Below are 119359 nucleotides of genomic sequence, written 5' to 3'. Positions count from 1 at the left end.
GGGTTTGATTGGAAAATGTTAGACTAATCCCTGGTAACTGTCCGAATCTCAGCGTTCCTGAATTTTTTTAAGATGTCTTGAAACCAATGTGGAACAAATGTTTGAGGAAGACTTAGTCTTTCCAGTCTGGTCACTAGAAAGAATAGGATCCCATGGTATCAAAGACACATAACAGCTTTTTAATAGAAGAAGTTTTTAGGAGGCTGGAATGCTGCAAATACTTGAGAAAGGAACTGAAAGGAAACACCCAGGAGCCCACATTTCTCTGGTGGTGAAGGAGCAGATTTAACATAATGTTAGGCATAAATTAAGGTTGAGAACTGGATCAATGGCTACCCCTTATTTTGTGGTAATGAGGAGCATAAGTTTAAAAGAATATTATCTCTTAATAAAAGAGAAATATAATCACAATCACTGCTCCTTATTTTAGCAGAAGGAAAGATAATCATTTCATGGTGCAATTACATTATTAGAAGCAATTTAAATGCCATCTTTTTTTCCTACAGAAGAGAAGGTCTAATATACCAAGAACGTGGCTGGATCTTGTATCAGTTTAGTCTTCATAACACAAGAACATTAGACATTTAAACCTTGAAACCCTAAGTAACAGCTAGCTCTCAGTGTTATCAGTTTTATAGAATATCACTTGTTTACATTGAAACGATCACTTCTCACCTTGCTACTTTTAACCACAATTCCCAGGAGCTCTGAAGATCATATTCTGAAGCCTAAGAATGACATTAGACAGGACTGTAAGCATTTCTTAGACTTCTACTGTCTATGTTGACTATGTGCTCTTTCTTGCACTTCAGAACCCTTTGATCCATAAGGAGAAAGTGAGCTTCATGGCTAATGGAAGTGCCCGGGCCTGTCAAGTGTGGAGAAGAATCCCCAGCAGCAGAGGGCAGCTTGGTACAAAAGCACTGGATGGGTAGTAAAGAAAAATACACACAAGATACATGTAGCTGGTATGTAACCAGGAACGTGGCTGGATAGAGATGGTGCAATGAGAAGTTCAGGTAAGTGTAGACTTTTGTGATATTGCTATGACAATGGATGAAATCTGTCTTTTCCTGTGGATCACTTCTGCTTGCTGCTTTGAGGGGAGGCAATTTCTCTTCAGCTGCCAAGGCCCCATAACTGCAAGTTCCATTTCCTATCTGTTGACTCCCATTCTGCTGCGTACCTGCATCCTTGGCAGATGATGTTTATAAAGCTGGACCTGGGGGACAATGATCAATAAATCACTAGTGCCATAGATTAAGAAAGGTGACTGTGTCAAGAGAGAGCTGCTCTTCACCAAAGAGCATCAGCACGCTCCAACCAGTCACAGATTTGCTGCTTAGTGTGACAAGCGGAGAACTGAACCCTCACTGAGTAAATTCAGATATTTTCTTTCCTGTTTACTGGGGCTGAACAAAATACTTAAGGACTACAAGGCAAGCATTGCATGCCCCAGCCAAATCAATTTCCTTTGATTTCCATAGCATTTTTCAGCAGCAAAAAGTAATGAGAAATACTTGGCTACTGGTATTTTCAGCTCTGCCTATTCAGTCTTCCAGAACCAAACAGTTTAGCTGAAAGCTAGAATATCAGAGCAAAAGTTTCCTCATCTATTAGTGCTCTGAGACCAGCTACGCTGGACTTCTGCTTCCACTGTGAGCTTCTGTAGTATCTGTCAAACACTTTTAGAATGTGCATTCAAACTCATAGGAAAATACACACTTGACTTACTCTTGGGCAATGCTGCTTGGGCCTTCTATGCTTCATTATTTTCTGAAGTAATTTTTAGCACATATTTAATTATTTGCACCGTGGATATGCATCAAGGTCTGGGCCAGAGTGTCTGCTCTTTTGTGCTTGATGCTGCTCAGTCACTTTCCCCATACTCCTTTTTCCAGGCCTTCCAGCATGTTACAAGAGTAGAAGGAGAAAGGACTGTGAAGATCTTATAAACCCAGTGAGTTAGGATTTTTTTTGAGGGGGGGGGAGAGGGAAAAAGGAATTACTTGAAGTACTTTTTTTACAAAAGGATAATGTTTTTGTCACCGATGTTTGATGTCTCTACCACTTGTGAAGTAATAAAGGACCAGAATTTACAAGAAATGTAGATTCACAGTAATAAAATGTTTTTGTTCAGAACTTGTTATTCACCCAAGGACATCCTGAGTACCTATTTGAAACTCAAAAGCACTCAAGTGAACATCCAGGAGGAGAGCTCCACTGGGACATGTGCAGGTGTTTTACTGCAGTTGACTTCGGTGGCATTAGCACCTAAATGCCTTGAGACAGCCTTAGGGGCTTACCCATGTCCTTCCAGACACAAACATTTCTTCAAAAACTCATCTCTATGAGTGATGGGATGATGGGAAATCAGGAGAAGATAAAGCTTCACTAGTACCTTGAAAATTGGAATGTGACACTTCTAAAAGATACTTTGATTGTTTTTCTGTGCCCCATTCTGCCTATTTTTAGATAGAAGTGTGCTGTAGTGGTAATGTTTAGTACTCGAGTACTGTCTGTTGCAAAGTGCTTTGCTCCTGAACCTAGTTATGGTTGCTAAGTGACAACAACCTAATTGTCTCTCATAACTTTGGCTAAGCCAAGCATTTGAAAGCAAGAAAGCAAATTGCTAAGGATGATGCACATCTTCTGCTGTCCTTATAACAAACCAGGTTCGGTGCTAATCTGTCTTCTGGAGCAGACAAAGGTATTTGTTTGCTGTTCTTCTCCAGTAACTTTATTATTCTCAAGAGCATTATAAAGAATTGCATTAATTGCTGTGGTAATCACAACAGGAAGCAATTACTTTCAGCAAATAACAGTTACTTCACCTTCCCAAAATTGTCTGATCAGACCTGGCCTTAATCCCAGATTTATAATAAATGTTTTTCTGGAAACTAAAAAATGAATAGACATTGCTTGCTCTTTGGTGCAGAAGGTATGCAAACGTGCATGCTAGGGTCTTATCCCTTGCAAAACCCCAAGTACATAAACAGTTACTTTAAAATCTTGTTATTTTTGGAAGCATCTCATCATATTGTCAGGAGTGGCTTAAGACTGCTTTTTATTTCTGATTGGTGTAGACAAAAATGTAAAATGCCTGGAAAGAGGCTTGAATTAATTTAAAAACTGAGACTAGTTTGGTTTTGCAGGAGGTAATCCACTGTGTTTCTGTTAATTTCCTATCTAAGGAGTTATAAGAAGGTACCTATGTGAATATAGATTTAGGAGAAAAACCTTATAGGGCAAAACTGTTATGTTAACATATGATTGTTACTATGCAAACTGATCAAATACTGTGACATTAACAGTACTAAGATGTTATGGAAGGCCTCGCAAAGACATTCAATGATGTCTAAAGATAAAATTCTTCACATCAATACTGTGTATAATGGCTTTCACCTGTGTTCCTTCTGTGTCTTAAGCAAGACTTGTGTTTTGCCCAGAATGGCTTCATAAATGCCTTTTTTTAATCCACTGTGCCTGACCTAGATTGAAAATTTTTGTTGACAAACAACTCGAGCAGTGTTTGCCTATTCACAGCAGTGTTCCTCAACATCACTAATATCCACTCAACCTGGCAGAATGAGAAATCCCAAAACTGCTAATTACCAAGGTGCTGTCTTGCTCACATAAGTAAACTGAGAAACATTTTGTCCTTGTTTTGTACCCAGGGGTGCTACTAGCAAAGGGTACTTTCATCTAGCCAGGATGAAGGTGTAGGTGGGGATCGATAAGAATCGATGCCCCGTTTCTCAGAGATCTTCTTGTTCAGAAGTGTTCTTTGGAGTCCCTGAAGAACAATCCATAGCTGAGGGCTGGAGTCAGCACAGCAAGCTAAGAAAACAAAGAGGGAGCTCCCACTAAGTTAGCTCACTAAAATCTCTTGTATATACTTGGTAGCCCAGTTTGCTGAAATACATCTCAAATCCATAAGCTGTGTTTCATCCCTGTAGCAACTGTACTTCTTTTCCTGGAGAAAGAGCTCTACAGTGTTAAGTACTGTTGATGTTTTTCACTGCCACTTATTTCTAGCACAATGATTTATGGTCCTGGGCATGATATAGCCAGATTAAGTAGATTCCCCATGGATTTGCTGGCTGAGAACATTTGCCAAGCCCTGGACAGCACAATACGTAAACAGAGGGTTAAGGCCAGTTTTGCTTTTAGTCTCTGCTTTGCTCTATATGCCAGCAACGTGGAGGAATAATTGATGTTGCCTTGATATCTATTGGTCTGCCTGCACATTCTTATGAGCAGACATGATCTCACTCTCTGCTTGCTAGGGAAGTACTATCTGCAAACAACGAGTTGGCAAAGCCCTGACTGCTTATTTCTGCATTTGCTGAGCTTCAAGACTGTCTAGTTGTATGGCTGACAAGCCAGCCTGAAACACAGGCTGGGAGAGCTGAGGAGGGAGCTGAAGAAGAGAAAAGAAAGATGGATCAGCCTTAAGGTTATTGAAGTGATGTCTCTAAAACAGACTGTAGCTAACTTCACCAAACTACATGAATTAAGCACTTTGCTGCATCTCCAGATACCTGAATGTAATTAAAAATCTTGCTTGATGTGAATTAATGGGATTGGAGTCAGAATTCATCTTGCTCTAGGTACTTTCCTTAAATGAAATATAACCTAATTATACATACCAATTATAAGAGAAACTGTACCGTAACTCCCAACTCTCTCAGCACAATTTCAGAATACCAGAATTCTAATGGTTTAGTGGTTTGGAGAGTACAATGCAGCAGCTTTGGGCACCATGTGATTTCTTTAAGTGATACAAAAAGTATGCAAACTGCTATTGTACGTATGTTGTCTTCCAATATCCATTTTTCAAGTAGCAGTTCAGTTCTCCAGTTTTATTTACGTGGCTCAGAAGGGTAGAGGACTGAAATAAAACAGCTTCTCCAACAAAGCCTTGTAATTTAAAACCTGACACTCAGACACTAAAGAATTCCCCAATGGCCAAGTGAAAACTGAAGAGTGTTGAGGGATATTATTGATGTGCTAAGTCATATCTGGCTTCCAAATTAGAAACAATCAGAATTAGTTGAGGAAAAAAAAATTGCTTCACTCAAGTCAAATTATAGAAGAATTATGAGAGTGAGGTAAATTCCTGTGGAACGTGAAGGACAGCTGGGAATGTGAATTGATTAGCAGTAGTGATATGTAGATCATGGAAATCAAATCATTCAACAAAATTGTAGCAGTGTTGTTGTTTTGCTCATCCCAAACAATTAATAAATCAGATCATCTCTCCATTATACATTATACATAAAGCTGAGAAAGTCCCATTCTGATGTGCCAAAGGATCCCAAGAGAACGTGTCCAGTTGTAACGCCTGGGTGTCGCCATTGCCTCTTTGGCAACTGCTCTCCCGTTACCTCCCTGAATACACAAGGCCACTGGCTCTTCATACACAAATTCTCTAGGCTTGCTGGGATTTCTGTCACCATTGGAGTCTTCATCACCAGGATGAAATAAAGACCTTGAAGCAGAACTGATGGGTAAGATACTGTACCTGGTATTGCGGGGCTAGTCAGAGGGTAGGCTAATTTATTCCCGATTTTATAAAATTAGCTCTAATTAACAGGATTTTAACCCATCTGGCAGATTGTGTGAAGGACCATGATCAGTCCTCCTTTGGGACTGAATGAGATAAAGATAACTGAGCTGTTGCAAGTTATACAGGAAATGTGACCAGCTTTAAGACTGTGCATAAAACTTATTCTCTAGAGGAAAGGCACAAGAAAGCTTACAATACTAGTCAGTTACATCCACAGGAAGTAATATCTACAGCCCTTTCAGGTTACACACAATCTTACTGGAAGGAGAAGAAAGGATATCATTTCAGTAGCCAAATAGTGTAAATAATAAGTAAATTATTCTTTGAACAAGCTACTGATCCTCTATGTGTGTGTGTACATTCTGGGAATATGAGAATTTTAGGTAGTTGCCAAGTGTATATCATGACTCAACAAAAGTGATTTCATCTTTATTTTATGCAATGCAAATGTACTTTGCTTTTGCTATTCATAGTCCCTGTTCAAGTGAATAAAAAAAAACAGCCTAGACTTTTAAAAACTATTGTATTAGCGTGAAGAACAATAGGCATCTTTCTTTTGGCACCACAGGAAAGCTGCAATAACCGTTTCTTTAAAGGAAAGACATAAATGCCATTAATCTACATTACTGGGGAGCAGCTGAGAGGGATAGCTAACAAATCATTTATTGTTAGAAAATTAAAGCATCCTTTTATGCATATGAGCATTAGTGATCCTGGGATAATTAAGAACACAGCAAGAAGCTTAAGAACTAAGTGCACTATTCCAGTTTCTTTAGCATGATCTCAGTGACTTTTAGTTATTTCATCAGGTCCATGGGGTAATTTCATTATACAGTCTGGCTCCCAGTCTCTTCTGGGACCCCTCTTCGCACCACCTTCTTAATTTGATGCTAGGCTTGCACCAGTCACAGCACTTAAGCAGTGTGTCCTCCCTCTCACCACACCCCGTTGATTACTTGCTGTGCTCCCCCCTGGTCTTCATGTACTGTTTTTCCTGTTAGAAAGGAGCTTGGGTAAGATGATTACCAAATAATGGCAAAGCATTTGTCTCCCAGAAGCTTGCACAGATGTGGGAAGAGACTTCTGTCTACAAGACCTACACTGACAGTCTCCTGTTCAACCACATTTGTCCATAGACTTGTTGATTCAGATTTTTCCTGTCATTTCCACAAGTTGGCGTGGTGGAGCCGTCAGCCTCAGTGGTCTTGCAGTCACCTGTAGTTCCTCTTGGAATACTTCTGAAGTCACACTCTTCAGTTTTGAGTGTCACCTGTCTCCAGCAGATAACAACTCTGACATGCCCAGGGGCTGTCCCCCTCCCTATGTGCTCCTCACTTCCCTTCACCTGCCTTCAGCCAGAAAGAAATACCAATGAGAAAATAAGATGGAATTATACAATGTTATAGGTTAAAAAAACCCAACAAAAAACCAAAAAAAGAACTAGGTTATTTTTAAGTTTACATTAGTCTCACCCAAACCATTGCTCCTAACACAGACTCTGCTGTACAAGCGAAATAGTTACCGTGCAGCAAATACCTGTAAAAGGCAGTGTCTCTCTCAGCAGAAGGTGTGGACTATAACATATGGCTTTTCATTATAGATTCCTCTGAGAGTCCTGCAAATTAATTGCAGCTAACAACTACTGCTACAATTAGTCTTTTATTTTTAAAAGACTAGAGTTTTTCTTCTTCATTGTCTAATTAGTAGCAATGATGTTAAATGATAGGACCCCCTTTCAGTTTGCAGTTTTATTGCTATAGATTTTCATATAAATAGAGCACTAGAAAAGGGGTGGGGGGGAGGTGTTTACATTTGTTTCTGTTGTTAACAGCAAAAGCCAGCCAAGGGAAAACCCAACCAACACACGTTTTACACTGGCTACCTGCAGCGTAGACTGGTGGAACTGAAGATGTTCTCTCAACCTAGTACTTGAGGAATAGCAAGGAATAGACAAATGTAAACTTTCCAGCAGTCTGCTTGTGCATGATTCAGTATGTATTTCAAACATCAGAACAGCTGAATTTCCATCTTGAACCAGTAGTAGATGGCTAGGAAAGAATATCAATAATGGGGGAAGGAGTTTCTTTAATCTTCCTGGCTTTGTCCCGAAAGCAAGAAACGCTTATGTTTTGTAAAACCAAACATATCTTTGCAAAACAAAGCAAAATAGATACAGCAGCAAAGGGTAGATTTGTCTCACCTGGTTTTAACTGTGTAAAAATTAGCTAGTTTCTGCTATTTGTCCACATTTCTCCTGTAGCAAATGGAAATAATAGATGGCAACCAGCATCTGGCAATTCATCCTGGCTCAGGAGAGATATTTCACCCTGCAGCAACATGTGTTCCTGCCATTTGCTGTTGGAAAGGACCCAGGTGGCTGTCTTGAAGCAGAGGCCTGCCTTTCAGATATTTATAGGCAGGTGAGATGAATCCCAAATGGCAAGTCTGCAATGTGCTTGCCATTAACAATAGGTAAGCACTGAAAAGCAATGAGATGCAGAGAGTTTTTTCCTTCTCTTACCGTTCCCACAAATGTTAATGGAATATATCAAATGCAGATCAACTCATGTTTTGATAAACACACTGCATTGAACCTTCATCACTGAAATCAGCAGAGAAACGAAACGAACGAGCAAACATCCATTGGTGCTGATGCAAGTAAGGAAGGATCCAAAGCTACCCATCATGAAAGCTGCTGGTAACTCTGCCTCGTGATGCTTTCCTTTCTCCTACAAAGAACATTAAACATTTGCACAGTGCCAGAAGGGAGATGGTACGTGGTACGTGAGTGCATCTCCAACTGAGAGTACCGAGGGGAGGCATTTACTGTTTCAATCACAAGCAGCGTGTGACGTCCTAGCAGAGCTGTGGGATGGCATCCCTGCATGTTGGAGTATGATGAAAATCTCTTGTGTAAGGAGGTGCCTCAGGCTCAGAAATGCTGAAGTGTTCATACAAAATGTAGGTGTCTATTTTGGCAGAACATGATTCAGATGTTGTATCAATTAAATGTTTGCCTAGTCTGGAAGAAATGCACCTAAACCATTTATTCATCCCTGAAACTTGTACTGAAAAAAAAGAAAACTGGTTAATTTACTAGAAATGGGAAAAGGTGAAAAGATGGTTTTTAAGAATTGCCATAATCCTTTACCTGTGAAGTGTCTCTCTCCTTTTCTGGAAATGCTCTGAACACCCCAGAATTTTAGACAGCTTTAAGGAGTGGTTCTGAGATGCAAAGAGAATGTAAAAAAGCAATGTTCTGCTCAAAGAACATTCCATCTTCTGACAGTCAGATTTTGACCATATGGATCAGAGCAAAACTGGCCTGCTTCACTGAGTTGCTTTTACTAGCTCTTGTCCATGGCAAATGGACTTTTTATTTTATAGATGCAGGTTACACTGATCCTTACATGCCATCTGCAGTTTTCACTGCTGCTCATTCCTCTTGAAAGAAAAAGAACAGGCAAATTAATGGACAGCGTTTCCCACAACTCCTTCCTCTTTTTCCTCTAGGGCATTCCTGAAATGCAAATGATGAGAACAAGAAATGGTTTGGTACTTCTTATGACAGCTGTCTGTGTCAGGGTTAATTAGACTCCATCAAGTAGCCAGATATTCCTGGAGAGAAAATCTTAGCTGTTAATAAACACATCTGGCTTGGATTTTGTAGCGTGCAATCTAGTAACATCACAGAATAAAAGACTGGTAGCTGATGTGGTCCTTTTTCTCAGCCAGATTTGACTTTTCATTTCAAATGCATTAAGTGAGAATGCCTTTTCTTAAGGCTGAATTCTGACTTGAAATGCAACCCATGAGGCAGATTCCCTTAGGTCAGAGACAATGAGACAAGGGAGATCAGCATCTACTGTATAAGTACAGTTTATAGACCCTTACTTAAATGGTCAATTTGTCTTCAATAATGAAAAATTTGAAGCATGCAAGTTATTTCCTAAAGCCCCAGAATGAAAATGAGACATGGGTTTAACATAAAGCCTAATCTAAGATAGGCAGCACTTCATGAACAAGGGTAATTGTGTTGCAATGAAATCTGAGCTAATGGAACAGGTTATCACTGTAAAACCTTACTGCTGTGAAGGGCATGTCCTCTTATGCTTTGCAGTCCAGCCTCTCCTCCCAGATGATGCAATTCCATCATAATCCTAAAGCCTGGTGTTGTGTAACAGGACGATTGCACGCAGGAGAACACAGTAGAGGTGTCAGCTTGAAGCAGAGAGTAGTTAATGCAGTGCCGCTTGAGGACAAAAGCAAGGTCAGAGCTGGGAAAGCACCTTGGCTTTCCCAGCCAAGGTTCTCAGTCCTCCTCAACCTGTGAGAGAGTAAGGTACATTTTCCATGTAGAACAGGAGGTAAAATAGAGATACAGAAAAAGGAATTATCTAGGACATCTGTAGCAGATGTGGGAAACAAATCCAAATTTCCTGACTGTCAGGCCTCTCCAAATGTGAAATGCCTCCGTTTCCCATGGTACACTTCAACACAATTTACACTCTTAAGGGTATTTTTCTTCCTCCAAGATTCCAGTAACTTGCCTCCTGCTTGTTAGGACTGCTTACCTGCCAGTGCTGGCTTGCAACAGGCAGGTGTTCAGCAGTTGGACCACTCACAGCTGACATCTGGCAGCTCTGCGGAGCCTTCCGAGGAGAGACAAAGCCAAATTTCTCCATCACAGAGACTTGTCTTTTCCAGAAAGTACAGAATTACTACATCATGGTGCTGTAGCAGAGAGCTTGACAGCATTTAAGTGAAGGTGGGATAGAGAGAGCAGACAGTGTCTTTCCCAGTGGGCATCCCCTTTTTGGCAGGAGCTGTGGGGTTAGGGGGTCCGCGTGCTGTGGGTGCCATGTGCCTTGGGAGGTGGAGGGCTCACCTAATCAAACAGGATGTGCTGCTGTTCACTTCTGCTTTTCCATTCACAGCCACAATGCAATCTACTGGCCTTCTCTGAAATTTGTCTTTGTTTTGATTTTAATTTTTCTTTCTGTTTTTCCTCTTCCAGCACAAGGGGTTTCCCAGGGCAAAGCTCCAGAGCAGCGTCTCCGCTCCTCCGTGGCTGTCCCCTCCCACAGCGACCACTTCTTAAACAGGAATCCAACTGAAGCAGCAAGCAGCTTGTGCATTCTAAAATCTAGAAACCTCCTTAGTGATTCTCTACAGAGCTCATTTATTTCCTGTGTTTATTACTGTGTGTGTGATTTCTGAAGCACAACTTAGATGGAAACATGCATCCTATTAGGATGTGTTCTCAGCTTCTCAGCTGTAGCCAGAACTTGCTCAAATAAGTAAAGAAATATATTTAATTCTTTAAAATGTAATGGGTTGTTTTGTTAGACACAGACATTACTCACAGCAAACATTTTTAATTAGTGTCTCTCTGACAATCATGTTGCCTTTCTTGCTTGGCTTGCAGTGAGGACAGTTAAAAGTCTGTGTTTATCTGCTTTACCTGGGATATGCATGATGTGCTAATGAAGAGAGAAATAACACTAATGACGCTTAGCACTTACACAGCACTTACTCCATTTTGCTGCGTGAATATTAAGTGATGAATTTTCACAGGAGTTCCAAGGAATAGATTAATACTATTATCTTTCAATTTAGGGAAATAGAAGCAGAGATGTGAAAGACAATATGAAAAGGAAACAGAAGTGCACAGATGTACTTTTCTAAGCTTTTTATAACACAGGAAAGAGGCCTGCGGATGTTGTTTGTAATTCTGTTAGAGTTCACACTTAGGTGTAAAAGGATTATTAAATCTTGCCTTCCTCTGTCTTTACTGGGAACTTGAAAAATGAGGAGGAGAAAAATCCTTAGAATTTAGCCCAAAAGTGAGAAAGTGAAACCATCAGGGAGGATTTTTTTTCTTCCAAATGTTTCATTTCAACAGGCAGTAGAGACTTGGAAACTAAATGAATAAAAATGATGTCTCTCAGTTAGGCACTGCTTCCTTGCCATTCTGCTTTCTTCAGAAGTAATCATCCTGCCCCTCGCTGCATAGCCCTGCTTCAGTACCTTCTGGACTGCTTTTTTGTGAGGTGCAGGTCTGCACACCACAGTCCTTGGCCCTGTGTTTTTAAACTTAAACTGAGCAAGAAAAAAGGGACCTGATTTTGAACAGATTATAAGCACTGGCTGTGCTATCACCAAACCTTTGAAAAACTCTCCAGTACTTCTTTAGTGACATTCAATATCTTCAGTTCCAAACAGAAATTAATCCCTTCAACAATTCAGTTATTTTGTTCTCTGCTACATTTCTGCCCTTGAAGAAACACAATTTTATAGCTTGTATTCCTTGAAAGATGCATATGCCCTTTCAAAACATTATGTTCTTAAAATCCATTTTTCATTGAAAAGCCTCCCACTGCCTATGTGCAGTTATGGATGTTTTCTGATTATTGCTAATCAAACTTCAGGGTTGATGCATTTCCCATTCAAGGGAGAGCAGATTAATGTTATTGAAAGAGATGAAACAATATTAGTCTCAGGGGTTAAACCAGATGGGCTTATCTTGACTTATATTGAATTTGAAGCGAGAGTAAAAATTGATTTTAGATTGAGTATGTTCAATGAGATGCAATGTTTTTATATTCAGTGTATATAATGAAAAATGTGATTATATACTTGATGATGTCTGTTCTGCAGATTGAGGTATGACTGTAACCATGACTGTATGAAAAGCAGTGCTCCATCATCTTGTGGTTTAGCCTGTGAATAGCACACCTGCACTGGGGGCTAAATATGCAGAAAAGGTATCACCACAGTTGATTTGCCAAGACAGCAATTACTAGTGAGTGAAAGAAGAGACCCTGATAAGAGTTTTGAGGAAGTAATGCTGAGACAGAAAGTGCTTCAGCAGGGCAATGGAGTTAGGCAAGTTCTCAGAAGCACAAGTCCTCCCTCCTGGGTGGGCTGCATGCCATGAGTTCCTATATTGACACATATTTTGTCAGTACAGCAGTGTAAGGGTGAGTGGGGTGTCTGGTCAAAGTACAGGGTGAAAAATTCCATCGGCATAGAGCAAACAAAGCAAAGACACATAAAAGAAAACAAAGCACATCATCTGTAGTTGGTTATCCCTGGCTTTAACGAGTTCTTAGGATTTTCTTCCAAGTATCACAAGCTATAAGGTAACTTGGAATTGAGAGCAGTAACCATTTCCAAGGTGGTGCTGAGGATCCTGTGATCATCAGTGCTTATTAGTACTCCAGGTTCATTGGAGTAGCTACCTGAGGACAGAAGATTTTCATCCCTGAAGTCTTATTCTCTGAGATCTTAGCAAATGCACAAATATTACTTTGACATCATAGGCAGACCTGCCTTCTTCAAGTCTTCCCTTAATGTTCACTTTGTATTCCTTAGTTAACACATTTCTTCTACTTACCTTTTCAGGACTGCCATGATACTTTAGAGAACACACACCACGAGACACAGCAGTTGCACTTACAGCGTTGTAGAGTTGTGGTTTCCAGCTCATTGTGAACTTGGCAATGAGTCTCTGCTGATGATTTTGTTGCCTGTATTAGGTAAGTACTTTTTCTCAGTTCATGTTCTTCTATCCCCCCAACTTACTGTTAGTCCTGCTGGTGCAGCCATTAAGGTACAAAGTGCAACATATGACTACCTTGAGAGTTCCTTGTTTTCAGTAGGAAAATGTACTGTTTTCTCATCTAGCTGTTGCAGCAAATGTTGCAAATCACTTGTAGTGGGTTTTGCCATAGAAGAAAGCTCTACAATGAGCAGCAGTTTTGGGGAGGCTGGAGCCATGCAAATCTGCACTCACTGGCCTCCTAAAGCCAGAGTAGTATGTGCCACTTGTGGACTTCTGTGATGTTGCTGCCTTATTTTATGAAGTTTTTGCTCACACCAGTTTAATGCTTTGTAATTTTTGGTTCCAGAAGGAGAACTGTGAAATTACTTGCAGCAATGTCCCAATAAATTTTCATTTCAGTAAGATAAACCTCAAGCAATCACAAGACAAAGAGGCTATTAATGACTCACAGTTTCTTGGTTTGTTTTTTTGTTTTTTTTAAAATAAGGACACTTGCACAAAGAGCTGCACTTAAAATTGTTCATTTGATCTAATCTGATCTGGTCTGGCCCCTTTCAGTCTCCTGATTGCATGCTTCAATCTCCTGGCAATCAGGAATCACAAACCCCATCAGTGTAATTTTATTAAGTGAGCAAACGCAAGCATGTACTGTGTCAGTATGGTCAAACTGAACCTCACTGCATCTTGTAGTCATTCTGGACCATTCACTGGCAAAAAATCTTTAAAAAGCTTTCTCTTCCTTGCAGCTCCTCCAGGTACTTTTGGGGAAAGTACCTCCCCAGCAGGGTCTGGGAATTGCCTGTGGGTTTCCAGGGGTCGGTGGATGGGGCTCATCAAAAGCCCATTGGCTTTTGAGAGAGAAGCTTAAAGGCAGAGGGAAGACTAAAACACATTAAAAGCCACGTGATCCCAGGAAGTGTGAAGAACATCATTGTCTGTCTCATCCTTTTGCTTTTTAATGGAGATTACTCCCTCTAATATATACGAGCATATTGATTTCTCTTTTGAGTCAATGATAAAATGTGTTTCAGCAGCTTTTCTTTTCATTAGACTGTGTTTGTGACTTGCATCAATGAATCATGATGTTGAGCTAAATGGAACTGACTGTTATCTCTGGGCCCTTCAGTCTGTTCCATCTGAGGGGAGCAGCCTGCAGTGGGAGTTGTTCCCTGGGAGCACTGCTGTACCTGGAAGGCTCAAAGCAAGGGACCAAAGCTACAGAGATTCTGGCAATCCTTCCCGGTGTTTGCTGGAGCTACCAAACTAGCACTTGGGGATTTAAATTGTAAACTCTGAGATGTGAGGGATGAAGTGACTATTGATGCAGTTGTATACATGACTGAAACCCTTCTGGGAAGCGTGATAGGGCAGCACCAACCTGACAATGGCAACTCAGAGTTCTAGTGCAGAGAAGAGGTGGCAGGATGTGCAAGTGAGATCTGGTGTTTACTCTCTTGGAAATCTAAGAGAATTGTGTCAGTGAGAGGAGTTTGACTCTTTTGGCTGAGCTGCATGGGTGGGAGAGGTTTGTTTTCACATGGTCCTCACTGGGCTTTCTGTGACTTCCTTTGTCTGAAATGTGAGGTTTTACTGAAAAAAAAAAAAACAGCAAAATTAAGCTGTCTTTGCAAAGGGCAATGTATTCTTCTCAATTCCATCTCATCAAACAAGCCTCTAGAGGCATGTTTACCAGGTTAGGGATGGAAAACCATCTCAGGCTTCTTAGTCAGCTCAACAGCTTTGGCCTGTCAGCTGTACTTCCCAGGGAGGTGAGAGAGCAAGGCCACCAATGCCATGGGCCCTCTTTTCAGGGGAACTGGACCACAGCCATTGGAGAGCTTTCATTTTCAAATAGAAGTATTTTAAATAAAATGAGGATGTAGTGCACCTTACAGCACCTCTCCCAGAACAGAAACTGGGAGCAGCAGGTTTCCACTCTTTGCCTTTCCTCTAATTGCAGGTACTAATCATTTGGCTGGGATTTCTGATGCAATCTTTGTACTGGCAGCATATCACATGGCAGGTAAATCTTTTTTCTTGCCAATGAATAAAGCAGTTACTATCTAGCATGTCATTGCAATGGCAGCACTAACAATAAAAATGAAGAGCAGTTAAACTTTGACACGTTTGAAAAACAAATCTGGGCCAATCCTTATCACTAGTATGAGTGACTACCCTCATTTATTCTGCCTCTCATTGCAATGAACTGCATTTTTACATTTACCCTTTGCTAGTCATCTTTTCTAATGCTGAAGAATCATATCTTGTCTGCACTTCCCAGAATGCTGAAAGCACTGTTGTCCTTCACCTGCTTGTAGAAAATACCCTACTGTAGTCAACTTAAACTACATAAATGCTGAAACCAAGTAGGGCTTCCCTTACACTGCCAGGACTCTGTGCTGCTGGGTTATTCTTGCTTGCTTGCATATTGTCCTTTTATTACATTCAGTCAGTGTTATTCGTGGTGGTTGAGGAAATCATGAGCTTTCTGCTGGAAAGATCAGTAAACACAGGAAAAAAACTGCCTGCAGCACTTGTGAAGCCTCCAGCAGAGGTTAGACAGGGCAGATAGCTGTCAGGTATGATAAATACAGATAATTCTGGCTTGGGACAGAGAAATAGACTTCTTAACTGCAAGGCCCCTTCTAGCTCAATTTGCACAGGTTTCTAGATGGCACATAAATTATTAATATGCATATTAGTGTCCCAGTGTGGTGTGTTTAAATATTACTCATACTGCAATAAAATTTGATTTCCCCAGGAGAAAATACAAAATTACCTTGTGCCATCTGCAAGAATGAAAAGAGTATGACTTTTGCATATAAATACAGTGATGTTTTTATGACAGAAAACTGGTGAGGAGTGCCAGATGTGCTGGAGAGCAGTGCCTGGTGTGAGCCTGTGTTGCTGTGCCCTAAACAAGGCTGATGCCTCTTGAACAAACCAGGCAAAGCAGAGCCCCAGGCTATGGGGTGATAACAAAGGACTGGACCATTGGGAAACAGCTGTGTTTTCAAAACAGGGAGGCTTTGTAGAAAAAAAATGTGAAGTTCAAATTGTTTAGGGGAAGATATGAGCTGTCACAGTCTGAGTTGGTTGCTTGTCTCACTGGACTCGCTCACTGAACCCCCAGCACTTCCATGCTCTTGGATTCAAGGCAGTTCTTTGGTCAGGGATGCAAAAGTGGAGGAGAACTATAATTTTTTTTGTGCAGCAGGACCCTACAGTTTAACTCTTTAGCCTCTGAAAAGAGAATTTTCATCCCTCATGTCTTCCCAACAAGAAATGCAATGCAGGTCATGCAGACTCAGCAGACCAACCTGCTAATCACCTTTCCTCTGTTCTTGGGAATGGTACAAATACCTGGGGAACAGCTAAACCCTGAATGCAACTCCTGAATGAACCTCTCATGTTCCTTCTCTATCTTCTGAGCCTTTCTGGTAGACAAAGCCAACAGCCCTGCATAGAAAGATGGGATTGATCAGCATGTGCACCAGCCATGTCCCTGAATTATCCCATTTGCTCATATTTTCATCTGGTATAGCCACAACAGAAGACATGGGGAAAAACTAGAAAAGCAGTATAGCCTTTCTGTATTAATGACTTGACTTCTTTTTCTCTCAATACAGATTAGTGATGTCAGTATTTGCTTTTGCTGCTCCACGGGATTTGGTGATTACAAATCACCTCAAGGGCTTACCAGATTCCCAGCTGCCTAGCTTACAATTCTTTGTCCACTCACCACATTTATTGACTCATTTCCTTGGCTTTTGTCTGAGATCTGATGGTTTCTGCTCATCCGATGGACCTGTGTTCTTGTGTCTTCTTCTGCACTGTCATTACACCGGTCTCCAGTTTCCATAGAGATTGCAAGCCTCACCTTGCCCTCTGAAACAGGGTCCCTTTGTTGCTTTTCATGGCTGCAGACGGACATTAGTTTGCTCCAGGCATTTAAGTAGCAAAAAAAAAAGTACATTTCAGTATAGCAATGATTCAAATGAGAGCAGCCTCAGCCTATGGAGGGGCTACAGAAAGCAGGTTATTGTGCAAGGGTCACTGTGTGGAAGCTTTAATGAAATGGAGTTTCATGGAGTACTTGATGGCAAATGAAAGCAGGACCTTGAGGTCTCAAGAGGAAACAAGGCTATTCTCGTTCCTCTAATGCAAAAGTAACAATGTCCTTAATACAGAAAGCCAGAAGGATTAAGAGATAGTGATTATAGCTTCCGGGCATTAGTTGTGTCTGCTGTGACCTGCCTCTCCTGTCAGCATGAGATGGGCTGTGCATGTTATGCCACATGATGTACTGCTGCTGCTGCATGTGGCTAAAAAGAAATACATCTGGTGGGAGCAGCTGAAAGTAGTGTGTGCTGTCTCCTGTGCAGAAGGGCAGAGAAACAAGCCCCAGGTCTCACCTCCTGTTAGGATTTCTCTGACAAGGTAGTGACCAGCAGAAACAGAGAAATCTACCGGAGCAGCACCTGAAAGGGAAGGGTGCAGCAGGGCAAAATCATGTAACTCAATGCAGTCGTATCATCTGGAGCTGTTGCCTAACAGAAACCTGTCCAGTTGTGTTCCCTGTGCTCTTTCCTGCAGGAATGAAAGAAAAACAGAGCATGTTTTCATCCTGTTAGCTCTGAGTGCCCAAATGCCAACTATTAGTGGCCAGCACTGGTAGCCAAGGGAACAGTCCTCCCACAGGAAAATAAGAGAAACAGCTGTAGAGAGGACAGCAGACAAAGCTCACCACATCATGAGACCATTTGGGTTTTGTTTAGGGGTTAGGTTGTTGGGGTTTTTTTTTAAATATAGATGGTGAGCTCTAATCTTTTCTCCATTCTGAGCACTTAGCCAGCAATCTGAAGTGCTGAGGCACTCTTCAGCCTTTAATGGGTTCTGGTAATGCTTGAAACTGTTATTGCAATCCCATCAAATAAATGCATGGCTGGGTCTGACCTAAAAAACTTGCTCTTTCTCCAAAACCCAAACCTCTCTGTGTGTGTACACCCACTCCCTGGTTCAGCCCTGGGTACAGATAGAAAGTGAAGAAGCCCATGATGAAAGACTGCACTTCTGGCCCCAGTCCACACTTTGTCTGCCTCACATGGGTTTAAGCTCTGCAGGTTTAATTATATTAATTAATTAATTAGTGAACATTAAGAACCATGTGTTGGTGCCATTGTGGGGCATATTCCTACTGGGAGTTTCGCCCTATATGGATTGCAAAGGAATTAACAGAGGAGATCTTGAACATGTGAATTATTTCTGGCTCAGGTTGACCAGACACTTTGCAGATACTTGAGAGCAAATTTGATTTGCTTTGGTATTATATTCCCAGAAAGACCTGATCTGAATATGCCATGATCTGGATCTGGTTCCTTCATTAAATTTGCAAAACAGGCTTTGGATTGTGCTGATTTCCTTTAGGAACACACATACCTGAGACGAAGCTTTGAAAGTGGTCATCTGTATAACTCCAGAGCTAAACAAGGTAGTGTGGCATCTACAAGGAGCTCTAGCAGGCTTTCTGGTGCACATGCTGTTACTGTAGCTCTTGCTGCACTCAGGAGACATCAGGGAAGAAAGCAGTTTGATATGATGCTTTTCTGAGACCAAGAGGTGCTTCAAGGGCCAAATTGAATTACTTGTCCTTTTCTTTTACTGATTGAACAATGAGAAATTACAGAATTCACTCTGAATTCTTTAATCAGTTGATCTCATTTTGTGGAAGGACAGATTCTAGTTAGAAATAATTCCTCTGCTATGCAATTTATTCTGGCTCAGTTCTGTTGTGAACTCACCCTTCTTTTCAGATTCTGGTATTTTGATCGTTTTTTTTTCTCAACAGCTCTGCTCTGAACTATCATCTTGGAGTGTTTGGGCTATGCCAAGTTAACACTCCAGCAAAGTCCTTTAAAACAATCACCTAGATCCCAGCTGAGGGAAGCTGATACTTGATGTGCTGCAGAACGTGTGCAGAGTCCCTTTGGTTTTAACTATATTCATTGGCTGAGCAGTGTTGCACATAGCAATTTCTAACAATAAATAGCATTTATGTTTGCCACTTATTAGTTCAAGCCTCCAAGCCCAGAGTGTACTCAATCAATTCCTCTCCTCACATTTATCTGATCAATTTGCAGTGTCATGACAAAAGCAAAGAAATATCTCAGATTGCACAAGGACCTTGCTGAAAGAGAATTTTCCAGCATTAAGGTTCAATGCAATCAGTTTTCAAGGTTCTGTCTGTTTCCCAGCCTCACAATATCTCTGATCCAGCCTAGTGAACAGGAGCTGAATCAAAAAACTTTGTTCTTTTATACTTAAACATCAAAAGATGCTACTAACTTTCTTTGTGTCACCTTATGTTTGTTCCCAGGCAACATTAAGGCCTTTCAAGAGCACTAAGGGAAGAGTGAGCAGCCTGCAGCTTGCTGCTCTTCAGCAGTGTTAGTAGTAGACTCCTGAGCACCCAGTGTCTTCACTTGTCTCTATAGGCCATTTTCCTGGGTCTCTTGTGAGATACTGGCATTGCACTCTGGCAAAAAGCCTCACCTTTGTCTCTCCTGAGGGCAGCCTTCTAACTGCTGCTTCTGAGATGTAAAACTTTTCCACAGTTGGGTTCCAAGTTCTCATCGATTGTTGCTTGTGAGATGACAGCCAAATATTCTGGCTCAGTACTTCAAAATGCCAAGGGACAGTATAAATTGAAATCAAGTGGAGGTTTTTTATTTATTCAAATCATAGATCAAAACCCTTTCTTGAAATTGTTCCCCAAAGACCATAATGGGGGAAAATAGTCTATTTAAAATGTTTCCAGGGCTCTGCTATGATATAAATACAGCCTCAGGTTGCAACTTGTAGCTGCATAATGTCTAAGACAAAATCATCCTGCATTTGAAAGGCCTGAATGCTTTATTCTTACCTAAAGAGCACTAGGGACATATACAGTTACTGAATAAGAGAATGCATTCTGACTACAGGCTTTAGTTTAACACATATATTAGGATGGCATTAGATTAGGAAAGTTTGCAGTGAATTAGAGCTGGTCACTAAGGCTCTCCTCTCATTTATGGCACTATATTAACTAGCTTTTAATTTGTGTTGCAGTTTAAACCATCAATGGATCAGCATTGTCACTACGGTGTGATAGCATGATCTGGAAATGTCCATAGTCTGTTGTGGGAGCAATGAACAGAACAGTCAGCAAACATCACACTTAGGCTTTTCATGCTGTAATACACAGAAAACAGAATTTACAAAGCCAAGTACACTGCAGAGAGATTTTTGATAACTGCTAGATGGTGTGGGAAATTTTTACTGTTTGCTGTAACAAAACCTTTGTGCTGCTTCTATAGAAACCACCTCTCATATTGCATTTGTTCACACATTCTGGGGCTTTTGTAACTAGGTCGGTCCCTGGCATCCTCTGGTATCAGCCCCTCAGTTCAGAAGAACATATAAAACTCACAAAACCCGGCAGAAAAGAACTTAGAATAAGCTTGGAATTTCAAAAAGACTGAAAGATCTCTACCTCAATTTATACACAGTCACTCTGAGGCACAGTGTCTGCTCATCATAAATACTGTGGTGTGTGAGTCTGAGGCGGGGTTGTGTCTCTGTGACAGGTAACGTCACTGTCTCAGCCTACCTGACGAGTCCAATATTATGTATTTCCTTTGTACCAACTGCAGAAGAAATAAGCAAAGAATGCCACAGAGATAATATTCCACTTAAGAAGGCACACAAAATAACTTCCCTGAAGGTAACATGGCAATACTGCTTCCAATGATGACAGTGTCACAGCTTATTTTCTCTTCAGCAGTTATAAATAACACTTGTGCTGAGGTGGTTATTGCATCTTTCCAGAACAGTACTCCACAAATACCATCAGAGTAACATTCAAAGGCCAGTTTCCCATCCTAGTATTTCTTGGCTTGTAAAGAATTGGCAAGTCCTTGCCATGCTAAGTACTGTTTGGAGAATAATCAAGTTTGGGCCCCTACCAACGTGGTGTGATCTGAAATAAGTCAATAGCCTTTCAGTGCTTTGTCCTCCTGCCCTGTACTACAGAGATAATACAGATTTCCTTCTCAAGAGTTTGCAGAAAAGGTTGTTGCAAAGCCATGAGAGTTTCTTGGGCAGGAATCACAAAATCACAGAATCTGAGGGGTTGGAAGGGATGCTCTATAGGAACATGGCGTGCTGTCCCTCACAGGAGGGCTGAAGGGAAACCACCTCACTTCTGTTCAGTGTTTTTTGTGAGAATGAAATGCTCAGGCCACTAAGTGTCGAATGAGAAGTGCCAGAATAATGAACTTCTAACCCAAATTCAGGTTAGTCTCACCCTCATGTTGTGAAATTAGATCACGGCCAAACAAGGAGCATTTTTGCTTTGATGGTTTTCTTACCCCAACTCCATATGTAATGGCTCTGTGAGCTCTGTGTTTCTTGTGAGTCACTGGATGAAGTGCACTAGAATGCTGTGGGTGACAACTGCTGTGTAAACATGTGGGGTTTTCATCTTCTTTCTTTCTTCTGTTATATCAGAAGCCACTCAGATGCTAAGAAAAACTCTTCCAGGGTCTGTTTAAAGCAGCATGTTTCAGTTTAGCATAGACAGAATGAGATCTTATGGAGAACTCCCACTATACTCATGAATTGCAGCATATGTGTGCATTCTGATTATGCTCTTCACAAACCCCACCTGAAATCACCACTCTAAAGCGGCCTGAATTTTGTAATTCCTTATCACACATTTCTTTCTAGTTGATCTGGAGGAAAAAAGCATTACAAAAAAGACTACATTATAAAACCATATTGCTATATTACAAATGAGACTATAGAACAAAGCCTGTGTGTAAGCAGTATAAAACATCATAGTTAGAATGAATATACCATTGGTAATTGTCACTTGTGTTAGAGCAGAAGGCAATAACAACAAATTAGAAATATGTGATATAGTCTGAGTGCATTTAGTGGTTATTGTGTTTGCTTTAAGAGTGGGTACTGAAAAATGGAAGCCCTGGGAGGCCACAGAGATGGCATAGGAAATTAGGCTCTGAAAATTTGGTACAGAATTTAAGTCTTGAGAGTCTTGCAGAAATCTGTTCTGTGTGGATTCTGGGCCATATTGTTGATATAGTGTCAAAAATTAGAGCAGGATGCTAACGTTTGATACTGAAATATATACTAGGGGCTTTGTACAATCCTGGCTCAGACTGTGGGTCGCTGGATCCGTTTTTCTGGGTGCACTCACATGGCTTAGTGGCAGGACTTGAACTGAACCCCTGGGTGTTACCCCAGCACAAGTTATTGCAATAATCATATAACTGGATATATTATTTCCTAATCTGCTTCTTGCTTCTCCTTTTCCTCCCTCTGCCTTCTTGCTTCATCCCAAAAAAGCCTAACCCTAAGCAGAACTGTGTCATTCTGAGGTCTAGTGGACGAGATGCTGAGAAGCACAAGGGAAGAAGGAATTCTACCTTCTATGTCTACCAAAGGAGATGAGTCATCAGGGAGAGATCTTGTCTTTCACATGGTGAAGTCAAAAAATGCTGCCAGAGTGAATTTCTTTCTGCACTGAACAAAAGTTAGTACTGTATAAAGGAACACCATTATTTTGTTTTTTGGTGTCGCTATTACACGGAGAAGGTCTTCCAGGCCATCCATCTCTGTGGATGTGTATGGCTTCACACATACATTGTAGAGAGGAGTTGTTACTGATGGCTGAATAACCAAACTGCAAAGCTGCTTTTATTGCAATATAACACAGAAGCAGAACCACCAGAACAAGTCTGATTTTCTGTCTCTACAACATCATGCAAATTCTTTACCTGACAGCATCTTTTGTCCAGATTTGATCCAAATGACACTTAACAACACAACTTGGTGTGGAGCCAGTGTTTATCACCTCTCAGTACAAAACCAGGACCTTTCAGTACAAGATTGCTCTACTGGCAATCTTCCCACAGCTGCAGGAAACCTTCTCCTTTCGTCATTTAAAGCCATGTATTCATAAGTCGATGTAGTAAATTAGAGTTGGTCACCATTCCTTCTGAAGTATATTGCTGCTTTATTAAAAGACGTTGGCTTTGTGCTTAGATCAATACAAATGAAAGAGAAAGCAGACAGTAGTTTAGGAGCTGTGAAGCAGAGATAAACGCCTTTATTTCTTAGACAATCCACTGATCTTGAAGAGATCAACAGGTCTTTAATATTTCCAAGCATGCTATTATCATCACATATCTGTCACTCTTTTTCTATGACCTCAGAGGCCTTAGAGGTACAATTTTCTTCCCAAGAGGACATAAAAATTAGCCTTTGTAACATCAGGTAAAAAGAAAGAGCAGGAAGACACTGGCCTTCTGGCAATACTTTCATAATAGCAGAGCAAGAGGGTGATAAGCCAAGATTTACAGTACAATTTTCACCTCTTAAGGGCTTTTGATTACATCTCCTGAACATAATCTCTTGGTCAAGAATAGATTGCTATTAGGAGAGTCTACAGTCTCTGCTACAGACTGCATTAGCCATATATCATTTGTAAGACACTGAAATGAGACTGGCTGGTTTTGGGGGGGCTTTTTTTGATGCTTTGTCACTTTGGAACTAAAATAGTGCAGTAGGACAGGGCCTTACCCATCTAATGCATCTGCTACAGCATCTTAGATATGTGTAAAAAAGATACAAGTGTGTCTGGAACAGGCAGCAAACTGTTCAGAGACAGCCTGAAAACAGCTTCCAGCTGTTTCAATGGTTTTTCAGTGTAACAAAAGAGCCTTCTGTAATTTGGGTTTGCCACGTCAACCAGCAGTACAGAACTGGGTGATACTTAAGAAACTTCTCTGTAGTAACATGCTTGACAGCTTTTACAAAAATAGCTCATTTTATAATATTTAAACTCTGCAAGTCTCTTGAGTTCTCAAGTGCTATGAGAAAAACCTCCCCTCAACATGCACTTGATATGTGGCTTTAATTATCTGCAATGTGTGTCACATTACTGAGGATGTGCCCAGGTGCTCGTTTGCTGTGTTGGCTACTGGTTCCCTGGGGGGAACATGGAAAATCGTCAGTCCTGGTGGGAGAGAGCCTGCTCAGTGTGGCACAGCTGTTTGGACTGAGGATTTGAACAATCCACTCAGACACATTGAGCATCACAAGCTTAAAAAAAACAGATCAAAGTTTAAAATGCCACTCAGTTCTCCAACTTCTTGAGTCACCTGCAATCGCTTCTGAACACATGGCTCCCAAACTCATTTATTACTAGACTGTTACACTCTACAGAGGTAACATTACTTATCTTTCCCAAGTGAAACAAATGCCTAGAATAGTACCTAGCAAACAGTCAGGCAAAGTGTGTTCCTCTAAAAGAGCTTCACCCTCTTAAACTGCTATCAAATATTAACTGTATTAACAGACAAATTAATCTCACCTTCATCACCACTGCTATTTTATTTTCAGGCTGCTGAAAACAAGAGCCATAGGCCTTACGCCCACGGTGCACAAAATTGCTTTTCATACACTGCCATCTGTTGTTACTGTGTCCCCATTTCATCACTGCACTGTGCTGACAGTGTTTTTACTCCAGCAGGAAGCATAGCCTTTCCAAGAAGTCTGGTTTTAAAAGTGCAGTTCAGTTGGAACAACCACTTTAGCTCCTACATGCTCTGCCTGGGACGGCACACAGTGAGATTCTAACAACTCTGCTCTCAGTTGTGGCAATCGCCAAATTAGCATTGGGCTTTTTTCACTTAGGAGAGATAACAAGTTGGTATCTATTCAGATATTAGTCAGAGTATTCATATTCTAAATCAGCAGTACATTTACAGCAAAACAAACACACATATGACCAACTTCACATACATTTATACACACCAAAATGATAAAAGGTGATGCCAGGTACATTTACATATACTTTCCTACTTAGCTATTTCAGAATATGTTAAGTTTTTTCCTCTTCTCCTTCTCCTTGTCTTTCCTACTCCTCTTCTTCTGCTTTCTGACCTCCCATGGGCTTTCCTTCAGCTGCACTGGAGGAGCCTTAACAGGCACCTACCTCAGGCTACTCACCCCAGAGGCTACATCACATCTTCTGACCATCATAAGGGCCTTCTGACCCCAGTTCCTACCTTGCTGGCTGAATATCCCAGGATGGTCTTAGTCTTCTGCCCACCATTGCATGTTCTTCATCCACACAGGCCTCTTGCCTCCTTTTCCGATTTTGTACTTGTGGGGATACACTGATCTTGGGCTTGAAGACTGACCAGCTTTCTTGGGCACTTCTACCATCTAGAGTCCTAGCCCATGAGATTCCTCGAAGCAGGTCTGATGGTTTGCATGTATATAAGCTATGGATTTGAGCCCACAGTCTGACCAGTTAGCAACTTCTTCCCTAAATCTGTATTATAAAAAAATGGAACATAATGTTTCAGAAGCTGGCAGGGAGGTAATTTGTGTGTAACTCAATAAGGGGTGATCACTGTATTTTGGAGAGCAACTCTCAAGTCAGGCACACATGGCCATCAGATACACAGTTGACAAAGTGCTAAAAACAACATTCAGGATAAAGGTATTTAAAACGCATGTGGATGCCTTGTCTGAAACGGAGTCTCTGGCCTTGGATATTTATCTGTGATTCAGAACATCTTGACCAATTCCCAGCTCGCCTCATTTGCTCCACAGAGCTAGTTAAGTCCCTCTTTCTCCTGCCTATTTCATTTGCTGGGTCTATAGGCAGAGATGTTTCTGTGTGAGTACTGCCATACAGGCTCACTGCTCTTTTGGATTCATCATCATCCAAACATGACTTAAATGTTTCTAGATCTGTGCTGACCAGGGAAAAGCTTCACATTTGCAGGGCCTAAAGCAGCACGTGTCCTGGAATTGTGGCAGATAGCAAGGGGCACTGCCCAGGACAACCTGCTACCAACTTGTCACAGTTAAAAAAACTGATGGTACAGGCAAAGGACTATATTTCTGTTTGCAGAGAGACCAAAATAAGTATGGCTTTAAAGTAGAAGTGGTGAGACTGAAACATTATATGACAGCAGTTCAAAATGTGTGCTGCTTCCAGCAAGAGGTTATTGCAGGGATTCACAACAGTCTCTGAAGAGCAGGAACCTTTATATGGCAGCAAGCTATTCTGCCTGAGCACAAAACAGAATTACAGTTGCTGGCTGTAACTATTTGCATTGAAGAAATGGACCAGTGTTTCAGAACTCACTCACTGTGTATGATTGCTCTTCAGTCAGGTGGATGCTGTAATGCACTGAAGCTTCTTTCCACTGGTGACTGTGGATTTGTCTATTCAAAATACAGGCTATATTCCTAGATTCCACAGACTATTCCTATATTCTTCATGTAAGGTATCAGCTGTATGTAACAGCAAGGTATCACATTATTATTTCTCCCTGTAACAAGTAATCTCCCTTTTTCTTCTAGTTACAAGTCTCTTTGATGGTGTGACAACCAAGTAACTAAATCAGCAGTCTAAGCGCTACCTTGGGAAAACAACCGTTATTTCAGCAAATAAATCTATTCGGTTTTCTCAAGCCATCCAGGTACAAAGCAGCCTTGGAGCAGGTCACCCAAGCACTATCCATGTTCCACAACTACTTGGAAGAGAAATGGCACAGTTCTGACTGGCCAAGCTAGGATTAGCTTGCAACTGTGGGGTTTTGGTGTGTTTATTAAAACTGGTCTGAGTACAAGCCTTGGTACTGAAGCACTGGACACAAGAGCACCTTTCATGCTTGAAACCATGGGGACAAACTCCAAAAGGCCAGAAGTTTTTGTCTTCCTCAAAGAAGAGGAATCTCTGCAACTGTGTGTTTAAAGATACAGAAAGGCACAGCAGTTGGTCATGTTTGTTGCATCCACAAAAATAGAAGTTTATTTGCATATGCAAATACAGGATATTTATTTATTATGAATGAAAATGGTATGCTCACAACTTAAATAACAAGTTCTCTTGCCATCTAGAATTGCAGTCTTAACTGCAACTGACAGTTTTATTCCCCAAACGTTAAAGAACTTGAGGCTTCTTTCTGTTCTTTATGCAGCTGTTTTGCCCTCTCTTTCAGATCCTCTGCCTTAGCATCGTTCCTCTCAATGCCATCGCCCAGTTTGTACATGCGACTGGCATTGGCACAAGCCCACATGTGACCCAGCTCACACCCTTTCAGTGAGTACTTCAAGGCATGATTCATGTCCTTAGGGACCCCAGGTGCTCCTTGCAGGTATATTACACTGAGGTTGAAGCAGCTAGGAGCAAAATTGCCATCACAGGCTTTTGTGTAATAGTCTCTAGCGACAACAGGGTCGGGTTTATCATCATTTACTCTGCCATCATGGGCCAAGAGCCCAACGTTGTGACAGGCATTCACTGACTTCTTCCCACCTTTCTCACATGACTTCATAAAAGAGTTGTAGGCAGCTTTCAAGTCTAGGTCGAGTCCACCTGTCAGCCAAGAAACCAAAAGATTAAGGACATGCTATAACAGTAGGGAGCTCTCTGCTTTGCAGCGTGCTTCCCAGCACACTTTGGGAAACAGAGCATCCCCCACTTTAAATGCTACACTCAAAATTGACAACTGCAGAGATACTATCACTGTCTTAGTTGCAAAGGTTTTGCTAATGTCTTCAGGTCAGGAAGTCCTTCTCTGCTCTGGAGGAACTGTATGCAGTCAAAAAAAAACCCCAAACCACAAAACATTCTTTCCACTATATGGATTTCTTAAGAACTTACACTACGCAAAGTATTCTTTTGCCAGTACGTCCATATGTACACTGGGATTACTACAGGAAAAACACCGTGTTCCTTCCCAGTCTTGTCATTTAGACTAGTTCAACTGCTTCCTGTTACCATACCAGCAGATAAATTTTGGGCAGATTTGGGGCCTACTTATGCAAGCAGTATTACCAGTCTGTAAGTTTATTTCTTCCTTACTTTCTCTAAAAACAGAACAATGAGATAAAAAGAAATCCAAGTTTCAAGAACAGTACACAAAGCAACATTCAGCACTGGATATACTTACCCCTTAGAAATATAATCATTAAAAAAAAATAGCGGTCACTCTAAGGTTGATTGTTCAGGAGGGGATTTAAGTTTTCCACCCTTGCTCAGCTTTTATTGTGTGACCATGAAAGGGGCTGGGAACGTCGTTTCTACTTCAAGGTCGGGAGGAAACACAGGCCTTCCCTTTACAAAAGCAAGAGCTGTGCTTCCTCACGGGCCTCTGCCACCCTCCCGTAGGAGGGTGCCCGTAGCCTGAGGAGGTCACAGACGGCGGGACCCGCCACTGTGTTGCGGCCCCCGCGACACCCAGCACCGGCGGCTCGGGCTGCAGGCAGGAGGGGGTCTGCGGCACCTGCGGACCGGGGCCACCGGGGCGGTGGGTAAGAGGAGGCCGCGATGCGAGCACCAGGACTTTACCCCCCTCGCCCCCGGCTCACCTTTGCCGATGGCCTGGTAGGCCCCCAGCTTGTAGCAGCTCTCGCCGTGCCCGTGCACCTCGCAGTTGTGGCGCAGCACCCGCGCCGCCGCCGCGAAGTCCTTCTTCACGGCCTCCAGGTAGTCGGCGAGGCTCTGGCAGCCTGCAAGGGACCGGGGAGGAGGGGGGCCGGGTGTGTGAGGCTGCCGCCGGCCCCGCGGCGGCGGGCAGCGCGGCACGGCGCGGCCGCTTACCCTCAGGGTCCCGCTCCTTGTAGCACTGGTAGCTGTACTCGACGTGCAGGTTCTCCAGGTAGCTCCGCACCTCCTCCTCGTTCGCGAAGTCGATGAAGCCCGCCATGGCCGAGCGCCGACGCGCCGAGCCGCCGCCTTCCGCGAGCGCCGAGTCATCGATAGCCGAGCCATTGCCGGGGGCCGCCCCCTGCACAGGTCCTTAAGGCGCCCGCCAGCGGCCACGGGCCGGGAGCGACCGCAGCCGGCACGGCACGGCACGGCACGGCACGGCTCGGCTCGGCTCGGCTCGGCTCGGCTCGGCACGGCACGGCACGGCACGGCACGGCGGCCTCGCGGCGGTGGCAGTCCCCGTGTTGGCCCGCGCTGCCTTACACCTGCCTCTCGGTATCGCCACAGCTGAGAAGGTTCCAGCAGGACCGGTGTCACGATGTCACTGGTGGATTTTTGCGCCTTTGGACACATGTCTGAGGCCTTACACAGGACAAGCCCGTCAGCTGAGACTGCGTACGCAATATATACGTGTATAGTGCACTGCATACACGCACTGAACATGGCCCAGAAGCCAGGGACGCTTTACCATTTCTTCAACTTGTTGCCTGCGCGTTTCTGTCTCAGATTAACGGCTAAATAGTTTTCAGCTCAATTTTAGACAGCAACCACTCCTTTTTGTGGTATGACAAGAGATCTGGCAGGGTGCTTTTTGAAGAGGTGGAACCCTGTGTCCATGTGTCACTGAGCCAGCAGTGCCAGGGCTGCAGAAAACACAGAGACTGGGCAGCAATTAACACCCAGCAAACCCTCTTTCTCTAGTGGCAGATGAATTTAAGCTGGATGCGATGTTAGGATGCTTAAACAAAATCTGGCACACTACCCAATTCTAGCAGTGCTGAGCACAAACTCAATTTTCTGCAGGTATAGGAGCATGTTAGGAATTTACATGATAAATTGCTTAGAGTGAAAATGAATTTCAAAGAATATTTGAGAGTGCATTGTCCCAGGTTATTACAGTAACCTAACACTGGCTTGTTAAGCTTTTGGGAGAAACGAGAGTCGGATAAATCTTGTGCATTGGTCCCATGGGAAGAAAACAGGTTGTTTATTAATGGCTGGAGCTAAATGTGAGAACCATCACCAGCTGGACTGACAGACCTGCTGCTGTTTTTTAAGTCGGAAAAGACCTTTAAAGTCATTGAATCCAACCATTAACCCAGCACTGCCACATCCATTGCTAAAAGACATTAGAATCATAGAATTGTATGGGACCTCTAGAGCTTATCCAGCCCAACCCCCTGTTAAAGCAGGTTCCCCTCCATCAGGAGGCACAGGAACGTGACCAGGCAAGTTTGGAAACCTCCTGAGAAGGAGGGCCAGTGCCAGGGCTTCCTCACCCTCACAGCAAAGTAGTGTTTCCTTGTGTTTAAGTGGAAGTTTTTGTGTTCCAGCTTATGTCTGTTACCCCTAGTCCTGTTGCTGGCCATTACAGGAAAAAGTGTTGCCCCATCCTCGTGACATCCACTCTTTAGGTACTTAGAAGTGTATCACTCTTTACTTTATATCCAGAAACAAACAAGAAATCCCTATATTCTCTTCACCAGTAATATATGTTTGTTGGATACAGCTTTTCATCACTACTGCTGTAACTAAAACCTGAAATTATTTGGTATAAAAGCTTATGGCAAAGCTCCTCCCTAACTCCGATGAAAGTGGCAAAATCTTTTGTGCTGTAGGAGATTATGATGCATGTTTGGGAAGGAAACATTTAAATGACTGAAGCTGAACTGTGAGCAACAAGCACAGAGCTGACATTGAATTCCTGTCTGTGAAAGGTTAAAACGACCTCCTGCAACCGCCTCAGCCTGGCCGGATTCATCCTTGCTCCAAAACAAAGGCAACCAGGCGTCAGGGAAGGTCTCCCACTCCTCCTAACACACGAGGACAATGTGCTTTTCTGCGTGCCAGACCCTTCTCTTGACACGTTACTCTTAAACCTGTATTTTAAGGTTCCCGCTCACCTGTAGAGCGCGCAGCGGTGCCTGGCGCGGCCCCTTTAATGGAGGCGGCGTCGGTGGCGCTTCCCGGCCGGCTGAGGCAGATTTACTTCCAGGTCGGGAAGGGATAAAACGGGAGTGGAAAGGGAAGAAAAAAAGAAGCGATCGGGAGTCAAGCTGCGGGAGGCGGCCAGCTGGGCGCTCGCTCCGGCACCCAGCGCCGCCATGGTGAGTGAGCACCGAGCCCAGGCCCCGCTGAGGGCAGGGAAGGCGAGGGATGGGCGGCGCGGAGGCGGCGGTGGCGGGCGGGCGGGCGGCTGCTGCCCGCGCCGGGGTGACAGAGCCCGGCGGAGGGGAGCCGAGGTTGAACCGCCACCCCGGGGCAAGGGGCCGTTATGGCGGCACCGCGGGTCCCGCTCCGTCCGGTGGGAGCGGGGGGCGGCCGCCCGCCCGGGCAGGTGAGGCCGTTGGCTGCGCGGAGGGGCAGAGCCGGGGGCCGCCGCGGCGGCTCCGTCCCCTCAGGCTCGCGCGTCCCCCCGCGCCTGGCCGGGCCCGCGGCCCTCGCTCCCCTCGCTGTTGTGTAACTGCTGCGGCTGCTGTCCTGCCGGTTACATAAAAGGGCGATCGAGAGCCGGCGGAGAGGAGCGGTTCGTGCCCGGCGCGGCGCGAAGGGGCAGCGGCAGCTCTGCGCGCTGATGGCCGGCCCGGGCTCGCTGCCGCCGGCCGGCTCCGCTCGCAGCGCCCGTGGGGCCGAGGACCCCCGGCCACGGTGGCTTCCCAGCACGCAGGAGCGGCGGCAGCCCGCCGGGCAGAGCTGCTCAGCCGGCCGGCGTGAAGGGCACACAGGGGCAGGGCAGCCATCTCTGCCTTCTCCAGCCCAGTCTGAGTGTAGTCTAACCCTCCAACAGCTCTTTTTCCCACTGGGGCTTGCCTTGTCCGGGGGCTGTCTGGAGCAAGCCGGATACCCAGTGTGTGAGTGTTGCTGTAGGCACGGTACATGGGCCTTGCTGATCGGTGTCGTGCGTAGTAACGTGCTCTGGCTTAAACTGGCCATGGAGAAACAGCCTTTTTCTGGTAGAGCCAGGCCTCGGAGCAGAGCATACAGGTGCTGTTTTGGTTGCTCTTTTGAGAGATGAGTGTGCATCTTTGCTTTTAAAGGACTCACAGGAGCTTCATGGGTTACCTAGTTACATCACTGGTTACTAAAAACCTGATTTCATTTAATTCTCTAATAAAGGGGGGATTTAGAAACCAGTACCTTTTGTCCCAGCTTTTCTATTCAGTGCAGTAGAGTAGAACTTCATTGTTTGATCTATGTACTGACATCTAAATTTATGTCAGAAATCTAATCGATTGCATTTTTCTACACCTTTGTTGCTGTGCTGGCACTGTGGTTCACCTTGTAGCTTTTTTGTTCCCTGTGCAGTCCTTATGGGCGGCATTTCTGTCTCTTGCCTTTTGATGTGGTAGGCTAAGAAAAGGTGGTTTTGTTTCCTACTCACAACATGCTTTTTTTCCCCAGAGAGTATTCTAGTAGCTGTTATGTTCAAAGCGAAATGATGCAGGTATCTCTTAACATAAATAGCCTCTTGAGATCTCCAAGTGTCTTGAAAACGACATAACACTTCCTTAGTTTTGCTTGATGCTTCTCCCGATACATTTTTTTTGGCTTCCTCACAATTTTCTTGTGGTTAAGCAAACCCTCAGGTTCTTCTCTCCAGTCATTTCTAATTGATGAAGTCGTATCAGAAGTCTCTGATATTAACTTTGAAATACGTGGCCTTACCAAGTAGTTTTAATGTGACACTATTTAATTTTAGACCTCTGGTGATCTCTGCCAGCCTGGTATCACTGGCTGCTTTAATCAGTACATTCCCACTTGTGCCAGAGTAGTTACTGTTCAATTTGAGTTTTGCTCATATCCTCCCTTGAGTCTGGTTAATAAGTTGCCTACATCTGTTTTGTTCTGTTTAGTTTAAATAGAATAATCATAAAGCTTTCTCCATAACGTAAATCACAGAACTGGGGTTTTTTTGCTGCCTTTCCTTTATTAGTGCTCAGAAGACTATTCATTACCATTACTTGAGTTGCTAGTCCATGATCATTTTAAGAAAGTAAAGTTTTGGGGCTGTGTAGAAGTGTAAAATTAAAAACATGTGTCCAATAGCAAAGACTAAGGCTCTAAATTACCTCTACTTTATGGGAACACCCCCCTCCAAACTAGGGAAAAAGAAAAGGTTTCGTTTTTAATGAGTCTGAATCGAAAAGCTGGGAAGAGCTGAATCTTGCAGGCTGAAGTTGGTAAGATCGCAATACTTGTGATGAAAAAGGCCCCTCCAGCAGTGGAATGTACTTTTTGTGTGAAGTCAGATTGCATTACTGATGGAAAATGTCTGTTAAACCTGTCTCTGTTTTAGTTTTTGGTGTATAAGCAGGTAGTTGAGTGGTGATTCTTCCCCTAAAGGAACAGGATGCTGTTTTGATATTCATGCTCAGGCAGTTAATCTAAGCGTAATATTGGGCTTTTATCTAGCTTATTCCAAGTACTTTAATATGTCCCTTTAAGCTCTTTGTTCTTTTTAACTGTATTTTGAAACATAGACTAAATATATTCTAGCAATATTAAAGCTGATTCAAGAAGTTCTTAACCAAAAGTAGGGAGGATAGTGTTCTTTGTGAGAACCTTTCCAACTGCATTAGTGTGTGAGCTATAACCCGAATGGGGTGTCATCACGTTGACGTAGGTGTTGCATTTCAGTCCCCTAATGTATTGGATTACTGTTAGATGCCAGTAGCCATGCAGTTTGTTCCCTCATATCCCCCCAGACACTCGTTTTGTTTGTTTGTTTGCCCGAGTTATACAAAGCTCTTTTAAAGTTATCTTTTGAAAGTAATTAATTTAAATAAGCCCTTAAAAGCCTATCTAAATGCAACTATTCTACTTCTTGTATTACTCCATAAGCTAGTTGGTTTTAGATGTGTCACACTACTTTATAATATGATTTTAGGTAATGAAGGTGTCCATATTTGCATGACTTAATGTATAAGTCTATGTTTTGGGAAATGTATTATTCTTTTTTTACTCAAGTACAGCTGAACACTTTTACTATTAACTCTCTAACTGGGCAACATTCTCTTAAAGAGAAGCTGAGGAAGGGAATGCTGCTAGCTCCCATAAAAGGTTTACAGACTGCATTCAAGTTCTATTTCAGTAGCAGTCAGTCTCAGACCGTCTTTTTATGATGTTTGTCAAGGGACTTTATTAGATACAGATAAAAATACCTAAGTACCTAAAGGGTGGGTGGATGTCCAGAGGATGGGGAGAAACTTTTTTTTTCTGTAGTTCCCAGTGACAGGACAAGGGGTAATGGACATAAGCTGGAACACAAAAAGTTCCACTTAAACACAAGGGAAAACTTCTTTCCTGCGAGGGTGAGGAAGCCCTTTGCACAGGCTGCCCAGAGAGGGTGTGGAGGCTCCTTCTTTTGGGAGGTTTCCAAACCCACCTGGACACATTCCTGTGCCCCCTGATTGAGGGGAACCTGCTTTAGCAGGGGTTGGGCTGGATGAGCTCTAGAGGTTTTTTGCCTGTCTGTCCAGGTTAGCCCCGGAGCCTTTGTTTGGTGTGTTTCTTCAGCCTTTTTGTGAACAGGTCAAAGAAAGATTACAAATGTCTCTTAAAATTGCTATAAGTGGAGGTAATGGAAATGATATTGTGCTGTTTGCAAGTGTAATTGATCCTTGCTTGTGGATTTTATCTCTTTATTGTATGGAGATGTCCTGTATGGACTTATATAGTGATTACTGTGTATGAAAATTAAAATGATACCTCCAAATTACAGATTGACCAGTTAGAGGCACTGGTTGAAAAAAATAGTTTTCTGAGTCATATGCTAGTGGCCTGTTTGCGAGGCTAAAAATTCTCTTTGGAGTTTGCTCACTGATTTAGAAAAGTGTTTTAGCTTTTCTGGCAGAAATTATGGAGCAGTGCCAGAAGGAATGAAGACAGTCAGAATTCTGGTTTTGTCATAGTTAAGCAGCAAATTAGAAGTACAAGATCTAATGGGAGATGGGGATGATTTTGCTTTAGTGGGAATAATTTTTGAATGCCTTTTGAGTAGGGATTCTGATTTTTTTGGCTCAGCAACTGTCATGTAAGTTCTGGGTCTGTGTGTTAATTTCAGGTTAAAATGGAAATTTTCCCCTTTAAAAATGTACTATTTTGAAATAATTGGCTTATTTTTCTGTTTAGAATTACTTCAGGCATTGTTAGACGTTATAAAGAAATAGAACGTGTTCACAGTTCCAAATTCTGCCCTTCTTTTGCATATCAGCTTAAGGTTGGAGGCAGACAAAATGGCTTTCTTTTTTTCCTGGTAATACGAGCAAGTCACATCACAAAGTAACTCCCATTTCTTCAACAATAAAGCAAGCTTTGAAGAAAACCATAAAAATTAAGCACTTAGCAAAATTGAGTCAATGGAGTGGAAGTTGCATGTCAAAAGCTGCAGAAGGAGCTTGTATTTGAATAATTTTGAGTTTCTAGTTCCCAAACCTGTACTTATGTCTTCAGGAGCTATTAAACTGCAATCTCTCATTGTTGTCAATACATGATTCATTAAAGACATGCTCCATTCCATCCTGCCCTAAGCTGATACCTCCCAGTCTTTACTTTAGAAAGCTGACATTCTGTGTAATCTTTTGTATGTTTTTGTACTTCTGTGATGAGCATATTAGGGAAACAAAGCAACAGAAGAGAAATTAAATGAGCTAGGAATGAAAGGTGAAGTTATCCAGAACTTCCAATATAAAAGGCAAGCTACATTTTTTTTCCCTACAGATGAGATCTGGCAACAGTTGATGCTGTTATTTTCAAAATTGTCTGGGGGAGTATGTACCAGTCACTTGGCCTTCTTTTGTGTAGTGCTGGGGATGATTCACAGTGCTGCGAGTCATTCTTTATGTTGATTAATCTGTGTGACTGAAAACAGTGGGCTATTATTAGACATGCAATAAAAAAACCTTTGAGATTTTTGTATATCAATGTACAATCTCAAACTCTGGAAGAAAAGTTCAGGTTTATAGTCTGCTGTGTCCTTTGTACCCAGGATTCTACTGTAGATAATTTCTAGGTGCTTAACATAAAAAGGAGGAAATTGGTGTCTATAATCAGAAGAAATGCTGTGATAGTTGTCATTGCTGCACAAAACTTGGAATTTAAGTAGTTCTTTCTGAATTTCCCTTTTGATCTGAAGCTCTAGCTGCTCTTTTCAGTACCAAAAATTATTCCTAACAATATATGAAATTTATCTGCATTTCTAATGTAGATTGGTAGGAGACTTCTGGTATGGGTTGACTTCAATGAAAGATCAAAAGAAGTAGTTTAAATCAAGAATTAAAATTTGATTTAAAATCTCTCAGCTTTTCTTGATTGACTAATTCCCAGTAGACTTCATAAATTCAAATGATCTTACTTTTCTTCCTCTGTGAATGCAAGCAGGGCTTGAGCACAACAGCCCACTGGATGTTGATTGGCGAGTTGTTCATTGTGCGACCTGACTTTACAGGGCCCTAAGATGTCTCCTTTTGTAATGTTCCAATGAGAATCAGACTAATGAAAAAGAGTGGTTTGCCTAAAAACGGTGCTATAGAGTAATGGAAGATCCATAGACAAAGATTTGACTACATCTCCTTTGTTTCATTGTGTTTTACATAATACAGGAGGAAGCTTCTCCTTACTCTTTACTTGACATCTGTTTGAACTTCCTGACTGCCAACCTAGAGAAGTTTTGCACAGAAAGGCAAGATGGAACATTATGCTTGCAGGAGCCAGGAATGTTTCCTCAAGAAGTGGCCGATCGATTGCTGCAGACAATGGCATTTCATGGTAAGAACCATTATTTGTGGGTCATCAGTGAAAATATTTTACTGGAATGTGATGCTGCAGTTGTGGTGTGTTTTCCAGTAGAATCTGCTGTTGTAGCTGTTAAAACTCTGTTCCTTAATCTCTTAATAGAGAATTTTGGTTCTTTTGCTTTTCTGCAGCTTCAGCTGAATGTGTCCTTGTCCTTAGTTTATGATTTTGAATTACTACTCTTTTAATCGAGCATTCTTTAGTAGTTCTTTCAATCACTTAAAAATAGATCTTTGATTCTTCTACTTCTAAGAGCACTCAAATATATCAGTATCTCGTGCAGAGCAGTTAGTTCATTTGTCTTTACTGTGCTTCCTTGTGATTAAACTAGGAAGTCTCAGGATTTTCATTAAAATACTTACTCATCTCTTTTAGCACTTTTGTTGAAGTGGAATTACTTGCTTGAAAGCAGTTGGTTTCAAGAGTAATGTAAACATCTGTTAAAACCACACTGTGATGTAAGGTGCTGGCCTGTCATGTTCTCTGTCAGCATGTCTTTGTGGAAAGAGCTGCCCTCTCCTTTGCTCGCTTTAAGTGTGAAAAAGGAAAATGTTGTGTCAATAAAAGCTTCTTGGTATCTACAGAGTCAATGTATAGCTCACCCAAGTGAAGAGGCAGGAGACCCATTCCTGGAGACCCTGGAGGCTTTTATTGAGATGAGACATGACACTAGAAAATTAGCTGTAAACAGACCAAGTGTCCTATCTTAAGGGTGCAGATTTGCTTGTCCTCCTGTGCAAGTACTGATGGTCTAGTTTTCTCAAGTTGTTCTAGTCAGATATAACAGAAGGAATTGTCCTAAAAAAATGCAAACTCAAAGAAACTTTTTGTCCTCAACATATATTACTTTCTCATAAGCAATTATGTAGAGTCGTCCCAAGAAAGCAGATTCAAGGAAACTAAATGACCAGAAACTCACTACCAGTGCAGCACTGATAAAGAGCTCTGGAAACTAAAACACCGCAAGCACTGTGTCAGAGTGCAGGATGAAAGAAAGTGCATGCCAGATAAATAGGGTGTGCTAAGGTAGGCCCAGGAGTGAGCCTAGCTTGATCCTATAATGAAAAAATGAGTAAAAACTAAGGACTAATTTAGCAATACTTTAACTAAATTATAATGATTAATAACGTTTCATTTTTGTGCTGACTACCAATTGTTTCCCCTCATGTTTTTGCTTTCCCTGCAAAAGAGAAATGCTCTATTTGGTCAGAAATGCCTCAACTCAATGCCCCGTAAAGATTTGTAAATCTTAATATGAATTTGACTGTCAGAGGCAATTACTAGCTCGTGACTTAAATCAGTGATTTATTGCATTTTCAGTTTCTTTTGTGTTCAATGTGCTTGAAGGTAGGAGATAAGAAAACAGGACTGTTTGATTCTTATAACCCTGTAGAGGGGAAACTAGAAGGATGTGTTCTTCCTCCTCCTTTTGTGTGCATGCTTGTGCAACCATACCCTTCTCATATGGCTTTCTATCAAGCAACAGTCCTTTTGTTGGTAAGATACAAGTAAGAAATCCTGGTGTTTTCAGTGCATTTTGGATAATCCTGTGTGTGGAGCAAAATGTTTTGTTTCACTTAGGGTGTTGTCAGTATGCTGCAAGAGGAGACCTGCATGAGTAGTCTTGCTACAGAGCAATATGATAGTAATCTCAAGCAAGACTGTTGCATTTCCTTTTTTCATTGCTCTTGTTCCTTACCATTCTTTCCTTATCTTTCTCTTTGTCATCTTTGAATCGCTTTTTAGGTTTCTTTCTCACATTCTGCTTGTTTCTGAGCAACACTCCTACCTTCTTCGTGAGGGTTAGATAGAAGAACTTAATTAGCTTAGGTTTAGTGTATTGATCCTACTTATGAGTTCAATTAAATGCAATTTTTTTTTTCTGATGAGTTAAAGCAAGATGAGAACTGGTCATTGATTGCTGGTGCTGTCTTGAAGTTAATGGCACTGGAGCCACATTTCTAACCAGTTCAATGAGAAAATCCAGAAAAAGCAGGCAGCAATCTGAATGGTTTTGAATCATATCCACATTTCATTTATTGTGTTCCATGTTCTGAACCAAACAGGTAATGTGTATGTACTACATCTTCATTTATCTGTCCTGTTCTTCAACCTGGAATTTTCTGAGAGTGAGGTCATAGTCTTTAAAGTGGAATCTCAAATATAACATTTGTTATCAGTGGCATAAAGATCCAAGAGAAACTACTTTGGAATTAATTTTGTTAAACATTTTGTACTCTTAGAGTTCTTAAAAGAAAAGTGATGTTCTGTGACACTAGAGCCAAACACTAATGCTGTTTTCCAACAGGGCTTCTGAATGATGGAACTGTGGGCATCTTCCGAGGCAACCAGATGCGTTTGAAACGAGCTTGTATCCGAAAGGCGAAGATCTCTGCGGTGGCTTTCCGGAAAGCGTTCTGCCATCATAAGCTGGTAGAACTTGACGCTACTGGGGTGAATGCAGATATAACAATCACAGACATTATAAGTGGACTTGGCAGCAATAAATGGATCCAACAAAATCTTCAATGCCTTGTGCTGAACTCATTAACTCTTTCTTTGGAAGACCCATACGAGAGGTGCTTCAGTCAGTTGTCTGGGCTTCGTGCATTGAGTATTACCAATGTTCTGTTCTACAACGAGGACTTGGCAGATGTTGCTTCACTTCCTAGATTAGAAAGTCTGGATATATCAAACACCTCTGTCACTGACATAACAGCCCTCCTCACCTGCAAAGACCGACTCAAGTCTTTGACCATGCACCACCTGAAATGCTTGAAAATGACCACAACCCAGATTCTGGATGTTATAAGAGAACTAAAATACCTGAATCACCTTGATATTTCAGATGACAAACAGTTCACATCAGACATTGCACTTCGTTTACTGGAACAGAAAGATATTTTGCCTAACCTTGTGTCTCTGGACATTTCGGGAAGAAAACATGTTACAGATAAAGCTGTAGAAGCATTTATTCAGCAACGGCCCACGATGCAGTTTGTAGGACTGCTAGCTACTGATGCCGGCTACTCAGAATTCCTAACAGGAGAAGGAAACCTAAAGGTTAAGTGGGGGAATTAATTCTACTGAAAAAGCACAATGTGCAGGAAAAATAGAGCTAATAATTTATAACAGATGCATGTGGGTGTTTCAGAAGGAGGCTGGAGGTTCAGTTCTTTTAACTGTTAATTGTAATTACTGGCTTTGTCTAATTCCTACTTTATTCTGGCAGAGAAACTGCTATATTTATATCATACTAATGTAAGAAACATCTATATTCCGTACTTTTTTCACTGGGCCTTGGATCCTGATTTAACATTAGATCTAAGAGAGCTGAACTGTGTCTAGTCTGAAGTCACTTGCTGCAATAATATTCTCTGGATTCCAGCACAGTATCTGGAGGAAGGCAGCAACATGTAAGAAGTGGAGGTACAATTTGCATAAGCTTTGAGAACTTAATCATTGACACAGCAGATACAATAAAACTTAATAACCGAGCTGCTCTTGTACCTCATCACCACTTCTATTTCCTATTGCATTATTTCTACCCACCTTGAAAGGTCTTTGGGTGATGAACATGTAAGAAGCAATTACTTGGGATGAAAAGCTTCCTCCTCTTCTTGAACAAATCCTAAATTACTTAGCCTGTTAGGATGAGACGGTATTTGCTGAAGTGCGTTTATTTATCTTTTAGTGCCAGGCAGCAGGACGTCCTTTCCTGTTGGGTAGAATATGCATGCACTTACTGGAGACTGAGCCTATCCTGTCCCTGCTATGAAGGGGTCAGAATTAAAGAAGAAAAGAGATATTTTAAATATGTCAATGCTATATCATCTTTGACTCGTGAGTTTTGTTTCTGCTGTGCTCTGAGGATGATGGAAACTGCAGAAGGAATGAGGAAGAATTTGCCTATAACATGTCCATAGTTCAGTCTGTTGCCTGTGCAAATTGAGTTTTGCACTTTGGTTTTAAAATTCAGAATGCTCTTGTTACAGGTCAGTGAGGTAACACAGCTAAACAACTGTGCAGCTTTGTCATTTGGAACTTTTGGCAGTGGTTAGTGGCCAAACCTTTTGAGTGCTTGGTTATTGCAGCTGACAGCGATGTGTATGAATTTGAAATGCCTTGTTGCAGAGAGCAAGTTCCCATTGGTGTGATGATCTGTGGCATCAGGAAACTATACTTCATGTTTGGTGTAAAACAACTCAATGTAATCTGTGCTGTTTAAAAGACATGCTTCCTACAAGTGACTGTGCTATGAAAAGACAGGAAGGAAGAAGGTTCTAGTAATGTGAAAATAATGATGGACTTGTAGCAGTGTAGTTAGCAAAAAGCAGTTTGCCTTACTTTAAGATAAACATAGTTGAGAAGAAGAGATTGGGGTGGTTTTCTGTTATCTGTGGTTTTTTAATATGTGACCTGAAATTCATTAGTAACCATACTGAAGTATTCAACTGTTTGGTCTAGATGCTGCTAAAGAATAAACAGGACACACCAGTCATGGAGGTGGCAGAAGTAAATTAGTACTGACTTTGCCTGTAAAATTTATTGTAGAAAACTCTTGAGAGATTGAACACTAGGCAGACATTACTGTTGAGAACATGAAGCCAAGTGGAGATTCTTCATTTAGTGTGTAACTGACTGCAAAACATGTCAGTAAATATGATTGCCCTATTCTAGTCAACAGAGAATACAAAAGAAAATCCTAGATTATATCAGTTCTCTCAAGGCTGTAAAATATTCCCAATCTAGCAAGTTTCAAAAAATTGATCTCTATGCAATACAGAATATGATGCTTCAATCTATGAACCTTTGCCTTCCCATATGTGACACATTAAGTAGAACAAGTTCTGCATGCTTCCCTAAGAATTAAAAACCAGTGATTGCAGCAACGTACAGTTATAAAGTAGATCAAATATAGTTAAGTAGGAAACGTAGCAGATGGGGAAGTGCAAAAAATTGCAGCTAGTAGCTGCTTTCATATTCTGAACTTAAACTTATATTAGTCCACAGCTTATAGCTCATTGCTTGGTATTCACATGTATTTCAAGTCTGGTGTTAAGAATTACTTCTTTTGCAGAGATCAAGAGTTAGCTTACCAGTACCACATTGAAGAACTATTACTGCAGGTAGAGCTTGTAGGAAACTTGATGAAGACAAAGAAAGGAAATATTCTTTCTTTATTGCCAGAGGTAGAATCCAGAACTAGAATGTCATCTTCATCAGTTTATCAGCTGTATTTGGCAGAGCAATTAGTTACAGATAATGCTTTTAGGCATTTGGTGCATCATAAGCAGCTTTTGCCCGTTACCAAGTGCTGCTTTTACTTGTTTCATGCAATTGTGCCTATTTTTGGATTCCTCTTTATGAAGAAGAAATGGTGTAGTTCTGGGTTAATGTGGGCAGCTGAAGTAATCGTTTGCTTACTGAAGGATTTGGCTAAAAGTATCACCAACCTTTGAAACCGCAGCTTTGCACTTTTAAAGTGCATAATTTTTAATGTAAAATGATGACATCTTCAGCTAAATATTATGCCTCTGTTCATAGGTGTCAGGAGAAGCAAATGAAACTCAGATTTCTGAAGCACTGAAGCGTTACAGTGAAAGGGCCTTCTTCGTGAGAGAAGCTCTCTTTCATTTATTCAGCCTGACACATGTAATGGAAAAAACAAAGCCCGAAATTTTAAAGGTAAAGTAGTATCATTTTGATGATTGTCATGCATTGTTCCTTAAACTGAGCCCATCCCCAAAACCCTGGTGTGAATTATAGATTATATGTCTAGTCTTATTTCCCAGGTACAGCTGTGCTTTCTGCTGATGCTTACAAAACAGTAATTAGAAGGAAGGCATTCAGTGATATTTCTCGCTTCTGTCACCACTCAGTATGATAGCAAGTGAATGAATAGTGTTCTATATTGGTGTCTAACTTGGAAAATCCTAGAAACTTCCTTAAAAATCCATTCTAGGCATTGGCATTCCGTGTCTAGAACACTAGAGGTAGCTTCAATTTTACTGTGATCTTAAAAAGAGGCATCAGTAGGACAGGTGATTTTTGTTTTTCCTACCTTCTTTGATGTTGACCAAGTGACCTTGATAGCACCAACATCAAAAAGCCATTGACAATCAAACAATCAACATGCAGTGCTGAAAACATCATTCAAGAAGAAGCTGTGAAAAATGTATCCCGATCTAGCAGCTTAGGATGCTAAGAAATGGCTAGTCACCAAACAACAAGCCACTGCATCATTACCATTACACTGCAGAAACTGTCCTCCTCATTCATCTCTGAAAGGGTTTGGTGATTTTTGTCTCAGTGTGTAAAGCAAACCCTGGATCTTCCTAGGAATCTCTTGCGTTCCATCCAGACTCTCCTTTGAGAGGCTGCTGCAACCAGTGCAAAAGGACTTGGAGAAGTAGTTGTCACCTTTGGATCGCTGAGCAGAAGGAAATGTTCCTCCTGAGAATTAGAATCACACCAGATGGATTTTTCACTTAAGTAAAAAGCAGGCAGAAATTGGGTGTTGTGAGTCATTGTTTTGGCCTCAAGTAACAGTGGATTGCTCATGGGGTACATGTGTGAACGTGCGAGTAACTAACGTGGGCAAAATTCTTGCATTTCAGCTTGTGGTTATTGGAATGAGAAATCACCCCCTGAACTTACCTGTGCAGTTGGCAGCCAGTGCCTGTGTCTTCAACCTGACCAAGCAAGATTTAGCAGCAGGCATGCCTGTGCGGCTTCTGGCCGATGTCACTCACTTGCTCCTGAAGGCCATGGAACACTTCCCAAATCATCAGCAGGTACAAGAGGAAATTTCTTTCCCGTAGGATTCCTTGTCTTGTGGATCTTACAAAAGGTTTTTCCATGTCTTGTGACCTTGTGGTAATGTTTAATTGTTCATAGCAAGGAAGTATTCTGAAATATGTCCATCTCTCTGAAGTAATCCTTTTTCATTCCTCATAGCTGCAAAAGAACTGCCTTCTTTCCCTATGCAGTGACAGAATCCTTCAGGATGTTCCATTTAACAGGCAAGTTTCATATGTCACTTAAAATGCGTGGTACCATTGTAGAATATTTTTCTTTTATCTCTTCCTTCAGAAGGTGTGTTTCTGGTCTCAATTTTGCTCAGTTGAAATCATTCCAGTGTGCTGAGTTTGTCTGGTCTGTATTATTTTGGGCCTGAAATTCACAATTGAATACAGATCTGAAAAAAAAAATCCTTTGGCATACAGGTATCTTTTGCTTCACCCAGATGGTCTGTCACTAACTGTGTGTAACAGAAGTCAGGATTTCTCTGGGGGGAACTATGGGATTGCTTTTTACAGAGACTTTTCTACTTTAAATGTTTTGCCCAAGTGCTTTGAAGTGTGTTGGTTTGATATTTCTGAAGATTGTGTCAAATGTTTCTTCCTTCTTTGGAAGCAATTCCTGTGCACTTTGATATATAGTTGGAAGTGAAAGACCCTAAAGAAACAGCTCAAAGCTGATTGAAGCTCATGCAATACCTGTAATTTCACTGTGGCTTTGTACAAAGCATACTACCAGTTTCCTTAGTCTTACGTGCATTTCTATCTGATATGTTGTCTGTGTACATCTTGCTTTTACTAAGACTTATGAGACTTCTGAAAATCAAGTTTTATTATTAACTTCCAGGTTTGAAGCAGCCAAACTTGTTATGCAGTGGCTGTGCAATCATGAAGATCAAAACATGCAAAGGATGGCCGTAGCCATAATTTCCATTCTTGCTGCAAAGGTATGAAATTTAAGCTTTGAGATGATAGGATAATATTTCTGGAGTCTAAAAAATTGTTGATATGGGTTTGCTTGTTTGCAGCTTTCAACAGAGCAAACAGCTCAACTCGGTGCAGAGCTCTTCATTGTTAGGGTAAGTTTCCTACCAGTCAAACCTACCATCCTCTTCAGCTGTTCATGCTAACAGTGCTCCTAAAGGTACAAAATCAACATAAGGAGATAGAATTCGAAGAACCAATTAAGCAAGGCTAGATAATATCAGAGACAGTGGCAGTGAGACATTCTTAGCATAGGTGAAGACAACTCAAAGTGGAAAAACTTGACATGATTAATACAAAGTAAAATAGCAAAACATGTTTTGATTTGAAATGCATTGTAGAAGAGAAAAGATGCTATTTTTGAGAATATTTGAAGTAAATGGTTAGTGCTGTCAGTGTTCATGTGGCATCCAGAGTTCCATGGATGGCTTTATGCCATCTGTAATACACATGTAATTATGGTGGAAAGAAAGGAATTCCTCTAGCAGGCAACAGTGTTCAGAAGGGAGGGAAAAAGGTTAATACTTGTTTTATTTTGTATAGTTAGACTCTAAATGTGGTGATCTTTACTCTGCATATAAGTGTATTACCCTCATTGGTGCAGAAAGAAGCAGAGGAGCTAATGCATTTTTTCATAAGCAATCATAACTGGGAGGTTGTGATTTTTTTGTTCCTTTTTTTTCCCCCCCCCCAGCAACTTCTACAAATAGTTAAACAGAAAACAAATCAGAATCTTGTAGATACTACCCTGAAGTTCACACTGAGTGCACTTTGGAACCTCACTGATGAATCTCCAACAACTTGTCGACACTTCATTGAAAATCAAGGGCTAGAACTTTTCATGAGAGTCTTAGAGGTGAGGGCTGCAGTTTTAGTGGTGGATTATCAACGTGAGTTTGTAGTTAACATTGTTTCAGTAATAAGCATAAATGCTTGTTTCTTTTCTCCACAGTCTTTCCCATCTGAATCGTCCATCCAACAGAAAGTTCTTGGACTTCTGGTGAGATGAAAGAGAATTAAAAAGGCCTAAAACAGATACTTTAACATGGATTTTTTAAATCTGAAAACGTGCCTAATATTTTTACATTCTTTAATCTTTATAGTGTGCATTACTCACAACTGACTTTTTATTTTGGACTGTTTTACCAATTCTCCAAAAGCACAGTTACAGTGACATTGATGGTTATGGTAAACGAAAAGAGCTTTTAAGAAAGGACAGTGAGTGAGGCTTCAGATGAGTCTAAATGCAAAAAGTAGGTTGAAAATTAACAGAATTCTGAATTGTGCACTGTTGAAGTTCACTGAAATTGTGTTTGTTGAAAGTAACCTTTAATTTAGTGTCATCTGCATGCTAACAGCCTAAAGTTACTTATGAGAAAACCTCTTAGGTTTCAGGCAGATTCCTGCCTTAGACTGGAGAAGTTTGCAAAAGCGTCTGGTAGTCACCTGGATGTATGAAAGTCTCATCTTGGCATTTCTGTGTGTTTACTTACACAATGTAGTTGAAGTTTATATGTTTATCTCCCTTGTATTGTATTTTTTCTGTTGACATTGTGTCTTTTTTGTGGTCTTTTCCCCTTCAGAATAACATTGCTGAAGTTAAAGAGCTCCATTCTGAATTAATGTGGAAGGACTTCATAGACCACATCAGTAAATTATTGCACAGTGTGGAGGTGGAAGTTAGCTACTTTGCAGCAGGGATTATTGCTCATTTGATATCTCGAGGAGAGCAGGCTTGGACATTAAGTCGCAGCCAGAGGACATCTCTCCTTGAACAGCTGGTACAGAAATTATGACGAACTTTATCATGTGCTTTTATAGCTTTTCAATGTTTGTATTTGACAATGAGTGTTCTTGGTTCTGTGTTTTACAGCATTCTGCCATTTTGAATTGGCCAACCCCAGAGTGTGAGATGGTGGCTTACAGGTAACTGTTGTCTTTATTTAGAATTTGGAAAATAAACTGAAATAGATTTAGAGCTTGTTCCCAAAGCAGAGCAAGCTGCCAGACAGACAAGATGTTGTCCAGTGGAAAAACACCTATTGGCTTAAAGTATACTTTAATGTGTTAATTTTCCCTTTGTGACCAAAGAATGTTAAGAGACTCCAGTAAAAGAAAAATGTAATATTGTTCTGCCGATTTTTCTATTGCAGGTATTCAGCTGTATGCCCAAAAGATGAACTAGTAAGGTTACATTGGCTAGCACTGGGTTAGCATTATCTGTCCTAGATAAAGAAGCTTGAGGTCAAAATACAGTTAAATAATTATTGTCCCTCTAATCTTTAAAATTTTCACTGGTTTTACTCCTGTTTTTGAGGAGCAGGAGGCATCCAAATGCTATGTTAAAAGCATACCACATACTCACTATATCTGATTTTTGCTAGTTGTTGTATTTAATCACTAAAAGGCTCACCTGCTCCATCTAAAACTCTAGTTTACCAAGTGACTTTCTCAAGTCTTATCAGCCTGTAGGTGAATGGGTAGACAACATGTGATCCCTGAAGGAGTAATATGCAGTAGTAAAGCAGGTTGCTGTTCCACTCCTTTTTCTGTAGGTCTTTCAATCCGTTTTTTCCGCTACTTGGCTGTTTCATGACACCTGGTGTCCAGCTATGGGCAGTGTGGGCCATGCAGCACGTCTGCAGCAAAAATCGTACGTATTAAGATACTATTACTTTAAAAATTGTTGATTTTAGCATTTTATTCATTAGCATGAAGTGGGAAAAGTAAGAAATCCTAGGGTATTCACACCCAGTCCTCCGCACAAACTGCGTTTAGGCTTTGTTGAAATGGGGCAGGAAAAGAGAGTAATAGCAAGTTAGTTATATCCTGTCTATCTACTGGAATTTTACTGTTAAATGCACAATATTAATGCCAAAATGTGGATGTGTGTTAAGACTAACTACATTTTTGGCTTGCGTGGGTGTTTTTGTTCAGAAGTGTGACTATTAATGATGGACAACAAATTTAAATGAAGAACAAGGATTGTTGCAGGTAGCTGTCTCTTAGTATCAGAACAGGCATTTTAGATAGTCCTCATCTCTAATTGCCTTTTTGCAATAGCTTGCTGTGACATGAAGGTCAGCTTCTTAATCTGTTTTTCCCATCTGCAAAATGAGAACACAGTGTTGTGTTCATAAAATGATTTGGGAGCATGTGATGAAATGCCCAAGTGTTGGGAAAGGAAATGAATCCCCTGAGCATACCTAATGTAAGAGAAGCCAAACCTTCCTGGCTTTTAATGCTTTTTTGTTTTGCTAACATGAATTTGTATGATGTGAGTATATGTGTGTCATTAACTTCTACCACATATAAAGCAGCTTTCTGCTAAAATACTAGAAGGATTTTCTATGCCAGTCTTTTAATCTTCTTGACAGCAGTATTATCTATGCCTGTTTATCCCTGTCCCATAAATTGCTCTGCAAGAAGAGATGTGTATTCAGGACTACATGAAAACAGGCCATCATACATAGCTGCATGTAGTGTACTGTTTTCCTGCTTTTTATAGAGCTAGTAAAGGCAATGGGGCACTGTTCCCAGGATATGCTGTCCAGAGATCTGTGAGGACTTTTCCCGTGTTGAAGTAGAACTGTTGTGACAAAGTTGTTTTACTGGTTAGACTGTGGATAAGAGTTTCTAATTAAGACACTGTAATTTCTCTTTGTACCTCAGCCCTGTTAACTTAGCATTGGCTTATTTGTTCTATTTATTTTTGGTGTTTATTTTTTGCTGCCCTAACCTCTGAGCTTTCAACATGCTGCAGAGGTTTGTATTGACAGTGAGTAACTGCCCTGTAAAGTCGAGAGGCTGGAAATACTTGGATGGTGAAGTCCTGACTTGAGATCAAGGCAGTATTCCTGAAGTTTAGCTCTAATGGTAGTTGGTGCCAGATGCCTCTCAACAAAGTTGCAGAGAAGCCAAATGTTTGTTAGCAAATGTAATAACCTACTCTGAGAGAAAAGGTGTTTAATTCTGACATGTGAAGATTCATTTTGGGGAAAAGTGTTAAACTGTTGGTGCTTGGCACCAAGAAAGTTTTTTGTCTTGGTGAGGAGATACATTTTTATTTCAACCTCCTCTTTTAGATGAAGGTGAAAAGTAGATTGGAATTAATAGGGTCAGTTTTTCTTGTTAACTTTTGTTTGTCCTTTTGCTGTTTCTCTATCATATCCACCTCAGTGAGCTAACTTCACTAAAATATTAGTAGCACCACAGTTAACATGATCCCAGTGAAGTGCTTAGCGTCAGCATCTAGGCTGCTCTGGTGTTGCTTCACTGAGATGAATAGTGAAATTGGGCACATCTGAGGGAACACACTCTGGATTGCATTACAGTCATCCTGACCTTTTTGTAACACCTTCTGAAGCTTGCACATTACATTAAACATATGACTGTTCTTACAGCTGGTCCCTGCATGAAATAACACCGGGGCTGATGTAGGTTTGCTTTTGGCTTCTTTTAAATCAATAGTGAAAGTGGAAAGAAAAGCATAGTTTTACCCCTGAAAAGGCATTCATAGCAATTTGTAACTAGATGAAGGCCACCATCAATAGTATTTGGGAAACTGTTTGTTCCCTCTACAAGCCTGTACAAGTGATGTGGTGGATCTGACACAAGTTACATATGTACACTTAAAAAATGCCTATAGAGGTGGCAAGGGCAGGGAGTGAATACTGTGTATATGACTTTCCAGTCAAGCTAAGACAGTCGTGGAAACAGACCTGGTTACAATCAGAGCCTTGTCCAAACAACTGTGTTTTTCTGTTGTCATTTGTTAAAGTACAAATGTGTACTGTGCTCTGTAGACACTTAAGGGAGCATCCTAATCACTGCCTGGTTTAGGAAGCAGAAGTGGATTTGAGGCAGTGTTTGCAGTTTCTGCTACATTTACCCTAGATAACCTCTTCTTTTTTTAAAAAAAGTCCCTTTAATCTTATTACAGCTGCCAGATACTGCAGCATGTTAATTGAAGAAGGTGGTTTACAGCACTTATACAACATCAAGGAAAATGTCCAGACTGATCCACATGTCCAGAGGATTGCTATTGCCATCCTAGATAGTTTGGAAAAACACATTATGCGCCACGGGAGACCACCACCGTGCAGGAAACAGCAACAAAGTAAACCCAACTGAAAGCTGCAGGTATAGGGGTGTAAAGTATTGTCTCTGTAATAATCCCTCCTGGTGTGTGTGTAGTTGGAGTAACTTGTAATATAGTGGTGACCGTTAAAGTGATTTGCCGATAATTGTGGTACCCAGAGCCATGTACAGTAACTTCTGGTGAACGTCACCTTTAATGGCAACCGCGTCTGCAACTTGTAAAGGGTCACGGCTTGAGCTGGTCGTGCCTGCTGCTGGACTGCTGCTGGCCACGGGGATGGGGCTGGGACACCTCAGTCTGCATGTCTCAACAAAGGACTTCCAGGAATATCTGGTTTTGTGACTTCTGGGAGAGAAAGTTATTCCATCCCTATGAGTGCTGTTCATAACAGTGTTTACCGGTTTGGTGTTTGGTTAGAACTGTGTGTGGTTGTGAGATTCAACACTTTCACCAATTAAAACAAAAGTACATGCATGCAGGTTACACTGAGACTTGTAACTAAGGTGACCAAAATGTCCATGGTCTTGTAACCCTTCTCAACAAAACGGGGTCTTCACCTTCTTTTCCCTGTTGCCTGCCAGCTGTGTTCCTGTGTCAATCGCATTGTTTTGTGGAGTGTGAATTTTACATAAAGACGCTAATTGTAACAACTTCTTTCCTTCTTGGTTACCTATGGGTTTCAAATGATGTGTTGAATGAAACGTATTGCACAGCATACAGATGCCTGATAAAATACAAGTGATGCAAGCAAAGTGCATGTCTGTTTAAATTAAGTTTAATTTCAGGTATTGTTTCTGTTTATCTGGTTGGTCTCCATATTTCCATGGCAACCGGTTGGTATTCAGAGACTCTTCTGTAAATATATTGGTAATTGAGTTTAAAAAGAAAACTTATGTTTGGTAGCTTACTTAGCAGGGATGGCTTCTTCATGATGACCATATTTTACTATTTTTAACTCCTTCCCTCTCCCAACTCCCATCCTTCAAATAAAAACATCACTTCTAATCTTCACTAATCTAGTTACTATGCATTTCAGCAACTTCAAAAGGTACCGATCCAGTAACTGAATTGATGTGGTGTAATTGCTTTCTATACAAAGGAAATAATTGGGCTGGCATAATTCTCCTGCATGTCTCTGGTTATATGCAGTTTTCTTGATTTGGAAAGAAATTAAATTGGTTGTAGCTTTGAATTACAGTGTTTTAAGAAATGAAGGTGGTTTAAAGAATGAAAAATGGCCTTGTAAGCTTTTAGTCCACCACCCTTCTGAGATGTCTGCTGTGGGACTTCCACTGCAGCATTTGCATTACATGAAGTGGAACCCACTACTTGTCAAAATTGGTGTTGACAGAATGAATATAAGTTATTTGCTACTAAAATAAAGATTACAGCTCCTCTTACAGTACTGTTTTTTCCTAAGAAAATTTACTGTAGTAAGAAGGAAACTTACTGAAGCATCTTCACTAAAACTGTGGAGGGAGGAAAAAGAAATCTTACTGCATGCAGCACCAAATGAATGTGATATTGGCATTAGTCCAGAGGGTGAACGTGTCACTTCATGAAGTGCTGCAACCAGCAAGCACAGAGATTGTAAAGGATTTTCCATTCCCTGCTTGTTTTGTTCCCATGTGCTCCAGGCAAACAAACAGTGAGCAGAATTACTTAAAATATGAATGCTGTAGACATAAATCCACTGAATTTATTTGCATGTGCCAGTTACAGAAAGGTCTCTTTACATTCCTGACTGAGTAGAACAATTCTGGAAGCGACTTTTCAACTCTTGTGTTTCACCTGTTACTTGCCTTCTTTTTTGTGAAGGCTGAAGATCCTGCCTGTTTTACCTCTGCACGTGTTTGCAGGGGAAATTTGCACGTGTATAATCTGGTAAGGTTACCTCACCCACAGAATTGGCACAAGTGAAATTGTGGTTTGCAGTGAAGCCCACTGCCAACGTGGTAAGCTGCATTTCGCAAGGATATTTTGATAAAAGTATTCACTAAAAATACATTCCTCTACTAATTCACTTTTGTTTGAAAGCTCCCATCCACAGAACTAAGAAGTCATAGAACAAAACAGCCCAGCACATCTCAGTGCTGGAGAACCTCTAAGCAGAGAGAGAAGAAAACCTTTTGCAACAGAGCAAAATAGGTGATAGAAGTGATGTGCCCGTGATGTCTGGCATGCACTGATACTGTGCACATACAGACGTGGCATTTTCTCTTGCACTGATGCCCAAGGGATGCAAGTTCAGTTCTCTGGAGTGACCTCTCAGAGTCCTGCACTGTTCACACCAGATCTGGGGTGTGTTAATCAGAACAAACTGTTAGTTGCAAGAGCATGAATAATGAGAAGCAAGCTTAGGAAGGTTTCCTTTGTTTGTAAGCTGACTTTTGCTTCAGGGTGATTTATTTTTCCTGTCAAAGTTTGGATGCACCAAGTTTTCTGTGGTTGTGTGTTTTGGGTTTTTTTTCCAGTTTGCTTATGTTAAAGCAGAGCTGCTCTGTGCTCACTTGACATGTGTTTGAGAGCTCTAACTACTGAGTTCAGATGTGTGCACTTTAAAAAGATGAGATGTACGAAGGTAAGTCTTTATTTGGAAATTCTCACAGCAAAATGATCCAGTGGAGTATTCAGAAAATGCAGTCCAAGGCAAGGAGTTAAGTACACAGAATGCAGTCATAAAGATGATTCTAAGAAATGAGTGTGTCCTCTTCAGTCCTATTTCACCCTCAAAGAAGCCAAAGGAAGCTAGGAAGCTTTATTTGCCAGTGAACTGAGGTGGCCGTTTCTCCCTGAAGGCAGCCATCCCCTCCTGACGGTCTCTTGTCGGAATGTTCTGTGTTTTCAAGACAAAAGAAGGAGGTAGGTTTTTCATTGCCAAGCCTGTTGTGGTTTTAAGTACTGATTTGGCACTGGTGGTCTAAGACCTTTGCATTTCTTTCAGTGACACAGTAAGTCTCGCCTTCCATGTTTAGCAATTAGGAAAATAGAGTAGGTGGTAGTGTAAATCACAAGCAGAGCATCTAAGACAAAGACCTTAGACCAGAGAACTATACTGGAAAAAGGTTTTCCATAAAGTCAATACTTTACCACCTTTAAAATACACTGAGAAGCACAGTGGTTACATAGTTCTGTTAGTTGAGAAAGGTGCATGCTCCCAAATTTGCAGAAGAAATGACTACAGAAGGAATCTTGGTTTTAATTTGTTAAATAAAGCTCATCCTGTCATTAACACATTGTATATTCTTAGTTTCAACAGTTACTTTAGACAGAAGGGTATTTAAGGAAGAACTTTGGTCTCAGGCAAGCTGCAAGGCAGCCATGCATGACACAGTTCTGAAACGGGGATCTGGAAGTGCACTCAAGCATCTTCTCAAAGCTTTATATTTATCTGTAAATTTTCTCTGTAAGAGAGGAATATACAAGAGGATGCTGTGAATACCTGACTTTAGAAAATGTACAGCTCTCCCTTTCAGGAATGTTTTCTGAAGGTAACTTACCTGGGCGTAACACATCCCCTCAATAGCCATCCCTGACGCAATGTCAACCTGGAGATGAGAGGGAAGGGGTGAGATTTGTCTAAGTACAGCCCTCAAAACTATTTCATAGCCCCCAAATCAATAAACATTCACTGGTAGTGAGTGACCTTCAGTGCTGTGTTAAAACTACAGTGTTAGCATCTGTAGAAGAAAAATCTTGCTGTGTTAATTTTGTCTTAAAAAAAGCTCTTTAAAACCTCTGAAATGGTTTCAAATGCCTTGTCTAAACATGGATCATAACTCATCTGTTCTAGACATTTTTACTGTAGTAACTTGCCTCATTTACCTCAGTATTTAAAAAACATTACCTCCATTCCTCTGTTTATTGCCAGTTTTCCCATTTTCACAGCAAATGGAGCCTTTATTAATAAACAAACACAAAACAAACCACATCAGACATTTAAAAAGTACTTCAAGCCACATCAGTTCATAATAGTGTAGTTGTTACATCATTATCCTAGTGCCAAATGACCTTTTAGTCTATAGGAATTTGCAGTTATTTTAAAAACAACTTGGTATTATGTCTAGTTAACTGATGGATGTGGTGCAGGGTTTCAGTGTGTCCTGCAGGGCTGCATAACTGCAACTGGGTGGTGAAACTGTCCTATGGGTTAAGCAGAGGGCTGTTAACACTTGTTCCTACAGAAAAGGCATTCACAACAAAGAACAGAGTTAAGAGACTTCAACATCAGGAACCAAGACTTCAATATTGCTCAGAAAGGAATTTCAATTGTTTGTCTGCTCTCTCTAAAGGGAAGCAGAAATGTAAAAAGGCATTGACCACACCAATAATAGACTGACCTGAGGAAGGATTTCTTTAGCCAAAGCTAATGCTCTCTGGTAAGCTGCGTCTCCCACATCATTTTGAGGCACTGTGTGATTTACTAATCCCATGGAGAAGGCTTCTTGTCCATCGATCTGTCTGCCAGTGAAAATGAGTTCCTTTGCAAGACCTATTCCAACACACCTGGGCAGGCGCTGGGTTCCACCTTACAACAGCAGGAACAGAGCACTATTTTCCATTTCTGAGAAATGCCCCAAAAAACAACAGTATTTTGTGTCCTCCTATAACAAGGCAGTTTGAAGAAGAGAGGGATTGTGTGTCCCTTTAATAACTACTAGCTGAATCTGTCAGCATTTTGCAATGCAGCTGAAAGGCTTCAGCATCCAAGATAGGGCTTGAAATAGACCTCTTGATTCATATATGTCTTGGGTCACTGTTAGATTCTATGTCTCATTTACATTCAAAACACTTCAAGTGCTCTAATGGCAAAATATTTACTATGCAGCTGAGAAAGAAAGCCCAAAGATTTAAAGTTACCTGCTCCAGGAAGAAGGCCTCTTGTGGTCTCAATAAGGCCCATTTTAGCTGATGAAGCTATTAAAACAATAAAGGTAGTGTTTAGTTACTTTTTCTGTGTAACTACAGATTTTCCATACTAAACCTGATTAATAAAACTACAAACTGGAACTCCGTTTCTCCAGAGAGCTAGAAAGTGCTTAATGACCATCTCAACTCAGATGCGGGATGTGTAGCACGACTGCTCACCTCTAATGTAGCAATTTTATCTAGCAAAATGAACCTTGGGTCCATACTAGATGAAGTATGATGGAAGGAAGAACAGAAAAAGAAGGAAGTCTTTCAGTCCAAATCAATTTAAGTAGGGATGGTTAGATCTAGCCAGACTGCTGAATAGCTACTGCAGTCTACTAATAAATATCTTTCTGAAAGAATCCTAATCTGGTCTAAAAATAGGCTTTACTTTTTATGCAAGGAAATTGCTTTCTTAATAATAACTGAATGTCACAATTGCTGCACAAATGCCTACTCATTTCCTGAACTCTGTAAATTCCTATTTTGGCCTAATGGATCCCATTAACTATTAACTATCATGTGTAAGTTCTCTAAAGTATAGCCACTGATGACAGGAAGAATCCTGTATTAAGCAACACACAAACCTGCTACTCGAAGGTCACAAGCTAATGCCAGTTCTAGTCCACCACCCAATGCGTAGCCATCTATTGCAGCAATTGTGGGTACAGGCAGGGCAGCTGGAGAAGACAACAAAGATTATACACTTTTGTACCAGAAACTCTTTTCCACTCACTTCTGGAATTTAAAAGCTTAATTTCTAGAGTTAGTAGTAATTCTCAAATTCAGAATTGCTCAAGAACTCATTTTCTTCTGCCAAAAACATCCTGACTGTCTCTAAGCAGTAGAAACTATTTTTGCTCGTCTCTCTTCTGTGTAAGGAGAAGGCAAAATGTTCTTATATGCAAAAAAAATGCAAACACAAAGTACTGCAACACAAAACAGGATGACTTGTCTCAAAGTTATCGTGTGAATATCCAGCTGCTGCAGTTAAACAGTCAAAGACATCATCCCTAGACACGCTTTTCAAGGTTTAGCTTTCCTGGTGCTTTTCTCAGCCAAGGTTCTGGAACTGGTAAAATACTGTTGTAGCCTCATAGTTGCAGAACCCGAGGAGATGAGCTCGTTTGATAAGATACTAAGGAGGAGCTGGAAGTAGACTTCAGAGCTTGCTAGTTCTGGGCTGTCATCACCTACCCTACTACCCCAACTGCTGCTGTGATTTGTGAGCCAGAGTAATTTTCTCTTTTGTTGTTGTTTGGTTTTTAAATGACTGCAATTCTGATTGGTATTTTAGTTAGGCTTCACTTTGGTATTCCTCTTTAATGAGTGCAGTACTCATTATGTGTTCAGAAATAGGGGATGAAAATCAATTGCAGAAGTTCATATTCCTTTCACAAAAAAAGAAAAAAAGGAGGGGTGGTGTAGGTGCAAACCCTCTGACACTGAACAAGTCCATTTAGCAAATCCATGTTCTTAGGTCACTGCTTTACCATGAGTGCTTCTGAGCATTTGTATTGACAACCAACATCACTCATTTTGTCTAGCACTGTCTCCCATGGATGACATAGAACCATGTCACAATGCTTCGGTGTAGCAGGTACGTAATTGTTTGCATCTGTGTGTGCTGCTCTTTGGCCATGGGAAAGGCAATACTGAAATTTATCTTGTCCTTGGAGTGGCAGCATGATAGCTAGTGTTTAATCAGATCTTTGTTTCAGGCATAAGCTGGAGATATTTGGGAAGCTAGTCCTAAATGGATAACCTGCTGAGGTTAGCATCCTCCCCCTCCTGCAACATTTCTAAGTGTCCCCACACAGGGAGTGTAGGAAGAATTTCCCAGCTGAGAGAACCACTTACCTATTTCATCCATGAGATTTCTCAGCCTTCTAACAAAGTGTCCAACTTCTGCATCATCCATCTTTGCACGTTCCTTTAAGTCTGCACCTAAATAGAGGAGGAAAAAAGGTTAGAATCAGGGAACAAGGACAAAACATGTGAAATGCATTCCCTCCTGTCCTTCTCGGAGGACAGATGACTTCAGAAGTCTTAAACTACAGTGTTCAGGTTAAGTAAGTCAGGAGAAGTTGGAAGTGTGGCCACTGGGGCTGGAGCTGTGGCTAGGGAGCTTCTCTGTGCCCTTTGAAGACATTTCGCAGAAGAGCACCGATCACTGTGTGTAGGGATGACAACCCATAAAACTGGAAACCAAGGACTCCAACAGCAGAGGCACCCATCCTTGAAGATGGTTACAAATGGAAACCAGAGTAGCAGCAGGCAGCCTGTATGGCTCACTCCCATCACACATATTCATCACTGAAGCAGAGAGGCAGACCAGCAAAAAGAGAGAACATCATCGTGGTTATTTGCTACACAGAAGCCATCCCATTTTTCTTTTAGCCTGAATTTCCGACTGCTTTCCTGGAGTGTCTGATCAGCACACAGCCCTAAGAGACATCGATGTTTTTAACAATAATTTGCAGAGCCTTTACTTACCAGCACAGAAAACACCTTTCACCTCGCTCTTGAACACCACCACACGAACCTTCTCATCAAGGCAGAGTTGTTCCAGAGCGCCGAACAGCTGTGAAGGAGGGAGTACAAACAAGAGAAGAAAAACTTGAAGCATAAGGACGTATATACCTAAACTATAGCAAGCTCCTCATCTATTTTAAGTTTGGGTTTGTTTTTTTTTTCTCCTCCCTGCATGTGCCAGGAATATCCTGGAAGTCATGTGGAGCCAGCAGGATCCTTCCAGGACAGCCTCAGAATGACGTTTCCCATCTCCTTTCTTCTTCCATTCAGAGGTGAACCTTTGCTGTACTTTCCATCCTGTCCAGGAATGAGCCAGACTTTCTCTAAAATGTATCAGCTTTGAACAGATCATCTGCAAGGTCTGACAAGGAGTATGTTTTTGCTATAATTATGCAAGTGAGGACACTAACTTGTGTCTGAGTTACTGCAGTGTAGACATATCACAATCTCTTTCCCTTCCAGCTAACCTGCTTTGCCCCAGAGCAGTGTCCCACTGACCTTCAGCATGAGATGAAGTTTTTGTTTCAGATTTCCCACACCCGTTCTCATTGCATTTAGTTATGGATCACGATTCCAAGCATGTTTACAGGCCCATACTCACTTCATTTACAAATACTTTTCCCAATGAATTTCTTGCGTGGGGTCGGTTCATTAGGATTTCAGCAATACCTTAGTGATAGGAGACAATTTTAGTTACACTTCATTTAATTCTCTGACACAGTAATTCAACTGGGAACAATATCTGCATCTTCTCTTTCCTGAAAATGCACATCAAGTATATCCTAAAGGAATCAGTTATTTTAAAAGCGGAGGTGGTAGACCATGTCTACAAAACAGTTACGCAGGACAACTGTAAAATTCAGTTGCACTTCAAATAATAAACAGACTTTTACGGAATGAACGTGACAAGTAACACACATGTCTTGGACTCACTGCAGGAATGGAAGAAAAACCCCAAACCCAAATGATCCAGCTTAGGTTTCTGTTTCGAACATTACTTAATTCATTTTGTATTGCACAGCTGTGCTTTGATCAAGCATATTGCTTAATGAAGAAAACCATTCCCTTGGGATTGCTGTTTGCATGAGACGAGCACAATCTGGTCACTGTCAGATCATGCTCCACAACCATTTTCAAATTGCAGCTCTGTTTAATTTCAAGTTAATAAGCTCAGCAGTGGAAAGGAATTCACTCAAGGTTCCTAAGTCCAAGCAGAAAAATCCACAACATCTACCTACCTACTTCTACCATGCACTTTGTTGTAAATTATTATCCAGTGGTTTCTGTATGCTTCGCACAGAAAAGAACATCTCTCCTGTTTCCTTGACTGGACTCCTGCTCACTTCCCAGGCCTTAACATTGGAGCATGCTGTTGCCGCTGCTCTAGGTGCGCAGGTGCACCCTTGGCATCCGTCTTGTTTGGCCCTGCACTGCTGGAATGTCTCTATTCCTCTGCCTATGCCAGTGGTCTGGTAATAAACACTAGATGTGTCACACGGGAACAAAGCCACAGGTAACAGCGGGCACCAGCAAACAGTGGGAACTCACAGAACTGGTAACTGCTTTCACACATACTAACTAGCAGAACTACTGAGAACTGTTTAGAAGCTCTTGCAATAGCTACCCCTACCAGAAAGTAATTCCTTTGGCAGTCTGAACCAAAACTCAATGTTTAGTGCACAAATATGCACAGACACGCCTTGGTCCTGTCCCTGCCTTTAGCAGTGTCCACATTACTGATACCAGGAACACCTAAGGCATGCAAACCAGAGCTTCCTGTAGCAAACCAGAGCTTCCTGTATTAAGATCTCCTACATACATAACTAAAAATCCCCAAAAGGCATCTAGCTGTTGATTTGGCAGCTGTGTTCTTGAGCGAAGCATCAAGGCAAGATACTTAAAGCTGAGATATTATAAGCAACTGCCTGCTACACAGTCTGCAAGGCAGGCAGTCGTGTTTTGGGCTACGAGGGCATTAGAGCGAGGGACGGCTCGGCCGCCCCGGGACCCCCGTCCCGGTACAAACTGTCCGGGCAGGGCGGGAGGGACCGAGGCGTGGCGGGGCCGAGCGGCCGGAACGCACACGGGCCCGCTCACGCCCGGTCGAGAGCCCAAGTGTTTTTACCAGGAGCCGGTAACGCCTCAGTATACGAACGTGCCCCTTCCCTGCAGCACCTGAAACCGGCCGCGACACCCGGCCAGGCGGCACTGCTGGGCCCCGCCGCACTCACCGCTGCCGTCCCCGCCGGCTGTGCCCACCAGCACCTCCGCGCCGCGCCGCGGGACGCCCTCCGGCCCCGAGCCGCGGCCTCGCCGCAGCAGCTCCCGCGGCAGCAGCCGCCGGCCCGCCCGGCCCAGCCGCAGCATGGTGCTGTGCCTCCTCCGGCCTGCGGGCACACGCTGCGAGCGCCGCGCCTCCGCGCCCGGCCCGCAGGGGGCGCCGCGCCGCGCAGCACGGGGGTGAGGGGTGGCGCCCGCCCCGCCCCGCCCCGCCCCGGGCCCGGCTGTCGCGCTCCGCCGCCGCCGCGGGGCTGTGCCACCGGGACGCAGGAGCGGGGCCGGTGCGGGCCCTTCGCCGACGCCGCCATGCGGAGCCGGGTGTTCGTGGTGGGCGTTGGGATGACCAAGGTACGGGGCTGTCCGCGCTTGCTGGCGGGGGCCGCGCGGCCGTGTGTGCGAGGCGGCAGGGCCGCGCTGGGCCGGGCTCGGCGGCGCTCCTGAGGCGGCTCCCCTGCGGCTGTCCGCGGGGGCCGCGCGCTGCCTCCTCCGGCGGGCAGGAGGCCCCTCACGCCGGCCGGCCGGTGCGACAGAGACGCGTGCGCAGGGAGGACGGGGGTACCGTGCCAGCCGGGGCCTGCGGGGCGGGCCTGGGCCGTGGCGGCCCCGCGCAAAGTTCACCTTTGGTTGGGAGGTCGGTGTAACAGACGTACAGCGGCCAGAGGGTGACCCCGTGTCACCGCAGCCCGGCGAAGGGCCAGGAGCCGATGGGCTCAGGCAGAGCTGGTGACAGCAGAGCCCGTGCCCTACAGGCAATCCCAGTGTGCTTCTGCACCGGTTCATTCGATTGCCCCGACACAAGTCAAGCGGCATAGCGCATTTTCAGAGAGGAGCCAATGCTGGAGACACCTTTTTCTTTATCTCGGTGGTTAAAACTAAAAATACAAGTTTGATGTGTGCCAGAGTAGTCATACCTGTCCCCCCACGGCTTAAGAAATAGCTTTTTCTTGTTGCTGCGTGGGTATTTCTCCAGCAGGTGATGTGGTAGGGGAGGAAATAAAAGGTACAAGACTGCGTTCCGTTAATTGTGCTCATTGGACTGGATCACTAGTTTGGGAAGTTACTGGGTGTCACCTTAAAATCATACACGATGTGCTCAAGGAAGAAAAACCAATGGCACAGAAAGCCACTAAAAGCTGTCAGACACCATATTGCATCTTAAGCATTTTATTCTGAAGTCTTTTCTAAAAATCTTAATAATATGATATCTGCAAAGAATTGGTATACTTTCTTAAAACAGCAGTCTGTGTTTCCTTTGTGTGTACTTGCCAGTTCCACAGACCATGCCTGTCCTTTCCCTAGATCATCTCGGCTACCAGGTTAGCGTGATTTGAGAAGCTGTCAATACAAGACAATTTCCCTCATTGTTAGCCCAAGTAATGCCCATTGTTCTTACGGACTTTTACAATGACCAGTTCCCCGACTGATTTTTCTGACCTTCAGTATGAAGGTTCTTTACCTAAATTCAGGGAAGAAGGCACTAAAGAAAGTACGCATAAGTATAGCAAACGACTGGAGTTGGGGAGGTGAGCATAAGGAGGTAGCAAATTAACCTTTATGTACTAGCAGTGGACATCAGATAACTTGCAGAACTATTAAGTAATTAGCATGAATATCTTTTTAGCAGTTGCAGTTTTTTGTTAATGGTACAAAATGCACAACACTTGGCTTTGGACTCATTAGAGTCATAATACAAAGGAAATGGAAATATTTGCCCTACTCCACTGGTGAGGAGTAAGATATAAGATGATTTGTAACAAAGTGGAATGAGCCTTGGGAAAGGGAGACTTATGTAGAACTCAGTTCTGTACAATGAGTAAGCATTTGCTTGTTACAAATAAGAGAAGTATTTATCAAAGCCTCAGTGAAGATTATATCATGTATTACAGCAAATCAGTGGAGATAAGAGTTATTTTCTGTCCCACCTTTGGGCTTTGGGCAAGGTTATTGGCTGTGGAACTTTAAGACTGAGCAAAAATCATTCTCGGTGTCTATAAAGTTGCACTATTTTATGGTTTTAGCTGTCAGTAGCACCTGGGAATTGTGCAGGTTTTGTGCATGCACTTTAAGAGTCAATTAAATGAAATTGTTTGCATTATTTAACACTTTTTGTTCACAAACCTGTTGAGAAAAAAGATGTATTCAATCTCACTGATTTGTCCTTGGGTTTTTTTTTTCTCCTTTTTTTCCTCTCAGTTCACAAAGCCTAATGAGAAGAGCCTTGATTATCCTGACATGGCTAAGGAGGCAGGTAATGCAATAATAAAGCAAGCATCTGGTTTGATTCCTGACACTTATTTTAAGTCTTACAGTTCATCTTTTTATTATTCATATAAAGGAACAGCTACTGTTAAGTAATTAGATGCATATTAAATGAAACACAGGAAGAACACTTCCACAAAATCTACAACTGACCTGTGCAACTCACTGCCTTCTAGTACTGAAATCAGGACAGCTTAAAATTGAGGTGGACACAAATAATTTAATTCCTAACTCTGTTATCCAAGTGTACTTTCATTGGGACAAACAGCCTTGGTGCTTGAACATAGGATTGCATGAAATCATTTGAGAGCTTGACCAGAACTCAAAATACTGCAAGTTGTATGAGAATTAAGATGCAAGACTGTATTAACCATTTTCATCGTATAATAAAGAATATTTACATTGCTTGAATGTAGTCATACTACTCTAGATCCGCTTGTGATGTTTGATAGCAGTGTTTTGTTGTTTTTTTTAACTTGTAAACTTTTTAGGGCAGAAATGTTTAGCTGATGCTGGGATTCCTTATTCGGCGGTGGAGCAGGCGTGTGTGGGTTATGTTTATGGTAAGTAACACCATTTGATTGGGATGTGGCATCCATGACATTTGCAGACTTCTCTGTGGAAAAGGTGTGAGGGATCCCATCAATTTTGGGCTACAGTATTTCATTGTGTGAAGTTGTAGAACTATCTAGAAACTAGGTTTGTATCTGTTTATTTATGGAGTTTACTTGCTAACAATACACCAATATCATTCCCTTAGTGTATGGACCAAGTCTGTGAAAGGTCCACAGATATCCACCGAGTTCACTTAGTCCATGTCTTTGGGCTCCATCTGTTAGGGTGGTCACTCAGGACAGGAGAGGTGGTGTGTTGCATGGAGTTACTGGGCATCAAAGCCAGCTCAGGTCACTGCTGCACTTGCACTGCTTCTTTTAAGACCTCCATTGGTTCAGATGGTTCCTGCTATAGTGGTTCCTATAATGTGCAACTCAAATCATGGGTTACAACAGCTTTAAGGTATATCCATTACAATCTCTACCTCCCTTTGGGCCCGATTATAGTGTTTAATGAACTCCTCCCCTTACTCCAAGCCTGGCTAACAAGTAACAACAAGGCATTCCTGCCACAGTAATTCCCACAACATGCAACTTAAATCCCAGGTTACAGCAATTCAAAAGTATTTCCATTGCAGTGGAAAAAACATGCCTCCTTACTAGCTACTGTGAAGAAAATTAACTCTATCCCAGCCAAATACAGCACTACCCTCAAACAGATTTCTCTTAGATGCCCACAGCAGAGGCTTTTAACTTGCAGTCGCTGCTAATTGTAGTGAGAGGAGATGGTTCAGTGACTGGCTTGAACCTTTTGCTGTCACTCCAATTCGGGGATGCCTGATGTTCTTCTCAAAGCAGTCAAAATCAGATTTCTGTTATGGGGAAATGTTTCCATTCCAAAGAGATTTTTCCATTTACTTGCTTCGTATTTCCCTGTTAAGAGCTGTATTACAGCAATGGCAGTAGTGTTAGTCAGCTGTGATGCCTTTAGCAGCTTCCAAGCCACACATCTTCAGACATTTCTGTGCAGCCCAGTTACCTTCTGTTGATTCACAGCCTGTTGTCACAGCAACAAGACAAACTTCTGTTTTTAACATCTGATGACTTTCATCTTGTTTCTACAGTTCTTGTGCTGTGCATACTTGAGAAACATATGGAAGGTGACACTTCCAAAGTTCAGGTTTACAGTTTAAGTGCATTGCACATACATGGTGGGATTTCTTTTTGCCAGTGAAGTTTGAGCTATGCATCTTATTTTACTGTTATGTCTCTGTATAAAGGTGACTCAACCTGTGGCCAGCGGGCGATCTATCATGGTTTGGGTTTAACTGGCATTCCTATCATTAATGTTAACAACAACTGTGCTACTGGATCAACTGCTTTGTTCATGGCCAGACAACTAGTAGAAGGAGGTGAGTTTTTTTGCTCTGAGGCTAATTCATATTCTCTGTTTCTATGGACATTAATTGGAATGAAAAATGGCACTAGTGAATGTGTCAGTACTCCTGAGTTGTAAATGTCCCATCTGCATGGGCAAAGTTGTGTTTTCTGTCTCATTCAGCTGGAAAGTTTGATCAGTTGTATATGTAAAAATAAGACCAAGCACTTCATGTCACTATGAACTAGAGCATGATGTGTGCACCTAAAGGTCTATGTCTGTGATGCATTAAGGTGGTGTATATGGATAGAAATGTCCTTTCCTATGTCATAAGCTATAGCAACCTAGCAAGTCCTATGCCAGTGAAGTTTTTACTGGAAGAACTGTTCAGAGTAGTACAGGACAAGTTGCGTTATAATGTTGCAGGACACTAAATTGCAGGATGAAAAGGAGCAAAGGATGTGCTAAAAAGCCTTTTTTTGTTCTATTTAACACAAGTGTTTGACTAACTTGTTTTTGGAAGAGAGGGGAAGAGAGAAACACCTTGTGACAGGCTATGCTCTGAACTGATGATTAATGTTTTTTTCTGGTACTGGAATTCCTTTATGGATCCTTTCTTGCACTTAGATGTTCCTGTATTGAAAACTATAGTAACATTCTGTATTACTATTCTAATATTCGTAGCAGAGACATAAGTGCTTGGTCATCTAAGATAATTACTGTCAAACAGTTTAAAAGTAAACCCAAGCTCTGTAGTGATGTCTCATTCTTCAGTATCAATACCATTCCCACCACAATTTGACTCCTTCAAAATTGAAGGAAGGAGGAGGAAGGAAGAGCAGCTGATGTGTAGTTCTTGTAAGTGTGTAGTTGTTAGCATATAATACCATTTATAATTACATTGTGTTTTAAATAGCCACAAATTTTGTTTTAAGGTTTGGCAGATTGTGTTCTGGCACTTGGCTTTGAGAGGATGGCAAAAGGATCCCTTGCTTCAGGTGTAAGTGGCTGAAACACCTCCTACATCTCATTGTATTTGTAGGTGCCTTACACTTCCTCATTCTGAGACATATTCTCAGAAGTACCAATTGCCTTAAGACATTTACATGAAGATACAAAACATAAGAGCTTTCTGAGGCTGATTGCAGCTGTGATGTGTCAATTTTGTATGGAATGGTTCAGAATTAGTTTTACCTAGTATATCATGCTTTTGCATGTCATGCTTTTAGTGCTTTCCCAAGAATGCTTTAAAGACAGGGTTAATAGGGAATAATGGAGACAGCAGACAGAATACTGAAGCATTAGGCGATTAAAGTGTCTTTATCACACTTCAAATGACACAACAAATCAAAGAATCTAGGTCCTCTGGCTTTGGGCTTGATGCTTACTCAGTTGACCAGTTAACATACTTTCCCAAGGCCTCAGGGCTTCTGTAAACCTTTCTTTCTTGTCTCTTCTTTTGTTTTTACTGGAGAAGTGTTGGGGCATTTGTTTGTGTTTTGCCTTACAGCAAGCCCATGTGTCATTTAGCTACAGAATTACCAGATTTGATAACATATGCAGAGGTTTGGATGGGAAATGTTTAATTGAACAACTCATTGAAGTAAGAGTTATCTTTAACGTGCTTTATGATATTTCACCCAAGCTTCATTGAAAATACTAAAACAGTATTCATTTTATTAACTATAGGATTTTAAGCTGAGGTGAAGAATACCTGAAGTCTTCTGCTGAATGTAGTGACTGTGATAGAAATCACATGGGAGTGGTCCCTGCCATCAATCAATGTCAAGCATTTTCTGCTTGTTTACTCTTCCCTATAGTTGGGAGTCTCTGAGTGCTTCAAAACATGTCAGTGAAGTGCAACACACTGTCCAGAAAAACCTCTGTTTTCTTTGATGGCACTTTTGTGGCAATGTTGTAAAGAAAAGGAAGTTGTGACTTGCTTTATAGCTATTTCTCTACTTTTTAGTTTGCAGACAGAACTAATCCAATGGACAAACATTTGGAAATTATGATCAATAAATATGGCTTAGCAAGTGCTCCAGTAGCACCTCAGATGTTTGCAAGTGCTGGCAAAGAACATATGGAGAAATATGGTATGCTAAAACAACATTTTTTCATTGTCCTCTTTTAATGAAGTGATTTTAAAATGTATATTAGGTTTTCATGTTTTAAAAGAAATGATAGCATTCAGTGTCCTTTCTTTCACCCAAGTACGACAACTGCAGCATCTACAGCTACACCACATGCAGGAATACGTTTGCATAAAGAGTTGTCTACCAAAAAGCTGTGATGTATAGGCAACCAAAACCATCAGGAGACAAAATTAAGGCTGTGATACAGAGTGTGTGGTAATCATGCTCATGGTATGGGTTGTGCTTCTGTAAGGTCTATAAAGTTGCTTTTTTTTTGCTCGTGTCTTGAGATGGGTAGATAGGCTGGGGACTGATTTGTTGCTTTTGAGTGTTTGAATCAAGGTGTTGTACTAAGCTGCTGCTACTGCTGTTTCTTACCCCCTCACCAGACATAGGAATTGGCTGCCCTGTTGAGCATCTTTTATTTGCACTTAACTTTTAGACTAGTATTTGGAAAAGGCTGAAGTAGTGAATGCCTTCTTTGCTTCAGTCTTTATGGCCAAGGCTGACCCTCGGGAAGCCCAGTCCAGTGAGGATAACAGGATGGCCAGGACAGCAGAGAACTTGCCCTGGGTGCAAGAGGAAGAGGTTAAAGACTTGTTGGCCAAGCTTAAGGCTCATAAGTCAATGTGTCGTGATGGGATGCATTCTAAAGTGCTGAGGGAGCTGGCTGATGTGATTGCTAAGCCTCTCTCTATCATTTTGAACGATCATGGAGGACAGGTGAGGTGCCTGAGGACTGGAGAAAGGCCAATGTCACACCAGTCTTCAAAAAGGGCAGGAAGGATGACCCAGGAAACTACAGGCCAGTCAGCCTCACCTCCATCCCTGGAAAAGTGATGGAACAGCTCATCCTGAATGTTACCACTGAACGTTTGAAGGATAAGATGGTTATCAGGGGGAGTCAACATGGATTCACCAAGGGGAAATCCTGTTTGACCGACCTGATATCCTTCTATGAGTGTATAACCGGCTGGCTAGATGAGGGGAGAGCAGTGGATGTCATCTACTTTGACTTCAGCAAGGCTTTTGACACTGTCTCCCACAACATCCTCATCAGAAAGCTCAGGCAGTGTGGTTTGGATGAGTGGACAGTGAGGTGGATCGAGAGCTGGCTGAATGACAGAGCCCAGAGGGTGGTGATCAATGGCACAGAATTGAGTTGGAGGCCTGTGGCCAGTGGAGTTCCACAGGGATCGGTTCTGGAGCCAGTCTTGTTCAGCATCTTCATCAACGATGTGGATGAGGGGACAGAGTGTACCCTCAGCAAGTTCCCTGATGACACCAAACTGGGAGCACTGGCTGATTCCCCAGAGGCTGTGCTGCCATCCAGCGGGATCTCGACCGGCTTGAGAGTTGGGCAGAGGGGAACCTCATGAGGTTCAACAAGTGCAGAGTCCTGCACCTGGGAAGGAACAACCCCATGCACCAGTACACGCTGGGGGTCAAACTGCTGAAGAGCAGCTCTGCAGAGAGAGACCTGGGAGTCCTGATTGATAATAAACTAAACATGAGCCAGCAATGTGTCCTTCTGGCCAAGAAGGCCAATGGCATCCTGGGATGCATCAAGAAGAGTGTGGCCAGCAGGTCAAGGGAAGTTCTTCTCCCTCTCTAGTCTGCCCTGGTGAGGCCTCATCTGGAGTCCTGTGTCCAGTTCTGGGCTCCTCAGCTCAAGAGGGACAGGGAAGTGCTGGAGAGAGTCCAGCACAGGGCTACCAAGGTGATCAGGGGAATGGAACATCTTTCATATGAGGAAAGGCTGCGGGAACTGGGGCTGTTTAGTCTGGAGAAGAGGAGACTGAGGGGAGATCTTATTAACATTTATAAATATCTAAAGGATGGGTGTCAGGAGGTTGGGACATCCCTTTTTTCTATAGTAGCTAGCAACAGGACAAGAGGTAATGGGATGAAGCTGGAACACAAAAGGTTCCATTTAAATGTAAGAAAAAGCTATTTCACTGTTGAGGTGAGGGAGCCCTGGCACAGGCTGCCCAGAGGGGTTGTGGAATCTCCTTCCTTGGAGGTCTTCAGGACCTTCCTGGACATGTTCCTGTGGGACCTGATCTAGGTGAACCTGCTTCTGCAGGGGGGTTGGACTGGATGATCTCTAAAGGTCCCTTCCAACCCCTACCATTCTAGGATTCTAGGATTTCACTGCAGCTGTTTTGCCCTGATAGGAAAGTAAACATTCAAGCTGCAATAATGTAATGATACCTCAAGCAAAGTGCACTTACTGATGTAAAAACACACAAAGTTTAATATCCAAGTAGGGTGTTCTGTTAGCTAAAACTCAACCATATTTCATTGTCTTTATCTAATTTTAAGACTTAAGTTGAGTTTTAAGCAAAGTTTTCATAACAATGTGTCTCTTGTAAAGGTCAAATTCTTATGAGACAGTATTTAAATGCTATGTTGTACTGTTTGGGTAGACATTCAACACATTTCTTTCCCCTTCCAGGAACAAATCCAGAATACTTTGCAAAAATAGCATGGAAGAATCATAGCCATTCAACAAACAACCCGTGAGTAACATACTGAACCTCTACATTGAACATACGTTGCTGTTTAAAAATTCATGCAAAACAGAGTATGAGTTTAGAATTAATCACTCTCTCCGTAGTCTCTCTGTGTCTTAGTCTCTTATTTCCTTCTCTCTCTTAGTCTGTTTTCTCTTTCTCCCTCTCTCTGTCTCACTCTAGTCTCTTTTCTCTCCCTGTCTCACTTAATCTCTTTTCTCTTTCTCTCTGTCCCAGTCTCTTCTGTCTTTCTCTCTTAAGTCTCTTTTCTCAGTCTATCTGACTTAGTCTCTTTTCCCTTTCCCTTTCCCTTATTTTCCACTTTCCCTCTCTCTCCCTCTCTCTCCCTCTCTCTCCCTCTCTCTCCCTCTCTCTCCCTCTCTCTCCCTCTCTCTCCCTCTCTCTCCCTCTCTCTCCCTCTCTCTCCCTCTCTCTTCCTCTCTCTCCCCAACCACACCTCCTGATATAGCCATGCCCCTGACCACACCTCCTAGGGTTAGGGTTAGGGGTTACAGTTAGGGTTAGGGTAAGGGTAGGGGTTGGAAGGGACCTTTACAGATCATCTAGTCCAATCCCCCTGCAGAAGCAGGGTCACCTAGATCAGGTCGCACAGGAACATGTCCAGGCGGGTCTTGAAGACCTCCAAGGAAGGAGACTCCACAACCCCTCTGGGCAGCCTGTGCCAGGGCTCCCTCACCTGAACAGTGAAACAGTTTTTTCTTATATTTAAGTGGAGCTTTTTGTGTTCCAGCTTCATTCCATCACCCTTTGTCCTGTTGCTAGCTACTATAGAAAAAAGGGGATCATTATGCTGGGTATCATTCTCATACCATAATAAAGCATATACTGTGCAATGTGTTTCTATGTCAAGTGCCGTTTACTTTGTAAAAACAGATCTATAGCTGCCTAATGGTATGATCTCTACTGCTAAGGGCTGTGCTAAAGCTAACATGGCATCTGTATGTTTTTCTCAGGTATTCCCAGTTCCAGAAGGAGTACACATTAGATGAAGTTCTGCATTCTCGCCAAATTTTTGATTACCTGACTGTCTTACAGTGTTGGTAAGGAGAGGACTTGGCACTGGGAAATAGATGTTAAGAGAAACATGGTAGGACATCTATGTAAACAAAAGTCTGTTTGCATCTAAATTAAAATTTACAGATGATTTTAAGTAAATCTCCTTATGAATAAAACAGATGTGAATTCTCTTGACCAAACCTGTCTAGAGACTTGTTCACAGCACAGTACAGTAAGCTGAAATATGGTTTGTACTCTCATGTCATTCTGTATTTTTACCTCTGTGCATCCATTGCTATAAAGGGTTATTTTCTCTCTTCAGCCTTTCCTAAACACTCTGGAATTCTTGTTAATATTGTTAATAGCCAGAGAAGCTTTGTTTGGTTGGGATTTTTTCTAAATTGAAAAACCTGAATATGTCCCTGTTTTGATGTCATGCTTTCAAATGTCTGTTATAAGAATTACTGACAGTGTCCACCAAACACTGATAGAATTTACAGTTTCAGTGACATTAGCCAAAGAAAGTGAGTTTTCGTTTGTCTTTTTTGCTTTTTTAGTTTGTATTAAAAGATAATTCTAGGGAAGATTAATGTTACTAATTTGCAAAGTTGACAGCATTATTTTTCTTTCAATCAGTCCAACGTCAAATGGTGCCGCTGCTGCAGTTTTGGCTAGTGAGAAGTTTGTGAAAAGCCACCAGTTGCAGTCAAAAGCTGTGGAAATTCTAGCCCAGGTGATGGCTACTGATTATCCAAGCACATTTGAAGAAAACAGTTGTATGAAGATGGTAGGTTTATAGTTCTGTATTCCCTGATACTGTAGACATTTCCATATCAGTAAGCAAAGAAATTATACTTTGTTAGGAGTGTAAAAGTCATTTTGTTTGGGCAGCTGGAGAAAGGGAAGAGTATGCTTGTGGAGTAACAGCAAGAAGTTTACAAACAAACTATCAAACCCCTAGTTTTTAACAAATTATTTAAAGGTTACTTTTGAAACAATTTGAACAGCAAGAAAAACATTTCTTCAATGTTTCTGTTTCTAAGAGTAATGAAATTCAAAACAATTTTACTTATATCTGTGTAGTACTAAGGCTGAAATCACCTGTCGGGTATAGTCAGGGTTACTTGCTTAAGTAGAGTGAAGGAAAGACCTGAACTGCAGAGTTTGGATCCCACCGCAAACTGACTAAAATAATTGAATGTAAATCAAACTGTTAAGACTACCCAATAACTTCTTCTGCAGTCACGTTCTGTTTGGGTTTGAAATACCATTCTAGTCGGATGGCTGATAGAAAGAAGTAGCGAGACAGCGGGAGGATTTGTTTCAAGGTTATTGGTCCAAGTCATACAAAGTAGCAGTTTGACTTGTGAGCAAGGTTGAGAAAATAAAGGATATTCCCCAGAAAGTACCCCATGCCAACTAGAATAGTTAGAATGTATTATTTCTTTCTATACAGTTCATAATGTATGCCTATTAAACCCTATGGTATGTGCTGCATTAAAAGAAAGTCGAGTGCCACCTCCTACATCTTACTTTCAGGATGTAGAGAAGCACATTTAAAACTGAAGTGTAAAAAGGAAATTGTAAAAATGCAATTTGAACATCCAATTTCTTCTGGTTGCAGGTTGGCTATGATATGACTAAAAGAGCTGCAGAACAATGTTTTGCAAAAGCTGGGCTAAAACCTACGGATGTTGATGTGATCGAGCTTCACGACTGTTTCTCAGTTAACGAGTTGATTACCTATGAAGCTCTGGGACTCTGTCCAGAAGGTAAAAGCATCAATGGAAATCATTGTTTTATTAAAATGGAAAGCATCAACAATATTGTTTTGTCTGTTCATATCATTAGAACCTTGAGTTGTCTACTGGACAGATCTATATTTGAAAGTCTTACTAACTGACCTCCTAAGAGGGAAGAGCAAGAGGAAGACCTGCAAAGTCTAGAATTAATTTAGCAAATGAGGATGTTACTTTGATTTCTGAAGAAATATACAAAGCAAATTAGTGATGGACAACTGTGTGAAGTTGTACAGCTGGCTTGTGCTCAGGGTTCGCTCATCTAAGCAAGGAGAGCAAGGGAATTATGGACTCCTGTGATCTTTTAGAGTTTTACACCCTTTTTTCAGGAATGTATATTTAACCTACCCCAAGATTTCCTTCCATCTTTGTGTTTCCTTTAAAGAAGATAAACTGGACACTTGCCTGTGGAGGGCCTTACCAAGTTACTTATCTTTGACATGACTTTTTAAAAAGTCTGAAACATCTCTGCTTTTGAAAATGCAGAGTTGTTGGCAAGTTGTGAACGTGCCTCTAAAGTCAACCGTATAACAATACACAATCTGTTCAGATTAGTTCCATTTCATTAAATGAGTGAATTTACAGCAGGTTAAATGGCAGTGGAGTTCATTTCTGTGTAAGTCAAACATTAAAGTTTTCTCCTGAATAAGTTCTTGTTTGATTTCAAATAAATAATGCATTGAACTGCCCCTTGAGTATTTGAACTTTAAATGTATTCTTCCTGTGCAGAAATAATCTGATGTAATTTCTCTCTAGTTGAACTAATTTTGAGAAAATACCATTCTCTGTCACTAGATGGTGTATTAAGTCTAAGCTTTATCACTGAAACAGAAGTTCATAGATCTTCAGGAAGACTCTTAATGTATTTGTAGGTCTTCAAATATTTGCCTCTGAATGCTTGCTTTTTACTGGCTCCTTTGCTGTGTTTGATGGTATCTGCAGTAAAAATGATAAATGTTTGACATTATTTAAGTAGGTCCATTAAGCCTCTTAGCTTCATCCCTTCAATCAAAGATACAGAAGAATCATGATGGTACTTACCTATTTGACCAATGAGTCTTGTGTATGGTAATTGAATAGTGCAATTCTCACCACCTTTCAGTCAGCCTGACCTTGATAGCATGGGAAACTTACTTTAGAACAGTAGATGTAGAGATGAGTAAAATGGCATTTTACTTATTTTACTGATGTGGATGTAGATATGCAAGACTAAGCTGGTATTCTCATTTCATGGCAGAAGGAAGCTACAAATACCAGAAATATGGCAGATCTGTTTTAGACTTCAGTGTTAGTAACGTTGGTTATAGGGTTGGTTGGAGAAGCTGGCACAAGAATTAAGGACTAAGGAATGGGTTGAAAAGGAGAAGTATCTGCTGAAGTCAGGAGAACTAATAGTCTGGAAAGCTAAGCAATTCTAAGCATTAGCCTAATGAGTGTTTTTATTGACTGTGTTAATGCCTTAATGCAGCCCAGGGTCCCATTAGCCTTCTTTGTGGTAAGGGCTCATGTTCCCCTTGGTCTTCACCAGGGCTCCCTGTCCCAGGGGTCACAAACTCCAGTGAACCTCTCTTTTACAAAAGTATAGTTATCACTGCAGTTTAATAACATAATGAACAGCTGCATTGCATTGCTTATATCATAATACTGTATAGCAACAAAACAGTTCAACAGCAAATTTTAAAAAGCCCCTGTAGCAAACACTAGCCCTTTTACTACTTTTCTGTGCTACATTTTCTCCAGTGGCATGAGGAAGTCTCATTGATGTCATTTGGCTAATTTCAGTCTGCTCATTGTAAAATCTATTGTGTAGTACTTCCTAGGTTTTGACTGACATGCAGCATCTTCAGTAGGCAGCAGCAGAACTGAAAAACCACTTCAAAACCAAAAAGAAACACTTTTCTTTTATAAATACTGTTTTCTAGGGAAAGCATGTGACCTGATTGACAGAGGAGACAACACTTACGGAGGAAAATGGGTTATTAATCCTAGTGGTGGCTTGATTTCAAAGGGACATCCACTTGGTGCTACAGGTATGCAAAACCATTTCTTTTTCTCTTGCCAGTTAGATAGGAGATACAGCTCTTGAGCAGGCAGATGCTCCCTGCTTGTCTTAGTCTGCATGAAACAGGAGGGCTTCATAAGACTAGAAGGAAGCTCTGGAGCTGATTCTGATTTCCAACTAATGCAGGCATTAGGGCAGGTTGACTATGTAAGATTGTTCAAAGCAAAAGACTTGGAGTATTCATTTGATCATTAGCACTTAATTTGATGGTGCTTTTTTCCCCCCTGTTGTTGTTACAGCAGCCTGCAGATCAACTTCCCTTTTTTTTAAATAATTGCTCAATAGTACAACTTCTGCAGAGTGTGGTTTAAATAACTATTTTCACATGGTGTGCAGCCTGTACCCTGTTAGCTGAAATAAAAGCTATTGCTCTTAAGCCTTGGATATCAGGATATTTATCTCATGCTTACAACAGAAGCTCAGTTGGTGGGCATTTCCTAGCAACATAGTGTGGGTGGGTTTTTTTGTGGTTTGGGATCAGTGTTTTTGTTGGGTTTTGGTTTGTTTTGTTTTCTTCAAACTGTGATGTTTGCTTCCAAATGGATAAAATGTATTTGGATTTGTGATGATAATTCACCACCTTTGTTTGGAAATGAGATGTCATCAGAAAAATGGAGAAGAAAACAAAAAAAACCACCAAAACCAACAAACCTTAATCTGAGCAGCTGTAACAGCTAGATAATCTGCTGAGTGTAGGGGAAAGTATTGGGAAACTTTGGGAAACAAAAACATTTCTGGGTAAATATACTCGGGTACCTTTTAAGTACTTAAAGGATGAGTGTCAGGAGGATGGGGCAACACTTTTTCTGTAGTGTCCAGCGACAGGACAAGGGGTGATGGACATGAGCCGGAACACAAACAGTTCCACTATTTAAACACAAACATTTTTGGTGCTGAGGTGAGGGAGCCCTGGCCCAGGCTGCCCAGCGAGGGTGTGGAGGCTCCTTCTCGGGAGGTTTCTAAACCTGTCTGGTCACGTTCCTGTGCCTCCTGATGGAGGGGAACCTGCTTTAGCAGGGGTTGGGCTGGATGAGCTCTGCAGGATCCTTCCAGCCCTGTGAGAAACATAACAAGCTTTCTCACAAAAGACTCAGGTCAGACTCTGCAGTGAAGCACTTTTATTAAGCGTTGTTGCAAGAGCAGGTGTCCTAGCTAGTAGGCACACCTGACAGGTACAATATTCGGCTTTTTATTGCCTGTCCTGGCCGCAAGGTCCCTCCCTTGTTTCCTCATCGATTAGGTACTCCGAGATTTACAACTTCTCGAGGCGCCTAAATATCCTCCCCAGAGGATGTCTGGTTTTTGTATCCTATCGTAGATTCCCCCCACAGTCCTAAGATTGAAACTCTAATTAACACTTAAAACAAACAGATAAGAGTCCAGGGCCAATGGACTGATTTACACTACACAAAAGGGACAAGGCCGTTAATACTACACAGAAACGGATAACGGGGAAAACCCAGTTCTTTGTCCTCATTGCTTTTCTAATTCAGCATTTCTCACAGCCCCCACCGTCCTGTGATTCGTCTTGGGCCTCGGGAAAATACGTTTCTAAGTACGTGAGGCGGCAAATACCAGCGCCGTAAGCTGGCGGCGCACGTACGCGCCGAGGCCGCGCTGGGCAGGGAAGGTGGCGGCACGAACCCGCGCCGCAGTGCCAGCCCGCCGTTAACCATGCGCGCTCTGTGCTCGATTTGCCAGGCCTGGCGCAGTGCGCCGAACTCTGCTGGCAGCTGCGCGGCCTGGCCGGGAGGAGGCAGGTCGGCGGGGCAAAGGTCGCGCTGCAGCACAACCTGGGCCTCGGCGGCGCGGCCGTGGTGACGCTGTACGGGATGGGCTTCCCCGGAGCCGCCAGGTGAGCGCCCGCGCCGCCGCCGCGGCACCCTGCGCCGGGCCCGCGCCGCGCTGTGCCGTCCTTCGGAGCTTTCACCCGCGGTCCCCTCCACTGTCAGTTGCGCTCGCCTGGTTTTGGCCGCGCTCCTCTCTCTTTGCCTTTCGGCTTTCATTTGGTTCGTAGTTACCGTGTGTCTCTCCGCATGGAGGAAATTGCACTGTAAACTAAACCTTGCTCAGCAGCTGTTGTGTACCGCAGCGCTGCAGGTGTGTGCAGAGGTTATTACAACTTGCCTATCCTGATACACGGTGCACACTCTAAGTTACTGAACAGAGAAGACCCATAAAGATGGCTTGCATGGTTTCCTGTGAAGAAAAGTTTTAATGTTTGGAGGAGAAGCAGCCAACAAAGCAAAGAAAAAACCCCTCCCAAGAACAAACCAGGCCACATTAAAATTAACTAATTTAAACTTGGGACTTGCCAAAAAAAAAAGCAGGACGTCCGTGGGAACAGAGATACCCGCTGCTTTCTCTGACAAAATGATCACTAGTTGGGTTTGATGTAAAACTGCTTTCAGTTGTATGGGTTGCATGTGGTGTTCTAAGTACCCGTTAGCAATTAGGCATGTCACTTGTCCAGTCCTGCCGAAAGAATTTGCACTTGCAGTCGTAGCGTGCTTCAGAGTGAGAGCAGAACACCGTGCTGAAGCTGTCTTGAAGTTTGTTACAACTCTAGGATGGGCAGGAATTGCAAGAAAATGCTTAACATTTGTAACTGTACCAGAGTTTCAGGAGCGACTTTTTAAATACAAAATTCCCTTTGCTTAGAAAGATTGAGCCACTCTCTGTGGGCATTGTGGGTTTGATTGTTTTGAAGCTCAATGCCAGTACTTTGTGTTTGCTCTAAATTCTCTGAACAGTAAAATTTATCATGTATGGGACTTCCAGAAAGAAATATTCAACCTTCAGCTCATGTTTCTAATGCCAGTTTTAGCAAGGCCTGCACAGTTCCTGGGAGGTGACAGTATAGTCTATGGAAGAGGTAATAAGAGAAGCAAATGAGCTTTGAAGGGCTGCAGCAGTATTTTTTTGCAGTGCAATGTCAGAAGTGATAATCCTGTCGTTTCTGTAATCTGTAAGAGGTTAGACCACATGAGAAAGCAGCTGTGAGACGGAGGATCGTGTCTTCTCATGGATTCTCTTCAAACATGCTCACGAAACTTGGCAGTGCATGTTGATACACAGTTAGAAAAGGCTGTTACAGGGAGTATACCGTTCTCCATTTATTTGAGCTTTGTCTTTAAAAAAGTATCATAATTTTGTGATATGGGGAATCTGTTGCTATTTCAGCCTTGAGGTGCAACTCGAAGGGACACTTTCCTGTCAGGAAAAACTTTATGTGCATAGATAGTATTTCCCGAAGAAGCAGTCTGCTTTATGACAGATCACCTTCATTGGTATTGAGGATTTAAAAAACTCTTTTCTAGATGCAACTCAAGCCAGAGACGTGGTAGCAATACCAGTCTCATCTTGCATTAGAGAAGCTTTGGTTCTCCCAAAGACCTTGTGTGCAAGAGAGACTTGACTCAAGGAGTTGCACTAATGCAAATGAGACTTTGGAACGAATCAGTGTGGCTAATCTCTTCAGGCACTGCTTGTGTAATTAACTGGTGTGTTTTGTGTAATCAAGGGAAAGGTGGTGGCATTTGATGTTTGTTAAGATACCTCATACTATTTTTTTCTACAGCAATGCATGTAGACTTAATCACTGGACTCAGATCTAGCCTGTAATTAGTGGCTTTAGCAATAGCTGCCAAGAACTTACATCAATGTCAGTTACAGCAGGAGTTGATCTGTTTTGGATTAGTCTTTAAAGCAGGGGTTTTGATATTTTACAATTCTATAATCTGTTAGTATAGCAAAATTGATACATCTCCTTCAGGTGGGACAGTACCTACTATTACTACCCTAGCTTACATCTGTAGAGAAGTGTTAGTACCACACAAATAAGTTCTAGCAACATTGCTTAAGCAGTTCTGTCACTTCAACAGTATCAAACCTCACCACAGTTTTAATCTCTGCTGCCAGGGGATGGTAATAATTGTAAACTCGTTTTTCCTGCTGCTTGAGTTGCCATCTCTTTGGACATCTCTGTACTTTGGCTCTGCTGAAATGAAGAGTTTGATTTCATGCTGCTAGTGGGCCGTGGAGGGATCAGGAGTTACGCTTGCTACCTCTTGAGACAGTTAAGAGACCCACGTCTCTTAACGTGATTTGGAAGGGAAAATGGAATTTGTTTTGCCAGAATACTCCCAAACATATTTCTCCGAGATGTTGTATGTGCTGCCCCGTCTTTATACAAGGTGTGACAATAATATTTGCTCATTTATCCTAACAAGATTGTCAGTTTACTTTCATGATGAAATTAGTGTCGTGGCCATACATGCAAAAGCATCTGGATACTTGAAGTAATTGTCATTCAGGCTGTCAAGCCTATCAGAGAGTAAGCTTCACTTTGAAATCATATAGTTGCTTTATATTGCTAAGATGTTTCAGGCCTACTCATGATAATTTGAAGATGCTGATAATGTAATTAAAGGTATTAACTGAATGGGATTTTCATTTCAGCACTGGTCGTCTTGCAGCTGTACCTCTCAGTGCAGCTGTTGATGGGTTTAAGTCACAGCTGATCTTCAAAGAGATCGAAAAGAAGCTCCAAGAGGTATTTGACTGCTAACCAGCACAAGAAGCATTATTGGGTTTGGTGTTTATTGTTTGCTTTGCAAGTCTGATGAGAAGAAGAAATCACATTTTTTCAGACTTTTCATCACGAGAAGACTGTTTAGGACAGTGGTTGTTTTTCTTAGTAGATTAATATAGATAAGCCAGAGTTTGTGTTTGTGAGGGGCTTCTTTTGTTTGTTTTGAGTTTGTTTTTTTTTAAATGGGTGTTTAAGTGAAGCCTAATACAGGAAAATGGATATTTCTGTATTTAGTAGAAAGGGTAAAGGTTATAAAAACACTTTCTGTTCAAGTCGGCCTATTTTAAAATTATTTTGAAGTAAATGAACAATTTGTACATTACAGGAAGGAGAGCAATTTGTCAAGAAAATTGGTGGAATCTTTGCCTTCAAAATAAAAGATGGTCCTGGTGGGAAAGAAGCAACTTGGATAGTGGACGTAAAAAATGGTAAAGGCTCTGTGGCGGTTAATTCAGGTCAGTGCTGTTTCCTTGTGTCTTTGCAGAAAACTACTGAAAAGAATATAAATTCATATTCTTTTTAAGCTATAGTGACCTTGAGCAGAAGTGGTGTAGAGCTACCTTAATTTTAAAATGTTCTCATTACTGACAGTATCAATCCATGATGTTTTGGACCAAGAATAAAATGTCTTCTACTCTGCATTCTGTCTAGATAATTGCATGTTTTCTTAGGGCCTCGAGACAGATCTGTCACATGAATTTTACAGGTATCAGAGTTTAAAAAATATAAATACATTTCAAACCTCAGGGGTTTTGTTGTTCTCACCTCTTAAAATTTGGGCCAGAAATGTAACTTGTAACTGTTTCTTCAGTTGGTTTATTGGAGACCCTGGTAGGTGGTAAGCTGGCCTGTCTTGTCAAGTTGCTTCTCCTCTGCTGCTAGTTAAGCAATCAAATGTGACCAATTTCAGTCCTGTACCAGCTGACACAAACTTCAAGTTCCATTTTAAAAAAAGGCAGATCTAAATAAGACACAGACTGGATGATGGTGGGTAACCCCATAAAAGTATTGGAAACAAAAGGATTTGTACTCTTGCCATGAAAGTGTCTTGTTTCCTGTCTGAAGACCTGCTTCCTAATAATGTCAATAATAAACAAAAGACAGCAGTCTGTCCTCAGAATCTCCATGAACCTGCATCATAAATATTTTAATTAAAACCATGACAGGGGATTTGATTTGGAATTCATTGATCTAAGTTGTTACAAAAAGAAAAGCAGTTTTCTGTTGCATGGACAACATTTTATCAGAGTTAAGTTTAATCATGAGTGTAGAAGATGGTAGCATCCCTTTGCTATATACATCAATATTTCTATCAGAGCTTATTAAAAGATTTTTTTTTTCAGCTTATTTCTGGCAACAAGATCCTAAAGGAACTTCTGAATTTGTACTGATTCAGATGAGTGCTTTAGAATGCACATGTTGTTCCCATTGAAGGACAGGGCTGGAAATGCCTGAAATGTCAGTGATGAATGTCTTTTGAGAATGTCACAGGGGAAAACACATTTATTTTGAGTTGATCTTTGTACTGTCAAATTTAAGCTTGATAAAACTTAAGATAATGCTTTCACTTAACATTCTGTCTGATCACAGGTAGATTATTATTTCTTTTCAAGGAATGAATTTGCTTAGCACCTTTCAGAAAGGTCCATCTTTCTTCTGTGTTGGGATACTCTGTGCTATAAGGTTGCATAGATACCTGTTGGCTATTCGTGATTTCTTACTCATATTTTTATAGTGGCTCTTAGTTGTATTTACTTCAAGTACCATTTTGCTAACCTACAGTATCAAAAGATCCTTCATAGAGTTGTAGCTTCTGTTACTGTTCAGTCTCTCGGTTTGAATCTTCACACCATCTCTGTCTTACAGACAAGAAGGCAGATTGTACAATTACAATGGCTGACACTGATTTGTTGGCTCTGATGACAGGCAAAATGAATCCTCAGACAGTAAGTATTGCAAAGATGAGATAAGGGGACTGACTGTTGATGTTTGTTTGGTTTGGGTGTGTTCGAGTTGAAACCATTTAAATAAATTCCCTCTTCTAAAACTGCCATGACTGATCTGAAAAATGTCAGTGCTGGTCTTTCTGTGAACAAATTGGCCAACGTAAGATTAATCAAGAAAGACAATATCTAGACTTCTGAACAGATGTATTATATCTTAGACATTCTATAGGTAATCCAGAAAGAGATGTAATAGTGCTTGATTTGAAACAAAGGAGGGGGAAATGAGTGTTAGTAGCATGACTTGAGAAATGAGGAATATTGACCCTCTGTTTGGAGGGCTTTACACTTTAAGCTGGCATGAGTATAAGAAGTAATCTTGATGCAGAAAACCAGAAATTGAGCTGAATGGCTATTAAATGCCCATGATTATTTGGTTTTTTTATTGCTCAGTGTGTCAAAAGCAGCCATAGTGTACAAGTAAATTGGATGTTTATTTGAAGTGGCTGCTTCATAATTCTAAATGTGAATTGCTCTGGGTAACATTCTTTTAAGTTTTTGATCTGGTAATTGCAGAGAAAATACAAACTTTCACAAACTGAAGTGTGTCTAGGAGGAGTTTGAAGGTAAAACACATAGCAATGTAATGTACATGTAGGAAATTCAGAAGCAATTGCAACTTTACATCAACAGGTGGATATTTTTGTTCATGCAGTTCATCTTTTTGCAAGGTCCAGGGGAGAACCCCCAGATCTTTAGTGTGTCTGGTTTCCAAACTAAACTGGGAAAATTGAAGTAATCAGAAACAAAACCAGTAATGCTGGGGGAAACTAGGGTTAAGAAATCAGTTGTAGCATCTACTGTACACTGCTGTTTTATCATCTTCAGTTGAAATAATCAACTTACATAAATGATCATCACCAGAAAATTGTGTATTCTGCCCTGCCCACACAGATCCATCATTATCATGATCCAAGAAACAATACTGAGTTTATTCTCTTTAGATATTGCAAATAAGCATAAAACTTCTTCAGTTTCCCGTTTTACCTTTTCACCTCAGAAAATACATTAGTTGATGAATGTGAGATGTCTACTAGAGCTATTGGAATTATAAAGCTGCAGGCCAGGACCTGTACATATAATGGCCCATAACTTTTGGGAGGGACACATTTGGGGTAATAACCTGGATTGCATTTCATATAATCTTTCTTTCTTTTTAGGCATTCTTTCAAGGCAAATTGAAGATTTCAGGGAACATGGGCATGGCAATGAAACTTCAGAATCTACAACTTCAGCCAGGCAAAGCTAAACTTTGAGCTTGTTACAGTTAACAGTTGGTACTTGATATTCTTGACAAAAAAGTAGAATGAAACTAGGACATTATCAATCATGTGGCGCAGGCTGGGTTTGATTGGACCTCTCTCACTGAAATCCTGTGGTTAGAGACCTTAATTCTCTTAATAAATTCCATCAGTTTCTCTATAGCAAAGATTTCTAGGCTAAGCTTGAGGCACTAACTCTTACAAATGGTATGTGGTGGGTGTTTGTGACCATTTTTTGTTTTAATCAATATGAAAAGAATGTATAAAATGGAGAGTTGAATGAGACTGCTTACTGGTGTTTGGGTGAGTTGAAAGAGTGAGGGGAGGTTATAACTAGTTAGATATCTCAATTAAATAATCTACATTTTAGAAGCTGTAATAGCAGGTCACACAAATGCTTTCAGACTTCTAACAAATTTGCTGCTTCTTAAGTAAAAATGGTCTTAGAAAGGGAATCTCTAAAATCATGGTTTTTAGAGTAGGCTTTAGGAATTTGCTACTTTTCTTATTAATACTTTGGAAGTAAAAAACCATTCAGAAGTACATACAAACAACACCACTGCTTTGACATTCATGGGATTTGACAATGTTTCACCTTCAAAAAAGATTAGATTCGCCAGGAGAGCAGAAAGGGAGGATAAGCAACCTTTTACCTCTTCTCTCCTGAGAAAATCTAGTGTTGGTCATGACAAAATCCCTATTAATAATGTAAAAAGCTTTAACTTCTGTTTTGGGAAAATGTATTGTGGTTGGAAATTTAATAGAAAATTAAATATACTTTTCCTGTTCTTCTGCGTGTTTCTTCCCCAGATTTATAAACATGAATTACATGTTAATGCACCCAGTTGACTGTTCTATACAGACTGTCATGGGGGGCACCTGCAGGCACCCATTTTTTCCTCCCCAGGCACTGTCAGTAGGTACTCAATAAGATACATCTCAGTCCGGTCTGTGTGCCTTGCATCCTCCCATATGTGTGCCATCACTGAGGAACTTAATGCATAAACTTTCACTTCCCTGGTTTAACTAAAACCATAATAAAAATGAGCCAATTCAAGCCAATCATTTCACTTCTGTAGTGTGAATAAATGATTTACAGATTGCTGAGCAGCAAGAATGGCTGTACTGAATCAGACCAATATAGCCTACTATATTTTCTGACCAATGGTACCTTGGAAGGAGTATTAAGCTGGCCCAAACATCTCTTTGCCCAGAATATTTTCCAAGCAGCCAGTGATCTTATTTGGTTTTAATAGCTAACAAATTTGAGGCAGAAGTGGTCTATCCATATCCAAAGTTCTCTGTGAGTTCATGAGTTTGTCCCAGTCCCTTTTTGAATCTTTGACAGCTTTATTAGCATGAGTCAAGAATTCCTGTAGCTTGCCTACAGATGATGGGGAATTATTTTTTTCCTTTTCATACGTTGCAGTTTTATTGTACACCTCCTAGTTGGTTTTGGTTTTGGTGTTGCTTTTTACTGGAAGAAGCAGTGAGCAGCCTCAGAGCATTCCTGGTGATGATAGTCTTGCCTATCACCTTCAGGCTTCAGAGCTTAAAGAAGAAGAGCACAGCTTAAAGAAGAGGACATTCTATTTAAATCTGTCACATGGAGAGACCCTTGTAACCTTTTGGCTATTTGTGTGTCCTTCTTGTATGCTGCATTCTCATTGTCCTGTTGAAAAGCTTTCACGATGCAAAAAGCATTTTCTGCTTTTATTTTTTGTCCCCCAGTTGCTTTTCTGACCACTGTTAGTTTTGAGATGATGTTTTCCCAAATCACTTGAAACCAGGGTCTCCATTCTTTCATATTTACTCAGGTCTTATTTCTGCACTGGGAAGCTGGAACTTTTTTGTTAAAGTTGTTCTGTATGCATTGCCTCATACTCAATTTCAACTGTCTCACTGTTCAGGCACTCAAGTGGTAAGACCTGCTTGCAGCTCTTGTTCTCAGCCCTGGATAAAGCAACTTTTATCACCACACCGTTCACCTTCTTTTCAGAGGCATTAGTTTGGTGTTAAATAGGACAGATGGGGATTTGCTCCACTGTAAACTTCTTAAAATACAATCTGGTCATATGAATCAGGTATCCTCCTTCGTACTTGTTTATTCACCCAAAGGCTTGTACAAGATAATAGTCATGTTTCCCAAATGAAAGCAGTCTTAGCAAGTGTCATTTTGTAGACAGCTAATGGTATCCACTGCTTTTTCCTAAATTCTTGCCATTTGGCTTGGGGGTTAAAATAAAGGGGAATTTGGGGATTGCAGCAGTAATTAATTGTCTACTGAAAACAATTTGTTCCTCTGCTCAGAGTTGCACATACACCCTTTCATTAGCAGGCTTTGCCCTCCTTTTGGATCAGTGATATTACCAGAAGAGCTTTGAGTAGAAGTCTATTATGCAAGCTAAGAACCTGCCTTTTCCAAGAATTTTGAGCACAGACACAACATACTTTTGGCCACTGTTGAATTTAATCACATGAGTTTTGAAGTGTAAACAAGTAAGAAGTCATGCTCACCTGCAGATTGAGGTGGTTTTTTTAAGGGGTGAAAAATAGTTGCACAGGAATATTAAAAAAACAGTAGTGCAGAAATAACTGTGGAGTTTGTTCCCTTCCAAGAGAATGAATATCCACATCTGAGACCCTGGCCTTCAGAGGAATCTCTAGATTTGCACAGGCCCAGGACTTTCAGGTTTGGACACTTGCAGATATGATGTCAATGGAAAATCTCAGATTTAATGTAGATCTTTATTTCACTTACTGATTGTAGCTAGAGGGAGTAATACAGAAGTTAGCACAGCCTGCTTTCTCTGCTTGGAAGAAAGAACTTGTGAGTTCTGCAGTATTTAAGAAGATGGTACAGAGGCCAAAGTTGTATATTTACCTCATCTACCACTAATGTCTTACTTTGACATCTGTCTTGTGTTTCATCTTCACTTTCAGCACCTTTGTGTTGCAACTTGCTGAGCATGTTTTAAATATGATTTAATACTTTTTCTAGCTTTCCTTTTTCTGGGAGTGAGGAGTGTGTGGGTGTTTCTTCTAAAAACCTCAGATCCTCCATTTCCATTCTGCAGTCTTCAAATCTGGTAACTTTGAATAAATAAATAAACAAACTGCACAGTGGACACCAGTACTTTGCCCCATTCATTGTGATGAGGAAGTAGGCAAAGCTCTGTGATACAGAGCACATTTCGACATTACCTTGTAAGTTCTCTTACCTAACTTTTGCATAACTCAAACAAAGCATTACCTAAGTGTGTACCATTTTAGTTTTCTCTCTCACTCCATAATGCTTTCTTGACCAAGCAGCATTAAGCACTTCTTCTCCAGCTAAAATACTGTGTAAATTTAGATCAGCCTTTCTTACAAAGTTTATATGTTATTGCAATTCTGTTATGTTAACTGGATTCCTTGAGGGCAGGATTAGAAATGTAGCCAGAGATACCAAGAGGTGGCCAGTCACAGCAAAGTTTAATTTTTTGGTTTAAAAGGCCTTGTGTAAAGAGAAAAAAAAAAATCCCAGTCCTCTAGACAGAGGGTTTAGTGTTCTCAGACTCCCAGCTCACATGAGAGGAAATTTCAGCTTTAGACATTGAAATGCTTGGGAGGGTGATTCTTCCTTCATGGACTCTGGTGAATTCTGTTTGCAGCTAATGCTTTTTTTGTTAATCAGCTGTGGTGTATCAGTAATTTGCCAGTCAGAGCTGCTGCCAGGCTGGCAGGTATATCTTACCTTTACTTTCTTTTGTAAAATTCATGTAATTCTTCCAGATAACAGCATTCTTTTTAATGAAAATTTGTAAGAGAAGCAAAGAGATTTGTCAAGCTTGGAGCCAGCAACCAGAGTGACACCTGACTCAGCAGCTTTGGCTTGCAGGAATGGAGTGAATGCTTTGGTTTTGGAGCACAGATTTTATTTTTAAACTTGAGCTTTGTGGTTCAGTCCCTGCCGCTTTGCCTAGTCAGAAACAGGTACACTGCAGTATGTTACACTTCCAGACCTGTTACATTTTCAAAAGTGATTGCTGCTTTTCTTGCAAATAGTCATTAGAAGAAAAGCTGAGGGTCAGAATGTGTCTCCTTTCCTTAAGAAAATGTGCTGCTTCAAGAAAGCTCCTATGCTGATCAGGGTAGCAATGAGGAATTTGTTACGACATTCTGGATTTGGGATATTGGCAAGAACTCTCTGTGGATAAAGGAAGGTATGTCCTTTTGCAGGTGAAGCAGTTGGGGAAGGCAGTTACTGCAGCTCTGTGTTGTGTGGGGCTGATGCTACCTCTTGTGTAACTTGATGTTGGGGTGTGGCAGAGAGTACCTGGTACAGGTGTTCATAATTGTAGGTGTTAGAAGGGGAAGGGAGAATCTGTCAGGGCTTTATTTGTGTAAGGTGAGTCCTTACCACCTTGTGTAAGGTGAGAGGTAATGTAAACAGCAGAAACAGATGAGCTTGCTTGAGTGAGGAGGCTGTGAACAACTGAACATGGTTTGTGGCAGCTGGGTTAGGGAGCTGTCCTTTTGGGTGACAGATCACTTCAGGATACAGGAGGATGGGACAAAGGGACTTGACTACATATTCTCACAATAGAAAATAAAATCAAATAATCACAAGGCTGGGTTTGTCCATTTCCCATATGTCCAATTCATCTGAGGTCAGTTTAAACTGTTACCTCCTTGGACAGGAAATACATCGCTTCCTGTTTTACAGAGCACAGAGCTGGATGTCAGCTCTCCTTAAACAGAAAAGAGTAAGAATGCAATTAGCCTGGTGGATAAAAGGCAGGAAAAAGTCTCTTAACTATGACAAATCAACACTTGAGGAAGCAAACCACATCTGGAGAACAAATGCTGGAAAAAAAAACCCAACTCTTGGGAACAAATTCCTTTATTACTTAAATAAACAGCAGTGTAATTTGTTGGAGTGAGAGTGTGAGCTGTTCTGTACCCTGTGTCTGTAAGAAGAATTCATTGCTAACTTAAAAGCAGACAGCTTAATCTGGCCCTGTGTGGGTTCTCTGGGAAATGTTAGTTATATACTGTGATGCAGGGACAGAAATACCCTCATAATGCTGCAGCAGGCCAAATGGAACACGAATAGTGTCAAACAAGTACAAAATATGCTGTGTCTGTATCCCATATTTCAGGTAGAAGAAAAGCAGCCATGGATTTTAATTATTTTTTAAAAAACCCACTGCATGTCCCTCTGGGAGAACAGACATCTATCTTCAGCTTCATTCAGATCAACACACAGATGCCAGTAGGGCTCATGGCCAGGCTCTGTTGTGCATTCTTAGGTTTGAAAAATACTTCCCTTCCTGCTTTGGAGACAAAACTCTCTTTTACTCTTTGTGTTTTGATTATTCATTTTTTGAAGCAAATGATGGCAAGTTATTTAAAAGTATTTTAATGGGCTTTTTTCTCTCCTTTCAAATAAAGGCATAGTATCAGCACATAGCAGTGGGCACTTCAGGAATGCCAGTATTTCTGGTGAATCTTACTTAGATAAATAAAGGTGAGAGTGAAGAACGTTTTATTACCTTTAAGATGCAACTAAAATCTCCTGAATGCCTCATGCCTCACCCCATGCTGATCACATGGGAGCTGATATGTACAGAAGCACTGTTCTTGCCAGATCGTGCTTCAATAGATCTGCTTATACCTTTTGTTCTCTGCCATACTGTTGCTTGACTGGGATGTCTTCTTGTTTGAGTTTATCATACCATGTCTAAATTTAGCCTGTAATCTCTTTAGGACAGTGGCAATAGTTGCAAAGACAGAACTGAGCAGGTCTGAGCTACCTCTGTGCTGTCCTGACCCTCCATGGTTCCATGAGGCAAGTGCAGCCTTGCTGTAACAGATAAGCTGTCTGACTTTCTCTCTGGCATATGGTGTACTGCATACTGCAGCTTGGCCCTGAACACCTCCTTATGCTGAGGTCTGCAAGAATATATTTGAAAAATAAGAGCTGAAGTTAGCAAAATGTCCTTGACCACCACTGGGGCTTTTTTCTGCTGGAGCCAGTGCTGAAGGTTGAGTCTTGTACAGTGCACTGTGCACCAGGCCTCTCACAAAAGCACTCGGGCCTGCTGTGGCACAGCTGCCAGTTGTTCAGTGAAGTACCCTAGCAGCTGTTAGCCCTAGAACCTTTTAACTGACTCTTCAGCTTCAGCTTTTAAAGCTGAAAATGTTTATTTAGTCTATCACTCATCAGCAGGGAACACACAAGAGTACAAATACATGAGTTTGACTGGAAATATTTCCCTCAACTAATTCTATCTTGTGAGTCTTGGTGGAAATTCTTTCATCTGAAAGCACTAGAAAGTCTTAGCAAACACAAGCAGTGGTTGCCTGAGTCTGTGTACTCTTAGGGCAAAGCCTTTGGCTTTGTGGCAGGTCACACCACCTTTGGTTTTAGCTCTGGATTTCCTGGGAATCTGTGTGGGTTTTGATGGTGGAAATGCAGCACTGGGCCTGGAGATGGGATGTGATGATTTTAGGCTGTGGTGATGTAGGAGAGTAAGATGTGGAGGAAGTGAAAGCTTAGAAAAACCCAACCTATATAGGTAACGTGTAGCATAGTATAAGGGTGTAATTGTGGGATATTTCCTCTCTAGTGCTGGCTCTGTCATGCTACATAATGCTGAGTTGGCTGTGTGCTTGTGTGTCTCTGTTTCTCACTAAAGGAGGCATAATAATGTCTTGTAGCACTTGTAGATGATATGTGACAGCTAAGTAATAAACAACAAAAACACAGATAAAAATGCTTTTTCAGGGAAAGGTGAATCCTTTTGTCTTCCTCTCCTTTGAAGTCTGCCCTGGCATCAATAGTGAGCCAGGTAGCCATCCTTCTCTTCCTTCTTTCTGTGTAAGATAGAGTGGTCCCCACAGGTTTTTTTTTTTTTCTCCTTGAAACCACCATGTAAATTTTGTTATATGGATTCGGGCTCCTGTAATATAGAAAGGGTAGCAGGCAAATGCTTCCTGGATCTCTGAATCACTAAGCAGCCAGCTTTGTTTTGGTTTTATTTTTGTTTTAGCTAAAACACACACTTCCCACACTAACTTTGAAACTTACACGTGGCACAGAGGGGGATCGGTTCCAGTTGATATAAGCCTGGAAGAAGAGAGGGAGGAAATAATTGCTTTAGACTTCAGCTGAAGTTGAGAAGAAAGAATCAGTGTCCCTTTTTTTTAGGAATTCATCAGGAAGGTCGTGTTCCTGGTGAGGACAGATCCTCTGCAGAGTCTGTGGAGGTACTGTACGGAGCGCTGTGGGGCATTCACAAAGCAGGTGGCTTTAGATTTCAATTAGTAACTCAGCTGTCAGTGACAAAAAGCTGTGTTCCTTTTTTGGAAGTATTGCAGCACTTAGAGCATACTGTGTTGTAAACAGCATGTTCCTCTCCTCTTTTTCTTTAGCCAAGAGGAGAAAAATAAATGTGAGGCTTCTGGGCTAAACAGGACCAGGACTGCTGGAGTATGTGTGTAGTGGGGGGTTGTTTTGATGGTTAGTGCTGAAATATGGGGCTTAAAAGATAAAGAGATTGGGTAGATGGAGGTGTTATATCAAATTTGTAGACTTTGCCTCTCAGACATTTGTAGTTTAAGTCTATCTGTCCCTGGTCCCTGAAGATCAGCTGATGGGTTGAAAACCAGGGGGAGTTAAAGGGGAGGGAGACGAAATGCAGGAAAAACTGCTGATCTGTCTTTTCCTGGTTGATTTGAGCCAGACCCCAGGGAATGGGGGAACATTCTCACCTGGAATTCAGATTTGGTGTTCAATGCAGCTAAAATGAAAGATCTAGTACCAGTGCAGCTCTGGAATCCTGCAACGAAACGCTGAAGCAGAAACGTTATGTGCGTCTCTGCTGTCAGTTGCAGCGTGCTTGCTTTTGGCATCCGTTGTGTTGACAAAAAGCGATGGGAGATTGTTTCTTACCCAAGTCTTTATATTCAGACTATAGCTGCTTCCTCTTTCCTACTCACATTTTCCCATATGGTGACTTTGGAAAATTCCTCCCCAGTTTCGTTGGGAAGTGCAGGAAACTCTCGTTGGTAGAGGGTTGCCTGTTACTCTCTCTAATTCTGCTGCTCACATCTGGAAAGGATCTGGCTTGGAAAGGGGAGACTCGCTCTGAGTTCAGCGCCTGTAACTGACATGGCATGAGCCGAGGGAGCCTGTGGGGCAAGAGAAATGTTCTTCTCCATTCATCTGCTTTCTGACAGCAAAGGTGAGTTTTTCAGCACTTAATATATATATTTTTTAAAAGCTGGATTGTCAGACAGTATCCAGCAGCCTGCCTTTCAGCTGCAGCTTTTAGATGGGGAGAGATTCAGTGTAACTAACAAGCTCAGTCAACCTGTTGATATTGAAGGAGGGGATGCTCTTCCATCTGTACATGTGTCCTGTGAGAATGTGTGTGGAGAATAATAGGTAGAGAGACGAGATTTTCTGAATGTGATTTTGTTGTTTATTGAGGTAACTGTAATCACTGAGAAGCAGACAGTAACTCCTGAAACTTCAGCTTCTGGGACGGTGCCTTTTATAGCACTCTGCCTCTGGTGCTGTGTGTCAGCAACGTGCAGAAATCAGTAGTTATTCTGTCTGGACTCACAAAGATGCACCCACAGAAACCCCTGAGCTGGTTTCAGTATAACTTCAGTCTCTGGGTGGAAGGACCTGATCCAAAGCCCACCAGACAGCAAGGCAAGAGGACTCTTTCTAGGGGGTTTTGAGCTACATCTTTAATAGTTTCTTAATAAGGCTTTGGATCAGGCCCATGGGAATGAGTTGAAATGAAGTTACTTCAGAGTTTCTTTGAACTAAAAGAAAATCAAAATCATGCCTGGTTTTCCTGCCTGCACTCCAGATGCAAGCAGATGTTTCTGCATCCAGAGTGTCTCCCTGTGGCACCGGAGCACTGTTCACTTCAAAGGCATCGTAGCAGAAGTGTGCTTATTGATGAGAACAAGGTGAGGCTGCCTCAGGAATTTTAGTGTGCAATAGGTGCAATACTTCATATTATTTTTTAAATATCTTTTCAGCTATATATGTGCAAAAGTCAATGTGTTGCAAATCTGAAGAGCCCCAAACCAACCCTGATGTAACTGTCTGCTATGGGAACAGTGTTGGAATTGTTACAGCAGGGCTGGTTGTGACCTGCATATAAGAAGGGTTTGGTTTTTTTTCCCTTTAGTTGCTTTTCTAAGTAGCTCTAAGGCTAAGCTGATGCATAGGGGAAGTACTTTGTTAGAGATCTGATATATTTTCTGAGATGATTTTCTCCAAGATTTTGGAAATATTTTCTGAGGTTAGGTCACCAAGTACTGAGGATTTCACTAGTCCACTGCTGGCATACTCATATGGTCAATCTTGATCTTACTGTTAATATCTAGCTGCTATATTAGAAGCACCACCTGATCTCTGGAATGTTTTGTAAAGGAGATTAATTTCTTTATATTTAGCTTTTACAGATAATGGAAGCTGTGGAATAGTAAAGCAAAGGGAGGAGGGATAAAGCAAACTGTTAAATGCTTAAACCCACAGCATGTTGGTAGCAAAACCATCACTGTCTTGGGATGCTCGTAGTCTCACCTTCTCCCATTTCTTCAAGTATGAGTCAGTGTTTAAAGAAATCGTTTAAGATTTTCATGTCTGTGGCTGAGAGCAGGATCTCTCCAATGCTTCCCAAGTACCTAAAGTCTGTGAGCGCCCCAGAAATTATTTCAGTTGGTGCAAAGTGGCAAACCCCTGTGGATGCAGTGCTGAGGCTGCCAGTCTGGCTCTAGAGGTTCTTGTTTCCAATGCAAAGAAGGAACCTGGTCTGGCAGAGGCGAACTGAAAAGTCATGCATCCATTGTGCTTTTTCACCTTAAAAGATCAGCCTAAATAAGAATTTCTCACCACTGTTGAGTACTTCTGTGAAGAACAGCCAAAATGATAAAGACAAGCCATTACCAGCCCTTTCTGCAAATCATTATGTATGAAATGTGAGATGGGCAATGAATGAGGCCAAAGGGGCTGAACTGGGGCCAGCTGGCTGGCCCAGTCGATATTCAACTTCTGTTTGAATTATTTTAACCTGCTGCCAGAAAGATAAAAGCTGAACATTAGCCAGGACTCTTAAGGTTCAGGACAGCACCATCCAAAATCAATAGGAAGCCCATTTTGTTTTCAGTAGCTCTGAGATTTTGTTATTGCTTGATGCATGTGAAGTGGCTCCTGCGAGAGGCATCTGGACAGCCAGAGTCAGTCCTGTCCAGCCCACCTTTGTTACATTAAGGAGAGGGAGCTGGGACTCTGTAGCTTGGAGGAGACTGAGGGGTGATCTCTTTAATGTTACAAATCCATCAAGAGTGGGTGTCAGGAGGATGGGGCCAGGCTGTTCTCAGTGATGGCCAGTGACAGGACACGGGGCAACGGGTAGAAGCTGGAACATAAGAGGTCCCAAAGAAATACAAGGGAAAACTTCTTCCCTGTGAGGGACAGAGCCCTGGAAGGGGCTGCCCAGGTGGGTTGTGGAGTCTCCCTCTCTGGAAACCTTCAAAACCCAGCTGGACGAGTTCCTGTGTGACCTGTAGGTGATCCTGCTCTGGCAGGGGGCTTGGACTGGATGAGCTTTTGAGGTCCCTTCCAACCCTTGAGATTCTGTGAACGGTACAACCAACGGCCACATAGCAATAACATCGCATAACCTCCTCTATCAATCTGGCGTTTCGCAACGTGAAAATAAAAGAGAGGCAATAACGAACTTGAGGAGCGTGTGACGGTGTGTGTGGGGATGCCGCCAGGCCCGCAGGCGGGTCAGGCTGGCGGCCCGGCCGCTCGGTCTCACGCCGGCTCCCCAGAAGCCCAGAGGGGCAGCGGGGGCGGTGGGCCTGGCGGCGGGGGCGGCAGTGACGCGCTGTGGGCCCGCAGGGGCGATGCGCGCCGGGCCCGCGCTGCTGCTGCCGCTGCTGCTGCCGCTGTGCTGCGCCGCGCCGCCGCCCGCGCGCAACCACTTCCCCGAGGGCGCCCCCGAGCGGCGGCGGCCGCCGCCCGGCCCGGCCTCCACCTGCCCCCGCGACTGCGGCTGCACCCAGGAGGGCGTCGTGGACTGCGGCGGCATCGACCTGAAGGAGTTCCCGCTGCTGTTGCCGGAGCTGACCAACCACCTGTCCCTGCAGGTAAGGCTAAGGCGGCGTCCGGGCTCTCGTCGGGCCGGGCGGGCACGACTCCTTGCCTTCTCCTTCCGAGTCCGTCCCGCCGCCTTCAGCGGCCCTTGGGCTTCGCCTCAGGAGCAGGAGGTGCCAGAGGCCTCGTGCTCCAAAAACACACCTTCATCAGCGTTAATTCTCTCCCCTCAGTTCCAGGGAGGAAAGTGGACTGGAAATCTTTCTCCTTGTTTTCTCCCAGCTCCAAGAGAGTTTTTGTCCACACGAATAATTACCAGTGAAGGTGTTTCATTTTGAGGTGTCTGCGAAAAGGATGGGCCAAATCACTTCATTAGTGGGAAGTTTTTCTGGCAGCGTTACATGATAGTTGAAGTATTGTAAATGCAGTATACCAGGCCAGACACAGACCCAACCAGTGTCCCATCTCTCCTACAGCACCGCTCAGCTGTCCAAAGCCATCCGTCAGTGAGTGGTGTTACCCGTGACATCCAGAGAGCTGGTGCTGTGCTTGCTGGGCTGCCTGTGGCTCAGAGTCTAGTGTCATGCCTGCAGCAAAGGGTTCTGCTGCAGGGATGTCATGTCTTGTCAAGATAAGGGCATGTAAAGAAGGGAGATGCAAACTATAGGTAGAAGCAGCAGTGTGCCCTGGACTGTCAGCAGCTTTCTCTGCTCTGCTGTTGGTTAACTGATCCCTATGACCAGCATTTGGACAGGCATCCTTTCTCTGCCTATGCTCTGACACCTGAGGATGTGGGCAGTGCTGGAGTGTGGCAGCCCTTTGGACATCTCTGAGTGGTGGCAGTTGTTCCAGGCTTTTCAATGCCTCTTTGGCCTTTAACTAACTGCTTTTTGTTTATTGCTCCTGTTTGCCAGTTCTGTTCAATGGATGAAATACAGTTTTTGTGCAGAGCTTTCTATCCAAGTGCAGTATAGTTAGAAAAACTGTAATGTAAGCTGGCACCTTCCTCAGCAGATCTCTCCCAGGCATGTGCTAGCCATGGCTCCTGCCTCTACTGGCAAAAGCAAAGAAGCTTTTTGGAGCAGCAGCTGTCACTTTCTGTTTATTGGCTTGGTTTTTAGCACAGTGGGTCCTTGACTGGTGCCCTAGATGCTAAAACTCTAGAATCACTCATTAATGGTCAAAATGTTAGTCAGCATGTTAATGAGCACCTGATGGCAGTCACCTCTGACAATAGAACCAGAGAAAGCACAGCCAGTTGGACTCTCCCTGCCCGTGACAAGTTTTTTTTAGAACAACGTGTAAATAACAGAAGTAATAAACTTGGAAATCCACAGTGCCAACTTTGTAGCGAATGCTTTGCTGCAGCTATGAGCTGTGGCTGTGGCAGATGGATTATAGGCCTTGCCAGGCATAATCATACTCTGTGTGCTACCAGTGCATAAGCCAGATATTTCTAGAGATGAGTACGAGCTAGAAAACTTGGTTCAGGCCTTCAAATGCTGCTGGGTTTGAATGCCTGGGTTTTGAGATCCAAGTCTGTCTCATTACAGAGAGAAGTCTTGACAATAATGTGACACGGTGGGTTCATTTCCAGATTTTATTAGAGTTCACAGTCTGGGTTTATTGGGATCCTTCTTGGGTTACTTTGCTGATGATTAATATTCTCCATTTTCTTAGAATAACCAGATAGAAGAAATCTTTCCAGAAGAGCTTGCTCGTCTCCACAGACTGGAAACTCTCAATTTGCAAAACAACAGGCTAACTTCAAAAGGTGAGTTGGCAGAGTCATGAAGTGGACAGAGCCTGAGCCTCCAGAACAGCAATGAGGCCAGGGGCAGCTGATAAGGAAAGCCACCGAGTGATGGATTGACTTGGTTGGAGTGGTTAGCTATAAACCTCACTCCTTTGGCCATCACACAGATCATGGAGGCACTTTATCGTCTGAAACGTAATACTCAGTGTATAAGAATGCAGCCTTACTGAACTGAGGAGACCTGGCAGCAGCACTGTGTGCTGTGGCGTGAGATCTTCTTGTCCAGGAAACTCCCTCTGATCCCACAGGCACATCAGTGCAATGCACTCGAGAACCAGAAATGTCTACATGCTGAATGGTTTCCTTCTGACTGACCGTGTTTCTTAATCCACTTGTTTAGTTCAGTCTAGTCAGGCAGTTAGTGCAGTTTAGTCCAGTTCAGTCCTTGTCCAATTTGGTATAAATATGATTAATATATATTGCAAATAAGGCAACTTCTACCCTTCTTCTAAAACCACTTTGATTTTTGCAGGCAGGTCTTGCTTGCTAAGTCTTATTCTTGTTAGAGAACCTCAACAAGGGGTTAGTAAGGCAAGTAAAGAAACCCCAGAGGAATTAGAGTAAATAGTGAGCAGAATACGTAGTACAGAAGATGTAATTGTGAAATTGTATGTCACCCAGTTGGTTTGAATGCTGTTGCCATCTTTATTCCAGTGATAAAGAACAGCCTTTACTGAGAATGTGGGCATTTTGTGTGTGGGACTCAAAATATAGCACACATATTGCACAAGGCTGTGCTTAATGGATTCAGATTTTGATGGTATTACCTTTGGGACTTGGTGTTTCTCTCACAAGCTTCAGTGCAGCCCTGAGTTTCCAATGTGTTTTGACACGGGAAATAGCTTCACCTTTGGCTTATGGTTATCTAAGTGCCAGGTGAAAATCTTGTTTGCAGGCTTTCCATTGTGACAGCCATTGTGCTTGTGTGATCAGCTGGATGAGAAATGATTCAGCTGAAAATTGATCATTACTGGAGGAGAGTAAGCTCCAAGCTGGCTCAGCTCTCTGAGCTGGTTACTGCCTGGCTTCTGGATTGAGGGGGAGCAGAACAAGAGAACAAGAGTCTGATTGTGTCAATGGCAATGAATGATATTTAAGTCTCACCTTAAATATGCTGAGAGAGAATATTGATATTTTCACTCAGAGAAGCACTAAGGTGCCAGTGTCACTGATAAGTTATTCCTGATTTTAAGGGTTGCCAGAGGAGGCATTTGAGCATCTGGAGAATCTGAATTACCTGTACCTGGCGAACAATAAGGTAAGAGGATCACAAGGCTTTCAGAGTTCTTTTCTTACCGTATCTTGAAAGTTCAACAAGCAAGTCTTCAATTCTTTTAAAATTAATATCTTAGGTAAGTAAATTTGTGATAAAAAAAGTCATCATCTAATTCAGGTTCATCTAAGGTCAAGACAATCAGTATACTAAAAAATTGGAGGGTACACATGCAGGTATATTTTGATCATTTATTTATTTGTGCACCTCGTGGAAGGTTTCCGTTGTCTGTGTAGCAAGGTGCAGAGAGACCCTGCATCTATAAATTGCCACTCTTCAGTAGGCTTTGAATCAGCTGCATGCAGGTTTGGTGGCTACCTGTGTGCAGATGACCTGTGGAGTAATGATGTGAAATGCTGCATATCTTGTCAGATGAAGCTAGTTGAAAATTTTGTGAGCAAACACATCCTAATACCTGTGTTGGAGCCATCAGGATCTGTAAAAAGCTATCCAGTTTTCCCTGACTCCTGTTCTCATCAGATTTTGAGGGGAGGGAGAGATACCCACACACAGTGAAACTGCACAAGTTATAGATTTATTCTTTTAGCTTCACTGGTAGGAGCTGAGTTTTGTTTTTAATGGAGAAGATCCTAGGTGCTTTCCTGTTCATGACCCAAGTTGGATGTCATGTCGGAAGTACATCTCTCCTGCCAAGGCTAGGAAATGAAGTAACTTCTCACATAACCCTCACATCTGGGTGGTTCCCATTATGGCTTTCTTTATATCCAATGATGGTACACAAATGTTTGCTGCAGAGGAAATTGCCATGCCAAAGAGGAATATAAGTTAAAACCTCAGTCTAGAAAAACCCTGCCCTTCCCTCCCTCCCTCCCTCGCTCTCTATATTTATATGTCTGTATACATATTTTATTAGGCTCTTAAAATCTTTGACCTTTTAATGTTTTGTTTATATATATGTGTGGCTACATTCAGGCTTATTCAGGCCAAGACATATCCAGAATCACTCCCTAGATTTCTGTATGGAGTTATTGAGAATAGAACCCATTCCTCAGTACAGTAACATTGTGTTCTTTTCTCCCTTTTAAGCACCATTTCCATATAACAATCTTGGCAGTTAATAACTCCATAAAAAGGAACAAGCCAGACTGTGACTAATATTCCAGAACTTTGCACTCCAATTTTCCCTGTGTGACAAAACAAAGTGTTTGGTTTTTCTGGCTTTACTGCAGAGAGAAAAGGATCCCAAAAGAAAATGCAAACATCAGCGAATGTCAAAACTAGTTACAGTGAGAACTTGTGGACCCAGAAAAATAACACATTTCTTTATAAATCACAACCCAGGACAAACCAGATTGGCTTCAAACTGCATCCACTCTGTGGCAGGAAGCACTGTGGATCAAGTGACTGTGGTGTCTGGAGGAGAGCAGGGATTTGCTGGTAGTTTGCTCCTTGTTTTGTGGATTATCTTAATTCTGCTGTCTCTTCAATGATGATCCCATCAAGTGTAGCTAAATTATCTTTTACTAAATGTAATTGGTCACAGAAAAGAAATATCATAATAGACTAAAAGCTGTCTCTGGCTTATAAGTAACAAGTACTTCAAATAAAGAATGGATGCTGTAGTCCTTTTTAATTTTTCACTTCATTCTCTGTCACATTGAATCCACGGTAAGCCTTGCTAATAACAGAAATCTCTTCCACCCAACTGCAGACCGGATCCTGGGCTTTCCTTATTATTCACCAGAAACTGATGATTTTGGTGACATTTGGTTTTACATTTCCCCATATCCTCAAGGTGATACAGGATTCACCTGGATCCAGTGTTTCTGTTTGTATCAAAGCAAGAAAACCCATTCCAAAACTGGTAATAGCTTTTGTATGATCCTTTTGTGTTCACTGATTTACTCAATAGTTGACAGTGAAGAAATATTGTCTGCCATTTGGAAAGACAGATCCAGCAGTAAAGCTGCAAGAAAATTGCAGTGGAGAACCACATGTTGCTACTTATTAGGTAATATACTAGACAAAGCTACTCAGTCAACTTTATTTTTGCTAACAGTTAAAACAATCCAGCATTAATCCTTCATGCAGTCAACCAGTGGAGATCAGTTAGTCTCAGTCTCATGACTAAGTGCTGAAATGCCAAAGAAAAGCCCTGAGCAAGTGAAAACACTTTCTTTGGATGAAGCTTCTCTTTCTTCTTTCTTGTGGTTCTGGTGCCTCTCATTTCACATGTCTGAGCCCTTTGTTTTGTTTAAAAGCTACAACCTGATAGACCTTATTTCACAAGAAGAGATTTAATGTGCCTTTATTATATGAAAATGATTCAGTCTTTTTGCTGTGTCTGAATTCTTATGTCACAGTAGAGATTGATTTCTTTCTGAGACACTGTCACACTTTCCTAGTCAAAGATGAGTACTTTTATCCACTTCCCTGAAATCATATCTCCCAGATCAGGAGGTGAGAGGTTACTGGTAAAGCCAAGAGCAGTGCTATGACAACTGCAGGAATCTGTAGAATGCCTCTTTCCACCACTCACTCACTGCAAATACTGATGGGAAAGATCTTTTTGTCTACTTGTGATCATTTAACATTGAAGATAGCTTAAGGATGGAGGTTTTGGCACAGGTGAAAATAAAAAATAGTAAATAATGTGCTTTCATCTTTTAAAAAATATGATTGTATCATGAGTCCAATGAATTGCAGGTTTATGGCTACAGTCCATCAGAGCACACTTGACAAACTAGAAGAGAAAGATCCAGGCACCCTTTAGGTAAATACATAGTTGGAGGCTTGGTTTAGGCACTTCTCCAGTACAACGTCTGCTCTCTCACATTTTGTTAATAGTTTTGGTTTTACACTATTATTAATAACGAAGTGCAGTTTTAAGGTAATAAAAGTCTGAAAAACATGTTTTCTCATCATGTGAGTCTTGCTGTGCCTTGTTGGCTGCATGGACTAAGTTCTGCTTCACGCCACAGCACTGTGAGGAAGAAGCTTTGCGGGTTCAAAGAATTTCAAGCTAGAAGGCAAATCTCTTCCATTACCTAGTGTTTCCTGTCCTGATCTCAGAGCTTTAGATGACAAAGAATCTAGTATCTCTCTGGAAAAGAGGTTCTCTCCAGAGCCCTTCAGAGAGTACATAAAATGGTGTAAAAAGTGGCCTCATTTGTACTGTAGTTAAGATCTGTAACCACATGATTGTACCTGCCTACTGCAGCTCGGTAGTCTACCTGCTCAAGGATCACATCCACTACAGCATTGTTCTAATAATTTGTTTCCCAAGGGCTTAACCTCGAGGCACAAATTGTCTGGGTTTGCACTTTCCAGAAAACTGTCCTCCAGCCTGTATTGAAACCTGTGGTTTTGGTTTCTAGGTGAATGACACTACTGTTAGCAGCCATTCAGTGAACCTGAGTAATGGATTGTCTGGATACTCTGTAAAACTGAGCTTTGTTGTTTGGTAGTTTTCACTCTACCAGTTTTTGTTCAGGTGCAGATGTTCCCAGTATTATTTTTTAAAGTCACTGATAAAAATATCAAGGGAACACAAGCAAACACATGGAATCCTGTGCCTCTTATCAGCTATAAAGTTTTGGAGACAGGACCTTTCTGTCCTGTTTTGTTTCCGATACATTGCTTGTTTGATAAACAAAGTATCACTGTACACTAAGTATTTGCTTTGAAGCCCTATTTGATATTCCATCATTCGGCTCAGAAGCATCTCTGTTCTTTGGGAACCTGAATCCTGCATTGAAAGATCATTGTAAATGGATGCAGTGTTGGAACAGACATAATGAAGTGAAACTCTTCCCCTCCTCAAGGTACTTTCCTAAGAGAGTGAGTAGCAGGCCACTGTGAGGTGGGTTGGATTTTTTTTGGCACAGCAGATTGAGGAATTAGGAACAATAATAAGCAAAGTTTTTGCTCTCTGAATAACAATTTCTTGATCTCTTCCACCAAAAAGAGACAGGGCTCTTCCAATTAAAACAAACATTCACATATCTTGGAGCAAGTCTGTCTCCTTCCTAAGGAGATTAGTGAGGACAATGTGTTTTCGTTCATGCAACCTGCATTCAGTTTGATTTGGTTTTGCTTATTTAGAGAAAGTAAATTTGCCAGTGTTTTGTTGCTGGTCTAATACTTGGTAAAAACATTTGTTGCATTTAATTGTAATTCCCATGTGTATTTCTTTTACAGCTAACAGTGGCTCCAAAATTCCTACCAAATACCTTGATCAGTGCAGATTTTGCAGCCAATTATCTCACTAAGATATATGGGCTCACATTTGGACAGAAACCAAACCTGAGGTAAGGGACGGGGAAGGAAAACAATGACAGTGTTCTGCCACTGCATGGGTGCAGTTGGTGGGTGATAAGAAACTATCTGGCTAAACCATGTTATTGCTGACCTATGTTTTTTGGAAAGAAGCTGACTGTTTGTTATCCTCTGCTTGAAAAATCAAATAATCTCTCAGACAAACACATTCCAGGGTTTCTTTCTAGCTGCCAGACACTTTTGCATAGATAAAAATGAAATTGTCTCCATTTTATGTGTATATCAGTTGTGAATTGGATGGAACAGCTTTGGTTTCTCCAAATGGAGATTAACAGTTTAGAAATCCTTAGTGTTATTATAGTCTTTTCATTTAAAAAAATAGAATCAGATTTGGAGTACAGTAGTCAGTGCAGTTGAGTGCAATAAAAGCTGAGCACTTTAGAACCTTCAGAACTGGTTCATGCCCTCAGATCCAGTTTCAAAGGTCTTTTTGCTAGTTTCAGGTTGTGATTTTCTCAGCTGGGTCCAGTGCAGCACATTGACCCATCTCAAATTCAGATGCATATAGACCACCTCCAGTGAGATGTGGTCTTTTCCAAAGGCATTTTGAGTTGTCTGTACAGGCACTGCAGCATCCAAGTCCTGCGAAGACATCTCGGACTCTGTTGGCAGCAATTTACACGTCCAAGTTTGGAAGCATTTAATAATGGCTGAGCCAGTTGTGCCTCTACAGCCCAGTCTTGTGATGAACTGAAGAACTCCATTCCTGTTGAGAACTGAAGCTGCTCTGTACTTAATAGGCCTTTAGTCTCAAAGTCTCTTTGTAGCTGAAAAGGCTGAGTCACTCACTGATTTCTGGCAATATCTCATCATGAAAGAAGCTGCATGTGTTCTGCCTTAATCTGAGTTACAGAAGCTGCTTTGTTTTGGTTTCATGTTAAAATTCTTGCACTCTTCTGAAGTGATTTTCACACTCTCCTATACCAACACTTATTTTAATCAGAGTAGTAACACTGATTTCCAAGATTGCTGATATAAAAACCTGACACTGTTGTTTCAGATGGTTTATTTGCTCCCAGCAAAGTTCATGGTCTAAGAGTGATTATTTGGAAAGCAAGGTTTTCAGAAAGACAAATATTTGTGAGATGAAAAGTACAGCTGACTATGCAGGGTGAACAATATTTTCAGTGTGGCTCTTAACTCCCTGGAGTGAGTGATCACACAATTGTGTTTCCATACTGAGCCTTTCCTTCCTTACAGAAAGACGTTGCCAAGTTCTTTGCAACTATTAGAGAATGCAAGATCAAGTTAAAAAAGCACACTTTGACACTGTGCCCTTTTCCAATTTTAACCTGTCTCTGCAACTTTAGTTGCTTGCTACATCTTGGGGTAAACAGAAGAAAGGAAGAGGTAATCACAGTCAGTAAAATCCTGTAATTTCTTTGGGTAAAAAGAAGTTAAATGAATTAATTTAGCAGTTAAGCCAATGAAAAGCAGGGATAACTTCATAGAGCTCCATTGTTTTAAGCAGAATTAAAACCTGTGTAAGAAAGAATTAATTAATCTAAAAAAAAAACTGATTGGAGAAACTTCTGTGAATATTAAAGGTTAAAAAATAAGAAGAGCAAATAAAACCCCCTCTTTTTCTCGTTCCCAAATGTTCTTTAAAACTCCAGATTATTCCAGTTTGAGTGAATTTGCTGTCTCTCTGTCAGTACTCTATGTCTTTCTGAGTTCTAGGAGTAGGAGAGAAACTGTTTCCTAGGGTATTTCCAGCCTTCATGGGAGCAGAAGGAATTGAAGGGTTGAGAGATCTACAGGTTGATTTTGGAAGCCCAAGAAGCCTAGATTTTATCCCAGATATGAGTTCTAACCCTCTCAAGTGAGGTCACCACACTGACATTCTTTGTTTCAAACCTTTTTCAGTGCTTTTCAAAGCACTGCACAATCTCAGATTTGCACTCAGTTTCTCGTTGAAGATAAGGCTACTTGTGAAATTTATATTCACATGCAGGTTTGGATTTTGAGTAGACCTAAACTTGAGAGAGTATTTGGATCAATCATTTGGTTTTGCATCTATATCCCCTGCTAAATTAAAGGGCACGTTTAAACAACAAATTATCTCAAGGAAAAAAGAAAAGGTTGAAATATAGTTTTTAAACAGCTTTCTCATGGTGAACATAAAACCTCAGATCTCACTGTGTGTTTAACCTAATGTTGTATCTCCTTCCAACAGATCTGTGTATCTTCATAACAACAAACTTTCAGATGCTGGTTTACCTGATAACATGTTTAATGGCTCTGATAATGTGGAGATACTCATCATGTCTAGCAATTTCTTGAAGTATGTTCCAAAGAATCTCCCTCCAGCCCTGTATAAATTACACCTAAAGGTAATGACAGCAAGGTTTTTCATTCCTTTAGGACTGTGACAAAGTGCTGTGTTTGTGTGGGGTTTGTATGGGATTCAAAGCACACAGCCAAGCCATTTCAGTGCACTTGGAAACATTCCCAGGCCCATTGTAAGTCTCCTCTGCTATATCCTCAACAGTAGCTGTCTCCCATGTCCTTACTTTTTCTTCTCATAAGTAACAGTGTTTTTGCAAAACACCAAAATGCTCACGTGGAACAAAACTCCTGTTTTGTGTTTTCAGGGAAATGTGTTGCAAATGCCTGTGTGGTGTCATTGTTGGTCTCTTCCCTGCATATACTGATATTAATGCATAGTCCTGCAAGGAAGTAGATCATTGTCCATGGCCATCCAGTGACTAGCCTCCCAGTTAGTTTGCCACTGATGATGCTTTTTGTTCCTGACAGCTGCTTCCACACTATGTACTGGCTTTGCACACAAACTCTTTTCACATAAACTACTGTTTCCTAATATTAGTGATTTTTGTTTGCTACTGAACTGGCAATTTGTACAACACGAAAAAGTTTGGATCAGTAGTTCTTTACTTCTCCAACCTCTCCAGCAACAGTGCAATAGCAGCAATTGTGGTATTAACTAATTAATTCAGTATAATCTGATTTTGATAAAGACACATCATCATGTCTGTGATAGAGATCTCAGCCTTGTTAACAATGGGAGAGCTGCAGCCAGGGGAGTCCTGGTTCTGCTTGCTTCTAGTGTTGACAGCTCCTTGGACGTGTGTAGATTGGAGTCTGTTATCAGCCCCTGGACTTAGGCAGTTCTGTGTTGCCTCCCAGCTTTCTTTTCCCTAATTCCCATTAAAGTCTTCTAGAAAACAGACTTCTCCAGCTTGAAGAAAAGTAAAGGCGAACAGTCTGATCCTTCAAATTACCGGAGTTTCTCTGCAAAGTGTGAAATTGCTAGTCCCCTGCATTTTATTGCCATTTATAAGTAATCATTATCTCCCAAAGGGGTCTCAGACTTGAAGGACTACTCTTTGAACTCGTGTCCTTTCCTGCTGTCACCAGTTGTGTTAAGGGAAGAGGAGCTGAACAGAGAGATGAGCATTTAGTTTTCAAGTGCAATGCCTGTCTGCAGTAACATTCACCTTGATATTTTGCTTGGGCAAAAACCAGAATGGTGAGAAATGAGATACAGGCAGTAGTGGATCAAAAGTGTCTAAAAGGTGTACATTAGATGTCACAAACCTTTTTGTTTCGTTCACTATTCATTGAGATGTTCAGCCAAATCTGTCTGTGGTGATATCCACACTTTGTATAGGTTGGTACTTGAATCTAGTCCAGTCTGTCTGTCACATTATTGTGTAGAAGTAGATTGTGGGAATTTCAACAAATTCAGTGTCATTATGTATCCTTTTATAATGCCTACAGTTCCTCAGTGGACTTTCTAAGTGGAATTTTGGTTTATATGTTGTTCATGTCTGCCTGCTGGCTACTGTAAAGCCACACTCAGTAAGTGTAATTGTTTTGGAATCTGCATTGCAGGAACTGTACCTTTTGGAATGCCATTAATGCTGGAAGTGTGGCGGGTTCCTCGTTCTTCTTAATGGTGAAATCTGTCTTAAAAAATCCATTCATTGTGAGCAAACTCTAGACACAGTTGCCTAGATTACATTATACATTTGCACATAGGTGTAAGGACTACAAATTGTCCAGGGGGACAAATTCTTACTCCTTAGCCCAAAGATCCCATAGGGAATCAGTAAGGATAGGCTGTAATATTTTAGTCTATTTTTTTATTTCTTAAGCAGAATTATAATGCCTTGTGAAATATCTTATGGCTGGCCTTTAACTGCCTGATATTTATTGAGCAAAACTGGTTGTCCTATGTTGTTTCATGCCAAATAATGTGCTTTGTGTCTGGTGACTCTAGAATAACAAGCTAGAGAAGATTCCCAAAGGAGCCTTCAGTGAGCTTACAGGTCTGCGGGAGCTGTACTTACAGAATAACTACTTGACTAATGAAGGAATGGACAATGAAACCTTCTGGTGAGACAGATCTGTAGTTTGTACCTCTGTGTCTCTCTGCCTCCTCTGGTGCAGTAGTACATCTGCTGAACAAAGTGCATTTGTACATCTGAAAATTATATTTGTTATAAGCTGCATGACATTATGCATTTATCAGCTAATTGTGTATGAAAAGTCTTAGGTTCAGGTGCTGCCATTCAAAAGCAAAGATCTGTGTGGGTGGTTGGAATTCACACTGCAGAGTACTTTTATACAAAAGACTGAATGTCAGGCTGCATCACACCCTGATTACCACAGACCCAATCACACCAGGTACTAAGTGCTCTCTGGGAAAAGGCCACCTAGAGCAATGCTGAAAGGTGGTCTCTGTTCTACCAAACTAGACAAAAGTGAGAGGTAACTTAGGTCTTCACAGTTTCAAGGGCATTTCACTGGGAGTTAAGGCCAGAGCTTGGTCTTCAGTAAACTTCCTTCTGTGTTCCTGTGAAGGTGACTTGAAAGCAGCCCCAGATACACAGCAGTGAATTTATCTGGCACAGGTGTACCCCCATGCAGATGATTGTTGGAGCAGGCAGGGATGCAATGGTGCTTCTCAATAGCCAGATGGCTGCAAAAGCCTTACTACAAACTAGAGCAACAGAAATAGCCTTTGACTGTCCTAAATTTAGCCTGGGAGTTAGCACTGCAAAAAGCTAACACACACTTGAGTGCAACCCTCATTCCACCTGAAAATCCAGATTGCATAAACTGTCCTGCCCATAACTGAGTTCTGTAAACTTCTCTGATACCCAGACATGACAATATGTCAAACTGTGCTTTCCTTTTCCACTTCCCACTCTCAGAAACCTCCCCTAGTAATTTACCATAGTTACCTTGTGTCTACCTCCAGGTCATGTTGAACATATCATTTCTATTTGGATTTTGGTGAACAGACTACAGTGGCTATAGCTAAAGCACCAGTCACAGTCCACAGAGAGGGTGGATATTGCTCTTTGCTCTCATGAAACTGTCTGTACAGCACAGCAGAGTGCTAGTGAGATGTACCCAAGCTGGGGAAACATTGTAACGTGCAGCAGTGAAGTGCTTTACCCAGGAGTTTATTTGCTCATTCAGGGCATGTTTGGATAGCTGTGGCAATGGAGTAACCAGTAAGTCATGTCTGTATTGCCTTAGTTCTCACATTTCCTGAAAACTTTCTAGTCATCTGCAGTAGGTTATGTAGTGCTGTCTCATTTGAACTGAGAAACCAACTTGAAATACAAGGGAATACAGGGCTCCTCAGTCCTGGCATGGAATACCAGTGATCTACATCCAGTTGGTATAAGTGGCTGGTCTGAGGATTTATTTTAGCTTCATCTGAGTCCGTGGAATCCAGATTCAGTAGCTTAAACAAAGCAGCTCTAGCCCTGACTCACTTCCATAATGCTAGGGGGTCAGGAGAAGTTCACTACCTTAGCCTAGGACACTAAATTAGCATTTCTGCTTTTCATGAGTAATATTTCATCATCTGAAAAGCAGGTCTGCGCTTCAGTTTCAGTATCCACTGTCAAAGAGAAATAAATTACCCACACTCAGGCTGTGCTGCTGTGACACCAAGCACTAAATTCTCTGTTCTAATGGAGCGCCTGTGGCATCATTCTTGTGGTACCTGTTCACTGAAATTGCTCATATGTTGCTGTCTGTGGTGCCAAATGAGAGAACAGTAGCCTGCAAGACTGATCTCAGCACGGTGGCAGTTTAGGTGTCTGTGGTCTCTAGGAGGTTCCCTTGCTAGTGTGGCTGGGAGCAATGGCAGTGCCTGGTCCTGGTCCCTAATGGCAGTATGGGAGCTCCCTGTTTTGCTGTCCACATCAGCCATACCGTGAGACAAAAGAAGGCAGTGGTGGGAGCTGTGCCGGGTAAAAAGACACTAAAGCAAAGATTGTAAAGTCCTAGGGGAAGTTCGTTATCATTTCACCTTGCAGAGTGTTTTCTTTCCTGCTTTCCCAAGGAAATTGTCCAGTCTTGAATATCTGGATTTGTCCAGCAATAACCTCTCACAAATTCCAAGTGGTTTACCCCGAAACATCGTCCTGCTGCACCTGGAGAAGAATGCAATTAAGGTGATCGGCAGAGATGTCTTGACCCAAATTAAGAACCTGGAATACCTTCTGCTCCACAATAACAAACTGAAAGCCCGAGGTATTCACCCATTAGCCTTCCAGGGCTTAAAGAAGCTGCACACTGTTCACCTGTACAACAACATGCTGGAAAGGATTCCCAGCGGGCTGCCCCGAAGGGTGAAAACACTTATGATCCTTCATAACCAGATCTCTGAGATCAACAGGAATGATTTTGCTACTACTTACTTCCTTGAAGAGCTGAACCTGAGCTACAATAAGCTCAAAAGTCCCCAGATCCATCGGGAGGCCTTCCGTAAACTGAGGCAGCTGAAGTCCTTGGATCTTTCTGGAAACAATCTCAACACTGTGCCCTTTGGATTTCCAAAGAACTTACAGATTCTGAAGCTGAAGGAGAATGAGATAAGCATCATCCCAAAAGGGACTTTGTCTGGGATGACAAAGCTGCAGGAGCTCTATTTGAGCAACAATAAACTGAAAATCAATTCAATTTATTCGAGAGCGTGGAGAGAGCTCAGCAGTCTGCAGGTAGGAACATCACCTTCTCTCGTTGTTTTGGTAATGCTGCTGTCCTTGTCTGTCTGCCTGAGACAATTTGTGTAGCACCAATATGAGATGCACTTGGTCCTCATGCCCTGGGCTTGCATTGAAAGTTCTGCACCCTTTGTTTCTAGAGTAGAAATGATGTGCTGTTGTGCCAGCGGTGGGTGCCTCCCAATGCTGATCAGGTTGCTGGTCCTCCCTGTATGATTAATTCTGGGAAATATAAGGACATCTTTGTTTCTGAATCCTAACAGTGTCATGTATTTTCAGATAAACATCAGTGAGTGTTGTAATTAAAAATGCAATTATGCCTTTCAAATTACTTGTCTCTCAAAAGATTTAAAATCAGCTTTGAAGAGAGACAGCAGGAGGAAGGAATGCATAAACAAAACCACTCTTAATTCTCAAAGCCCCCACATCAGCTTATAGTCAGACAGGCCAAGCTGTAGGATTTAGCAGCTCAGCTGGCTGAGGCACCTGGGTAGCAGCTAGGGGGTCTGGATTCAATCAGCAGTCTTCTCATTTGCTTAATTGTTGGAGAAAGTTAAACACAAAACATAAGGCAGGCAGGGACAATCACTTTTGTGCTGTGCAAAATGACCTTTCAGAGTTGTTACACTGAAGGATTTGTTTGCATTTCCTTTTAGGCAGCAGCCTGTTTCCTGCAGTAAAAAGGTATTACCCATGTCATATGGCAGCCATCTAGGGTGTGCATGGATAGGTCACCGTACAGGCAAGGTTTGTGTGTCTAAGAGCAGATCAGGGATAAGGGACACAGAGCATATGTCACCCTGGCCCTCACTGTGTTTTCAAACAATCCAAACGTTTATCTATGTGAACATTTCCCTTCCTGTTCTTTCTGGGAATAAACAATAGCTTGTTTTTCAGCTAATGTGAGTCTACTGTGCAGCCACAGCATCTGTAGAGCTGTTGGTTTGCATCAGCTGCAGATTTGGTCCATGGCTATAATAATGTATTTTGCATTTTTTGGTTCCTCACTGATAATGTCTCTGCAAATATATCTACCACGAAAAATAGACTGAAAGGAAGATGTTATTGAGAATTACAGATGCTGGAACTGTTTCACAGCAGTAACTTAATAAAATGTAGGCACTGTCACCTGGGTTGGATATTTTTCTAACTAAAAAAGGGGTCATGAGACTTGTTAGGCAGCTTTAGTTGTTGGTTGGAATGATAAACTTTCCTTCGTGAAAGACCTAATTCGTAGCTATTTGACATTACTTTTATTCTACTGTCACTCTCTTGTAGTGAGTGTCAAGCCAGGTTAACACATTGCTGAATCAAATGTTGGTCCTTCAGTTGTACCTACCCCACATCAAACTCTGCTCATATTAAACAAGGTTAAGATAATACATACTTAAAATTCTGTTAAGACTAATGGTGCACTGTAGCTGTTGCTTCTTATTTCTGGAACAGCATTACTACTTGTTAGTTATTTCCATGATAGCATATACCAATCTTTTTTATTATTAAGGGCTTAACTGAGCAATTGGTTTATGTGTTGGTGCACTGGAGTTGGTTTGACAAGTAACCATCACATAAGGTCCTGATTGTGCCTGTTCTTAGCATATGCTTCAGTCCACACTGTTTCCATGGAAATCAACTGAAGACTGCAGTTGCAAAGCCAGACATTTACATAATTGTTTGCCAGACTGGGATGATGTGGAGAATAAAACTACTGAAATCATGACAGTCATTTGCAGAAGTGTAGCTTTGAATAATGTGTAACTAGCCTGTCAGCTTGGTGCTATGAAAATGCTGCAATACAGGATAACAAAATACTTGTATTCACCCATTTTCTAGCATAAAATTAATGAGAAATTATCATGGCCTTGAGTCCTGATGTCTTCATACATTCTTCATGTTAGACCATTGCCAGATGTTTTTATGTGTAATTCTACCTAGTTTCTAACCTTAGCTAGTGAAGCATTTGCAGTAGCAGCTTCTGACAAATTCTCATATGTATCTGAAACTCAGTCTACTTTTAATTCACTTAAAGCAGGCATAGGCTAAAGCCTGGGGACAGAGGTAAAGCAATACTGGAACTCCTAAACATAACAGCATGATGTCTCATGTGAAATCATGGTGCTACATAGTAGTGTGAGAGAGCAGAATTGTCGTGGCCACACTTACCTTGATGCAAATTACAGGTAGATTAAATTAGTTTATGCTATAAAAAACATCACCCCAGTTTTTCTACGAGGTCAAAAGGAACTTTTCTGCATGTCTGACAATATACAGTTTCCACTGTACACACAGTGTTTGTCATTTGCCTGACCTCACCAGAAGGGAGATGTACCGAAGCAGATTCACCATCTGAAAAGTACCATCTGAAAAATAAAGCCCTTTTGTCCAAATGATTTTCAAACACAACCCTGGATAAGCTTTGCAGAAACGTCTCGGCTCTTCACTGTTACTGGACTATATAGATATATGTATGTATAGACTTGAGTGTGTGTGCATGAATATGTTTAAAAGGCAATGGATAAACTTCAAAGGAGGTGTGTGTGTATGGAGCCAGCCTTTGGAAGCTCATTTTTTGTAAAACATGCGTCTCTTTGCAGCAGCACTGCTAATATTTACATTCAATTACTACTTTGACCCCTTGTTGTCTTTTCCTTGCAGTCACTAGACATGGCTGGCAACCAACTGACTTCTATCCCATCAGGCCTGCCAGAATCTCTAGAATATCTGTATCTTCAGAATAACAAGATCACTACGGTTTCAGAGAATGCTTTTGAATCCACGCCCAAAATAAAGGGGATTTACCTCAGGTAAGGTAAAGTTGCCACTTCAGCACACAACATTTTTACTTCTTTGTTCATATGATAATTGCTTACTTTTCAGAAAGTATTTAAAATCCCGACTTTCTTAATAAGCAGCTTTGTTTTATAGTAATGTGTGATGAAACTCTTTGCATCTGCTCAGAAAAATATGGATTATTATGTATTGTGGATACACATAATAAGCTCTTTCTTTCTGAAAAGTTTGTCCTTTCTGTGCTTATTAGAATAGATTAGGTATGCTAGAAATTGTGGGAAATCAATGTTTAAGATTACGTCATATTCCAGTATTCATCTGCAAACTAAGATCTTACAGTCCAGTGGCAGGACTGCAGCTTCACTTGTGACTGTTAGCCTTGGATTTTGACAAAATCCCTCCCTAGTGAAGTGCGTATCACCAGTCTTGAAGTTGTGTTCATTCCCTTCATAGTTTTGTCAGAAACAGATGGCAAATGACAACTGTGACAGTTGTGCAAGTAAATTGAGAAGCTTCCCTGGGTTTTTTCATACTCTGTCAATAGGAAGAGGACTTTGTTTTTATAGGTGACAGGTACTGACCTTTTTGACATACAATGTCAATTCAAAGTAATGTAACTGATTCAAGCAGATTTTCATACCACAAGAAGTGAGGCAAGAATGTGGCCTAGTAATAAATTCAATTTTAATCGGATGGAATGTTATTGAAAATATTGCCTAGAAGTAATTTATGAATGCCTTCAGAATATTTGATTAATCTGATCCAGTGGATGTGTTCAAAAAGCCTGGGCTGCCTGCTGCACAAGACTAAATATGGCCTTATTTTGTCTATAAACGACCAAACTGTTCTGTAGTTTGGAATAGTTCTGAATCATACCTTTTTGGATGAATGATTCCATACCAAGCAAATAAAATTGCAAAGTCTGGTGTAAATTAGAGCAGTCTGTCTATTCAGCTGCTCACATTTATGAGCTTTTAGTGAATGCTTGGATGCAAACCAGAAACCACATACCACATTCTATATTTCTATATAAAGAGAAAAAAGGAATTTGCTAAACTGTTTTGCTAACATATTTAGGAGACAACTCCACCCAACCTAAGCTGAAATCCTTAATGGGAGGTTATTAATCACTGCAGTGCTCTGAAACAATAATATACATCTGGAATATTAGACAGAATATGATTTTAAGCATGTTTGAGAGTGACAGACCAAGCATTTATGTGAGAGGTTATTAAATTGCAGATGAGTTTATTTTCTTGGAAAACAAAATAAACAGATTAAAAATTATTGCATGTTGCTTTGTTTCCAAAGGGATACTTTGTACCAATACTTTGAGCTTTGTAGGAGAAGAATTAAACAATCAAGAGGTGTCACAGAACCTCATGAAAAAATCAAGCTACACTTTGAAATGTGATGTGCTATGGAGAAGGCAGAATGCTGACAGAAAATATTTGTGGGGGAGGAATTCCAATATCATGATGTTTTTTGTTGTGGGTCAGTGTAAGTTGGAGTAACTCTGCAGAACCGTTTCCTCCTACTCTTCTCATTTCTGTGTTGGATATAAAAGATAGGTTTCTTTCAACAGGAAGGCCTTTTTGTTTGTTTAAAGGTTTAATAAGATTGCAGTTGGAGCACTGAAGGAAAGTACCTTCCAAAACCTAAAGCACTTACAGGTATTGGATATTGAAGGGAACCTTGAATTCAGCAATAATTCAAAGAATAAGGATGACTCAGAAGAGGAAATAGAATATGAGGAAGAGGAGGAAGAACTGAGCTAAAATGTCAACTCACACAATCACATCATGTGAGAGGTAATAACTGTAATTTAGTTAAATCAAAGACCCAGTCTTAAATTCTTGTGTAAATAATTCCAGTTTACAAAGATGATTGAAACATAGCAAGTGGTGTCTGAGCCCTGGATTCAAAGGTTTCCACTGAAATGTGACTGGGAATTGCAGAATCAAAAAAGGTTGGATGTGTGTTATGTTGTAAAATGCAATGTCAGTATATAGCTGTGTTCTGTCAGAGGCAGTGGACTGTACATAGTGGCTTCTGCTTACAGCCACAGCAGGCACAAGAGGGAAATAAGGTCGTGATTTACTAATTCTGGTAACAAAAAAGAAAAGGCGTGTCATGATGGTTTTGAGCAACTAGTTCAAATGGAAAATGAAGAATAATCTGTGGTGTAGAAGACCATGTGACCTGAAAATGTGTTTAAAAACTTAGACAAACTAAAGGAAGATAGACACATTGGTGTCTGTTAAACATGGTGTACATTTGCAGCCTCTGTCTCAAGCAGTCCTTAAATCACTGACCACTCAGAGTAGGAAGATAATGCTACACTTGGCATATTTCTTAGGAAATGGATATCTACTTTGGGTCAGTTTTGGAGATGGTACACAGGGCTGGATTGATGCCTGGTCCAGGATAGCCAGCTCTCACAACAGCCTGTGCTTTTGCTGCTGATAAGTCTCAGTGAGGGTTAACTGCTTACTTCACCCAGATTCACTGACAGGCCTCTGGGCAGCTGCACGTTGCGATTGCTGCTGTCTTTGATTCCAGACTAGTAATCAAAACTAAGATCCCAATATTCCATAAAGAATCTCTGCTTGAACTTCTTTTCTTTTCAAATGCAGAAGAAAAGATGAAGGGTGTATGGTATTTGAAGAATATATTTTTTCCCATAAAAAGAATAGGGATCTGCTTAAGCATTTTATGTTCAAAGGTGATGAGGTTCAAGACACTACTCTTTATGTCTGGAGATCTAAAATCTCAGACTTGGAAAAAAAACTGTGTAGTTCTGTCCCTAATCAACGTTTTGTCATGGAGAATGACACAAGGAATTGGCTAGAAATAATGCTAATAGGCTGAAAAGATGATGGGGCTTGAAGAGGGCTACTTGACAAGTCAAACATTAAACCTCCCAGCTGAGCTGTATGAAGACTTTGTGAGAGTAGAAATAAGTTGCATCTATAGACTTAGAACACATACAACTTCTGAATGAAAACATCTCTGGTTTGAGGCACGTGCAACCTGTCAGCAGGTGCTAAGTTGAGCATATTCTGAATTTGGTATTCCGTTATGTAATTGATTTTGATTTTCTGATCTTTTGCAGGAAAGCATATGGAAAATTACATATATGCCTATGTGTATATATCTATATAGATACACAGAACACTTAGCAAAACGTGCAATGAATTACGCAGAAACTGTCGTGGCACTGGGCCAGGCTCATGGGAGACAGTGTGTTACAGTGCCTGGTTCAGGGAGAGACCCTGAATGCCTTTCCAAAGCTTCCAAATCATCTTATACAAGACCCGGGATCATAAGGGATTGCTCTGGAACTCACAAAAGCTGGCTTTTGTTTCTACTGTTTCTCTTCTTTCACTGTTTCCATCTGTAATAACAATATGGGACTGTTTTGAACACATGCCTTCAAGTGCTCTTTTTATCACTGCATTTTAAGTGAACCATGTATACGCTTCTTTTCTTTTCCTCCATACCAAAGAAGCTGTTGTTGATCAGGCAAGATGGATATTTGCAGTAGTTTCACGTGTGGAGCAGTGTAAGAGGCGTTTTGCTCATGGAGCAGCCGTAATAGTTCTGGATGCAACTATTCCTCTGTTATAACAATGTGTATATTTGGATGAGAAAAACAAAGTAAGGCTGGATCCCATAATATTTTATCTCTACTGCCAAAGCCTGCAGTATATGCCTATTTTAGAAAGGTTTTAAGATAAAACAATTGCTCTTGTGAATATATATAAAAAATCTTTATGTCTGCCTTCCAGAGCTTCGGTGAAGTTTCTGTCTTGCTGTTGTTTGCCCATGTGGCAGTTGTGTGACTGTCTCCAAAGATGTGTCCAGAAGATTGAGTAGCTCTGTGATTTAATATATGTGGTAGAATTTTTCACATACTGTATATCATTCACATTATGAGTCAGAAGTGACACTAATGAAGCAAAAGAGATGAGCGTGGGGTGTCTTAGGAGAAAACTGTTAGGCCTCAAGAGAAATTTGTTTAGTTCAAGTCTGGAGACAGTGCCTGCTGTCATACTCTCTTGAAGCCTCACTGTTTCACGGTGTTAAGTACTCTCAGCTCCTGTTGGAATCATGGAAAATAAGGAAACCAAGGAAAAGAAGACCCACAGAGGTACCTTGATGGCACGTTGCTTATTTGATTATAATGTCCTTCATCTGAGGTAGCCAGCCTGCTTGGTGAAATAGTCTTTTCTTTTGAGGATTTCTGATAGAACACGTGTTGTTTTGCATACTGCATTCCAGGATTTACTTGGAAACAGAGTTGGCTTATTTTTTTAGCAGCTGTCTTCCTGCTTGAGAAGATCTAGTTCCACATTCTCCCTTTAGGTTACCATAGCACATAACAGTAATTCCAAGCTGATATTTCCTACCTTTGACAATTCAACATGATCATGAATCATAGAAGGGAAGATGGCTTCCTGGAAAAAAAAACCTTTGGCCCTAAAAATTGCAAAAACATCACATTTTTAAATTTCAGCTGTACCACTGAGCAGTAAAATAGGCTTCCATCTGTTTTGGGATAGATTTCTGTGTGAAACATTTACAGAATATAGCTCAAATCAATTAGCTATCTCCAGCAAACCCCAGTGGAAGTTTTGCCAGTCTTTGGTGAAGCAGACCAATTTATTGTATTCCTGAACAAGCTGAGAATATGCAGGATTGTTTAAACTTCAGTCCCTTACACTGTCAGTCTGTGAGAAATTGGGTACCCCAGACTCCTTTTGAATGTCTTGAGAGTCTGATGCAGTGAATACAGGAGTGAAGGTACATTTTAGCACCTTAGCTCAAAATTTCAGGATGATACATGCACTGTTAAACTTCTCAATCAGGCATCAGCCTTTGACAAAGGACACCCACATAGAGTTGAAGGAGCATATCCTGTAGAGTTAGGAAACCCTTTCTGAAGTTTATTTCAAAACAATTGCACACTGAATCTGCCCTTTAAAGGGGTCAGTATTTTCCAGCATTAAAAAAAAAAACAACCCAACACCCCCCTGCACACACTATTCCCCAGTAAAAGTCTCAACCCTCCCCAAGAGAAATGTCTTTTGATTGTCATGTGAAAGATCGATGGGAAGAACCAGAGTCTTGATTCCTTATCTAGTGTCATCAGCACCTATGAAATTAGGCATAAAACTGTGAAAACAAAACGGTAGCTCGTTTCTTTCTTACAAAGGAATAAGACAGTCTGTGAGAGATGATGAGGAATAGTTGGAAATCCACAGGACTAAGCCCAGTTTTTTTTTTGACTGAGTGGTACCTATAATCCAAATGTCAAACCCAGACTTTGGGTAGAGCAGGACCCAGAAACAGAGTCTGACTTTATTACTTCTTTTAGTGAAAATGAGTCGAATCGGGAAGGTGGCCTCTCCTTAGGCCATAAAGTTGGGCCAGAAAGAAACAATACAACTCTTGTTTTCATAAAACTTTCTTCCTGTGAATTGTTTGGATTTTTGAAAGAAAATAACGAAGTTTTTAAGGCTGAGATGTGTGGATAGTGAAAACATGAGGTCTAAAACATTCAATTGACACCTTTATTCTTAAATATGCATTTTCACATACTTGGTATTCATGCATGGTCTGTATGCAAACTGAGGTCTCAATTTGCTTTCCTTTAAAAGCTGTTTCCTTATTACAGAGCACACCACAAAAATGCAGGGGAAATGGCATTTTTCTGTGATTTGATACAATTTTTCACAGCAACAGGAATCCAAAAGCAAAGAAAAGGCCTTGATTTCAGACAGTGGGCACTTAGCCCAGCTGTGTCTGCAGTGTGGATGGGCTGTTCTGCAGCAATTTTCTCCCTTGTGCCCATTCCTTCAGGCTCCTCGCCCCCATGGCTACCCCCTCCTGAGGACTCCCTGTCTGCTGCTGCCTCTGCACGCCCTCTCCTCACTCCTGCCCCCCACTGCTCCCTTCCAGTGGCTTGTTATTTGAGGGTTTCTGCGCTAAAAGGCCAAGGATAATTGTATCTTCCCCAGAGGTTTTATCTCCCTACGAGGAGATGATGGTCCTTTTTCCCGCCCTGCGTGCCGGGAGGGCCCACAGGGTGAGGTGGCGGGAGACCAGTCTGGATGTGGGGAGCCCGTTCCCCTTATTCTCAGAAGTAGAGGACTCTTCTTAGCCCAAATGGGCAAAAAGGCCCCACAAAGGAGCTGATGCCATCCCACCTGCTGTGAGGGGAGGAGAGGAGACGCCCTGGCCATTGTGGCTCCTGTGTGGAGAGGGAAGTGGCACCAGGCCGAGGCCGCCTCTCCTTCAAGATGGCGCCCCATGAGCCCCTCTTCACGGAACAGTACCTTGTGTGTGCCCAGCAGTGCTCAGCCTTGGCTGGAGGCAGAGGTGAGTTGTGGGGGATGCCAGCAGCCCTGCTGCTGGGCAGGGAGGCAGCATGAGGGGCTGGGAGGGTCTGGCATCTTTGTGGTGTGGTGAGGAGGCTCCTGCTCTGCCTCGAAGGCCTCCCCATGCCATGCTGGGATGTTTGGGGTTTAAGTGTTAACATTTAATGAAAAAGAGGTGCTTTATACAGTAAGTGGATACTCTTCTAAGAAAAAATTAGTTAAGAAGAAAAAACAAAAGCCACCAAAGGAAAACTTTTGACCAAATTTGAACGGGGTGTAGTGGTGCAAAGTGTTCCTTTGGGAGACTAGTGGCAGCTCCTAAGGATTTGCTGACTGCAGGCCTCTGGAAGCAGCTCTGCTTCCCCTGAGAGATGCCAACCACACTCCTGGTTCTAGGTCAGACAGCCATGCTGGTGTGAAGATCTACTGGATCTTCTGAACAAATGAATGGCTGATTTGGGGACTTGCAGATGATTTTTACTAGCTCCCTCCTATAAATAGCACAGGATTGTTCACTAAAAGGGCAGTTGGGGGAAGGATTTTCTAACTCCTGCAGGTTCTGAAGAGTCAGGCAGGGAAGTGCCTTCCTCTCTGGGATCCAACTGCTATTTCTTCTGCTTCTCAGTGTTCAACACAGAGAGGAGGCAGAAGGGGTCTGATTGAAACTTCACAATTGTTCTCCTTTGACCGTGGTTCCTAATGGTCAATAAGGATTTAGTTGATGATGCTGTTTGTCACCATATTGACTGAGACCACTAACAGTTTTACAAATTTTGCTTACCAAACACCAGTAAGAATTAAGACATATGTTATAAATAATAAATATGATGGGAAGCGGTTTCTTGAAAAGGTTCTATGATATAGTTCTATATCCTATTATCTGATTTTACTCTATACTGTAATATGGGTCAATCTTTCTTCTTGGGTTTGGAAATAGTTGTCCTAAAAGCTTTAGCATTTATGGAGTTTTATAGAATATGAATTTAACCTTGTTTTTTCTCAAGATATTTACTTCTCTAATGGGATAAATTTATGGAGGTCATGGTAATTGCTTTATTATGCTGCTCATATAAGAACAGTGAGTAAATTCCCTAAAGAACTCCATTTCCTTTAGTGAGGAAAATATTGGTGTGCCCTGTAGCTGATTCATACCGCTATTGTAAAGTCAGCCAGCTGTGAGATATATGTGGAGGCAGTGGATGATAAATGTTCTCTCATAATCCACTATACAAAGTATTTCCATAAAAAAATCTTCAGTACTATCCAAGGACTTTAAACAGTCCATCAATAAAATCCTTCTTTGAATGGTTTTGAATCAAGCAAAGGCTGTTTTAATGCATAGTTGTACAGGGTATCTCAAGTTTTCCCCATGGTAGTTCCAGAATCTGGTTTTAGCATTTGATTATGATACTGCCCAGAACACTGCTTCTGATAAAATTTAGATTGATTTGAAGCATGCTCAGCTGCAGTTGCAGAAAAGAAATGAATGAGTGTTTTGCTTTTATTACTTAGGATATAACTCTGTGTTTGTTGACAGTCATCAAAGAAATCAGCTTTAAAAAAAATGTTTACTTAGGATGTATCTTTTAAACATGATTAAAATTAACTTTGATTACTTATAGAGCACTCTAGATTGCTCCCCTTCTTTGTGGTGGACCTCTCTTTTGGGTCTATGTAATTCAAATGCAGCAGTGGAATAAGACTCGAAGCACTTTACTGATGTGCTGAAGACAGTAGAGTTGCTACACAATGGGGCACCCTCAAGAGCCACAGCTTAAAAGATTTAACACTGGAAAATTCACTTTGATTGTTCTAACTCTCCCTTGAAAGTAAGTAGGAAGAACCAAAGTGAATCTTCCAATGCCGAACCAGGCAGAAACAAACAAAATGAGTCCTCCCAGGTTGTTCCCACCTACTTTCAGAGAGGAGACAAAAAAAATGTCAGGGATGCAGATAATTTTTAATACCTTTTGTGAAATTTGCTCTGGAGAGCTGCAGATTACTTGTGCAGAAAGTATGGTATGGCGCTTTACATTAGTCATATGCACAGCACCAGTGAGAAAACAACTGAGAATGAGCAAGCACAGTGGAAATTCTCTCCATTGGAGAGCTCTGAGACTTTCTTTCTGAACTTCTACTAGAGGTAGCTCCAATCACAGTGCTGGACTGATACCCTCCTATCCATCCTGAATCCTCCCTCCCCAGGTATTTGGTTAGGAAGGATTTAATGTCAGAGAAATGCTTTCTCCTTTTAGAAAATCCAAGAAAATCCTGTGATCTATTCTACAACAAAAATCATACATTTACTTATTAAAGTATCGATAAAATATAGACTACCCAAATCTGTGTACTTTGAATTGTTTTCAAGAAAACTCATGAAATATAAAATAACTATGTAAAGTATTTAATTGGAAAAGAAGATGGAAGATTAGGGTTGAAAATACTCAGTTTGACTTACATCTGTATAATTTCCACATGTTTTTAATAGCCTAGAAGTAAAACCCAATAAAACCACTAGAAGCAATGAAATTATAATGAAACATCTCAAGGTCAGTCTTGTTTCTCTTTTGGTTTTGCCTTTAGCCCATACAGTATTTGTAGCAAATGTAATATGAGATATCTGTGAACATAAAACACTTCTTGTTTTGCTTCTCCTGCTTTTTCCATCTCATTAAAATACCATCTTTGTGGAGAGGGGGATGCAAGCTAGAGATATTATATCCTTATTAGGAAAGTTCAAAAGCAACAGTTAACTTCAGTAAGTTTCATGTGATGGGTCAAATCCTGGCTTTCAGCTAACATTGTGTGCAGACACATACAAGCCTACATTTCATAGATACGTTTTTGTGTTGAAAGATGACTGCTTTTAAAGCAACAGATGCAGAACTCTGTACCTTACAGATTAAAAACCCCTATGATGGAACCTGAAAAGCAAAACTATGACCTACCCTGAGCATGGGAAGTCTAGACTTTAGTAACCACTTACCTGAAAACACTTCAGGAACGTTTGCTTTTCTTGTGCTGGACTGAATGCTCTATGCTAGTTTGGAAGGAAGGATAGCACACCCTACCACCAGAAATCTGTGTGGGAGTACAAGGAAGTTTTCCTTATATCACAAACAGGAGAATGAAAAGAGTTGTTCCATTAACTGCATAGTCTTTTCCAGTAGTTTCTAGTGAGTGAGAGGTAGGGAAGAATTGGCTGTGAAGGAGTGACTAGGGAGTTACAGATGCTTGTTGCAGGCCTGTCTTTAGTGCAAGCAGAAACTTTTTGAGCAGAAACTATCTCCAGCTGTTGGTACCTTCTCACTTTGGAGACAGCAAGGAAAGGAAGTTTGATTCTGTTGCACAAGAAGTGATAAAATACTCTTCACCTAGCAATGCTCACTATCTTGTATTCCTGAAGCCTTCTTTATTCTTTCCCTAGAACACCACTCTGTCAGTAACAGACTGCTATGATTTTACTTTGACAGCCTGTAAAATATCTAAAATATCCTGTGACTCAAATCTGCCAAAAGTCGAGGTTGTGCCAAATCCATTCCTGTAAATCATCTTCTAGACTATGGAGATACAACTATTGCTGTTTCTAAGTTATGGAATCTGAGGTTTTGACACTTAGAACAGGAGCCTGGCAATTCCTGTGAGTATTGGGAGTACTGATCCCTGTGCTTCCTGAGAGACAAAAGTGGCAAATCCATGGTAATCATGAGTCCCCTTTAATGTGTTATGTAACTATCTCTGTCTTCAGCTGACTTATCCTTACCATGCAAC

The 119359-nt window shown here is 41.5% G+C and overlaps 5 protein-coding genes across 11 annotated transcripts; 3 read left to right on the top strand and 2 right to left on the bottom strand.

Annotated features, from left to right (window-relative positions):
• Positions 1-27006: 27006 nt before the first annotated feature.
• LOC104554265 (cytochrome c oxidase assembly factor 7) lies at positions 27007-29018 on the bottom strand. Its single transcript, XM_062004226.1, has 3 exons — positions 28828-29018; positions 28596-28736; positions 27007-27600 (listed from the first exon to the last, which is right to left on the bottom strand). The coding sequence occupies exons 1-3, from the start codon at positions 28931-28933 to the stop codon at positions 27152-27154; spliced, it is 696 nt and encodes a 231-aa protein (XP_061860210.1). The 5' UTR covers positions 28934-29018; the 3' UTR covers positions 27007-27151.
• Positions 29019-30859: 1841 nt separating this feature from the next.
• LOC104559249 (protein zyg-11 homolog B) lies at positions 30860-50267 on the top strand. 2 transcript variants are annotated; one of them, XM_062004223.1, is made up of 14 exons: positions 30860-31043; positions 36537-36702; positions 39038-39792; positions 42277-42417; positions 43350-43526; positions 43690-43754; positions 44380-44479; positions 44561-44611; positions 45211-45372; positions 45469-45516; positions 46100-46297; positions 46390-46442; positions 47072-47169; positions 49459-50267. In XM_062004223.1, the coding sequence occupies exons 1-14, from the start codon at positions 31041-31043 to the stop codon at positions 49647-49649; spliced, it is 2208 nt and encodes a 735-aa protein (XP_061860207.1). In that variant the 5' UTR covers positions 30860-31040; the 3' UTR covers positions 49650-50267. The 2 variants fall into 2 exon arrangements, with proteins under 2 accessions (XP_061860207.1, XP_061860206.1); XM_062004222.1 differs by lacking the exon at positions 30860-31043 and adding an exon at positions 31159-31273.
• Positions 50268-52189: 1922 nt separating this feature from the next.
• On the bottom strand, positions 52190-59449 carry ECHDC2 (enoyl-CoA hydratase domain containing 2). Its single transcript, XM_062004224.1, has 10 exons — positions 59295-59449; positions 57665-57732; positions 57025-57112; positions 56389-56475; positions 55116-55208; positions 54478-54534; positions 53958-54145; positions 53465-53515; positions 53118-53165; positions 52190-52453 (listed from the first exon to the last, which is right to left on the bottom strand). Exons 1-10 carry the CDS (start codon positions 59428-59430, stop codon positions 52376-52378), a joined length of 894 nt encoding a protein of 297 aa, XP_061860208.1. The 5' UTR covers positions 59431-59449; the 3' UTR covers positions 52190-52375.
• Positions 59450-59555: 106 nt separating this feature from the next.
• On the top strand, positions 59556-81710 carry SCP2 (sterol carrier protein 2). Of its 3 annotated transcripts, XM_062003427.1 has the most exons (16): positions 59556-59691; positions 61537-61591; positions 62094-62165; positions 63437-63568; positions 64470-64534; positions 65504-65630; positions 68128-68191; positions 69160-69246; positions 69839-69989; positions 70827-70974; positions 72924-73031; positions 74765-74918; positions 77525-77618; positions 77983-78112; positions 79524-79603; positions 80821-81710. In XM_062003427.1, the coding sequence occupies exons 1-16, from the start codon at positions 59650-59652 to the stop codon at positions 80914-80916; spliced, it is 1605 nt and encodes a 534-aa protein (XP_061859411.1). In that variant the 5' UTR covers positions 59556-59649; the 3' UTR covers positions 80917-81710. The 3 variants fall into 3 exon arrangements, with proteins under 3 accessions (XP_061859411.1, XP_061859412.1, XP_061859413.1); XM_062003428.1 differs by lacking the exons at positions 59556-59691; positions 61537-61591; positions 62094-62165; positions 64470-64534 and having other exon boundaries at positions 63496-63568; XM_062003429.1 differs by lacking the exons at positions 59556-59691; positions 61537-61591; positions 62094-62165; ... (2 more) ...; positions 65504-65630; positions 68128-68191 and having other exon boundaries at positions 69228-69293.
• Positions 81711-88027: 6317 nt separating this feature from the next.
• On the top strand, positions 88028-114397 carry PODN (podocan). Of its 4 annotated transcripts, none has more exons than XM_062003424.1 (12): positions 88028-88144; positions 88947-89153; positions 91841-92088; positions 93716-93809; positions 95045-95109; positions 99286-99395; positions 101600-101756; positions 103667-103782; positions 105752-106409; positions 109071-109219; positions 110815-111016; positions 112321-114397. In XM_062003424.1, the coding sequence occupies exons 2-11, from the start codon at positions 89117-89119 to the stop codon at positions 110981-110983; spliced, it is 1803 nt and encodes a 600-aa protein (XP_061859408.1). In that variant the 5' UTR covers positions 88028-88144; positions 88947-89116; the 3' UTR covers positions 110984-111016; positions 112321-114397. The 4 variants fall into 4 exon arrangements, with proteins under 4 accessions (XP_061859408.1, XP_061859409.1, XP_061859407.1 ...); XM_062003425.1 differs by having other exon boundaries at positions 88028-88176; positions 89029-89153; XM_062003423.1 differs by having other exon boundaries at positions 88028-88176.
• Positions 114398-119359: the final 4962 nt, after the last annotated feature.

The sequence above is a fragment of the Colius striatus genome, chromosome 10 (genome assembly GCF_028858725.1).
Source record: "Colius striatus isolate bColStr4 chromosome 10, bColStr4.1.hap1, whole genome shotgun sequence".
Taxonomy (NCBI): domain Eukaryota; kingdom Metazoa; phylum Chordata; class Aves; order Coliiformes; family Coliidae; genus Colius; species Colius striatus.
Note: the sequence above shows the minus strand (reverse complement) of the source record. Positions and strands in the feature narration are given on the sequence as shown.

Bases quoted from the DNA above. Each gene is read 5' to 3' on its own strand.
- LOC104554265 (XM_062004226.1), bottom strand. From the start codon at position 28,933: ATGGCGGGCTTCATCGACTTCGCGAACGAGGAGGAGGTGCGGAGCTAC. The intron at 28,737-28,827 runs GTAAGCGGCCGC...GGTCCCTTGCAG, and splicing joins CAAGGAGCGGGACCCTGAGG to GCTGCCAGAGCCTCGCCGAC. The intron at 27,601-28,595 runs GTGAGCCGGGGG...CTTGGCTGACAG, and splicing joins CTACCAGGCCATCGGCAAAG to GTGGACTCGACCTAGACTTG.
- LOC104559249 (XM_062004222.1), top strand. From the start codon at position 31,211: ATGGCGGCACCGCGGGTCCCGCTCCGTCCGGTGGGAGCGGGGGGCGGC. The intron at 44,612-45,210 runs GTAAGTTTCCTA...CCCCCCCCCCAG, and splicing joins CAGAGCTCTTCATTGTTAGG to CAACTTCTACAAATAGTTAA. The intron at 47,170-49,458 runs GTACGTATTAAG...ATCTTATTACAG, and splicing joins GCACGTCTGCAGCAAAAATC to CTGCCAGATACTGCAGCATG.
- ECHDC2 (XM_062004224.1), bottom strand. From the start codon at position 59,430: ATGCTGCGGCTGGGCCGGGCGGGCCGGCGGCTGCTGCCGCGGGAGCTG. The intron at 57,733-59,294 runs GTGAGTGCGGCG...CCTATCACTAAG, and splicing joins AGCCGGCGGGGACGGCAGCG to GTATTGCTGAAATCCTAATG. The intron at 52,454-53,117 runs GTAAGTTACCTT...TTGAAAACACAG, and splicing joins AGGGGATGTGTTACGCCCAG to AACATTCCGACAAGAGACCG.
- SCP2 (XM_062003427.1), top strand. From the start codon at position 59,650: ATGCGGAGCCGGGTGTTCGTGGTGGGCGTTGGGATGACCAAG. The intron at 62,166-63,436 runs GTAAGTAACACC...CTCTGTATAAAG, and splicing joins GTGTGTGGGTTATGTTTATG to GTGACTCAACCTGTGGCCAG. The intron at 73,032-74,764 runs GTATGCAAAACC...TCGATTTGCCAG, and splicing joins ACATCCACTTGGTGCTACAG to GCCTGGCGCAGTGCGCCGAA.
- PODN (XM_062003424.1), top strand. From the start codon at position 89,117: ATGTTCTTCTCCATTCATCTGCTTTCTGACAGCAAAG. The intron at 95,110-99,285 runs GTAAGAGGATCA...TTTCTTTTACAG, and splicing joins TGTACCTGGCGAACAATAAG to CTAACAGTGGCTCCAAAATT. The intron at 99,396-101,599 runs GTAAGGGACGGG...TCCTTCCAACAG, and splicing joins GGACAGAAACCAAACCTGAG to ATCTGTGTATCTTCATAACA.